The 144,179-nt window shown below is 42.4% G+C and overlaps 4 protein-coding genes and 1 long non-coding RNA gene across 9 annotated transcripts; 3 read left to right on the top strand and 2 right to left on the bottom strand.

The window, feature by feature from the left end:
* The first annotated feature begins 8,474 nt into the window (after positions 1-8,474).
* Positions 8,475-20,801, top strand: LOC118302690 (hepatoma-derived growth factor-related protein 3-like). Its single transcript, XM_035629037.2, has 6 exons — positions 8,475-8,999; positions 9,808-9,884; positions 11,961-12,099; positions 12,385-12,546; positions 15,045-15,179; positions 17,852-20,801. Exons 1-6 carry the CDS (start codon positions 8,916-8,918, stop codon positions 17,876-17,878), a joined length of 624 nt encoding a protein of 207 aa, XP_035484930.1. The 5' UTR covers positions 8,475-8,915; the 3' UTR covers positions 17,879-20,801.
* Positions 20,802-30,254: 9,453 nt separating this feature from the next.
* Positions 30,255-45,176, top strand: LOC118302075 (histone-binding protein RBBP7). Of its 2 annotated transcripts, none has more exons than XM_035627913.2 (12): positions 30,255-30,425; positions 30,995-31,139; positions 33,067-33,212; positions 34,563-34,736; positions 35,626-35,741; positions 39,849-40,009; positions 41,829-41,955; positions 42,077-42,154; positions 42,890-42,966; positions 43,262-43,319; positions 43,632-43,742; positions 44,420-45,176. In XM_035627913.2, the coding sequence occupies exons 1-12, from the start codon at positions 30,410-30,412 to the stop codon at positions 44,489-44,491; spliced, it is 1,281 nt and encodes a 426-aa protein (XP_035483806.1). In that variant the 5' UTR covers positions 30,255-30,409; the 3' UTR covers positions 44,492-45,176. The 2 variants fall into 2 exon arrangements, with proteins under 2 accessions (XP_035483806.1, XP_035483805.1); XM_035627912.2 differs by having other exon boundaries at positions 34,560-34,736.
* Positions 45,177-45,266: 90 nt separating this feature from the next.
* txlng (taxilin gamma) lies at positions 45,267-59,971 on the bottom strand. Of its 4 annotated transcripts, none has more exons than XM_035627908.2 (11): positions 59,878-59,971; positions 57,852-57,960; positions 56,235-56,382; positions 54,082-54,173; positions 52,719-52,889; positions 52,250-52,444; positions 51,382-51,501; positions 51,144-51,218; positions 49,707-49,799; positions 49,524-49,619; positions 45,267-48,046 (listed from the first exon to the last, which is right to left on the bottom strand). In XM_035627908.2, the coding sequence occupies exons 2-11, from the start codon at positions 57,942-57,944 to the stop codon at positions 47,678-47,680; spliced, it is 1,452 nt and encodes a 483-aa protein (XP_035483801.1). In that variant the 5' UTR covers positions 57,945-57,960; positions 59,878-59,971; the 3' UTR covers positions 45,267-47,677. The 4 variants fall into 4 exon arrangements, with proteins under 4 accessions (XP_035483801.1, XP_035483802.1, XP_035483803.1 ...); XM_035627909.2 differs by lacking the exon at positions 59,878-59,971 and adding an exon at positions 59,728-59,871; XM_035627910.2 differs by lacking the exon at positions 59,878-59,971 and adding an exon at positions 59,208-59,307.
* A 5,280-nt stretch (positions 59,972-65,251) lies between these two features.
* Positions 65,252-143,938, top strand: ccdc102a (coiled-coil domain containing 102A). Its single transcript, XM_035628190.2, has 10 exons — positions 65,252-65,422; positions 98,913-99,389; positions 103,352-103,747; positions 113,120-113,370; positions 114,978-115,086; positions 120,277-120,393; positions 125,308-125,517; positions 131,131-131,301; positions 131,709-131,812; positions 141,218-143,938. Exons 2-10 carry the CDS (start codon positions 99,027-99,029, stop codon positions 141,345-141,347), a joined length of 1,851 nt encoding a protein of 616 aa, XP_035484083.1. The 5' UTR covers positions 65,252-65,422; positions 98,913-99,026; the 3' UTR covers positions 141,348-143,938.
* Positions 102,955-103,440, bottom strand: LOC118302213. The gene is made up of 2 exons (XR_004790484.1): positions 103,300-103,440; positions 102,955-103,047 (listed from the first exon to the last, which is right to left on the bottom strand). It is a non-coding gene; the product is annotated as an uncharacterized LOC118302213 (long non-coding RNA).
* Positions 143,939-144,179: the final 241 nt, after the last annotated feature.

The raw sequence follows: 144,179 nt of genomic DNA, 5'->3' as shown, positions 1-144,179 counted from the left end.
ATTTCTTTGAGGCGGGTCTTTTGTAACTACTGGATGTATCATGATGGGACTCCTCTGTCCCTAACACGCATATACACATGAATGAACACACACACAAGACACACACACTAAAGCCATGCTCAGTGGGCTGTGAATGCAGTGTGAGCGGATATGAAAAGTATCACTGGCATAGTCACACGCTTTTACCGCAAGCGGCATCGCGGACAGACACTCATACCAGATGCCGTGTGTGCCCTGAGCTCAGGGGCAACACTGCGAGGGGGAAAAGCCAGTGCGGGAAATAAGCACCTGTCATGTGCCAACTGAAGTGTTAAGTGCACAAATTGTGCGGGCGAGGGTGATGTTTCCGCAGGGGTGACAGCTCTGGGTCTGGGTGCCATGTCAGACCCTGGCATATCATGCAGGCCCCCCCCTCCTTCATCTTCCCTCTAGCGTACCCTGGGCCCCGCCGCTTGCTGAGGGGCACAATGGCAACTATTATTTAGTGGATGTCTGCCTCATTTCCTCATATTCATCCTGGCTGGCCATCACAATGCCACAGGGTGTGTGTTGCACCCCCTTTTGTGTCATCGCTGAGGGGCGGCAATGGCAAAATAATCTCTGGAGAACATTTAGATCATTTATTTAGAGCGCCGGGTGTCAGCCGCAAACCAAATTACCCAGATTTGTGTGCCGGGGTCGTCTCCTCATGCCTCGCCCTTCAGGTTGGGCATGAATGCGAGCCGTGGAAGGTGCATCAGGCTGGGTGTCAGAGGGCCTCTTCGCAAACTAACACTAATGCCACATGAAGGTCTTCCTGTGAACAGTGTGAAAGTGCAAAATGTATGATAAATTGAGCGTGCCAGGGGGCTCTATGGCTGTGAAGCGCCGTGGCTGGTCGCAGGCATTGTTATGACTGTGGCTATTTAGGATCATGGAAGTTGACAGTGTACTACTGGCAGCCATATAAGCCAGATTTATCTGAGCTTTGTGCACCAATGAACAGCAGTCACATTGTGAGGGGAATACACAGAGTTTCAGAATATTTCTGAATTTCGCAGAACTTCGAGGACATGATAAACACCAGTGACCCAGGCAAATGCTGATAGGTCAAAACCCTGATGCAAAAAGGTGGCAGCGCCTTAGAAATACCTTCTTTTCACTTGACCACCTGTTGTAAAGGTGTTGGGAGTTGAGAGCTTTGAATAAAGGCATAAGTGGGTGTATTCAGAGACAAATACTTGGAGGGAAGGCAGGTAATTGCTTTGGTATAATGGCTTCCTGATGTTGAAATAGTAGTACATGCTCAGCAGGCCTCCAACATCTTCAGGAGACAGATGAGAACCACGCGAGCCGCCTTGCTCTTGTCCTTGCCTTTGCTGCCACCCACTGTACAAACTACACAAGGGGCAGAGAGCTGCCAGAGCACACACAACACGGGGTCACATGTTATTCAGCCAGCACATATTTAATGTACATATTATATTGTATGTTAGATTATTTGATTGATTCTTCCTAATTAATTGCAAGAACAATTACACATTGTTATGTTTAAACATATCAGTAATCATTCTTGACATTTTCCATCTTACTTGTAAGTAGGTTGTGTATGTCCGCGACTGCTGGAAGACTTTATGAAACAGAGTCATCTAATCAAATAAAAAAATCAACCGAATAATAAAACAGACATGATGAAACCATAGGTTAAGATTAGTAGTAGATTATTTCATAAATGTAACACATACACATATATAATTAAACCACATGAGAAACTGTTCACCACTTCATGTATGTACAGTATATTATGTGTAAGATGGGGTTGAGTGTGTTGCCCAACAATTTACGGCATGTGGACTGGAGGAGCCAAACCATTGACCTTCAGAGGTCAGAGGATGACCCACTCTTCCTCCTGAGCCACAGGCAAAGTAGTCAGGCGAGAGATTAGTGAGAGTTAGTGAGATTTGTGGTTTAGGTGAGATTGATGGTCCTCTCTCAAGGCATCATACTCACATCCACACAGAATAGAAAGCAGGGCAGAGAGACAACAGAGGAGAGTATGAACCAAGATAAAGTTAAGGATGTTGATGATTAAGATGACAGAGGATGAATCTGCGGTTGAAGTGCTATTTGTGGGGAAAAAGACAGTTTGTTGCTTTCGCCTGGGGTTAACCCTGAAGACAATGATTGGCTCAGTTTTCAAGTGTACACATCTTGTAATGCAAAGAGCCAAACTGACTTGCTACTTCGAAATGGTTAACAGTAGAAAACAATCACATGTTCAATTTCAGAATACTGACACATCAAATCAGCAGTTTCATTGTTGATACCATTACCAACTGCACAGATCAGTGAATCAATGCAGCATCTGTTGGCAACATGTTCAACAATTAATTCAAAACAAAGAAAAACAAATGCAGTCTCTCTTGCAATTTTGAGAGTAAGTGACACAAGCTGTGTTTACATTTACAAAAACAATCATGTTGTCTGTTAATGTCAATACAATCATCAAAATCACGTCTGGTGTCGGAATCAGAAATATTGCGAAAAAAAGTAAATTCTCTTCCAACACAGCATTAACTCCAACATGCAGTCATTTAGTGCAGTGGTGCCTCCAGATCATTTTTCACAGGGGTGGCCATATGGGGAGACTGCAAATCTCAGGGTGGCGCACCAAAACCAACAACAGAATTTCCGGAATTCTATTATGCCGTTGTAGTATATTTTGGAGTTTTGGATAGATGGATTTTGTTTATTTTTCCTTTAAATAATAATAATTCATTTTATTTATGTGCCCCTTTCATAGCACTCAAGGACACCTTGCAGTTAAAACAATCCCCCCAAAAAACAGTTAAAACAGACATATTGTCATGGTTCTGCCCCTTGAACTTTAGTTTCCAATGGACTTTTATTTTCCATGCCTTGTGCATCCCTAAGTTCCAAGTGTGTCTTTGCCTTAGTTAGGTTACCTTTGTTATCCCCTGTGTTTATGTTTTCTTGAGTTTCCCTTTTCTTGTGTTGCTTCACTTGGTTTTCCCATGTCTTGTTTCCGGTGTCTTTACTTTGCCTGTCTCCTGACCCTGTGATTGTCCGCACCTGTTCCTAATGGTTCTCACCTGTGTTCAATTAGCCCTGCCCACCTTGAGTCTATTTAGTCTCTGTGCTTGGGTGAGGTCAAAATGTCCTTCCTATCTACTATTCCTATCTATTATTCCTTGACCTCAGTGGAAAACGTAAATGAGGACTGAGAGGATTTTGGAAGAGCCGATAGAGCTGCTCAGAGAAGCCGACTCACTATATTACGTCATCACGCGACAGTGGATGTTATTGACATGCGTCTGCCGTGGTGAAACTACAAATTTCCGAAGATGAACTACAAAAAACTCAGCGGCTCCATCCGTCATTCTTCAGTGTGTTTTACCACCGTTTGACATCTACTTCATTTCGGATTGAATCATTTACGTTCATGCATGTCGCATCAAGTTAAATCCAAAACGACTCTTATCATGGCTGCTGATCAAAACTCTGTTGGAAAAAGGAGCCATAACAATAGTTCCTCCTGGTCAGACCTCAGGGTCCTAAACAAATGCCTCAGGAAATACAAATTCAGGATGCTGACTCATGCGTCACTCCTGCGTTTTCTGTGCCCGGCAGATTGTTTCATGTCGATCTGAAAGACGCATATTTCCATTTTCCCATATATCCTCCACACAAGAAATACCTGCGATTTGCCTTCAAGGTAGTCGCTCACGAATATCTAGTCCTCCCTTTAGGCATGTCACTCAGTCCTAAAGTGTTTGTGAAATGCACGGAGGCAGCATTGAGCTTGGTGGGAAAAAGAGGCATACGCATGGCCACGTATATAGACGATTGGTTGAGCCTCTTCCGCAGGGGAAAATCAGTCTCACTGAAAATTTGTCAGAGCTTACTGGGTTTGATGGCTTTGGCTCTGGTAGTTGTCCCGCTCAGCCATTTATATATGAGAGGGCTGCAGCGCTGGGTGGCAGCGCAGGGGCTGGATCAGGTACGTCACAAGCACCTGAGAGTCTCCGAAGCGTGCGCTGCAGTGCTCCGCTACTAGTAGAGCCCTGGTTTTCTGACACAAGGAGTCCCGTTGGGGTTGATACCAGCCAGACAAGTGGTCACGACCAATGCCTCTCTGACAGGCTGGGGAGGGACACTCGAAGGCAGGTCAGTGAATGGCAGGTGGGGCACGCCTCACTCTATTCACATAAATTGTCTTGAACTAATGGCTGTGGAGATGGTTCTGCGACACTTCCTTCCTTTTTTGGTGGGTCGTCACGTGTTGGTCAGGACGGACAACACCAAGGTGGTGGAATACATCAACAAGCAGGGCGGTGATAGCCCCAAGGTGGACGGGGAAGCACTGGTTGGCGGACATAGTTCAACCCCTGTGCGGCCAGCCAGCTCCGCTGCCCCTCCGCATAGACCTACTGTCGCAGACTCAGGGGGAAATATTCCACCCTCATCCAGAGACTGGCTCTATGGGTTTGGCCCCTGAGAGGTCCGATCTGAGGGCAGCGGGTCTTCCTCAGAACGTTATTGATACGAATCAGAGTGCCAGAGCCCTGTCCACTAGGTCATTATATGACTGTAAGTGGGGGGTGTTCGAGGATTGGTGTACACAGAGCAATGTTATTCCCTTCCAGTGCTCTGTTATCAATATTGTCGTTTTTGCAAGATTTACTGGAAAAGGCAAAGCGTTTTCCACAATCAAGGTCTATTTGGCTGCTATTTCGGCTTGCCATGTGGGGTTTGATGGTCACACCGACCCACTGGCGGGTGTTGACCCTGTTTATGAAGGGGGCTCATAGAAAATTGCCTTTGGTGAGGTCTATGGCCCTATCATGGGATCTTCCAATAATCCTGAAAGCTATCTCGCAGACACATTTCGAACCCTTGGGACAGGTGGATTTGAAGTTGGGGTTTTTAAAAACGACTCTGCTGGTTTCCCTATCCTCTGCAAAGAGGGTGGGGGAAATTCATGCTCTATCTGTGAATGAGGTTTGTATGCACTTCACACCTGACGGTTTGAGCATGTCTCTTACTGTTGTTTCACACCAAAATTACTGTGTAGACCCGGGTTTTTTAAACGTGGGTCGACCCGCAATTGGCCATTTTCACACTGCGAGCAGACCAGGGTCTGATGATCGTGTTGTGACAGTTGGCGACCAAAGATGGCGGTAGAGAGTGGTGCGCGCCATAAAACAAAGAAGAAGAACAGTGTGGTAAACAACAGAAAGCATGGAAGCCAGTGAGCCGGTGGTCAACATTACCTTATATCTTGTACTTGACACTCTTTCAAAGTTTACAAACAAAGTGTGTGTGTATGAGAGAAGAAGAAGGTTGGCACTGCACGCTGTGTTTGTGTACGTAGCTGCAGCGACAAGGAGAATGCGCTCCGCACATCCATCCATGTTACTGACAGTTTATGGCCACTGTGTAATAAGAGACCGCCTGATGAGGCCGTGTATGTCCGCCGAAGGGTTGAAATAAAGTGCCCCGTTCTAAACCTCATCCATGATCTGGATTGTGTTAGTTGTTACCACAAACGAGCCAAAGCTAGGCTAAGCGAGCTAGCTACATGCAAGCTCTCTTTACTACAGTTGGTGTGGTAACAGCAGTTACCGACGGAGGAGTCGAGCCTTCATTGCCTCCGTCATCGCGCAAATTAACGCGTTCACCCGGATGTGACATTCACATCAATGCCGATCGGGGGTGAAGCTGATTATTACCCGGTCTAGTGCAGAGTCATTTGACCTGGGGCTGAATGCCGATAAAACGTTTTCACACTGCAGAAAACACCGGGTTTAAACAGGTTTTTTGGCCAGTGTGAAAGGGGCTTTAGGCCTAACCCAGTTTTTACCCCTAAGGTGGTGGCCACTTGCGCTCCTATGGAGCTGAAGGCCTTTCACCCTCCACCGTTCAGTTCAACTGAACAGGAACGGTTGCACACTTTGTGTCCTGTCCAAGCGGTGCGTCTGTACGTGGACAGGACGAAGGCGCTCAGATGATCTGACCAGATGTTTGTGTCCTGGGCGAAACCCCACATGAGAAAGCAAATCTCTAAGCAGAGACTTTCCCATTGGATAGTGGGGGCTATCGCAATGGCGTGTACCAGTAGAGGCTTGCAAACCCCAGCGGGTCTGCAGGCACATTCTACAAGGGGTCTGGCATCTTCATGGGCACTTTTTAGGGGTGTCTCCATCCAGGATATCTGTGCAGTGGCTAGCTGGTCCTCACCTGTTACTTTTGCTAGGTTTTACAGCCTAGATGTGACAGCGCCCTCACTGGCTCACTCAGTGCTCAGTGTGGGGGTGTCTCGGGGTGAGGGGGTTGCGCTACAGTGAGTTTTACTGTGGCTGGTCCCTGTACGATTTTTTGAGCAATCCGGGAGTCAGTATATCCCATAGTGAGACACGAAACGAATGCTATGAAAGAGAACTTTAAGTTATTTGCATAACCCCGGTTCTCTGAGTAGAATGAGTGAGTGTCTCACCAGACGGCCCTCCTTGCTTTGGTGAAGCGAGGAAGAGGTGGGATGTTTATTGAATGGTGAATGTCGGTACGCCTACCTCTTATAAAGGGGGAGGGCTGTCGCAGCCTACGTCATACACGACATCAGGGCCAGTCAATAGGCTCTCCTCTCAGTACACTCTGTACTCTGTTGACATTTTTCACATCACTAAACAGACGTCACGTGATTTGTCTGCATCCATTGGTAACGCCTCTAAAATATATTTGACCAAATGTAAAATATCAGATAAAATCAGAATTGACCATAATTCTGCTGCTCTTGTATATATCGGATATAATAATTAAGTGCACCTACAGCAGCTGGGCTGACTGGCTGCATTTGTTTTCATTTTTCATTCTACTTAGACCGAACTAAACTATGCGACTATTTAAAAAAAATGTATACCTTATTGATGTAAAGAAATAGAACCCAATGTAAATTATCAAATAGAAGCATTTTACCAGCATGTAGCAGATTATGCAGAAAATGCTACTTCAACTCGCCAGTGGGGGGCAGTGATTTCATTGACATTCATTGATATCCCTTGGCCCACCTAGACGGCGCCACTGATTTAGTGGTGAAATTAACAAATAATTTCTGCTTCATACATTTCCAGTCACTTACACCAGGCCATAGATTGTATCCATATTACACATCTGTATAATATTGTCACAGCTTAGATGAAATAGCCAGTGTACCAGACCCAGCTTTAGCAGTGGCGCAAAGATGCTATCACAGTTCAATGAAAATCTGGCTGGGGTTTTTTTTTTGGGGGGGGGGGGGGGCATGGATTACTGAGTTGATTTTTTAATTTTTTATGAATTGTCTTGCAGAACAGATAGTGTGGTGGTCCATTTCTGTAGATAAATGCATGGATGGACAAGTCTTTCCAAATCTTGCATATAGACACCAGTAATTAAACGCAGAGATACAGTAATACTAAGATTTAAATCCTGCTACCGTCCGCGTTTAAGTGGATGTCACTGATGACCTCAACAAGGTGTGATCGAGAATCAAAACTGACGTTTAGTGGCTTCTGATACAGGAGGGTTTGCTACCCCGTTGATGGTAGCAAACAAGGCATGTGTAATATTATTGTTTATTCTCAGTTGCAAATCCGAAATGGACAGTCTTCCTTCATAGATGTCATATTGAACCTGAAGATGTTTCTCATGAATTTGTTCAGCTTCTCGAGAATTTAAAAGAAAGTGCTCTCTAAGGAAAATACAGGAATGAACAGAAAGAGAAACATCGGTAGCCACAAACCTTGAAACATTCAGACCCTTGTGTCCTTGTGTGTCCTTTATTGCGTTGGCTCCGTCAGGAGAAACACAAGACAGTTCTCAAGTGCCTCTGTCCTGGGAATTTTCGACATGAATGTTAAAATTGCCAGCGATGATCACACAGCAAAAGTCAATTCAGATTAGAGACAGTTCAGCTAAAGTTTTTAATTTTTCAGCATAGTATATTTCAGTTACCAGTAGATGGGTTATATGTATTTAGGAACATCTTAAGATAGTGAATTGAACGGAAGAGCCACATATTCAAAAGAAGCAAAATCTTCATAGCTTCGGGATGGCACTGGGGTGGGGGTGATCTGATAAGAACAGCAGCATTGTTAGCTTGAACCAGGTTTCAGTTCAAAAACATAAAATCAGGTTATGCTTGATAACTTGGTACAACAGTTCATCAGGTACCTAAACTTGCTGAAACGGAGAGATGCTTCCACCAAGTGGCAGCAAACTGTCATTAAACTGCAGGCGGAACAATAAAAACAGACTGGAGTAACTGATACTACAGTATGTGTCTGGTTTAAGACGAAAGAGCATTGTGTAGCTGGAAGACGATCATTAAAAATGAATAAGCTATACATCAGTTTAATGGAAATATTCAGCAAATTTGTACTGTGTGTTATTAACTCTGTGTTTGGTTTGGTGACATCGCATGTTACACTTTCACTTTCCTCGAGAAGCTTTAGTGCAAAAGAGAAATGCTCGTCTGTTCATTCTTTGATTTTCGTATAAATATATATCTCTATCAAACGTATGTACGTCAGTGTTGCTTTTATTGGTTATTTCGAGGACCGGAAGTTTTTTTTTTTAATTATTATTATTATTCCCCCTCCTCTGACAAGACTTTTCGTTTCTTACAGGTACTATCCAACTTAGGCGATTCTCGAACACGTTTACACCTGAAGTCGTGCGTAAGGGGATAGCCCACCCAGGCCCCCGTTTTCCGCGTTCTCTTTTTTTCCCTTTTTTATCATTTATTTCCGTGTAAACTGCAGCCTTGATATAAAAAAAACAAACATTGATGGTGGATAATTTAGGCCTGCGTCCAGGGCCCCGGGGAGAATAACGGATTACAGAGTCGCCTCACACCTCCGTCTCAATCCAGAGACATGGCTCGACCACGGCCGCGGGAGTACAAGGCAGGAGATTTGGTTTTTGCCAAGATGAAGGGATACCCGCACTGGCCGGCGAGGGTGAGTGCGAGATGCGTCCGGGCTGGGAGCGCAGGGAGGCGGGGTCGATTTACACGATACAGCCGCTGCTTTGCTTCGGGGAGCAGGATGCTACGGGGTGTCCGGAGCTCCGCCACCACGTTTGGTTTGTGAAATGTTTTCCATTAAACCTCGCTGTTTTAAGAGCCTTCATTTTCCATCCGGCTGATTGGACATGTAGACGTTTTTTAGAATTAGGAGTATAAATTCATATTTATTAGGATCGATTTTCCGAACACCTCCCCTGCTTCATTTTTGTCTTTCTTGAATTGAAACGGAATTGATCATGTAAATCATTTTCCATACCAAGCAGTTCAGTGTATGTGTGTGTGTGTGTATGTGAGCGTGTGTTTTCATCCCATGTTTCCATTTGGTTGTCACTCATGGAATAAATGACAAAGTTGTTGACCTCAGGTAACCCCCGAAGAGCATCTGTCTCAGCCTCAGCACCACTATAAAACCCACACGTGTCACCTGCAACAGACGATGCCCAGTAGCATACATCACAGCCGCAGACCTCCGGCAGAAGGACCTCTAACCGCGAGCTACTGTGGATCTCTTCGGTGCAGCGGGGCTGTCGGGCTCCATGTGTGACCTCTCACAACCTACTACGATTCGGCCACCATGCTTTATCGTTTATGTATGACAGGATACATGCAAACAGAAGCCTGCATCATTGAGGTTTATGTGGTAGATATTTAACAGATGAGTGCGATCGGAATGATCAGCATTAGTTGGAGTGAGTGTAATAAATATTCACAAACAGTGTCTCTCTCTCCCTGTCCTTCAGATTGACGAGCTTCCAGAGGGAGCTGTCAAACCTCCCGCCAACAAGTACCCCATCTTCTTCTTTGGGACCCATGAAACGTAGGCACCTGTTGAGTTTTTTTTTCGAGGATGTGCAGCATTCAATTTACACATATGTTTTTAAAGAGGGAAGCAGCTGCCATGCTCAAATTGATATGAACGTTATGGAGTTTGACCACATTAGAACTCAGCTCTCAACTCTGGACAATATTTTTGTGTGTCACACTTCAATGTTTAGGGTTTATTGTCCCACGGGGAGAAAATTTGATTTGCAGCCAGGGTTCAAATCAGACAAACGCAAAGTACACAATGACAACACTGAATGTTACAATAACACACAAAAAATGTAGACCTGGTACAGGGAATGAAAGTTCATGCCAAGTACAAAAGTTTTCGTGCACTAAAGTACAATTTTGCTAAGTACTAGGAATCGAGAATTTAAACTAAGTCCCAGTGTGCAAATGTGCAAATGAACATGATAATGTAAGGAATTCATTTAAAATTCTATTTACCATGAAGCATCTCAATAGCCCTAGGGATAAAGGATACACAAAGGCTTTCAGGCTGAAGCCCTGAAACGCCGACCTGAGGGCAAAAACTCAAACTCCCTCTGGAGTGGATGGTCCTGACAATCCAAAATAGCACAAGTCCTCCTAAGTTCCTTCCTGATGTCAATGTCCAAAAGCTTGGCATAAATCCCTCTACAGATCTTATTGGCCATTTTAATAAAGATAGTAATAATACATGATGTTTTTATACCGCTTTTCATGGAACTCAAAGCGCTTTACAAAACAAAACAATATAAAGTGTAGAGTGACTGTAAGGTGAAAGAAGCAGTTTTTCCTCTGCAAATTTTTCATCTGTATGTATAATATTTATAAATGGAAGCACTATAGCCTTGTATAATACTAATAACTACTATGGACTGATACGTAGTGTAGACACACACACACACACACACACACACACACACACACACACAGTAGCTCAGCCCAAACTGTTTTCTAAAATTTCAAATTGAGTTGGAAAGGCAACAGTAGAAAGGGGGGAAATGAATGAAGATTTGGTTTAGAACTGGTTTGACAGTATTGTACAAGTACTACTTGTTTTCTGTCCGTGTTAATGGACTACCTTAAAATATTTTTTGGTAATACCTTAATAGACAAAAGGATTTCAACTCATAATGTCCACTTGCATTTTTCTGGAGCTTTCAAACAACATCTCACTGAGTTTACTCAGTTGCCTTCACATGACCTAAGAATGGGATTTTGGTCAAGATCATATACCAACACTTGTTATCATGTAGCCTGGATGACAGGTTTTTATTTTGTCATTTAACGATATATGACTAGCCATTAACACATTAAATGAGGAAGTTTGCATAAAGACAAGTTAGGCTAAATTTAATAATCATCCTGATTTAGATCAGTAAATATCTAAGAAGATAGTAAGAGTGGGTGTTAATAACTCAACTGTTGTTCTTTCATATTGTTTATTACCCCAGTGATGCAGACACATTTCTGTCTGAACTCAAACACAACTGAGATTTGATAGTCAGGCCTCTCTGTATAAACAAACCCTTTTTAAACAGGAAAGGCTCCCAGTAGAGCGCATACATTACCTCCCACATGGCCCAACAGTCCCCTTAAATTCAATCAAGCTGCACCAAATTATGCACACTCAAAGATATCTGTCCCCTTAATATGCCTGATTGTTTTCATCAAGATTTTTGCAATACTCCCTTGGAAAACTGGGAACTTGTCAAAACATCCCCTTTCGCATTGCTAATGAAAGGGATTGAAATATCCCCATTGTCAGAATCCATCCCAAAATTGAATGGGTTCTTTCCCAGCCCAAGTTCCGTGGAAATCCGTGCCGTAGTTTTTGCGTAATCCTGCTGGAAAAAAAATTCTTACATAACCCCCCTGGTGGAATAAATTGGTTCTTTTAGTGTTTTACTTTTATTGTTATTGCAGTTTAACACTCTTAATAAATAGTTTTCTCAAAAATGTTAAATGCCTACATTTGAAAACTGTTTTCTAATCTTCCACATGCTTTGCGAAACATCTCGTGGTCTTCCAGACTTTTTTTCTTTTTTAGTAATAGTAGTGGTAAAACTCTCTTCACTTTGTTTAGTGCATTCTTGGGGCCAAAGGATCTTCTGCCCTACAAGGAGTATAAAGACAAATTTGGCAAGTCCAACAAGAGGAAAGGCTTCAATGAGGGTCTGTGGGAGATCGAGAACAACCCCAGAGTCAAGTTCACAGGCTATCAGGTTAGTAGGTATCATGTGTGTGGTTCAATGAGGGAACAGCAGAGCTGCCAGACCAGGCCTTGTGCTCAACAAAGCCACAATGTTGCCTCGCGCAAAACAATGAGACACAAAGGGCTGTTCAAAGCCGTCAGGGCTGGAGTACGAGAGATGGAGTAATTTGTCTCAACTCTGAGTCACAAACACATTACACATTTGAGGAGTCAGTCATCGTTGAACCAGATATTTCTTCTTTCAGTTCAAAACAAATGGTGCGGTTTCTTTTTTTATTTTCTTTTTCGCACACAGGCCATCCAGCAACAGAGTTCATCAGAAACCGAAGAGGGGGGAAACGCCGCTGACGGCAGCAGCGAGGGCGAGGAGGGCGACTCTGTCGAGGAGGAAGACGAGAGGGAAAAGCTGAAGGGAGACAAGACCGGATCCAAACGGAAACAGATGGCCACCTCCAAGGTACTTTAGATACTTTTATTACACTGTTATCATCCACGAAGGGCATAGGTGCACTACTTTGATATTTTCAGTTTTTGTAAATTCAGTTACATGAACTTAGATGTTCTGTGTTGCGCTTTTCCATCAATCATATACCGAAGGGTTCAGGCAACAACAATTAAGCAAGCAGACTTGGAGGAGCCAGGGATCGAACCACCAACCTCAGTGGTTAGTGGACGACTCACTCTAACTCCTCAGCCACAGCCGCCCTTTTGAACAGTTTCTACAGTTTCTACAACAACTCGTCACCCGAACACATCTAATAGTGTTCACGGCGTCTTACTCCACAGTTTTAAAAACACATCGATGAGACACACTTTTGCAGTTCTTTCTTTACCATGATCACACACACACTGTAGTATTTGACTTTATCCCCCAACATATATATGATGCATTGTTCCAGAGGGACATATACATTCTATGGGAGGGATGCTTCATGGAGGATTATGTTTACGGACACAGTATTGCCAGTAAAAAGGTTTTAATCATTTTTTTTTAAAAATAAGTGCAACCAGGTGGATTTGTACATAATTTTTTTCTGCTCCTCTTTCTTCAACATCAGTTTGTGGCATTTCTCCACATTCCATTCATCCGACATGTTCGATTTTTATCAATACAATCCGTATAAATCTGGTCACCTGTATTCATTAATCATAATGTCCTGTATGTGCTCTCAGGGTTGAAGGGACGGAGTAATGCAGAGCTGAGCACCGTCAGAATGGGTTACTGTATTAGTGCGTAAAGCCATCGCTGCTGTATATTGGTGCAGGTTGAAAAAGTCAAACGCATCTCGCTCATCACTTAGCAACCACTGTTGCCTAGCAACTGGGCCCGATTACGTACAGCGGATGTGGAACAGCCGAAGGAATGCAACGCTACTGGGGGGGGCATTGTGAGTGTGTGTGTTTCGTATCACATTATTGAAACTGTGTGTGTTTGTGTGTGTACAAGGAGTACACAGTGGAACTGGAATCTCCTCATCTAAGAAAATTTAACTGTGATCTCTCTGTTTATTTACTGGCGTGGTGGAGACCAGTTATGCACTCACTTGTCTTTCAACCCCACCACCCCACACACACACATGCACACATGTATGTTGATCTAGAACAAATGTTAAAGGCAGCGTTTTCAGATACATGGGCTCTAATTGTGCAGCCCGCCCAGACAGAATATGACCTGTCCAGGTAGATAGTCGTTCAGTTTCAGGTCAGGTGAATCTCCCTAGAGTGAGAGTTGTGTGTGCTGCAGCAACTGAGGGAGGACAAGAGGCTTCTCTATGTGCAGCCACTTAGCTAGCATTTACCAGTAGGCATGTATCTGAGGCATTTAGGGAACATTTGGTATGTCGTAACTACCAGGGTGAGACTCTCTCTTTCTAAACTGCATCTATCTAGTATCTGCGCGCGTGCCACCCGCCACCACGAGTAAAATTCTCAATCTGTGGGAAACACCGCACTTTTTGGCACTGCTCGGCGGGAGCAGTGCCGGGTGGGCATAATTGGCACAGCCGCGGCACTGTAGTCGGCATGCGTCTCGCTCCGACGCACCGAGGGGTCTAATTTTAACTTAAGGAACAGCAGCATCTATTAGGTTGGCACAGAATGCAACTGGCGCTGCACATCAAAGCCAAACTCACGGCACACTCACTCTCAGCTCCGCTCTCTTTTTTTCTAGCGTACGGGAATTAAAATGCATTATTTTTTAGTTGTGTCAGAGAATAAAGTGCTTATCCTGAGTGCGGACTGTGTGTGTGTGTGCTTTGTGCTGCGGGAACGACACGCGTTACACCATACCGTCTTGACGGTATGACGGGAAATATTAAATGGTTTCGGAACCGTGTCTTTTTGATACCATGGTTTACCTTGAAACTGGAAACTACCCCATGCCTAGTCTGTAATTGTTACGTTCCATCTTTAAAGGAAAAGGAGTGCAACGAAACAAGCAAAAGATTTGCAGGAGTCTTAGTTTTATTGTTAACAGACCAAAATTGTGCAACAGGTTAACAAAAGAGACGGGGGGGATTGGACGAGTTGCTGGTGCCAAATAATTGAAATTAAGAAAACAATACAAGGCCTAACTTGCTACAAAAGGCTTTAGAAAGAAATACACATGTGGCATCAACTCCTTAATACTAGTTTTTCTTAACATAAATCACCTACGTGTATGTTAAATGTAAGGGGTACCCCAAACTCACCTACTAGTCCACATCTCACAGGTGGACAAAGTCCTCCGACTTTGTTTGGCACGTAACAGTTAACCAGTTTGTAATATACAGTTTATACAAATGTTGTTCTTCATAAAACATTGAACATGGGCACCGTGTGCAGTAAATCCATCTATGGCTACTCCTAATTTTTGTGAGTGGACATTTTCCTCTTCTATTTGTGTCAGTTTATCCCCCTGCAAAGCATTATTTGTTTCAAGCTTTCACTGTATCCTGATCTGTGCATTTGTGGCAGAAATCCTCCAAGCGGTCGAGGATCTCATCTGGAGAGGACGACCTGGAGAAGGATGTGAAAGACGACGACCAGAAGAGCGGCTCAGAAGGAGGAGACCCCGACAACGACATCATCCAAAATGCCACCGACTGTAAGGTGAGATTCATGAATACAATACTCCGTAACTTTTGTATAAATTGCAGCGCAGTGTTGTGAGGATTAATTTTCAGTAAAGCTGAAATTTGGTATTCAAATAAGACTGCTGCAGTTTTTTTTCCTAATTTTTCTATTTTGTGGAGCATTCGTCTCAGATGATTATCTCTGAAATGTTTTAAGGAAGGGGCCATGTGCTGCTCTTTATTTAGAGTAGGCCGACTTTGACAAACACACACTCCTTACTCCATGCACGTGAAGCATTTTCCCTTGAAAAACCGGAGAAACATTCAGTTCAAAAATAGTGTTACTACCGTTGGTGAGAGCAGGAGTGGTGTTTTTTCCTCAAACACTTTGTTATGAACACCATACCAATAATATGTAGGCAGGTGCAGTTCTTCATTATGTGTCGGAAACTCTCCTCTGAGATTCTGCTCCATGTTGACATGACTGCATCACATAATTTCTTCAGAATTTGTCAGCGTCAATTTCATGCTGCCAATCTCCTGTTCAACCACATCCAAAGGATCTACTGGATTCACATTTGGTGACTGTGGACGTCACTGAAGTTCACTGAACTCACTGTCATGTTCATGGAACCAGTTTGAGACAATAAATCAAGGAATTAACATGGTCAGAAACTAAAAGATTTTGTTTATTTTATTATGGTTGACATTCAATAAAATTTTATTTTCATGCAGCGCCAAATCACAACATATTGTATATATTCTCAAGGCACTTTACATAGTAAGGTTGAGACCTCACAATATTACAGAGAAACAGTTCCCACAATGAGCAAGAAAAAAAAGGGAAGACATTTCTAGCAGAACTGGACTCAGTTGTGGGCGGAACATCTGCTGCGACTGGAACTAGTTTTTCAGCATCTTTTTGAGATATGATGTTTCTAATTTTCTCAATATTGCACAGGTGAAAAAAAGGATTAGAGACTTGTTTTATGTGCTTGTCAAAGGACATGTCCTGGGGTGCAGTCGAATTGTCCTTCCTATCTGCTATTCCTATCTACTATTCCTTGACCTCAGTGGAAAACGTCATGAGGTCAAGGAAAGGTGTAAAGGAGGGTTGATAGGACTTGTTCAGAGAATCCGACTCCACTTTCACTAAACTACGTCATCATAAGACGGTGGATGTTATTGACGTGCGTCTGCCGTGGTGAAACATCCGAAGATGCACTCCAAAAAACTCAGCAGCTCCATCAGCATGTTTCAGTGTTTTACCACCGTGTGACATCAGATCAAAATGATTCATATGTAACAGTAACTTACATGATGACCTGCGTGTCTTCTGGATTATATTCATACTCTTCTACTTCTTCTACTTCGGATTGAATCGTTCGTGCATTGCGCGTCACGTCAAATATCGCTGCCGCAATGAATTGTGGGGCATCTATTTCTCCTTTCCTTTCGCATAGGAAAGTCCAGTGTACCCTTTGCTAAAGAAAATAATAAAGGAAGCATAGAAGATCCTTTCCTATGCATTTAGAGAATCCGAACAGATCTTGTCATGGCTGCTGATCAAAGACATCTGGGTCACTTCAAGATTTAGGAAACTTCCTAAGCAAATTAGACAGTACGACCGTACCCCGGGTCAAAAATAACTAAGGTCAAATTTATGTCATCCAAAGTAAATATTTGCTCAGATAATGTTTCTCTGAGGTGTTTAGGGCCAAGTACAATGACCTTGGTTTTGTCTAAAATTAGAAAAAAAATTACGATAATAATTAAAATAAAGAATAATATTGTAACGAACCAGTTTAGACCCAAGCGCGAGACACACGTAGCTCAGTCGGTAATCAACTTTATTGTGGAGAACACAAGCAAGGCTCAGAGTCAGGGGCAGAAGGTAGACGTCTTTTCCGGGATCGTGGCGAGATGGGAAGGTCGGGGACAGCAGGCAGAGGTCTTTACCGGGATTCAGGCAAAACGGGGAAACCAGGGACAAAGGCAGGGTCGTAACCAGGGCTGAGACGATACGGGGAAGTCGGGGGCAGAACCAGAGTCGAAACCGGGAGATCCGTCCGTGGGTAAATGCTGGAAAGTCTGACATGGAGTACAAAGAACAATCTGGCGGTGAGTAACTGAGTGAGAGGAGGTTAAATACAAACCTGATTGGTGATGAGCTGCAGCTGCGGGGCCAGGTGAGGTGATGAGGTGGGTGTAGCTGATTGCTCGTGCGGGACAGAGGGGAGGTGACGTGGGAACCTACTGGGCATGACGCTGGCTGACTGTGACAAATATGTCTTTAAGACAATCCAGGGGTTTGTCTACCTGATTAGTTTCATCTGGCTTCATAGATGAATACAGCTGGATGTCATCTGCATAACAATGGAAATGTATGTGGTGCTTTCTGATAATATTGCCTAAAGGAAGCATATATAAAATGTTTGGCCCCAGCACAGAACCTTGTGGAACTAACTTTTGTATGTATGGAAGAGTTGTTGATAATATTAACATACGAACAATAAAAGTCTGTCTGAAATGTTTGTTCTATCACTGTATTCACATCATTCCTGTGTTTTCTTCCAATGACACAGTTACACTTATTTGCCAATTTATTTCATTGTATTTTAAATGTAAATTTTGACTTGGCTTATTGTGACTAATAGCACTGTCAATAATGCTAATGATAACTGTCTCTTAATTTTGTGTCCCCCACAGAAGCAGCTGCTCATAGAAGAACATTAAGTGAAGAAAGCATGAAAGGGAAATCATTCTTTGTAGCTGCTGCCAAGATAGAAAGGTGAATCCACAACATGATTTCTCATCAGCACCATCTACTGGCTGCCATCTTCACCTCCTCTTCCCTTTTGACTCTGAGTATGTGTTTGTATGAAAGATGCACCCGTACTGATACTAGTAGTCATCACGTGGACACCAGGGTAAAACTGGGCATTATATCACACCGTTTTTTTCTACTGTAATGTAAAATAGACAAGGTTTTACCGAGTGACTCTGAATTGTTGTTTATATTGTTATTAACTGTTAAGTATAGGATATGTATAGGGGCATTGAGTATTTGAAGACATAGCTCCTAGTGGTTCTCTTGGTAACCATTAGGAGCTCTGATAACGTGACCTGCTTTTATGTGTATCTTTTTTTTCTATTCAGGTCATACAAATAGCCCTGTCAAAATATAAATAAATACGTTTTAACTTGTAAGGTATACCCATTTCAGAACCCGTTAAGTAAGGTTTGTCTGTTAAGAAAATGGTGGGTGGTGTGGGTTATTCCATCTCCTTAGTCTCTGCGTGCTTGCCCACCCACTCCCAAAAGTTAATTCTCAATCTGTAAGAACCACTGCACTTAATATTTTTGGGATCTTTCAACAACATCTCACAGTCATCATCAGCAGATGGAGTTTGCTCATAAAAATGTTAATTATATAATTATATATTTTGGGCAGAATTAGGAAGCTAGAATCAAGGAACTGTCCCTATTAACTAGGAACCTTGGCAGGAACTAAGTGTATTTCCAGGGTTTAGTACTAGGGTTGGGGCTGCACAGTGGCGTAGTGGTTGGCACTTTCACCTCAAAGCAAGAAGGTTCTGGGTTTGAGTCCCGGTTCAAACCAACCAAGGTCCAGCGTTTTGGGTGTTTTCAATTCACTTTTTTGCTAGCGATTTTCCTGCACTGACTCAATAATCCCAATTGCAAAGCAAAGTAAATCACAATCAACAGAAACTTAATTTGAATCTCCTACGTTAATCTGGATTGTGCTCCCCGGAGAACAGGAGTGGAACAGCATGTTGTAGACATTGGTACCTGGGACTAAAGATTCCAGGTACCTTTGGTCACAATGCAGATTTACTAGAAAAGGTTTTGTTTTGGCTCGGGAATGGGGCCACTCAGCAGAAATGTATTTCCATTGGTTAGCTGCTGAATATATCAGTCAATAATGAACTCACAGAGAAACATCTACGAACCATTACATTTTTAGCACAGCAGCCCAGAGGCTAGCTCAGGCCTAGGTGGCTCACCACAGCTCTACTGCACTGTTCATGCAGTTAATGGATAAAGCGAATAATCGCAGGTCAGTTAAAATTTTCATATAATTGTCCGTGCAGGATTAAATGCTACGCTTACCTGTGTATATAAATACACGAACACAGAAGAAGATATTTTCTTTCCATTGATGGGAACACCCCTTCTGTAAGTTTAGGATAATGAGTTTTGAGTTATTTGAGAAAATTCTGACAATAATTAGCCACTTACTTTATTGAGGTCAATTAAAGCTCCAAAATTGACAAACAAGATGTGAAATCATTGGCATTATTTTTACTTTTACCTCATCTTCATCACACACCTGGTTCAGCCACTTAAGCCAAAATGCTTTCTAAAATCCAAATAACTAATTCAGTTAAAATGTAATGCCCTACACTTATAATATGACATGGAAGAGTAAAGAAGATACCATGTTTATATTGATACGTGTTGAAAATTGACAGTATTGTTGCATCTCTACTCGTGACATGATATTACACCATCATGACACTACATGTCACATGTAGGTCAGATGAAAGGAGGTTGAGTTGGCTCATCTTCTTCACATTACTCCATCAGTCAGTATTTATACTTGTGCATACCTCTCAATCACGGTCACCTGTTACTGTGTACAAACACATTTGATAGGACCTACATATATATATATACATATACCCTCCTACTGTCTATTATATATGTTGGGTATTGCAGTGTCCTGATCACTAGTTATAGCTTGAAATAGATTTTTTTACAAGGATAATCACTGGAGGGACTTCTGGAATATTCAGTAACTTTTAAACATTATCCATTACTCTATGTAACTCTCTTTCATGTACCCAGGAAAAGATGAATAGAAATACATAGATAAATGTATGAAGTGTTGTGCACAACTGGGTTATACGCTGTAACTCAATATTAACTATAAATGTATATTTTACTTTTTTTGTAGAACATAGGCCCACTATTCTTCCACTATTCTACTTGGACTGCGCTAGGTAATAGCTCATGCTTTTATGGAACAAGTGATACATCTGTTCTTCTGTGTATCTGTGGAATAGATTACTGTATATTTTAAAGCTTTTTATAGTGGCATGCTCTGCTGTTGTACTCTACGTCATTCTTTTGTGAGAGTGTCTAAATAAGATATTTGTTGCTGTGTGATGGGCTTGGAGGTAAAATAATGCACAATCCACTTGTTTCTGTTGCCTTGTTTCAGTGTTTAAAGATGACAGTAAACAGAACCACACCAACTTTCCAAGGACACTGGGGACTATGATACACAGTGTGATAATACATTTTGAAGTTGCCAAGCCTGGAACAGTTTATTTTGATGACACTGGGCCTCTTTGATTTTCACTCTGTGCCAGTGTCCCTTTCTTTGCCCCCCGCTATTGTTGAGAAATAGAAATATTTATTTTTCACGATTTCTGAATGAGAACTTTGTTTTCTGTTTGTAAACTCATGTTTTTTTTTATCCCCTTCAAACCTCTGTTACGCTCATATTTGAAACATGTTTTGCATTTTTACGGTTTGTAATATACGGTAAACTGTTTTTGCTGTTTATGGAGGAGACTTTTACAAAATAAACAATTGGAATGCACAGTGAGGCTGTGATGCTCGTCACACACCACAAAACTAAATTATTGACTCTGACATCCTTAGCACTAGAATGACAAACATAAAAAGTTTCCCTGAGGTTGGGGCCACAGGAAAGGCCTGAAAACACACGTGAGCTATAAACTTTATAAAGTATAGTGTTTCACAAGTATAAAACATTAAATGCAATACAGTTCAATATTATAGCGCCAAATCGTTACATATGTTATCTTAAGGCACTTCACCAATTAAGGTCGCAACCTCACAATATAAGAGAAACCCAACAGTTCCAACAATGAGCAAGCACTTGGCGAGGGGGAGAGAAGAAAGAGAGTCGGATACACTCTCTTACTACAGGTATCTCCCCAGCCTATAAACATTGCAATGGACGATGGGTGGATGGATAGATAGATACTTTATTGTTACAGCAGCGGGTATCAGGCAAACAACACAATACAAGAAATACAAATGTAAAGAAAAATATAAGAACTGCAAGAACTATAAAAATAATAAGGAATATAAATATAGATATAAGGAATGCACATAAAATAGTGCAAGTGTGCAATTTGTTACCAGTAATGTGCAGGGAGATGCAGGATGTGGATGCAGGAGAACAATTTAAGTTAGCTTGATAAAAAAAGTCATAAGTGTTTAAGTTGACACTGAGATTAACCATTGGAGTACAGGGAGCGACCAAGGACCTGCAGATTCTCTTGAAACTTCTTTGAACCGCTTAGAATTGTTGATATCCCGGTGAGTTTTGGCTGCCACTTTATGTGGTACCACGGGCACTACTGTTGTTCTTGTAGCCCATGTTGTGAAGTGCTTTGTGCACTTGGTGTGATCATTGTTGTGGAAATGCTACTTACTACCGGAACTACGTAGGGAGTAGTTGATTTTCAGTTCCGGGTTCTTGTGTGTACATGTCGTTGTATTGTGATCGTTGGCTCTGGTGTCTCATAAGGCAGCAACGGGAGCAATGCCAACAGTGCAAACCAATCAAAACCAGCATGCTGGTGGGATTCCTCCCTCATCAACATTAGAGAATCGAGAGCAGCCCAGTGTTCCAATGGATACACCGTTTGCAGCAGAATTATAGGTACTCCGCTAGATGTCACACCATGTAGGTCCCCCCATTACCTTAAACAATCATGACCCAATTGTGCGACGCAGAGATGAACGAATGCCTCAACGTTCTGCCCCAGCACGCATGGCTTCACATGAAGCATATGTAACACATGGCAACAGTGGAAATTGATGTTGCGACAACTGCCTCACGAAGTCAAGCTAGCAATGTATGATGGCAAAGAGGACTGGGACTCATTCCTGCTTCCTTTGAGGGTCAGGCACGCAAATATGGATGAACTGGTGCAGAACGCGTAGATAGACTTCATGAGTGCCTTCGTGGGGTCACTATTAGCTATGTCTGTTCCCTGCCTGAGCACATCCTTGATGACTACACCCTCCTTAAAGAACAACTTACAAAAGTTTGGAGTAAATGATCCCCCTACAACTGTCCGGCAAAAGGCATCAAGGTAAAAATCTCAAGCAGACTTTGCTGAGGAGGTGCGATGTTTGGTGACTCTGGCTTTTCCTGGAACCTACCTATCACTGCAGGACCAGCTAGCTACTGACACCTTTTTAAAGGGACTGGGGAATCAAAAGGTAGCCTATGAGGTAATGAATCGTGACTTACAATCACTGGCTGAAGCACAGAAGCAAGCTGAAGCACATGAACATAATTTCAAGGCTACGCTGGGTTGTGATGCTGGGACAAGGACAGGAAGGACCAGACGTATCTCCTGGGCAGATGAAGAAGGTGATGTACCTGGTGAGCTTTTCCCTACATCCAGATGTTTACAGAGCCCCAAGTATTTTACAGAGGAATAAATTAAAATGTTGATGGACAGAGGTGAGCAGTTGCATTTGAAGTTGGGGTACCTGCAACCTGTGGCCAAAGGAAGTGTGGATGTAGGGTCAGGGCGCTCTGCACAATATGGAGACAGATTGCAGGAACCTAACAGAGGGAGGAGACCAGCAATTCAACCTTCTTCTCAAAGCATGAGAATGCGATCACCCAGCCCAAATCAAGTAAGCCGAGCAACCTGCTTTCAGTGTGGGGAAGTGGGGCACCTCCTGAGAGAGTGTTCGCGGTCACCTAGTACAACATGTTGGAGACGTTCCCACGAACCACAAGCCAGGAGCACCTGAGAGATCTGCCAACAAGGAGGACGTTTTTACCACACCACAGCTAGGACACCCAACAAAGAGGTCCCAGCTTGCAGGTTGAAATTACAGTGAATGGTCTACCTGTTCAAGCAATCGTTGATATTGGCGCAGAAGCAACACGGATTTCTGAAGAGATATATCACATGCTCCCGAAAGAGGCACAGAAACCTCTCAATGAGACTTCCCTGCACAATGCTGGAGTTGGAAGCAAAATGTCTGACCTGGGTGAATTGGAAGTGAACCTGGAATTTGGGAGCCAGAAATTTAATTGGAAGGTCTTTGTTGGCCGAATCCATGTGTCAGGACCGAGCAGGAAGCAGGACCCAAATGCAGAGGTGATGAAAAAAAGGATATTTAATAATAAAACAAAAACAGAGTCAAACCAAGGGTGTCCACGAAATGTAGCAAAAAACGATAATCCAAATACTGGAGCCAGGGGGAAAGCACAGAAACTGACCGGGGAAAAATGCAGACACAGACCGGGGGAAGACGACCAGGAAGACGACCAGGAAGACAACAGGAACAGACATCTCAGGACAGACTGGTGAAAACACAACAGGCAGGAACAGACCGGGCCAGACAACAAGAAAAACAGACGATCCAATACAGACAAAGGGAAGCACAGAGACTAAATACACACAAGGAGGGCAGGGCAATTAGAACACAGGTGAGACACAGGAAAAACAAAACACCAGAAACTAGACACAGGACAGGAAGTGAAACAACACAAGGAACTAATTCAAAATAAAACAGGAAATGAAAACACATGATCATGACAGAACCCCCCTCTTAAGGACCGAATTCCAGACGGTCCAAAAAAAAAAAATCTACACAGAGCAGGGAGGGTGGAAGGGGGCCAGGACTGACTGAAAAAACTGTCACTGGGGAACTGGACAGGGGTTTTGCTGGGGGGATTCAGCAGGCGTAGGAACTCTGGGGTACGCCCGGAGGCCGGGCATGCAGGCATAGCAGTTCTGGGGGAAGGCCAGGAGGCCTTGCAGGCAGGCACGACAGTTCTGGGGGACGGCCAGGAGGCCTGGCAGGCATAGCAGTTCCGGGGGACCACCGACGAGGGACGCGTCGATCGGCCCTCCTACTGCCGACGTGGAGCAGGGGTTGGTCGGACCACCGATGAGGGACGTGTCTATCGGCCCTCCGACTGGCGACGTGGAGCAGGCCCTGGTCGGACCACCGATGAGGGACATGGAGCAGGCGACAGTTGGACCAGCGATGAGGGACGCGTCGATCGGTCCTTCGACTGGAGACGAGGAGGGGCAGACGTCGACCGGTCCACCGATGAGGAAGCGTCGATCGGTCCACCGACTGAAGAGGAGGAACAGGCGTCGGCCGGACCACCGATGACGGACGTGTCGATCGGTCCTCCGACGGACGATGAACAGGCGTCGGCCAGACCACTGTCGACGGACGCGTCGATTGGTCCTCCGACGGGCGACGAGGAGGAGCAGACGTCAGCCGGACCACCAACGGGGAACATGTTGATTAGCCCACCGACTGGGGACGAGGAGCAGACGTTGGCCGGACCACCAACGGAGGACACGTTCTCCGTTGGTGGTCCGGCCAACGTCTCATCGGTCCATCGACTGGGGACGAGGAGGGTTCGGCTGGACCACCGACGAGTGACGTGTCGATCGGCCCACCAACTGGAGACATGTAACAGGCATTGGCCGTTCCACCGATGGGGAATGTGTCGATCGGTCCACTGACCGGGGACATGGAGCAGGCGCCGGTCGGACCACCAACGAGGGACACGCCGATCGGCCCACCGACCGGGGACGTGGAGCAGTCCTTGGTTGGACTACCGCCGAGGGACGCGTCGATCGGCCCACCGACTGGCGAGAAGGAGCAGAGTTCGGCTGGACCACCGACGAGCGACGCGTCGATCGGCCCTCCGACTGCCGACGTGGAGCAGGCGTTGGACGGACCACCTGACGAGGGACGTGTCGATCGGCCCACCATCCGGGGACGTGGAGCAGGTGACGGTTGGACCACCGACGAGGGACACGCCGATCGGCCCACCATCCGGGGACGTAGAGCAGAGCTCGGCCGGACCACCGACGAGCGGCGCGTCGATCGGCCCACCAACTGGCGACGTGGAGGGGCAGACGTCGACCGGGCCACCGACGAGGAACGTGTCGAACGGTCCTTCGACTGGAGACGAGGAGGGGCAGACGTCGACCGGACCACCAACGGAGAACGTGTCCTCCGTTGGTGGTCCGGCCGACGTCTCATCGGTCCATCGACTGGGGACGGCTGGACCACCGGCGAGTGACGTGTCGATCGGCCCACCGACTGGAGACATGTAACAGGCATTGGCCGTTCCACCGACGGGGAATGTGTCGATCGGTCCACTGACCGGGGACATGGAGCAGGCGCCGGTCGGACCACCAACGAGGGACACGCCGATCGGCCCTCCGACTGCCGACGTGGAGCAGGCGTTGGTCGGACCACCGACGAGGGACGTGTCGATCGGCCCTCCGACTGGCGACGTGGAACAGGCCTTGGTCGGACCACCGACGAGGGACATGGAGCAGGCGACAGTCGGACCACTGATGAGGGACGCGTCGATCAGCCCACCATCCGGGGACGTGGAGCAGGTGACGGTCGGACCACCGACGAGGGACACGCCGATCGGCCCACCGTCCGGGGACGTAGAGCAGACCTCGGCCGGACCACTGACGAGCGGCGCGTCTATCGGCCCACCAACTGGCGACGTGGAGGGGCAGACGTCGACTGGGCCACTGACGAGGAAGCGTCGATCGGTCCACCGACTGAAGACGAGGAACAGGCGTCGGCCGGACCACCGATGACCGACGTGTCGATCGGTCCTCCGACGGACGATGAACAGGCGTCGGCCGGACCACTGTCGATGGACCACCAACGGGGAACATGTCGATTAGCCCACCGACTGGGGACGAGGACACGAGGACACTGGCGACGTGGAGGGGCAGACGTCGACCAGGCCACCGACGAGGAACGCGTCGTTCGGTCCTTCGATTGGAGACGAGGAGGGGCAGACGTCGACCGGACCACCGAAGAGGAACGCGTCGATCGGTCCTTCGACTGGAGACGAGGAGGGGCAGACGTCGACCGGTCCACCGATGAGGAACGCGTCGATCGGCCCTCCGACTAGCGACGTGGAACAGGCCTTGGTCGGACCACCGACGAGGGACATGGAGCAGGCGACAGTCGGACCACCGATGAGGGACGCGTCGATCAGCCCACCATCCGGGGACGTGGAGCAGGTGACGGTCGGACCACCGACGAGGGACACGCCGATCGGCCCACCGTCCGGGGACGTAGAGCAGAGCTCGGCCGGACCACTGACGAGCGGCGCGTCTATCGGCCCACCAACTGGCGACGTGGAGGGGCAGACGTCGACCGGGCCACTGACGAGGAAGCGTCGATCGGTCCACCGACTGAAGACGAGGAACAGGCGTCGGCCGGACCACCGATGACCGACGTGTCAATCGGTCCTCCGACGGACGATGAACAGGCGTTGGCCGGACCACTGTCGACGGACCACCAACGGGGAACATGTCGATTAGCCCACCGATGAGGGACGCGTCGATCAGCCCACCATCCGGGGACGTGGAGCAGGTGACGGTCGGACCACCGACGAGGGACACGCCGATCGGCCCACCGTCCGGGGACGTAGAGCAGAGCTCGGCCGGACCACTGACGAGCGGCGCGTCTATCGGCCCACCAACTGGCGACGTGGAGGGGCAGACGTCGACCGGGCCACTGACGAGGAAGCGTCGATCGGTCCACCGACTGAAGACGAGGAACAGGCGTCGGCCGGACCACCGATGACCGACGTGTCAATCGGTCCTCCGACGGACGATGAACAGGCGTTGGCCGGACCACTGTCGACGGACCACCAACGGGGAACATGTCGATTAGCCCACCGATGAGGGACGCGTCGATCAGCCCACCATCCGGGGACGTGGAGCAGGTGACGGTCGGACCACCGACGAGGGACACGCCGATCGGCCCACCGTCCGGGGACGTAGAGCAGAGCTCGGCCGGACCACTGACGAGCGGCGCGTCTATCGGCCCACCAACTGGCGACGTGGAGGGGCAGACGTCGACCGGGCCACTGACGAGGAAGCGTCGATCGGTCCACCGACTGAAGACGAGGAACAGGCGTCGGCCGGACCACCGATGACCGACGTGTCAATCGGTCCTCCGACGGACGATGAACAGGCGTTGGCCGGACCACTGTCGACGGACCACCAACGGGGAACATGTCGATTAGCCCACCGACTGGGGACGAGGAGCAGACGTTGGCTGGACCAGCCAACATCTGCTCCTCGGAGGACACGAGGACACTGGCGACGTGGAGGGGCAGACGTCGACCGGGCCACCGACGAGGAACGCGTCGTTCGGTCCTTCGACTGGAGACGAGGAGGGGCAGACGTCGACCGGACCACCGACGAGGAACGCGTTGATCGGTCCTTCGACTGGAGACGAGGAGGGGCAGACGTTGACCGGTCCACCAATGAGGAACGCGTCGATCGGTCCACCGACTGAAGACGAGGAACAGGCGTCGGCCGGACCACCGACGACGGACGTGTCGATCGGTCCTCCGACGGACGATGAACAGGCGTCGGCTGGACCACTGTCGACGGACGCGTCGATTGGTCCTCCGACGGGCGACGAGGAGGAGCAGACGTCAGCCGGACCACCGACGGGGAAAATGTCGATCAGCCCACCGACTGGGGACAAGGAGCAGAGCTCGGCCGGACCACCGATCGACGCGCCGTTCTGTCAGGACCAAGCAGGAAGCAGGACCCAAATGCAGAGGTGATGAAAAAAAGGATATTTAATAATAAAACAAAAACACAGTCAAACCAAGGGTGTCCACGAGATGTAGCAAAAAAAGATAATCCAAATACTGGAGCCAGGGGGAAAAGCACAGAAACAGACTGGGGAAAAATGCAGACACAGACCGGGAAAGACGACCAGGAAGACAACAGGAACAGACGTCTCAGGACAGACTGGGGAAAACACAACAGGCAGGAACAGGCAGGAACAGACCGGGCCAGACAACCAGAAAAACAGACGATCCAACACAGACATTAGAACACAGGTGAGACACAGGAAAAACAAGACACCAGAAACTAGACACAGGACAGGAAGTGAAACAACACAAGGAACTAATTCAAAATAAAACAGGAAATGAAAACACAAGATCATGACACCATGACTGTTCTTCTGGTCACCAGGTCTCTGTGGGCAAGGAGCCTGTGCCTTGTCGGGTTGTTGAGGGCGAGGAGGAAGACTACGCTGTGGCACGTGTGCTTTTGGAATACAACGTAAGTCTACCGCCTGAAAGGGAATCCTGTCTGGGTTAAGGTCGATAAGCCAAGACCTGATCTCCCATCTGTCCTGGAGCCACTGAATATAACTGAGACTGTCTCTTCAAGGAGTGTTGCCATCTACATGGAACCCAGAATCGCTGTCAGGCTCTGCAATATCTCCAGTGCCAAAGAATCCCTGGCCCGTGGTGTTTGTGTTGGTGCAGACTTTCTCTGATGATCCCCCTATTTTCTCTGACACAGAGAGCAACCAGCAGACAAGTATGCTAGAAGAGGAAAGCAGTGAAACAGCCGGGCCAATAGTTGGACGAGTGGCAACAAATGGAGTCGACCTACCAGAACATCTGCAAGATCTGTACACACCTCTGTAATGTGCCTGGTACGTTTCAGAGAGCCATGGAACTGGTCCTCCGAGGGTTTCAGCACCAAGCACAAAGGTTTCTGCCCCAAGTTGAGATCAGCAGAGGAGAGGATTGAAGCAGTGGCTGTCAGTCCACTCCTCTCTCTATGACCTCTAATGCACTTAGGGAAACTTATTTGTCATTAATATTTTATTTATGCTATTATAATTTATTTATATTTATTTTCATTTATTTTTTACTTTTTTTTAATTATTAGTTTTTTTCTATTATTTATTATTTTTATTTAATGTATCATGCTCGGTCTTCGGAGCTCCGAAGTCAGGATGGTGAGGTTCCTCCGACCATCCGAGTCGAGAGGGCGTTCTAGGTGCAACCTCCGACTCGGGTGGTCTGTAATTTCTAATTCTGAGTTGTAGATGTGGGTAGAACAATTCACAGATGCTCAACGCGCTGTGCAGCTGTGAGGCAAACTTTATTAGACTTAGAATTAGCCTTGTTGACCGTGCCGTGTCTTCTAGCAGTTCTTCAATTACCTCACCATTTGGATCTGCTCGTACTCCTCACCAAAACGTGCTATGAGCATTAAAATGCCTTATTCATTACTATACATTCATTTAGCAGACACTTTTGTCCAAAGCGACTTATCGTAAGTGCATTCAACCATGAATACATTACCCAAAAAGTGCAAGAATCAAGAGAGTACATAAACATCCATCAAAAACAGGGAAAAATAGCTTCAAGTGCTCATTTTAGATTTATTTTTTTTATAATTCATGGAGTAAGGTGCAGTCTGAACAGGTGAGTTTTCAGTCTGTGACGGAAGCAATTTAAGAGATTCTGCTTCCTGATGTCAATGAGGAGCTCGTTCCACCATCGAGGAACCAAGACAGGAAACAGACGGGATTCCCATTCATCCCTATAGTTTGCATGAAATCTTCTTCTTCTTCTACTTCTATTTCTTATGCGGGCCGTGAAAAAGGTTGTTATTTCCTGTACTGTGAGTGGATTTCTGTTCTTGGCTGACAGGAGTGGAACCTGACATTGACTTCTGCTGTTATTAAACACCCACCATGGTTGGACCATGTTGTTCCCTCTGAGTTTCTTCTCTGCTCACCACAGTTGTAATGAGCATTTTTATGTGAGAGCTTGCAGAAAGGACAAGGTAACTCAGATAACTACTCTGGCTCTTCTGACCTCTCTCATCAACAAGATGTTTCCATCCACAGAACTGTTGCTCACTGGGTGGTTTTGGTTTTTGGCTCCACTTTGAGTAAAACTCTAGAGACAGTTTCAGAAACACTCTAACAAACATTTATGTTAAAGTCACAGAGATTCGATTTTTTTTTTTAACTCATTCTGTTTGATGTGAACAATAACAGAAGTTCCTGACCTGTATTCCTATTCCTATTAAAGTGCTTGCTGAGCACATATGCTTGATTTAAATTACACATTTCAACGCTGTAAGCAAAACAATATTGACGTTGCGCAGTCTGCGCCGCCCGCGCGCAGTGTTGGTCCCAGTCGATATGCGTTCACTGACGCATGCGCAGTAGGTACCGAGTTATTCGGCGCTGAAAAGGAAGGACTGTAGTTTAGAGGGAATACAACAAGCGCTGCCAGACAGGGTCACCACCAGCAACAACTACAAATTTGCTTTCATCCTAGTTACTTTGCTTTCGAGCATCGTGACGCAGCACATCGTTCGGAAAATGGCGGATAAAGAGGGTAGGTTAAACCAGAACTTCTCCGCGTATGAAGCGTTAGTCCGTTTTCCTCGTGTGCCGCTGTGTGTGTGTGTGCGCGCACCACGGCCGTTTAACTCAGACATGGGGGTGCTAGCATGACATGCTAAGTGCTGTCAGGAGGTTTACTGGTTGTTGTCTGCCTGTGAGCAGCTCTTGTTTTTTGTTTTTTTTATGTAAAAGAGCAAGTCATGTCTAACCCCCGTCTCTATTCAATCCCCCAAACCACTTATTTCAACTTCAGTCATTGTTTGCCAGGGAAGATATTAACATCCCCTCCAGCTGTTATTCTGTATCGGTTATTTTTCACCACGGTTTATGTAACATTGGAAAATGCTTGTATTTAACAAGCTAGATTTTAAAAGTGAGTTAGTTGCGACGCACATCGGGACGGTCTCGGGGTTCGCAGTCTTGTGGTGCTGGCCAAACAATGGGCAGTTCCACTTAAGCCCTGGGGGTCCTACGTTACCGGGGCTTTTGATCACTTCCTGCTAAATATGTATACCTAAATGCACAGTTGCCTTTAATTTAAACCACGTTGTTCTGCTTCAGTGTATGACGATGCAGTGGAAGAGAGGGTCATCAATGAGGAGTACAAAATCTGGAAGAAGAACACACCTTTCCTGTACGACCTGGTGATGACTCACGCACTGGAGTGGCCCAGCCTCACTGTCCAGTGGCTCCCAGACGTCCGCAGGTATTTACCTCATCTCCCTCACTTACTTATCCTGAAACATAGTTTGAATTTCTAAGCAAATGGTAAATGGACTGTATTTATATAGCACCTTTCTAGTCCCATTGACCACTTTACAGGTAAGTCACATTCACCCATTCTCACACATTCATACAGCGCTGCTATTCGCTGCGCTCTTTTTCTATCACATTCCAGCGTGATAAAAACACTTGGAGGCCTGCAGGCATGTTGACAAAAATATTATGATGATATTTTATCAGGCTGTTCTAGAAAGCCTAATCAGGTACAGTATCACAGCTTGGTTTGGCAACCTCTCTGTGCAGCTAAAAAATGTTGTCTTGTCTGTTTGTTGTATTCGTATTATGTTGGTTTATGGCTGCAACATGGGTGAAGTGCCCAAGACAAATTTCTCAATTTGTGGGACAATAAAGTTAATCTTGAATCTTGTTCTCCATAGGATGTTCAAAGACTATTGGGGGTGGACATCAGACCCTGAATGGGGGTGTGGGGGCATACTCCCCCGGAAGAAAATTTACATTGTACATTTTAAAGTTAAATCCATCAATCTGGTGAACCTATACATGTGTTGTATGGACACTGAACTCCACCCACATACTACTAGAAAAAAGGGGGGAGGGTAGCTTCTTTTGAAAATATCATTCTTTGCATTAAAATAATGAACGATTAACTAAAATTAACAATTAATTAAATTGAACATAAATATTGAACTTCATACCCGCAGGGAATTTTGAGTAGGGCTCCAGATTGCAACTAAAACGGCCGCCAGTGCGACTAACTTTTTGATTTTGCGACCAGTGTTTTTCTGCCAGTCGCCAGTGGCAGCCATCCAGACGCAAATATACAATACATAGAAATTAATTATTAAAATAGTTTGTGTTTGTGTTGACCGCTAAACCCTCATCTCCTCGCGCCTGCATCTACCTTGCCCTGCGTGACCGGCTTTGGTTTTCGGTTTCACAAACATTATGGTCGGTCTGTGACGTTACCAGCCTGAAATCAGAGGAAGACAGCAGGAGTGCTGGTGTCAGAGGAGGAGAAGGAAGGATGCGGTTAGGAAATACAAGGCAAAGACTCCACCACATGAAGTTAAACTTCACCGGGAAAAACTCCAGATCATCCAGTAGCACAGACAGCAGCCACTCTTACGTTTGCTTCTCCGCCACCGTGTTTGTCTCCTGTCGCTATTGCGCAACACCAGGAGGACGGTTTCAGATCAAGTTTCATTTTACAACTTTGAAGTGGAATCATGTGTGTTTTATTTAGGCTATTTCTATGTAATTTTGTTTGACCGAGTTTGAATTTATAAATTAAATGTACTCAACCACATAGTTGGATAATTTTGGCCATAAAAAGAAATGTGTAAATCAAAAATATTACATTACATTCAATTAGCAGATGATGTTGTAAGTATACCAGTCATGGCAAAAGGTAAGATTTTAGTCTTGTCTTATTAAATTATTATAATTTGCAGAAGTAGTTTTAAATTGTTACCCGTGTCCCGCTATAACTGTCGAAGAACACAAACAGTGTGAAGGCTTTTCATGCAGTTCACACATTGACATTATAATTTACATTGACGTGATTCCCCACTGACTCGGGTGTCCCAGGAACAGATGCTGCTCCCCCAGCAGACCAGCAGCTTGCTTCATTTATTGAAGGACCAGTCATCTTAGGGACCTTGTGCGTTGTGGGTTATACTGGCAGGCTGATTTTAAGGGAGGGAATATAGACGGAGATAGGGCTGTATGACTAACCACCACATCAAACGGGGCTCCCTCAACAACAGTCAAGAGATTTAGAAGGCATTGGACTTGTCTCCATAATAAAGTCCGTGCTCTAAAGTTACACTGAAAGGCAAAAACTGTTTGTGCTACAGATGAACTTATGTCCATATTGTGGATCTCTTCAGGCCAGAGGGGAAGGACTACACTGTCCACAGGCTGGTCTTGGGGACCCACACATCAGATGAGCAGAACCACCTTGTGATTGCCAGCGTCCAGGTACCAAATGATGACGCCCAGTTTGATGCCTCTCACTATGACAGCGAGAAAGGAGGTAAATATACCACGAGTCTTCCTGCAGTGGAATACTTTTCACATATATCTCAATGCTTAATACCTCTGCGAAGCATGTCTGTATAAGAATGGGGGAGTAGGTGTAGATACAGGGTTCAAACAAGTGGATAATGTAATGATCAATGTGTGGCAACTGATGAAGAAGCCAAACTAGGTGGTAGGCGGCCATGTTACACATGTGTGTGCTTACTGACGTAAACACTTTACAGAAAAGGAAAAAAAAGAAAAACAGAAATGCAAATTTTTCTGCAAAGACTTTTCTGTGGGAGATGAAGACTTCTGCCTTTGTAATTTAGCACAACTTTTACTTGCCCCCAAAAGCCTGAAAATCATAATAAATTGCTTCGAATAAGATGAAAGTCTCGTAAATTACTATTGTATATAAAGTGAGGGAATTAATTAATGAGTCAGTACATTAGAGCTGCAACAGCTTATCGATTAGTAATCGACTACTAAATTAATCGCCAACTATTTTGATAATCGATTAATCGGTTCAAGTAGTTTTAATGAAAAAAAGGCAAGATTCTCTGCTTTCAGCTTCTTAAATGTGAATATATTTTCTGGTTTCTTTGTTCCTCTATGACAGTTAACTATATATCTTTGGTTTGTGGCAGAGAAAAATACATCATCTTAGTGATTTGAGAAACACGATCGACATTTTTCACAATTTTATGACATTTAATGGACCAAACAACCAATCAATTGATCGAGAAAATCATCAACAGATTAATCGGTCATGAAAATAGTAGTTAGTTACAGCTCTACAGTACATTCATAGTCCGTTCAGTCTGTATACTGACATTGTGTTATTTTGTCTTCCAGCAGGTATGTTGATGGGAACCCAGCTCTCTCTCTCTCTCTCTCTCTCTCTCTGTCTGTGTGTGTGTGTGTGTGTGTGTGTGTGTGTGTGTGTGTGTGTGTGTGTGTGTGTGTGTGTGTGTGTGTGTGTGTGTGTGTGTGTGTGTGTGTGTGTGTGTGTGTGTGTGTGTGTGTGTGTGTGTGTGTGTGTGTGTGTGTGTGTGTGTGTGTGTGTGTGTGGACACTGAGGATTTTATGGTAAATACCAAGTCTCGACCCTAAATACACAGTCAGCATCCATATCAGAACAAGGTACGCAGAGTAATAGGCTCCATCACAATGATACACTGGTCGGCTACAACATTAAAACCACTGACGGGTGAGGTGGATATATTGTTACATTGTTAGTGGTAGAAAATATCGCACCAGTAACAATGCTATGCATCCCTAACAGAATAGCAGTCACAAGTATCTTGTGTCCATTTCCCTACCTTGGATGTATCACTGATGTCTGATTTTCTTTTCTCCTCAGAGTTTGGTGGATTTGGTTCAGTCAGTGGGAAGATTGAGATCGAGATCAAGATCAACCACGAGGGAGAGGTGAACCGAGCCCGCTACATGCCCCAGAATCCTTTCATCATTGCCACCAAGACTCCCACGTGTGACGTCCTGGTCTTTGACTATACCAAGCACCCACCTAAGCCAGGTTGGTTCACTGCTGTGCTCTTATACTAGGGATGGGCACCAAATTCCAAGATTTAGGGATCGCATCAATTCTTCGAGGGTCAATCGAGTACTCGTTTTTCTTAATCTATTTTTAGAACGCAACGCATCTTTCTGCAGGAATAACGATGCACAGCAATACAGCCTACCTAATGAGTAATGCTTATTCTCAATCAAAACAGTCACAGTTACCCTTTAACGATTTATTTTTCACAACAACAACTTACAGAAACGTAAATACCTTTTGCGGGTCACACTTAACTTGACTTAACGTCGAACAAACGCTATAGGCCTGTAATGGTAAAAAACAATGTTTACACAGAAAATAAAATTTGGAAACAGTTTTTCTGAAAAACTAAAATGAATTTAATTCTTGCTCAGGAAAAAGCGTATGTCAACATGTTCGGGAGAAAGGCGAGAACTCATTCTGTTTATGATCAGTCCCGCTGCGGAGAAGACGCACTCCACTGGCAGAGAGAGAGGTGGCAGGTATCAACAGGTGCTGGGTGTCCAGTGGCTCTGCGCTTGCAACGTTGCGGTCCCGTGCATGTCTTGCACAGTAACCCCGTCGTGTAGTTCTGACAACATCTTTCGAATGGTGAGGCGAAGTGCTGGTTCCAAAATTCTATGGAGTATGTGTCTCGTGTCAAGCGCAGAAGCAAGGAGTGCTGCGTGCTGGCACACATACAAAAAAAAACCAAAAACTCGAATGCCGTTCTTCACCAATCAAGTTCATTTGAAACGCGGAATACTCGAGGAATCAATCACTCAAGCCCATCCCTATCTTATTCCTTTGACTTTGTCACCCAGAATGTTCTCACAGCTGTTAATCACGTGTCACTGGGTGAAGGCTGTATATTTGTTCGTTTTAGATCCCAGTGGGGAATGCAATCCTGACCTGAGACTGAAGGGTCACCAGAAAGAAGGCTACGGTCTCTCCTGGAATCCCAACCTCAGTGGCAACCTGCTCAGTGCCTCCGATGACCATGTAAGTGATGATAACTCAATCCTTCCAGGACCTTCATTTACTTAATTACTGGGTTATCCTGAGTGAATAGGAGCATGTGCCATTAAGAGCCCAAAGGATTGTTCATACTTGTTCTGCACCTAAGGATTATTTATTTACTTTATTATAACATTAGCCTTTTAACTAACGTAATGTTACATTACCACTCAGAGACTGCTCCCATCCTCTCTCGCACTTACATTGCTTCGGCTCTGAGAGTTCTGCCTTAGGGCTGTTGTGCATCGGTTTGGGCTAATTTAGTTGTCAGCAATAATTGATAATTATCAAAAATAATTATGAATCATGAAAATCAATAGAGCTTATTAATCAATGTTAATAGCAATGGGGCACCACCCTGAAACCCGGGCCAATAACCAAATCGTTGACTCTGTCAACCAGCCTTTATCAAAATGTATGTATGTAAAACATGCAAATAACAAAAAACAACCCAAAACAACTCTTTAAAGTATAACAGGATTTATTAACTTTAGCAATATCAATGTACAATCAATACTACTTTTTATCAACAAATGTCTATTATAAGCTAAGCTACCAATCATATGAAAAGACAACAACAAGCAAGTGTGCGTGCGTGCGTGCGTGCGTGCGCGCGCGCGCGCACAGGCGTGTGCCCATGAAAAGGGGAGGAGGAACAAAATGGCGGACGTGACCAGGAACGTCACGTGGCGCCAGAGAAAGGTGGGGCATGAGACCTCAAGTTAAACGGCGGCTACCTTCAAACATGTGACTCTAACAAATGACAGATCGGAGAGAAAGTTTACTTCGGACCAGAAACTCTCAAGCACCCCCGAGTGTGTGTAAATGTTCGTTAGTAAGAAAGAAAAGGGAAAGCAATCAAAGCAGCAATAAGGCTCATACGATGATGACTGAGATCCAGCACCCGGTCTGTGTGACGCAGGGGCGCAGCGGCTCAGCTGGTGAGCCGGCGCGTCTCTGGTTAAGACCACAGTGTGCTGAGTTCAGACACGATGGGAGAGCAACACACAATAGTCCGACATGGTCGGACACAAATCACAGTCAAGCAACACTGATAATAACGCGGTTATTATAGCAGCAATAAACGTGACACGGCGGTCCGGTACAAACTTTACAACAATATACAGTAAGTTAAACTTACTGAAACACACATAAATAGCCTACGTTCTGCCCAGAGCTAAAGCCTCTTACTGTACTCCTTCGCGGTGGAACAAGCATGTGTGGTCCAGCCTCGAATGTGCGAGGCGGGAGCCGCGACACTTCCTAGCAACTGCCGGCGGTGCGCGGTCCTCTGGGTTCGGATCGACCGGCGGTCAACTCGGTTGAAAGACTGTGGGTTCAGGTCTTTCCTTCAATCGACAGAGTGTTCTGTCTCAACGGCTCTTGTCTCAGTACCGGTGCTGTGTGCGTTTCCAAACACATACGGAGGAAGAAAAGAAAAAAGGCGGGTTTGTCCAGCGAAGTCAGGAATCCTGGCGCCTGGTTCAGCTGCATGCACGGTTACTTCTTCTTGTTTCTAGAGTAACAATCGCGGTGGACGAAGTCTAAGCTAGAAGTGGTTACATCCTTTGTAGGACAGAGGAACCCACCTGATCAAAGCAGGTTCGTACCTGGAGAGTGATGAGCAGGTGGCATCGCATTGTTTTATAGAGTCTGTGACGTCACGAGACCCCTCGCGGTGCCGTGTGGGTCTCTGCCAATGAGGGATGCGAGTTGGGCTGTGTCCAAATCACGCCCCCAGGTGGTAGACGCCGGGTCGCTGCGGGGACCAGGGGTCTGGGCTCTTTCTTTTCTTTTTTCTGATTCTTTCTTCAGCAGACCATGCAGCATTCAGGGTTCTGAGATGCCTGTAGGCCGAAGTTCTCATATACCCACGGCGCTCGTGCACAACAGGGCGTAACTGGAGCTGGAGTCAACGGATCAAACTGATCTGGCTCGGGGATCATGGTCTTCCAGCACACTACTGTCCACTTCAGGGGATTCTGGAGGGGAAAAGTCCAATTCAAAAAACCTTGTGAATCCATTGCTCCAATGCTCCATTTTTTTTTTTGTTGTGCCCTGAGGACGTCACTGACAGTGACTCAGTCACATCCAGCCCATCGTCCCTCGCCCCTTGCCCAGTTTTGAGCATTTAAAAAAAATATATATAGGTGCTGGAGTTAGGCTCAGAGCTGGGGGTGAAGTAACACTTTATAAATAGAACTAATGTATGTGAATGTGAATAACGGCTTCACAAAGCCCATGATGATGTCTACAAATGTTTTGTTTGTCAGACAAAGACAAATGAAATCATCAAATGTGCTCTTTTGAGAAGCAAGAACTAGATATGATTAATTGGTTATCAAAAAATAGAGAGAACCGACGATGTCTCCAGGGAGTTTCATCAGGATAGGTCAGAGTTATCTTGAGTTATGACCAAATATATGCTTGGGAATTTCTGCCAACATACTTTAGGGCAGGAGCTTTGCATTGAGGAAAACAAAAGTTTTTTTGGGGGGTGGGGGAAACGGAACAGACAGTGCTCCTCATACGGTTATGAATGACTCATTGTCAGCTAATCTTGGCCATTAATCCATTCCCATTCTCCTGGATCTGAGTGCCTGCTATTTGATACCACTGACCAAAAAGTATTTTTGACTGCCTTGATACCTTGATGGATATGAATGGCACCACTCGAACCGTAGTTCAGTGATTTTGTAGTGGGGTTGTATGAGGGACTTATGCATAGTTATTATGTTACCTTATGGAAATGGTGATCAGCGCTGTCATTTTATGTAGTTTGGAGGAGAAGTGGATGTAGTGAGAGTCCTACTGTTGCAGAGGGGAGCACTGAATAATGTATTTTTGCCACATTTAAAATGCGTACCTAAAAAAAAAGAAAAGTATTTTATCACTGCTTTAGTTTGCCGACAGACAGCAGTTAATTTTTGCTACATAAACTCGCGCCAGAGCAGAGAATCACCGTATCACTCTGCAAATCAGTTGTTTGACTCAGAGCTACCGCGGCTTATTCTAGAGACACAAGAACATAACAATTTGTGATTATGAAAGCGACGAAGACATGCCATTCACTGTGGACGTAAGAGGATACCTTTTTGAACCAGAGTACACAGAAAAAGAACTGCGAAGTGATACGCTGCTGCTCTGCATCGGCGCGAGTTGGCGCAGTAGTACATGGCTGAAGTACGCTTGAATAAAAGTGTAAAAATAAACGTCTTTCTGGCGGCAAAATAAAGCAGTGAAAATCCTTTAGCGTACAATTCAACGGATATTTTTTTATGTAAACATTAAAAACTGTGCCGAAAAATACATTTTTCGGTGATCGCCTCTGCAACAGTGGGACTCAGACTTTCGCTACTTCCACTTCTCCTCCAAACTCGTAAAATGACAGCGCTGATCACCATCTCCATAAGACATTAACAATGCAAAAGTACCTCATACAACCCTACTTCAAAATCACTGAACTATCCCTTTAACCTAACATTGACCATCCTGGATAAACTGTACTACGAAGCTGGATATCAAACTCAGTCAACCCTAGGCTTTCCTGTCTGGTTACGAGCGCGTTCACGTGGAAGAGGCGGAGTCGTTGATTACAAGCGACATTGTCAGAACCATAAATAAAGTTTTTAATATGATAGGTAAAGAAACTGTGATTCGTGCAGGTCAATTTGGTTTAAGTGACATGTAAAAGTGGCAAACTACACAGTGAAATGACATAATATGATCAAACAAGGAAAATAGAAAAGGAACCACTCAGAGCCTAAAGATGTCATGTAAAAAAGAACAAGAATATATCAAGTTTACTATTGAGTGAATATTTTTGCCCTTTTGTCCGACGACGATCAAACTATGATACAGATGGAAGTTCTAAAACGTTTAACAAGGAAAGGCTTAACGTCACTTAATGTGCTACAGCAGCTATCTATGATTGGATATGCTTCGTCATAAGCACTTGCACCTTTTGGAAAAAAAAAAATCAAACGCTAAATCCTATAATAATGGAACGTTATCTTGCATAAGTGTTTTTCCCAATAGAAGAATGAAAATGCTTAATGTGCTTATTAATGTGCTCCCCATTTGTTCGACCAGACCATCTGTCTATGGGACATTGGTACTGGCCCAAAGGAAGGCAAGAGTGTGGACGCCAAGACTATCTTCACCGGCCACACCGCAGTGGTGGAAGACGTCTCCTGGCATTTGCTCCATGAATCCCTGTTTGGCTCGGTGGCTGACGACCAGAAGCTCATGATGTAAGTGGTTCATTCGAATACTAATCGTCTTGGTTTGTGAAGGGGAAGAACAAGCTCAATCGTGTAAAAATGCATCATTTCATTTTTTTCCTAACCAAATACACTCACTGAGCACTTTATTAGGAACACCATATTGATACGGGATAGTTCTCCCCTTTGCTCTTAAAATGGCCTCAGTTCATGGTGATGTGGATCAACATCCTCAGAGGTTCTGCTCTATGTTGAGCATGACTGCATCGCATCATTTGTACAGATTTGTCCTCTTCACATTCATTCTGCCAATCTCCTGTTCTACTAGCCTGGCGCATGCGTATTAAGCCAGGCATACACTGTGTTATTTTTAGAAATGCTGCTGTTAAACTCCAACTCGCACTGTCCGAGTAACTCATCTGCGATGTGAAGCCAAAGCTCAGAATTTATGTGCTCACACTGTCTGGTCCGACCAGCCACGACTTGACCGCTCACACCTGCGGAAATCTCCTCTGAGGCAGAGAAGTTTGTGTTTACCATAGAAGAACGCTGACAAGACAGAAACGTGGGTAATCTGTGCCCAGGAGCATGTGTATAAGGACTCACGCACGCACTCTATGTCCATTTAACATAATTGATTATAGTACAAACAATAACCGTAAAGCTGCGAAGGTACCCTCCATACTAGTGATACGCTCCAACACACTGACTATTTAAAACAAATATACTATTTATTTCTTATCCTCGAAGCCAAATTGACCATGCTTACCATTTCACGCAGGTGCAGTCTGGAAAAAGGCACGGAGTTTAGGGATCGACTCTGCTTCAACTGTGCGTGCAGCTGACGTCGTTCGACCCAAATTTCTGACATGTCATAAATCTATCGCGAGCAATTAAACGCTGCTCATTCGCCCTGTACACTGCATGGCAAATGACGCACAACGAAGCTGAAAATCGTACAATTCTAAATAGGGTCAAAATGGCCTTAATTCGTACAGTGTATGCCCGGCTTTAGTCTTGAACCTCTCGGTTCATTTTCAATTTCCAAGAGGACACAGACCAAAATGCCAACAGACTAGAGCAGAGAGGAGACACTTGTGACGATGATAAGATAATCGGTTGTGATTGGACCGGCAATTTTTATTTTTATCCCGCTGGAAGAAGCCATTATAAGATAAACTGACTATAGAGGGATGATGTGACATTCAACCTATGGTTAATTGTAGAGCTGCAACAGTTGATCGATTAAATGATTAGTAATCGATTACTAAATTAATCGCCAACTATTTTGATAATCGATTAATCGGTTCAAATAGTTTTAAAGTCTAAATTCTCTGATTTTTGCTTCTTTAATGTGAATATGTTCTGGTTTCTTTGCTCCTCTATGACAGGATCGACACTTTTCACCATTTTATGGCATTTTATGGACCAAACAACGAATTGATTAATCGAGAAAATAATCAACAGATTAATCGATTATTAAAAGAAGGGTTAGTTGCAGCTCTAGTTTATTGGTATTAAATGGTCCACAGTGTGCCAAGACAACAACTTGGGACACACACACACACACACACACACACACACACACACACACACACACACACACACACATACTCAGTATCCTCGTACAGAGGAGGGCTGGTGTTATGGTTTGTTATGTGAACTTGCACAGTGAAAGAGTGGTTATCTGAGTAACTGTAGCCCTTCAGTCAGCTCTAACCGGGACTATAGAAACACTTGGTCCTGGTAACTGTATGAATAAGCAGGTGTACGTGTGTTCCTAATAAAGTGCTCAGTGGACGTATATTATGTCCCCACTCCCTCCTCACCTTCTGTTATCCTCGACCAGATGGGACACTCGGTCCAATAACCCGTCCAAAGCCAGCCATGCAGTCGACGCTCACACCGCTGAGGTCAACTGTCTGAGCTTCAACCCCTACAGCGAGTTCATTCTTGCCACTGGTTCTGCTGATAAGGTACAGGGGAAGCAGAAATACATTCCAAGCCGACAATAATGATGCACCTTTGCTAACAAAACGCAGCTTAGGGAAACATTTGAATCAATATATAATGCAAATATCCCTTTGTTTTTCCAAGACTGTTGCATTGTGGGACCTAAGGAACCTCAAACTGAAGCTCCACTCCTTTGAGTCCCACAAAGATGAAATTTTCCAGGTAACATTTGCCTCTTCCAAGTGCTTTGCAAATACGATTTATGTGAAATTGTATAATTTACAGTGAGTGCAAGTAATTACACAGGTACACACATTTTTGAAAGGTGAAAACACATTTATAGAACTCTTTGTCACTCCAGGACCATCAGCATTGTCTTGGCTGTTTGCTTTTTTATTGTTAATATTTCGATCACAATCATGGTGTTATGAAAGATTTTACATGGTGCCAAGTAACCTGATGTCTGGTTTCATTCTTTGTCTCAAAAATGTTTTGGTTTTCTTTTAGTTAAAACTTAAAGCTACAGTGTAAGAACGTATTCACAGATATTGAATTTATTGTCCATAACTGTGTTCATATACTGTATGTATAATCACCTGCAACAAAGAACCAATGTTTTTTCCTCAACTTAGAATGAGCTAAATATAGTAACATTAGGGGGACCTGAATCACCAGCCCGACTTCTGGGGTCCGAGAGGTATAATGGAACGCAGCATTAAATACAGTTGCAGAAAACGGTCCAAATAACGTCGCATTCGCGTTGAATTTTCAGCGCAACTTTACCACAAGATGCCGCCAGAAAAGTACAAAAATTATACTCTGGGGCTTTAAGGTTGACAAAATGAAGACTAATTGAATGCATCTTTTCCCAAACTTTATTGATATAAGTTTAAACATATTCTATTTGCCACCGAGCATTACATTAACCTGCTGTCGTCCGACTGCCCCTCTCATCAGGTGCAGTGGTCTCCTCACAACGAGACGATCCTGGCCTCCAGCGGCACCGACCGACGCCTCAACGTCTGGGATCTCAGGTACAAACTACGTCTGCATAAAAAGTGATGCCATGCCCCTACCATGATATAGAACAAGACACGTCAACATATGTTTGACAGCTCAACATTGTGATTGATGAATTAACTAGGGAAATAATGCGTCACACTCTACGATGTCACTTTGCGCTTTATGGGGACAATTCAGTGTCTGGTCCGTTCTCTTCAACCATCCATCCAAGTTCAATGTCACCTGAAACAAGCTCATAGACACTACTCACACATCACAGTCGATTTAAAACTAACTATCAGCGTACTCTTGTTTTTCTGTCTCTAGTAAAATTGGGGAAGAGCAGTCGGCAGAAGATGCAGAGGATGGTCCACCAGAGCTGCTGGTGAGTGACGTCCACTGTGGCGTGTCATTTAAAGCACCCCTCTGATCTTTCACACATCGTGAGCTCCTGTTCTGTCTGAGGCCCAGAAGCTCCTCTTCGAATTCTTACACAAAAAACAGGGCATGTGGTGTGAAAGAAGAGCTGCACTTGTCCAGTAAAATTCATGTGATGTGAAAGAAGAGCTGCACTTGTCCAGTCATAATCACGCGTGTCACTGATCGAGCTGCTCAAATGTTACCGGCCAGTTTCATTTGTGGAGTTCGAACATGTCTGTGGTTCACCCATACCTGTCGTTTCAAACTATTCCACCAGTTCATTCACGGAGGCCACACAGCCAAGATCTCCGACTTCACCTGGAACCCCAACGACCCCTGGATCATCTGCTCAGTGTCCGAGGACAACATCATGCAAGTCTGGCAGATGGTGAGTGCAGCTGCTCTCACGTCAGCCACGCTGTGGGATTGCTCCTCACACATCACATTGTGTTCCAACGTGGCTATAACCCAGTAGAACTTCTGTCAGTACCAGTGGTGGACAAAGTACACAACTCTATCGTATTTCAGTGATTTAATATATTTACTTATTTTTTTAAGTGTGAATGCTGAGGCATCTAGTGAGATCACCTTGGGGCAGGGGTTTGTGGTGTCGCCTCCTAGCTAAAACACTGTTGGTTCGAATCCAGGTTAACATGATCTATCTCAAGCAAAAGTGCTTCGCTGTGCTTTGCGGCAGTCAATCCTGTGCATTCACACATTCAATTTCCGCAGGAAATGCGCTTTGTTTCACAATAAAAGCATGCCCAGCAAAAGCCTTTTAGCTTTGCAGGCAGAAGGCAGTTGACATCTACAATGAGGAAGCCAGAAGGCTGCAAGACTTTTAATGTGAAAATTCAAAAGGAAGTGTTGAGCTTCAGTCATTGCAGCAATTTTTTTTTTAAGAGAAGCTGGATAGGTGGAACACCTGCTGTGAATTAGTGCAGTGGAAATGGCATTGAACTAAATTCTTCATGTCAACAGTCCAGATTTTTTTTCCTGTTGTGAGCCAGATCATTAATATTGCGTATTTCCGTGTCCCCCCCCCCCCCCCCCCCCCCCCCCCAGGCAGAGAACATCTACAACGATGAAGAGCCAGACAACACCCCTGCGTCAGAGCTGGAGGCTCAAGGATCTTAACCCGGCTCTGCACCAATCTCTCTCCAGACATGTCCCCGCCCCCCAACCCCTCAGCTCTAAACCTGGCCCCGTCTGTCGCTTCCCCTTCAACCTCACTCAAGTGTAACATGAAAACATCTGCTCTCCACTTGAAAGGACAGTGTGGACTCCCTGGTTTCTGTTTCATCTCGCTCAGAACCAGGCTGAGATCTGACATGTTCTGTACCATGTCCAGTGTCTGCCGGGTCAGTGGTGAAGGGATTCTGAGCAGGAAACCGTCATGTACACAAAGTCACTGTCGGTTCCTGTCCAAGAGCTCATGCCAAGTTAAGTGTCATTTTATATCTAGACATACGAGTAGCCAGCAAAGTACTAAAAGAGGCTCCCCGAAGATGTAAATATGTAAGAAAACCTGCAAATAAGTGAGAGTACCTGATCTGCATCGTGTTGGCAATTTCTTTTTCCTTATTTTTTTTTAATACCTTAGTTTTCTACCTGTCGGGCAGTGTTGGCCGATGTGTCACCATGGTCCTGTGAAGAAACATTCCCTTTTGTTTGCCTCCCGTTCATTAGGTACATTTCAGTACACGGCTCGAGTGAAAGGTGTGGGAGAAATCAAGTGCGCCTCTTTTCCTCTCCTTTTATCTTGTCACGTTTTGTGTCCTGCACCAACAAACTACAATAAAACTTTTCTAACTTTTCCGAACCAACTCTCTCAATGTAAAATGTGACGTTTTCCTTTTAGACCGATGAGCAACTTGACACAAGACGCAATAACTTAGAGTAAACGACAGTGCAAATTCTACAAAATGTTTATTGAAAAGAAAGGACTATAAGAACATTGTACAGTCAAAGAGGGAGTGGGCTTTTTTAAATTTTATTTTTATAAGTCAAAATAATGCTGTGGTGCTTCGTGCCTCTTCTTTCACAGTTAGTCTCACCTACAGAGGTAGATTCTGACAGTACCTGAGAGTCAGTCTGGGACAATGGCAGAGAGGAAACATGCTGCTGGAGTTACAGACACTCACATCTGCACACAGCGTGATGGTAAAAAGCACACACTTCTCCGACCTCACGGTTGAGCAACGAGCGGCCTGTTTTTTTACACATTTTTAAAGGAAAAGGTGATTTGAAAAGGTGATTTGAAACAGCCTCCTCCACTCGCGAGTTGCCGCGTGCTGAAGGGACTGATGGCAGAACAGGCTGGTGAGCTGGAATAGCAGGTTAAACGGTGCCGTTACAATCACTTTGTATTTTAAAAAGCATTTCTCAACAAAAAAATATGGGAAAGAACAGGGAGTCTTGTAATTAACACGATCAAAATTTTTCACCAATTTATGAACTAAAATCGATTAATCTGTTGATTAATAGATTTGTTTAGTATGAAAAGTATAATTAGTTGCAGCTCTAATTGAGCCCATGAACCTGCGCAATTTTATTTCTAATTCAAGCATTCAGAATGTGAGAGATGTTTTGATATTCAAACCGTAGTGACTACTTCGAATGCAACATTTACCATCTCCAAGCACATCAGAGCGTGTGAACTGCTAAGAACTTGTGGTCCACAGGGGGCCCTCCAATAGTTGCTGACCTATTGGTATAAAAATGGAGGCCTGTAGCGACGACCGATGTCATCCTAATATTACTCGCAGTTGGGGAAAACAGAAATATATTATAATCTTATGCACCCCCATCTAATTCTAACATGCCAGACTGTATTCAAATTACATAATGTTGCTGGGGGGGAAAAAAAGTCCAACCACAAGTTGTAACAAAAATTGGATTTGATACAAATAATTTCATTATGCAAAGCAACGTGTGTAAAAATGGACTACATGACAGCTCCCAATAGTGACCCCAAATCATCCTTTTTCCCCCTTGGTGGTTGGTTGCAGTACAGGTCATAAGGTCACCACCAAGCAGAACTGTCACAGCTCCCAGACAGCGATTTGTTTAGAGATTATTTGAACTGAAGCCACAGAGTCTAATCCTACTTGTCTGCCTCCAGAAGCTCAACTGAGGGACAGGCTGTCACTGTGAAGCAGGCTTTAAAGGGGCAGTTGTTTTTTGTGGCATCAACCGCCAGCACGTCTCTCAAGGTGTCTGCACACAGTTTTGTGAGGTGCAGCCCGCATCATTTTTTGGTGGGTTTTTTTTCCGATTTACAGAGCCTGGGCTGAGCCGAAAAACCTGGTGTTTTTTTCTGCCGCGCACACAGAACCGACAGCTAGCGGACGGTGAGGAAATTTTGGCTGATATTTTTTTTACAAAAGGTGTATTGCTTTAGAAAAGCTTACTACCCATTTAAGTGTTGGACAGCTTCATTAATTACCACAAAAGTTATTTATTAATTATTTCCAAGAGTTCACACCCACTTACGATTGATGTTAAAGGAGCCGAAGGTTTGCCCAAGTTCTCTCGGCTTTTTTAAAGTTTTTACACAATTTTTTCCCAGTGCAATGTAATTAGAATTTGGGTTATTTTTTACTTCTTAGACAAGCAAGTGACACTGCACAGCCGGCTCTGCTTTTCCACTTCAAACTGATAATTACACCTCAGATCATTTCTGATTAGAAAAAAACAACAACAAAAACTGATAGCCCTACTTGCTAGCTTGCTAACCAGTGCTGAACAAGCCAGCCAGCCAACTTGGTGGGTCATTGTGCCGTCTGATGTTAGCGTTAGTTCAATATCATAATAACGTCCCTCCCTCCTCCGGAAGCTTCGTTGACACTAATGTACTTATGAAAGAAGCGTGTGACGGCGCCACTTCTGAATGAGTCAAAACAGGATTCCCAAAGAGACGTGACGCCACAGGGACAAGATCGTGTGACAGGATAAGTGAAAGATTTTTTTAGAACTGCTTCAGTTCAACTGCATGGCCATTTCTTATGAAAATACACTTATGGTAGAAAATGGAGTACAAAGTTCCCCGCCACGAAACCTACTATCATAACCGTGGGCAAACGCTTTCGAGTAGATTCTTTGATATGGTCACTTTATTCTTCTGAAACAGTTACACACAAAACAAAAAGATATGGGCTCAGTTTCTGTGTAGAAACCCTTGCAGAGGCAAGTGTAGACTTTAAAAACAAAAAAGTAAATCTAAATCTCCATTGAAGATGGTTTGTCTGGCTAGTTGTGGAACTAGGCTGAGGGGTCTTGAGCCCTCTTATCACACCCTTCTCACACACACACAAGGTGCGCTCAGTCTTGCTGTGCGGTCGGTGTGTCTGCAGACTGGCTTGTCGTCGTAGCAGTAGTGGTTATGTCGGTATCAGCCAGTGAGGAGTCAAGTTCAGGTGGTCTCGGAGCTTGGTGGACGCCCTCCATCTCCTGTCGGTCGCCCTCCTCCAACACCTCGCCCTCCTCACCATCCACTTCTCCCTCCTCCTCCTCTGAAGGCTCCTGTCGCTGGTCTTCAGGAGCTGCTGCAGTCCCTTTGTCTTCCTGCTCCTGCAGGAGGCTGAGCCGGTTGTTCAGGTCGTTCCTCTCCTTCTGCAGGGCTCGGCACAGCCTCTCCAGCAGCTCCAGCTTCCCCTGCAGGGCCTTGAAGTGGCCGTCGCGCAGAGTTTTCTACGACACAACACAGGAAGGATTGTTACTGTCAGAGCTTTCAACCACAGCTCAGTCACACCATGAGAATCTAAAAGCTCTGGCACAAGTAAATCAACTAGAAAGTGAATCTTGAGTAACACATACTGTCAGAAGGATTTGCTAGCACAAATTACGTTAAAGAGAAATCAAACAGGATTCCCTTTCTAGACAAACTGTCATCAATATCTGGATACCTCAAATCTGTATGAATTGAAAAATCTATTTGCTCATTATGTTATAGTTTAAATTGTAAAGCTTTTGCACATAAACAACCTTTTCTTCTTTTTTTTTTACATCTTAAGTACCTTTTAGCTCTGACAGAGCTCTTGATACAACGGATCCCAGTTTGTAAAACTAAATGAGTTGTATTTCGTATATCTATTTCATATTTTAAAGTCATACAAGGTTTGATTACATTTGTGTTTGTGTTTTTGAGTTATGGTGAAATCATTTTAAAAAAAGTTAATTTCCATCTGGAAGTCCTACTGTGCATGAATTGTAAAGTTACATTTTATGAGATAATTTGAAATTGTACTTTGACTTCTACTTTGGCTCAATCCCATTTAACCCCTTAGCCCTACCTCTCGATTTTGTGCGTTCATGTGTAGGGGTGTCTCCATTCCCCCTGGCATCGAGGGGGAGGGCTAAGGCGAAAGGCTAGATGGCCCCCCAAACGGAGATTTTCCAGACCCTCACTCCAAAAGGAGGGGTGTGAGATTAGCCTTACGATTCACGGGTAAGTCGGCTGAAAAAATGTCCAAGGCGACCAAAACACTCACAAATTTGTGTGACAACCTTTGTTCGTCGTTTGAATGTATTATGACGCTTCACTTTATAAAAGCCACACAAATGAAATCACTAGTCGCAAAGCAGCGTTATGCGTTATGTTAGTACCACATATTTAACGTTATCAACTAACGTGATGTGCTATTTTGTTGTTATAAGGCCACAGGGTATTTTCAGTGTGATTCACCTGTCCTATCATGCCCAACAAATTGTAATTAGCATGTTTGTTATTTGAATATTCTGGGTATGTCACCATAGTAACTGCAACAGCGTCTTTAAAATGATATCGCCATCATTCCAGGCATGTTGAATCTCCGGTAAAAACCCCTTCCCCTAAATGAAAATGGGATTGGGTCTTTGGCTTCATCTTTGACAGTTACATGTACTTCTATGCAAGTATGAATATTGTGTTCTCCACAGTCCCTTCTGATCACCAGGGAGTCCATCAATACTGAGCGTGTACAGTGACACACTTGTTCACATCACTTGCTGCTAAATTTTGTATGGGTTGGGGGAAAAGTACTGTAGGAGAGCAACTTTGAGGGGCCCACAAGGATGGTGCACTGGTGGGTGGTGTCCGACCGATTGTCCAGCCCTGATTTCACCCCCAAAAAGGAAGCAAATACACAAATTCAATATGATAATAGTATTCCGAGTGTATAAAAGTCACCTCCTCGGCCATCTGCAGCAGGGCCTGGTTATTGCTCTCCCATTTGGTCTTCCACTGCGTCGTCTCCTTCTCCAGCTTCTTGATCTTCTTGGTCATCTGGAGGGAAATATTAACGGTTACTGGCGAGATGCAAACAGAACAAGAGTCAAGTCCGTCACCGACAGGTAATCAATAGATTGTCACCTTTTCCATCTCTTGTCTGAAAGTGGTGAAGACCTCGTTGCTTTTAGCGAGAGTGCTCTGAAACTCTTCGAACTTGTCCATGTACAGGGAGAGCTGGGAGAGAAGAGACGGAAGCCGTGACCACTTAGGTTTACACAAGTAGTACATAACATTCATTCAAAGCGACCTTCAATTATCAAATTTTGACACATCAGCGGAAGGCAAGTAGCATTAAGGAAGCTAATGTTTGAGCGTCTTAGCCCATTCTACCTATAATGCTACGTTATGACATCAATAGAAGTGTTACGAACAGTATTCACACCAAACTGTTTTGTCCAGGACTCGCAGTTTGGCACACCCTCCAGCAGAACAATTCCAGTGGTCGCATTTACTAAAGTTAAAATTTAAAAAGTCTGGTTTTCCACGTTGAACGTTTCCCTTGAACATTAATAGCAGAGGCCCTGCCGCTGTTCATGTCTGGACTCGGCAGCTGCGAACCATGAGTCACTGTTTGTGACCGTTAACATTATACATTACCAGCAAAATATTGCTAAAGATTACATGTTTTGATATGCAAGAAAAAGCAATCCATTGAAATAATGGTTCGGAAACAGTACAAAGCTGTGGCTTGAATCTCATGGCTAGAATACCTATAGAGTCGAATACCTGGTTTAGCAGAGTGTAAGTACATTTACTCAAATCCTGTACTTTAGTACTATACAATTTAGAGGTACTTGTACTATAGTATTTCCATGGAATTTTCTACTAGACTTCCACGGAAACTTCCACTCCATTTAGAAATATTGTACTTTTAACTCCACCACATTTATTTCACAGCTATAGTTACTAGTTACTTATTATAGTTACTTATATTTTATTCCTAAAATATATGATCAGTCTGTTATATATACATTGTATGTAGATGTATCATGTGTTGAAATTAGCTTCCCCTTACATATAAAGACTATCGGCCGATATTTCAATATCAGAATTTTTTTTTACTCTGTAATACCAGCCCAAAAACATAAATATAAATAACGTCAGTAAACATTACTACATAACACAACAACAACAACAACAGGAGTTTAGGCTCTCAATTACTTCTTTCAAATATTCTCCAATACAGCATGATTTTCATCTTATAAATTATGGTCCCATTTGGAGTGAAACAGACGATAACGCCCTGTATGCATTGGAGCATGGATACAGCGTGAGTGACAGTTGGTCCGTTCAATTGGTGTATGATTTCAAGTGTAGTTGGGCACGCAGTGAAGTTCCCCTTCCCCAATTTCAAATCTGTTTATAAAAAAAAAAACATGGCGCTGGTCAAAATTCAAGGCTTCAAGGCGGCAGTTCACAAACCAATGGGTCACGTCACGGAGGGTTGCCACTTGGATCTGTGTTGATAAAGTAGACCAAGTGTAGAGGCAATTTGTGTGTGTGTGTGTGTGTTTTCACCTGTTGTTTGAGCTGTGTTTCTTGCTCCTTCATCAGCTCACACTTTCGCCTGGACTCTGTGGCATCCTTCAGCAGCTGAAGCATCACATCACATCAACGCACAGCACAGTCAGTTCTAATGAGCCTCGGAGGCTGCGCAAACTTTCCCGACCAACGGGATTATATTTACGCGACGCTACTGGCTGATAACTCTCAGACACGGCGGTTCTACGAAGCACGGCGCAGGAGTTATACTCACAAAGTCCCGCTCTCTCTGCTGCTTCTCCTCCACTTCCTTCATCATCTCAGTAATCCTCTGCAGCTTCGCGTCCATCAGCTGCTGCTGCAGCTCCTTGTGCTTGAACACCTTGTCTATGTGCTGCGTGAGGGACACACATCACGTCTCCGTTAGGCTTAACCACATTGGATATGCCCCAAATTTTATTCTATTTTTGCTAGCGTGGCATTTTGTCGCCGTCTTCTGGTTAACCCCGCCAAGGATGTCATGTTGTCACCCCTTGTTTCAACATTTGTTTTGTTCGTTTGTCAGCAGGAACACAAAAACTACGGAACAGATTTGGAAGGACGGGACATGGGGCAACCAATAAACTTTTTTATTTTGCCCTGGATCTGGACAAAGATAGTCTTTTAGCCCTTTAAAAAAAAAAAAAGATTTGCAAGAGGATAATGCATGAATCTTGACGAAAATAAAAATATGTCATATTAAGGGGACTGATATCTGTGAGTTTGTTTAAATTGTTGAGGCTTGACTGCATTTAAGGGGACAATTGGGCCTTAGCAGTGTGCCATTCTAGTTTTGTATAAAACGGTACACGTCAGAGTATCTGTTACCTTATTTACTTACTTAAATTTAGTTATGTTTTCGGGACAACAATGATTTGCAGTTTGCTCTAGAGGCTACAAAGGGATCATCGATGCCACACTGCCTTTAGTGTTTCATCTTCTGCTTTAAACCTACTTTGTCAAATGGGCGTTCTAACCCCACCTATTGAGTCAAGTTTTTTCTGTGTCATTAATACCAAAATGACAAGTGACTTCACCTTTATAGAGAAAGAAACAACTCCAAGGTTTTGTCCTGTGGACAGCATTCGGTCGTGTGGTCTCACCTCCTCTCTGAGCTCGTACTGCTCGATGAGCTTTTTCAGCTTCTCGGCCAGCTCCATGTTCTCCTGCCGCAGCTTGGTGTTGTGGGAGCTGTGCTGCTCCATCTGCACCTCAATGTCACTCAAGGTCATCTGGAAGTGCAGCATGGCCTCCTTCCGCTGCTCCTCATACTCCCTGGACCGCTGGGCGTTCTCGTCCTGTCAGGTGATGGCAGACGTGGATGTTGAGAGGATGGCAAATGGCAAATTTGTCCACAAAAGACAAAACAAAGACGGTAACAAGTATGAGGAGGGAGTGTCCACGTTGAAACAAACATCGCATTTCTATTTCTACACCACTGTTTAGGCTGCAGGGTGAATACAGATGTGTCCCTGATGGTTTAGTGGTACTAGAGTGTGTCCGCTGTTTCTTGGGAAGACAGAAGGTGAGACTGACGTAGTTAAGTGCGGTTGCGATGGGTGGGGGTCGTACCTTGAGTGTTTTGTTGTGCCTCTGCAGCTCCCTACACAGGCTCTCCAGCTTGCTGCGGGCCAGGATGGCCTTGCTGTGCTCCCCCTGCAGGTGGATCTTCTCCTTTACAATCTGAGACTGCTTCTTCTGGAGGGCTTTCAGTCGCTTCTGCATGCAGCGGCTCTCCTCCAGCTGAACACAGAAAAGAAAAAAAAGCTACAGACTGTGGCTTAACATGCACAAATTAAGATACATGAGAAGCGTGGGATGCACAGATACAGCTCCTTTTTTTTCAAAACCAAGTACAAGTACTTACATCTCAGTACTTGCACTGTCTTTGTATAGGTGCCTGTCGTGGTGGGGGTTTTGACTATCATTGTAGGAGCTCAGTCTATAACTAAGCTACTGAGATGTCCAACACCAGGATTGACCATGATCTTTCACCTTGCCTACCATACTGTGTTCGTCCAATTAGGCAGAGGCTTTCTTTCTGTTGCCGATTTGTCCATTTTATTCCCATATTACCACTGACAACCAAACAAACTTTACATGGCGCAGGTCAAAAATCCCTCTGCCCTTCCGGGGTCAAACACCTGACCAGCAACAGCTGGTACCTGGAGAATACCTTCAAGACACAGCAACACAGTGCATGACACCCATTGTGAAAGAAAAACAGCCAATAGAAAAAGTCTAACACTGGAGCAGCCAAACAATGGTCTAACTTTGTCATTCACTTACTCACTCAGTCATGGACATTTGGGTTTGTAGGCCAAAAAGGAAAACAATACTTTTTTCCCCCCAATTGGTCACAAAAAATAATGTACGGACATCATTTTTGGACTAGAAGAGATTTTGATATTTTCTATATTATAATGATCAAAGTAGTATATTTGACTGCGGCCTTAGCCTACGTCCACACAAATATGTCTTGTTTTTCCACACTAATCTGGGCTTTCCAGCTCCTCAGAAGCAGGATTTTGGAAATGCCTCTCCCCCGTTTTCAGCTTGAGAACGCCAGTGTTGTATTAGTCTGGACGTACAGAAAGTACGATGACACAGAAATACGCCCGCGTTCTCGTCCTGATGGGTTATTTCAGTCACCAAGTATCCGTTCCTGATTCGTCATGCTCATACCCGTGACAAAACAGCATTAGCCTTAACTACCACCGGTGAATGCTAAGCGTTGCCAGCACTTGCTGTCAGCAAAGGCTCCACCTCGTCTTCGAGCCAAGAAAAGAAATGCTCGCCTCTGATTTCTCACCAGAGTAGACAATCTGCTTCCTGTTTACACTGTCGTGTGAGATCTGTCATTTGTGAGATTACTTCTGATGGATCAAGCTATAACTCTCATCTGGGTGATATCAGGCACAGATATTCAGCTCACCAGGTCGGCATATTTCTTGCACAAAGCAGCCAGTTTCTCCTCAGGAGTGGACAGGGAGTTCAGAGCCTGCATCAGGAGAATGACCTCCTTCCCTGGAACAGAAACCACAACAGAAAACATTCAGGAGAATTCTTTCAGGTTCATGCCCAATGATTTCCATTTCTACAAACCTGAAAGTTGAGTAGAGGCAGTTAACACGGTCATTAATAAATAACTCTGCTAGTTCATTTTAACTGTTCCATTGATCCATACAGATTCCCACCTACGGTTTTCAATGCACGTGATCCGCGGATTAATTACAAAGTTTAATCATAATGCGTAAAATACCGTTATACGCCTTTTTTTATTGCTTTTGTTTTCTTTGGAAAATATCACAATAATTCCCTAAATGTTGATGCAGAGAACTGCAGTGAAAAATATAAAACAGATAGAACAGTTATACGTTCAAATGATCAGGAGATGTTGGAAAAGTTGAATGTTCACATGAACGAGGCATGTTAACAGCAGTCGACGCGGATATTCATGAAGGAGCGGAACCCGCATCATTTAAGGCCCCGTTCCACACCACAAGATATTTCTAAAAATATTTCATTTTCCTAAGCAGGGGGGCCTGAAACTTCTCCGTAATGATGGATTCATTGGAAAGACGCATCTAGCTGTAGAAACACTGTAGTACTTATTCCCGGCCTATATGTGGTGCTGTTTTCTGCTACAGAACGCCACCAAAAACGAAGAAGAAGAGGCGGAGCATACAAATACTCGTAGAAGAAGAAGCCGAACAACAACAACAACAGTACGAAGATGTTGAGTGAGACGGGAAAAGTAGAATCCTTTGTTTGGTCCGATTCGGATGCGAACTGCTGTTGCGACCTATGGTCGCCTCGCTGAGTGGCAAGTTCTGTGCTCCTTGGCTGTGCGTGTGTGGCGTGCAGCGGTGGCCGGAGCTCGCACTTTGCCGGTTCTACTTGCTCTGTGGTCTCAGCGAGGAATCCTCACTCTGAGCAGTTGCCGCGTGACAACTGTTTGGTTTCTCCCCTCTCCCTGACCCTATGGAGTGACAGTATATATTGCAATAGTAGATATTGCCCTAGTTGCAGCACCCTCACAAGCCTGTAGTCTGCCATTGTTGTTGTTGTTGGAGATGCCGCGGGCGAGGGGCGAGGTGGGGCGATGACATCATCGTATGCGTATCTGGCGTTCACACGAACTCAAATACACAAACGAAGGGGGGGAGATTTATTTTCTCCACCCTGGGACCTGGATTCAAAAGAGTGCATTTTCAGGCAGCGAAAACTCCGGGTGAGTCTGGACGGGAGGCGCAAATGTGCAAGACTTCCGTGTATTTACAACAAATTTGCATTCGTGTAGACAGGGCCTAAGTCTTGAGTATGTATGTTCTCTGTAAAATACACAGGAACTCACCCCTGTTTACTTCCTCAACAGCGGTAAATAAGACAGAGAAACTGTCTGGACCTCGCCTTGATCACAGTCACTCGCTCCGAGGATCTCTCTTTCTCTCCCGTTCTGAGACTGACTGACTGACTGACTGACTCTCACAAACACACACACGCACGCGCACGCACGCCTTTTCAGATGGGAGTTGCCATCACTGGGGATGAACGTAAACAGTGCAACGGTTCCGACGCATTAGATGCAAATTGACAACTTTTATCGATTGCGTCAACGCAGCCCTAATTCTCACTCAGATATTCTCTGGTGCATGTGATTTTTTGAAGTCTTCAATGAAAAGTCCGGTTGCAGCAGATGTTCTGCCCAAAACTGGGTCTCGTTCTCTTAGAGATTTCTTCCAGTGAAAAGGAAGTTTTTTTCTGCTCCACAGACGCCAAGTGCTGCTCATTGTGGGAACTGTTCTGTTTTCTCAGAGACAATGTTTGTTGTGATTTGGCGCTATAAAAATTAAATTAAATTGAAAATAAATGCTGCAATTAGGAGACCAATGTCCAGGAGCATTATCCTGAACAAATCTCTCACACAGACAAGTCTCCCGTTTATGATGACTCGAATATGTTTCATTTAAACTTTTACATAAAATATTTGCCAAAAAGTACTTTTTCGAAGGGGTCAACTTAAAGACAGGGGAAAGAATGCCATCACACTTGTGTAATGAGGAGCGTGTCTCTGCGTGTTCTCACCAAAAGACTTGTCCTCTCCAGTCTTGGGGTCTCCTCCAGGATCAAGCTCGGCCTCCCCCAGATCACTGGGACTGTCCTCTCTGCCTGGAGTTTCCCCCCTCTCCTCCTCAGCGCAGCAGAGCCCTAAATCAAACTCTGCAACCTCCTCCTGAGGACACACACGCAAGCAGGGATTTAGTCTCACGCACACAGTCTGAGGCATCAAACTGTTACTAAATCTAATAATATTTTCGTCCAAAGACTAAGACTGAGACTAAATCTAAAATAGCTGCCATGATTACAACTGATACCAAAACATTCATAGCAAAGAACAGTCAGGCAGACAATCTTTAAAGCCTGAGTGTGCAATTTTTTAAAATTTTCTGGTGGCATCTTGTGGTTAAGTTGCAAACCGCAACCAATTGAACACCCAAGTTCTTCTAAATATTACACACTGTAGCTTAAATATGAGAGCGCAGACACGGTATATACAGGGGCAGGAATAAGAACTGAAAGAGTAAAAACAGAGACTGAGGGGCAAGAAATGGTGTTGTGGTGATAAAGCTTTTGTCACGAGCATAAACAAGTTGTGATTGATCACAGGCTTCAGGGCCACAGCGATGTCTCAGTTTGCTCACTCTCACTTTAGTTTGAGAGCTCGGTGGAGAATGATCTTCTACCCCTCGATGTCCAAACTCTCCTCGCTCATGATTTATTTTGTCAACCTGAAATACGTCACAAAGCAAGGCTTGACTAGTCGATCATGCCTTGTTTGCACACACTGAAAGTGTCCAAATTCTCCCTTAGGGGAGATGCCGCCTTACAAAATTATATTCATCTATATTCATGATTTTAATAAAATTAAAGGCCACTAAAGATTGTGTACCTTACAATAGAAAAGGAAAAAAGGAAAAAAAATGAATAGCCCAAAGTTAGTTTTTATGTTAATTATATTATTTTTGTTTATTTATGGGTCACACAGAGATACCTCATTTATTTAAGTTCTAGAGGCCACAACATATTTCTAACTTGTTTTGTTGGGGAAAAAATGCTGACAAAGAATGTGTCACGGTGCAGGTCACCAATCAATAAATAAATATGTTTGTAAATATTTGTGTAATTTATATGACTTTAAACTGTTGATATACCCGTTCTTGTGAAGCAGAGAGATCTGGATTTGAAGTTGCCAAATCAACACTTGAATGATTCACGGGCGATCGACTAGTCGAGCCTTACTCCATGATGCATGTCAGGTTGAAAAAAATTAATCAAGAGCAAGGAGAGTTTGGACATCGATGTGACCCCGAAGCCTGCGATCAACCACAATTTGTATACGCTCGTGGAAGGTTTTTTCAGCACAACACCATTTATTTGCCCCACAGTCTCTGTTTTTACTCTCTCAGTTCCTGTTTATACCACATGTGCACTCTCATATTAAAGATAGTCATCTGTGGTCCAACCAAAACCGATTTTAAAGGGAGAAAAGTTATCACTTCATAATTGGTACCAAAACTCTTTATTGTACCCCGGCAAATGAAACCTGAATAGCTACATTTAGAGAAACACCAAATCTCTTTTATCTGCCAACGTTAGTGACAGTAACACAGACAAATAACTGGACATTACAGTGCATCTTACCTGACACCGGCTGTCCAGTTCGGGTGGAGAATCGCTGCCTCCTACTATTCTTCTGGTTGCCACATCAATCTCACAAACTCCCGTTGTCTCCATTAGTCCTGATCACACGCTGGAAAATTCGAAGTACACCAAGGATTGTTAGGAAAATCTTAAATGAGATCACATCATGACCATAGGCCTGTCACAATAATGTTTTTTTGTTGCACGATATATTTTCCCAGAAACTATTGCGATAAACAATATTATGCCTGGTCTACACGATTTGTATTGCTACTGAGAGAAATGTTATTCAAAGTTAAGACTTGCGTTGAGGCAAGCAATGTGAAGACACGGTGCCTTAGAAAAATATTGACAAATCTATCAATCATATGATGAGAACAGATGAGAGGATAGAAGCAGCTAGACTTTGCTGGACCGTTGTTTCCATTCGTTCTTTTGTCAAAAACACACATGAAGACACAATGGCTGTTATTGAGGTTCATAAAAATTATTGAGTTCATATTTAAGTATCGTACGATAGGTCGATAAGTTAATTATCATGACAGGCCTACATGACCATACACTAAAGTCGATTACCGAGCAGTGGGGAGCTGAATCCAGGTTGAACTCAAGACTGTGGCATCTACTGTCTTAGCAAAAAGCGAGAAGATTCATTCAATGCCAAACGGTCCAAAGTCAACCACGTGTGTGGAGAGCGACAGGAGCAGCGCTGCATAAACCAGGTCTCACCACATGTACATTTACACTGCAACTAAAACTATGTCACTAGATTCCAGATAGCAGGACTTTAAGTTGTTGAAAAATGCTTGCCTAGTCAGTTGTTGTCTCGGGCCTACAAACACCTTACTTTCCTCTTTCTCTTTCATATTAAAAGGTTTCCAACAGGTTGAAGTTGCAAAATCGCGTTACGCACGCGGACTGGCACCCGAGACAGGTAACTTGACGAAACGGAATTGCTCGTGTTGTGCGCGACACAGGTGAACCTAACCAAAAAGAACACTCTATATCTTATTTTTTTGAAGTACTAACGTTGACCTGCAGCCGCCTGTCAAACGCTAACGTGGCCGCTGGGCCAGAGTCCTTGTCCACAGTAGGTTATTGTGTCGGACGGACCGGTTAGAGTTGGAACAGGTGAGATCCGGACTCGGTGTCCTGACACCGGTTTTAACTTGGCTTCGATTTCCTGCATAACTCAACTAAGCGACGCAATACTTGACAGGCACATGTAGTTAGCTGCATTGCTACATGTGGTTCAGTCAACGTGAGGACCACTTCGGGACTTTATCTTTTAGAGGAAACAAAACGCATTGCTTTAAACATTTTGTCCGACTTAAAAAAAAAAACACAAACACACACAGTGCCATGTTACTCAACGTCGCGCTTTTCTGTTCTCTTGTAGCACAAACGTTAGCTAAGGCTAACCAACTTCAAGAAGTGGGGGCAACTCCGACCTGCGCACAAACTAAAAGTACGACACGTATGCCGAATTCAAAGACGCTCCATTATACAATAAAACGTGTCTTTTAAAAAAATGCGTGCCAGGAGATTGGCTTTGTAGATCAACAGGGTAACTGTAAACGTACGATGTTGTAAAGGGAGTCTGGTGTGACGTCCCATCGACTAAATTAGCTACTTAGCTAAACGCACATCAAACAGACCATTAATTATCCCTTTACATCAACAGTCGTAAGCATTTGCAGTGTAGATGCATATTCAGACGTGACATGCGTTACCTCGGATAGTTAAGAGACCAGCTGGCAAATAAAGTTAGTTAGCCGTGTAAGTGTTTTGCTATTGTTAGCGGGGCTAATCCTGTGCTAACAGCTATGCTAGCCGATGGCTAGCCCCGTTGGCTAACGCTAGAAGTAAACTTTACCTCGGCGATTGCGAAATGTGTGATAGTAAACCAACAGCTACACAGTCCGGTCGATAGTGGCTGGTCATATACTGCGCTGGAGTGATTAAAAACCAGCACGATACACTTCCATTAAAGGAAACGTGTATCGGAAATAGGTAGAACATTTACCTGTGTTTTCACGGTGGTTGGAAGCGCGGCACGGTTATCAAGCTAGCTGCGACCGTTGGACAACAAGCGAAACGTCCGGTTAAACCATTTCAAAATACTATACATATAGTAATAGTAGTAATAATACTATACATATATATATATATATATATATATATATATATATATATATATATATATATATATATATATATATATATATATATATATATATATACTATAGAGAGAGAGAGAGAGAGAGAGAGAGTGCCCAGCTTGTCAAGAAGTCAGTCTAACAAACGGGAGAAACAATTTTCTATTATTCATTGAACGCCTTTACAAATACCTTTATTGTCAATTTCTGAAACACTGTTGCTACAATTATTAGTTTTCCTCCACTCCTGGAAGCTCCAGCTTCAAAAAAAGACATGATTCTTCCACAGCAGTGTAAATAAGTAATATGCCATTGTACAAATATAAGGGACTTGTACTTTACCTGAGTATTATCTTATTACTAGTTAACTCACAAATTAGGAGTTTACATACAAAACAAATGAGGGGCTTTGTTACAGATGGTACTATGAGAGAGGAAAATCACTATAGTGGCTCCTCAAATGTGAGGACTTACTGCTTTTTAATTCCGATGCTCTCATAAGAACATAATCAAGCATGTTAACCAATTTTGAAAATAATCATTGCGGCCCTATATTAAACAAAAAAAAATGCAGATCCACCGCCAACATATGTAACTGTAAAATACTGTTTTCATATGTGCTAAGTCATCAGGAACAGTGATCTAATGTTGTAGTTGTATATCACTCAAGGGACATTTTTCTGCATTGAGTACTTTATTAACATCTGGTTATTATCCATTGAAGTCTGATTATAGTCAAATACCCTTTCTCAAGTAACATTTTCAATGTCGCATTCTTTATTATAATGGAGTGCTTTTATTTTCTGGTATCAGTATATTTTACTCGACATTAAAATTTTGATCTGAGTACATCCTCAACTGCTTCCATTTTTTTTTAAATGGGTTTACTCTGCTATAAATTTTACATAATTTTCATATCGTCAAAATCATTAATACTGATAAGACTTATTCTTGCTTGCTTTTGTATGAAATATTAATATCCCATTAAATGTTAATGAAATTAAGAGCTAAAAAAAACATACCGGTCAGATGCCACCATAAAATTCCGTTGCACAGCTTGTTAACCTGACATCAGTTGTATGCTTTTAATTTGAAGGAAATACTCACATATTTCCTATCAGAAGTAGACGGGCTTGACGCAGATAAAGTCAAAAGCAAAAGCAAGAACGTCAGAGCTCCTGTTTGTCCCGGACGTCAGAAAGAGGAGGGAAGTAACAACCACTTGATACCCAGTGTCAACCACTACAAAAACAACTTGACTACAGTATATAAACCATTTCACCCAATTCAAATCATCTTCCTCATAGTTTAACAACCTCTTCCCTGGACATCATCAAGAGAGTAAACACTCATCCCTGTGCTGCTTGTTGTGTAAGGAGAACCACAAAAATGAACATTATAAACACTATTATAGAGATAATTTTAATCATCCAAATAAATTGTCCAACAACAAATTTGAGGAATACATTTTTGTAATCCTCCACATGAAAAAAAATATGTTTGATAGTTGGATCACTACATCAGGCCTGCTCTGTGCGGCTGTGACTCCAATGGAAGAGGTGGTCATATTAGAGTGGTCGATAATAAGACTTGAAAACGCTATATAAATACAGTCTGTGTAGCATGACCCTTAGTAGGTGTGCAAAAAATGATGGCTCTTGCATTATAATGTATGTAAATATGTGCTTAACACATATGTGGATGCAGCGCATAACCACTGGCTCCATTTTGTCACAAGGCTTTTTTGATAGCTGAAATGCAGCACAGGTTAGAATAAGCTGACACATCCCACAATCCCATGTGAACCAAAGCCAAAAGAAGTCAGAAATACTTATTTCTGAAAAATCTGTCTGTGAGAACATTTCAGTTTATTGCTGAGGCAAAGGACCAAGAAAAAATTTCACGGTTTAAATTTATTGAATATATAATATCCAGTAATAGTATAGTTGGATTATCATCAAACTATACTATTACTGGATATTCATTCTGGTGCAAATCATAAACTCGAGCACATTTCAAGTCTCATCAAGTTGGTTAGATAGAAACCATCCTCGGAGGTAGAACAGAACACTCTTAAAGAGAGTTTATCACATCAAATAAATACATTTAATTCTGACAGAATTCTTGACAGTGTTAAAGGTGACATATTATGCAAAAATCACTTGTCCGGGTTTGTGCACATAAATGTATGTATCTTTGAAGCCTTTTTTGTGAGCCGGCTAAACCCTACAGTCTGGCTCTAAACGACTGGTTCAGATTTTTCTCCCAATGTGATGTCAAAGTTGGACTCTTTTGGCGTAACCCCACCTGCAATCTGAGCAACTCCACTTCTGTGGTAAAGGGGCATGACATTTCTTACACATTATGAAATTGTTTGACCAATCACAGCAACCTGGTTCAGCTGGCCAATCAGATCGGACTGGGGTTTATCTGGAGGAGGGGCTAAAAGAAATCCAGGTATTTTAGAGAGAGGGTGAAAAGAGGAGATGCAGGAATGGGCACTATGAGAACACTGAGGCCTTTTCTGAACATGTAAACCTTTTCAAGTGGTCACTCAAATTAAAGTAAGAACCTGAATATGAGCATAATATGTCACCTTTAATGCTTTGATGCTTATTCTGTCAATGCAGCTCAGAGCAACATGAAGAATTGACAAATAAAAACTGAGTTCTCTGATGTTGTTTATTGGAAAAATGATCCACACTCTGATCAATATTTCACATGATAATTCATGAAAATTCCAGTCCGACTAACAGCATCAAACTATAACTACTTCTTCTCTCTACTTTGGCTGCAGAAACAGGTTTATTTATTATAAAAAAATATTAACAACCAAGGCTTAATACTGGGTTTTTTTTGTTGCAGATTTGATTGAACAGGAATTTGCAACACTAAATGATAATACCAACTGACATGGTAGTTGTGTCCTGCTTCTTCACCTGATCATGGGGTCCTGTCTTCAAGGGCACCCTGTTGTCAAAATCTTGCTTCAAATGTGAGTTTTGCGTCAAAATCATTGACAGAACCACAAAGTGTTTTAATGTAGAGAAATACCACACATTTCACAAAGTTGTTGGAATAGAGGTTAATGGGGCTCTGGTGGATTGGACAAATCGAGTATTTACTGTTTTTAGAGTAGACCACAGTCTTTGGTTTACCATAAGAGGGCACCAATGTTACACTCTTATTCATTTGTCAAACTTGTGTCACAGAGATTCTGTTGTTAGTAGATGGTGTCTTGTTTTTTCACTGTAATAATTCACTGGAACACTCAAAAGTAAAATATTCATTTGATTCTGACAGAATTCCTGACAGTGTTAATGCTTTGACACCTATTCTTCTCCCTATTCACTGCAGCTCAGAACAACATGAGGAATTGGAAAATGAAAAACTAAGCTCTCTGATGTCTTTTATTCGAAAAATTATCCTCACTCTGGTCAATGTTTCCCATGATAATTCATGAAAATTCCAGTCCGACTAAGATCATCAAACTATAAATACTTTTTCTCAAAAAAAATGTGTTTTGATTCAAGATTAAAAACAGGAATTATTTGTTGATAAGGAGTTAGTCAGGAAAGAGCTCAAATATATTTAAAATAATTAATAACTTGTTTTGTTCGTTCATGTTCAATGCAGTACCCAGGTTTCCTATCAATGTTAATTGAAAATCAACATATTAATATAGCGGCAAGAGGCGATCGGAGGGTTCAAACCCTTTACCATTTGTGACCCTCGCCCAGTTTCACAAATCAGGATGATGCCTCATATTTTGATCATTTCTTGCCCCTCAAGCATTCACCAATTTTGGTAAAATTGTTATTGAGATGCAAGTTTGTGTCAAACTTGTGTCTTTTTGTTTGTAACAAATTGCTTCAAGTAGAACTGTAGCTGATCACAGATATAAGTCATGTATTAGTGATGATTGGACACATCATTAATTGCTTATGGCCAATATGCCTCAAAGACATTTTGTCTAGAAGCTGCCATGTTTTTCGACCAAGCTTGCTCATTTACTATAGAAATTTGTATTTCCATACCCTACGGCTTCATACCAAATTTGTTGTCGATAATATTACTGTTTTTCAGTTAAGCTAATAAGCGCAAGATTTTGTCACCGTGCCGTTTGTGGTCCTAGAGGCTTTTTTGTAAAGCACATTATATGTGACTGTATGTGCAAATTTTAAGTCAATCGGACGTATGGTGTGAGGGCATGGTCTTTCCGAAATTGAATTTTTAGCCATAATTACAATGCCGCCATGTGGCCGATGTCGATAATTAGTGTTGCACAAGACATAAGACATAATTTCCCGTTGTTGCTCCAAGTTTTGGCTTATTCCAGCTCATGGGAATTTGAGATCTCGTGGCAGAATGCTAATAATTTTATTAATAATAATAAGAATAATACCCCTGTTGGGGTTTGAACCCTAAAAACTGTAACTGATTAACCAAAGCAGCGAAAATAATTCAAGTTTTTAAGTTTCAAAAGGGTGCTTTCAAATCCAGTAATCAGTGTTGACATATGTAATAAACATTTGTTCACAATGCATAGCTCAGTTGAGCTGTTTCTGACAACAGACCCAATGCTGCTCTCATGCTGTACAACTTTTTTTTTCACAGGGAAGTAATGCAATGTTCAAGCATACAATGCAACAGCAAAAACATTTAAAAAGGATAAAAGTAAATAAAAGATTAACATACATTAGAATACAAACAGGAGGTGTTGTTGATATTGTTCTTTGCTGGACAATTTGGAGTCTCTTAATACAGTATTAAAAGTAAATCATTTTTTTTTTAAGTGATTTTTTTAAAAACCGAAGTATATGTTTTAAAATCTGAAAAGCAGTCCAATAAATGCAAATGATTTGGTGTTCCCATCATATAATTACTACAATAGAGATAGGAAATTCTTATTGTAAATATAACAATTTATAACTTACAAGAGCAGATGTTCCCGATAACAGAACTATATTCACAAGAAGTATGATTTATTCCTGTAATATCTATGACTGACTGTTTTATTTATTTTTAATTTTGTATCACACGCTCTCGTCTTTCTCCGGCTGTGTGGTCATTTCCACTGGGCGGTCTTCGCTCAGTCCACCAATGATCGCATAGTGCTGCGTTGCGAGCAGAACCTTGATTGGCTGTAAGCGGTGGATTGTTGTCATGCCGGCGGCCCATTGGTCGGTCGGCTTGTCGAACGCTGGAGACCCCCCCCCCCCCCCCCCCCCCCCTCTCCTCTTTGAGGACGTCGTTTCTACCCGGAGCAGAGGGAAAGAACAGCCGAAATAGCTCGGGAGTGGGGCGGAGGGCAGTGGGAGCAGAAGAGGGGAATCCTGAGCTGCTCCTCGGGGATAAATATCCGTGATCCAGGCGGTGATAAGAGTAGAGTTTCCCGGGACTTCCTTTACGGTACGTCCTCCCCTGCTTCTGTTGATATTGTGGCGAAGAGACACACCGGTGTCCAATGACACGAAAACCACCATGTTCCTCTCTGTTTCTCTTCATGTACGCCTCCTTTATATGTATATTTTTTGATTCATAATTTACAAACAACAGATCTACATGGCACTGCGAAGGGAGAGTTCACTTAGTTGTTCTGATGTCTCCTGTTATGTCAGATCCATCCACGCTGTGAAGGGGAAAAAGCTCTAGTCTTCTGGAGCCACTGTGAAGTTTACACATGGGAGCTCTTTTCTTTTTTTCTTGTTGATTTGAAGTTATGACTTTATGATTTGAATTGACCCACAATGTCAGGAACGTGGCCAGTGAGTTCCAGAGAGGAGCCTGTTGTAGTTGTTGACGTGGGGGGAACCCCAGTGGTTCTTGAAAGGGCACAATTAGATTTTCACATCTGCCTTATTCTGCAGAAGACACAATCCTAAAAACAAAAAAAATCAATTGCGGAAGGTAAGTGTAGCCTAACCATGGAATGAACTGTTCTGGCCAACGGTGTGAGCATGTTGTCAGCAATGAATGGTGGATTTACCCTTAGCTGCTGGAAGGAATGACATTAAAACAAAAAATCCTGCCTGAACAGTGGAATATGAGGCGTAACCCTGAGGACAAGCTCACACTTTGTGAAAGGCGTCTCTCTAGAGAAAAAGAACAATCCACCTATAGCGATTGGAAATATGCTGAGATGCAGTCTTCTCGGTTGTGGTGGTCCTGCATCAGCTTCATGTGAAGTGTGTCATGAAGGTAGGGCAGGTTTTGAACAGATTTAACCATTGCTTTAACAAGAAAAAGATAGAAATTGAGTGAATATAGGTACCTATGTTGAAGTTATACAGATGTAGTAAATATTTTTGTGTATACTTCATATTGATAGGTTAAAAACTTGTTGTTTGATGCTCACTGCATTGACAACACTTATCCCAAACCCTAAGTATGTTAAACTGGCAATCACTAAAAGCTGACATAAGGTGTGTGGTTATAGACCCATAATTTATCTATATTATTTAATCATACAGTTCCTAATTTACCCTTGTGTTGTGTATGGTGTATGTAAAATACTCAAACTCTTGAAGATTTTTTTTCCCATGTATTTTTATTGTTTGTAAGACAAGAGATGTACAATGTCACACAAGTTGTAATATTTTACAATGGTTACATTTCTCTTTGCGACAATCTACAATGTTACCAGAATTGTAGCATTTTAACAATTAACATTTTTATATTTTTATAAACCCCATCCAACCCTAACAATCCCTTGTGCCGTGAAAAAAAATAAAAATAAAATAAAAATAATAATAAAAAAATATATATAATAAACACAAAAAAAGGAGGGGGGGGTTCTCCGAAGATGAAAGTGTTTGTGCTTTACGTTGAAGCTTATTTACTAATGAGAGGGGAGAGTTGCAAGTTTGTCAAAATAAACCAGTAAAGGGTCCCAGACTTTGTAGAATTTTTTGGTTGATCCTCTAAGAAAGTATTTAACTTTTTCAATTTTTAAAATCATCATCATATCAGAAAGCCACACTGATGCCTTCGGTGGTAATTGTGATTTCCATTCCCAGAGTATTGTCCTTCGAGCGATCAGAGTTGCAAAAGCAATAACATTTTTCTTGGTAATGGCTATCGCAGTGTCATTACCTCTTACTCCAAATACAGCCATTAAAGGGCTAGGTTGTAGATCTAGGCCAAAAGCCACATTCAAAATCCCAAATATTGATTTCCAAAACTCTCCCAACTTGGAGCACGACCAAAACATATGAGCTAAGTCTGCGTTGGTGGCTCTACAGCGATCACATGTCTCATCTAGTTCAGGGTATATTTTGGCAAGTCTGACCTTACTATAGTGAGTACGATGGAGAACTTTGAATTGAATCAGATTCAGACGTACACAAGAAGAGGTTCCATTCACACAGCTAAGAGCTCTAACCAATGTCTGATCTGAAATAACTGTCCCAAATTCTTCTTTCCATTTTGTCTTGATGTTGTCTGTTGATACACTGCTAAACGACATAATTGAATTATATAAATTAGAGATTTGGCCCTTTAAAGTTAAGGGAGTCTTTAGTATGACATCCAAGTTTGAACTTTCAGGTATTTGAGGAAACAATGGGTTGTACGTTTGAATAAAGTGGCGGATCTGAAGATATCGGAAAAAAATGGATTTAGAAAAAGAGTGTTTTTTGGCCAAATCTGTGAAAGTAGGAAAAATATTATGGAAAAATCCTTGCATGTAGTAAAACCCATAGTGTCCCATTGTATAAATGTGACATCGAGTTTGGCGGCTGAAAAAAGGTGGTTATTACATATGGGACTTAGCATAGAAAGGTCAGACAATTTAAATGTTTGCCTAAACTGTATCCAAATTCATAGTGTCGAACGCACTACTGGGCTTGAGGAAAACTGTGATGGGGAGAGAGGAAGTTTTGTTGTTAACAGTGCAGGAAGTGATGACAGATTACAAAGCTTTGCCTCCTCACTGCACTGGGGCCTGAAACCAGTAAATTATTTTTTGCAGATCGCTGCCCAATAATAAACCCTGAAATTTGGGAGTACAAGCCCACCCCCTTTCCTTGGCCTTTCAAGCAATGTTTTTAAGTCTTGAAGATTTACCTCCCCATATAAAACTTGAGAGTAGCGCATCAATTGAACGGAAGAAGGATTTTGGTTGGAAAACTGGGATACTTTGAAACAAATATAAAAATCTAGGCAACACATTCATTTTGACGTAGTTGATTTTTCCAGCTAAAGAAAGGTAAATAGCACTCCATCTCTCGAGGTCAGCTTTTAGTTTCTCCATAATAGGTGTGAAGTTGGCTTTAAACAAATCAGAAAAAGAAGGGGTGATATTTATTCCTAAATACTTAAAATCAGAGTGTGATATACAAAATGGCAAGTCTGTGTCTGGAATCTGCTTAGCCTTATCATTGATTGGGAAACAAACACTTTTTGTATAGTTAATTCTATAACCTGAAAAACCGCCAAAGTCAGCCAGAATCTTCAAAAGTTCAGATTTACAGGATAGCGGATCCGATAAAAAAATTAAGAGATCATCAGCGTACAAGGAAGCTTTATATTCCATCCCCATCGTTCTAATGCCATGTATGGACGGTGTAGTTTAATTGACAAGGGCTCTATTGCTAAAATGAACAGTAATGGGCTAAGTGGGCAACCTTGACGCGTACCCCTAGATAAAGGAAAATACTGTGAACGTAATTTATTAGTGACTACTGCAGCTTTTGGAGATGAATACCATAGACGAACCCAAGACATAAATTTCGGACCAAACCCAAACTTACCCAGTACAGTAAAAAGATACTCCCATTCTACTCTGTCGAATGCCTTCTCCACGTCTAGGGAGACCACCACCTCAGGTCCTCCCCCAGACGCCGGAGAATGCACCACATTCAGGAGTCTACGAATGTTAATGAATGAGTGACGGCCTCTCACAAAACCGGTTTGATCATTTGAAATGATATCTGATACTATGGTGTCTATTCGAGAGGCCAGAATTTTCGACAGTATCTTAATGTCCACGTTCAGCAAAGAGATAGGCCTATAAGAGCTGCAATCCACCGGATCTTTTCCAGGCTTCAGTAAAACTGTAGTGAGAGCCTCTGTGAGGCTCTGTGGGAGAGCTGTCTGTTCAAAGAGTACTTAAACATATTAAGAAGTAAGGGGATCAGTTTTAAGGAGAATTTTTTTATAGAATTCGACTGGGAAGCCGTCCGGCCCAGGGGCCTTCCCGCTCTGCATGTCCTTTATTGAATTCCGAACTTCCTGTCGGTTTAGGGGTTATTCCAGGTTGTCCCGTTGTTCCTGTGCAATTGTTGGAGTATTCAGGGTTTCTAAAAACCATAGAAGAAGTGTCCAGAGGAAATTCTGAGTTATGTAGCTAAGAATAATATTATTTTATTTATTAATTTCCTGGGGATCTATTGTCAATTCTTGAGGTGTTTTCCTAATTGTTGATATGAGTTGGGAGGACGACTTAGCCTTTAACCGGTGGGCGAGTAGGCGTCCTGCCTTCTCCCCATGTTCATAAAAGAATGCTTGTGATCTTTACAAGTTATGTTCAGTCTTTTCAGTAGATAATAAATCATATTTTCCTTTCAGATTTAATTTTTCTTTGTATAGTTCAGGTTGTTGGATTTGTTGAATATTGGTTATCGATTTTAAGAACAGAATCAATGAGCTCTTCCTGTCTTTGTTTTATTTTTTTTACGTGAAGCTGAAAATGATATTATCTGTACCCTCAGTACGACTTTTAATGTTTCCCATAATATGGATGGTGATACAGAGTCGTTCTGATTCGTTCATTAAAATGAAATCTTTGCTTTAGACAAGAACTGACAAAAGTCTGCATCGGAAAGTAATGCCGTGTTAAGTCTCCAGGCTGGCCTTGGTGGGTAATTAAGTGTAAAGCCAATGTCAAGAATAATGGGTGCATGATCAGATTCTACAATAGTAGAGTAGTAGTAGATTTCACTGAGGGAAGAAGACGCTTATCAATGAAAAAATAATCTATTCTTGAATAAGACTGATGGACATGTGAAAAACAAGAGAATCATTTTTTGTTCGGGTACAAAAATCTCCACGGGTCTATACAGCCAAGGTGCGTCATAAGACTAAAAAGAGCTCTGGACATTTTTTATGGAGGTGCAGATTTGGTACTTGACTGGTCCATGGCTGTGTCCATCACAGTTCACATATCCGCCAAATATTAGTTGATGTGTAATTAAATCTGGTAATAAGGTGATTATCTTCCTGAAAAAATCTGTATCATCCTAGTTGGGGGCATAAATGCTAACTAAAACCGCTGGGGTGTGATAGAGACGACCTCATACTATAACATAACATCCCTGGGAATCTGAAATTATGTTTGAAGCAGTGAAGAGTACTTTTTATGGATTATAATTGCAGCGCCTCTAGCCCTGTTACTAAAGGTTGAATGGTACACCTGACCTATCCAGGCCTTTCTAAGCAAAACTTGATCTTGTACCTGTAGGTTCGTTTCCTGCAGAAATGCAATTTCAGTGTGCAGCCATTTTACATGTGAAAATATTCGCACCCTCTTCATTGTGCCATTTATGCCCCTGACATTCCAGCTAACAAAACGTACTGCAGACCCTCCAACCACATTTGTGCTCGCTCTATTCATTGCTTAATAAACAAGCAAACTGGGTAATGATATGGCTTGAATGGATGGAGCTGTATAGCCAGATCGGTAAAATATAAAAGGGAGGAGAAAGGGAGAGAAAAAGAAAAAATAAATAAACAAAAGAAAAAAGGGGGAAAAGAAAGAAAAAAGAAAAAGTAAACGGCATCAAACTAACCCTAGAACATGTGGAAGCTCTAGGTTCGTTCTCTGAACAGTAACGAACCGCAGCTATCTTAATGCGACTAAACTTCCAATAGCCCATACGTTATTTCCCCTTACACCTTGCTCCCCGCTATCACTTTAACAAGTATACACACTCAGCGCATTGACTCTGAACAGATGAATAACAGTGTAGTTACCAGTCAACATAAACAACCGCCATTATCATATCAAGTAGGCTGACTTTTAGTTCACAGCCCATATCACACTGACAAATTAACCAACCCTCTGAGATATTGATCATTTCAGCTAGATGAAGCAAGTTTACTTGAAGTTCTGTCAGTCTCAGATTAGTCCATTTGAGTCAGAATCAGTCTATTGGGATGCGGCAACCCGACGGTCATAGAACACCCTGGCAGCTTTGGGTGAGTGGAAGACAAGAGTCTCATCCTCAAACTGAACCCGGAGACGTGCAGGGTGTAGCAGACTGAATCTTATCTTCTTCTCATAGAGGAGCTGCTTGACGTTTTTAAATGCTGCGAGTTTCTTCGCAGACATGTCCGGGTAGATCCTCAGTTTGGAGCCGTTAAACTCCACGTCGTGCGTCGGGCCCCACCGCAATGCCCTTTCTTTCTCCTGGAAATGATGAAACCACACCACAAAGGGACGGGGCGGCTGCCCTTCTCTGGGTCTTAGGCCGGGAGAACGATGAGCCAGCTCCAGCTCTGGGGGGTCACAAAAACCTCCTCACCCATCACCTCCACCAGCAGGTCGGATACAAACTTGACAGTGGGCTTGCCATTCTCGCTGTCCTCTGGGATGTTTAAGATCTTAAGGTTTGCTCTATGAGAGGGGTTTTCCAGGTCATCCACACGTTCGAGCAGTGTTGCATTTTGCTCCTTTAGTTGTTTTATTTTCCCGTCTGCCCGTGAATATCGCACTGAAGTTATCCCCAGCCAGAGGTTCGGTTGCGCTTAGCCTAGCTTGAAAGCTAGTAACAGTCTCTGTTATTGCATTCAGGGAGGACTGGAGAGGGGCAATCCACTCTTGAATTAAAGCAGATATGTCCTGTCTGAGTGAAGACCGTTGTTTCGACAACTTGGCTACAAGCTGGCTCACGGAAACACCCTCGGCGTTTGAAGTCGTTCCACCACTGTGTGGGCTAGTGCTAGCCGGGCGCACTGGCCGGCTTATTCTTACTCATATCGTCAATGTTGAGGGCCTTTTGTCTGTCTGATACTAGCAGTGAAATGCCCTGAGCAGCGTTTTTAAAAGTAAATATTGAAAGGTTGGGCGGGGAGCTCTGCCTTCTCGCGTCCTACCCCTGCCTGGCCAAACCGGAAGTCATCCAAACTCTTGAAGATTTGATGCTAACAATTCTTGCATTGAACTTATTGTCTCTCTAGCATTGAGCAATGCAGAACATATTCATGCAGCACTTTCTCATATTTCCTTTGTGTCGACCATGGCTTTCGTGGTAAAATGACTCTACATTAGACTCTACATTAACTGAGGCTGAGTCTCCCAGGGTTAAAGCCCCAGTGTGTAATTTTTGTAATTTTTTGCCGACATCTGGTGGTAAAGTTGCAAACCGCAACCAACTGAGCCGCCGACAGGGGACACTTTATGGTGGTGCACCGTTGATTCCATTTCCGGGATTCTGGCAAACATGGTGACTTACACGGAGGTCGGGTCCACCTCATGTGTAACTATATTCAACTCATTCAAAGTTGACGAAAAAAAGATTATACATATATGAACACATAGTTTTGAATAAGTTTCTGTGAATAAGTTCTTCTAAATATTACACACTGTAACTTTAAATGAAGGCTACATACGCGGTCATTTGTTTTAATTATAACATCACTCCTGCTACAATTATGCCTGGTGTCCACACAACTCTGGTGTTTTCCAGCCACTACAGTGTTGACCTTTGGAAAAGCTGCTGGCCCAGCATTAGTTTGAAAACACTGGGCTTGTGTTTTATTATGGACTGGCAGAAACGAGAACTTGACAATGATGCAGACGCACACGTTCATCTCCTGATTGGTTCTTATCAGTCTCGACTCGATTACCAACAGTGGGTCCAAAGCATTCCACGCCGTTGTCAGTCCTAGAAAAGAAAATTCCCAGTTCTTACTCTTCGCCATTGCTGTTCCGCATTATTAGTATTTTCTGTAATCCACCAGCTGCAAATTGACAATCTGCTTCTTGTTTACACCGGCACTCACATTACCAAGGTGCACATGTCATATGTGTTTTCAAACATTTGTGCAGACGGAGAAGAGAGAGGTGCAGGAATGGACAGTATGAGGAAACTGATGGTCTTACTCAACATTAGGACATCTAAACCTTTTCAAGTAATAACCCAAATCAAAATTATGAACCTGAATACAAGGATAATGTCTCCGTTAAATGCATATCAAATCAATAGTGCTCACAATACCAGTATTTTAGTACTTACAAATTGATTGTGGGGAATTAAATGTAAAATTAGGCAAATGTCTGTTGTTTCAGTGCTGCTTACATTTATTTCAACATTTTCCGGACATGAATTAGACTGCAAGTGAAGTAGTCAAATTTCAAACAATAACCTAGTCCTACACAGAGAGTTTGGAATTTTTCCCTAAAATAATCGATAGTTATTAAATTAAGTTATTATCAAACTTTCTTGAGAGGTTAATTGCCACATAATCCAAATGATGGACCTTTGGTTGGTAAAAATAAGCCTGACTTTGGACTAAACCCAATTTATAGATGACTTTTTAATGAGAAACTACTACTGGAGGTCCTGCTCTACGTCTTCTAAATAAATGTAATTATTAACGTTGCCCTTCAAAAAATATATTGCACATATATATGCATTAAGAAAAAACATTGGGCCTCATCAAGCAAGAACATGTTCGTATTCTTATCCTAAATCTCTCCTACATCTGTTCGTACCGCAAGTTGGTACAAAGAGGCCACGTCGGATTCATCAAACTCTTCACCTGTGCGTATTTGTGTAACTGTGCACGAGTATTGTAAATTAGCACAATCAATGCCCCAAAAATACCATATAAGGTTTCGCTTCCTGCCCCATGTCAGGAAGAGTTCATTACGGCATGAAAAAGGATAAATAAGAAGTTTACAGGATCAGAGATTGAAATTCTCTTTACAGACCCAGAAATTAAATAGGATATTAGGATATTTTAGCAGTGTCAGCAAGAGTTAAGTGACCGACTAAAGCAGAGATATAAATGAGTCACCTGTGAGTCGCACTGTCACTGAAATAAAGATGAAATGCATAGATATGAAAATGGCCTAAAAAAAAACAAAACACTCGCTACAGCGATGCTATCGATGACTGCAGGGAGGTCAGCGTGAAACCTCTGTCACAGTTATGGATGAAACAAAATGTAACATAACCAGAGATGCAGGAGTGTGCATGAAATGCTGGGTGTATGAACCCTCCTGTCTCGTCTGTAGTGAAGTTTAAACAACTGATCTCAAAATAGCTTTCAAGACGACAGTCAAGCAACTGTGTGCGCAACATGCATGCCAACTGCCAAAGTTGTGCGCTCCCCTGGCCATGGCGCAACAACGTTTAACAGGAACATGAATACATGTAGAATTATATTAGAATTCCAATTGCAGAATCAAACAGAATATTGTTGACATAATGAGGTGAAATTGAAATATTATATATACATTTAATTTAAATTATATATTTATAATTGCTTCAATTTGATTAAAAAACGACCAAAACTCTGAAAAACTTGGTTTGATTAATAGCAGCACCAAAAATGGTGAATGCAGGAAGTTTTCTCGTACGCACGTTTTAAAACAAATCTGTTCATAGGAACGTTTTTTGCATGAGTCCCAATGTCTGCATCCAACCTGTTCCTTAATGTTTTAAAAAAAAAATGGTTTGTTTGTTTTACAAAAAAACCCAACTGAAATATTGTTATGGCTCTCATCACAATTCAACTTAATGTAGCAATGGTTTCCATTTGCTTTTGTTTTTAAAAAGAAAATAACTAGGTCATGCACTGAGTCTATATTTTCCTGTAGTAATTGTAAACTTATTTATTTTTATTTTTTCTTATCTACTTCGTGGCTCATACATAGCGCTGCTGTCCACACGAAAGCCCTATGACACATGTTGATTATGCTCTATTTACATGTGTAAGGGCATTATAGAAGTGGATGAATCAATGCACATCTCTTTTTCTCCAACTGACATTTCGCCGACACAGCCTGGATGATCATGCCCCAAGAGGGAGGTCAAAAGATTTTCACGCTCATGGATACCGTTCCGTGCCTTGGTCGGCATCCCTAGTTAACACATATTAAGATGGACGCGGCCTTTTTGTTGTTGTCAACTAAACTGCTGCTGGTTTTAATTAAACTGCAGGTTCCTTCCCCCTGACAGGCTACCAGTCTCTGCTGGAGACCTTAAGCACATATTTGCTTTTTATGGAGAGAAAAGACTTCTTCAGCTGGAGTCACTTCCTGGGTGATTGAATTGTTTGTATACAGCTGCGGCTGCTGAAATGTTGATCATTTCAGCATCCTCACCCTGCTTTTGAAGTGGTTAAATTGACGTCTGACCAAATTCAAAAAGTCAGTGAATCAGGAATGAAGACTAAGCTCAGCATCCAGGAGAACAACAGAAACAGAATGTAATGTTAGGCTTGTTTTAAATCTCAATATTTGATGTAAAGCTGTAAGGTGGATCATGTGGCTGGCGGGGGGCGGGGGGTTCCTCGAAGTGAATAATACAGTGTCCTGAGGTTTTAACGCAGCAGACGGCACCATCTGTTTTGCTTCCTGTAACTGTCTACTCAGTCGGTGTGATGGCCTGGCCAGTCTGCAGTCTTCAATTCACCCTGCCTTATTTCTCTCTCTCTTGTAAACACACACACGCACCCACCCACACACACACACACACACACACACACACACACACACACACACACACACACACACACACACACACACACAGGCAAGTTTCATTCTTTTGTGTGAGTTCAGTGTGTGGTTGTCATGGAAACAAATAGTTTCTGAAGGCAAAAGACGATACAAGAGCCATGTGCTCCTTGTTCAGACCCCACGTCTGATCTCTCTGTCTCTCTCCTTTTGTGTGTGTGTGTGTGTGTGTGTGTGTGCGTGTGTGTGTGCGTGTGTGTGTGTGTGTGTGTGTGTGTGTGTGTGTGTGTGTGTGTGTGTGTGTGTGTGTGTGTGTGTGTAAAAAGTATAAAAAACTGGTCTCCTGCAGGATAGGCAGTTTATACAGTTTGTAATTTGGGACACTCCAAAGAGCCACAACCGGGAGTCCTACAGCTCAGCCAGATCCGACTTGAGGAAAGGAATATCTAGGGCCAAACTCACCTACAAGAAAAGGATTGAAGAGCACTTCAACTCTTCCGACCCCCGGCGTATGTGGCAAGGCCTGAATACAATCACCAACAAAGCCCCATGCAACTCTTCCCTACCCTCCTCTACTTCCCTACCAGACTAGCTGAACCACTTCTACGCTCGTTTTGACCGGGAAATCGTGGAGGCAGCCGTCAAGTTAGCTGTTTCACTGGACAAGGACACACTCCAATTCTCCACATCAGATGTCCGTGACATCCTGAGCAGGGTGAATGTTCGGAAAGCTGCTGGCCCTGATTGAGTTCCCGGACCTGTGTTCGCGCCTGCTCAGAGCAGTTGGCTGATGTCTTCACCGACATCTTCAACGTGTCTCTAGCCCTTCCAACAGTCCCCCACAGTTTTAAATCTGCTACCATTGTTCCTGTGCCTAAACACTCCACAGCCAAGGAACTGAACGACTTCCATTGCAAAATGTTTTGAGAAGCTGGTCCTCTCACAATTGAAATCCTGTCTGCCCGATTCACTAGACCAGCACCAATTTGCCTACTGACGCAACAGATCAACAGAGGATGCCATCTCCACAGCGCTCCACCTGGCACTCACCCACCTGGACAGCCCCAATACATATGTTAGAATGTTGTTTATTGACTTCAGTTCAGCATTCAACACTGTGATCCCCTCCAAGCTGATCACCAAGCTCAGGCAGCTTGGCATCATCAACCGACTTTGCAACTGGATTATGGACTTCCTTACTAACAGACCCCAGGCTGTTAAAGTAAGAAGTCTCTCCTCCTCCACCATCACCCTGAACACTGGCGTGCAGCAGGGCTGTGTGCTGAGCCCTCTGCTTTACTTTCTCTTCACCCACGACTGCGCTCCTATTTATGGCTCCAATGCCATAATCAAGTTCGCAGATGACACCCCTCTGGTGGGCCTGATTAGAGAGGAGGATGAAACAGCATACAGGGATGAGGTTCAGCATCTAGCTATGTGGTGTGAAAGCAATAACCTGGCACTCAACACAAAGAAGACCAAGGAGATCATTGTGGACTTTAGGAGAACCAAGAGCAAGGCACACACCCTCCACATCAGCGGCGCTGAGGTGGAACGTGTGTCTAGCTTTAAGTTCCTTGGGATTCAGATCACAGAAAATCTTTCTTGGTCCCTCCACTCCTCCAGTCTGGTGAAGAAGGCGCATCAGTGCCTTCACTTCCTTTGGACCCTTAAGAAAGCAGATCTCTGTCCTAGGATTCTATCAGACTTCTACCGCTGTAGCATTGAGAGCATACTCACAAACTGCATCTCTGTATGGTATGGCAACTGCAATGCTGCCGACCGCAAGGCACTACAAAGGGTAGTGAAATCTGCCCAAAGGACTATTGGTTCACAACTCCCCTCCATCCACAACACATATCATAAACGCTGTAAAAATACAGCCAAATCCATTGTCAAGGATGCCACCCAACCAAACCATGGCCTTTTCACCCTACTCCCATGTGGCAGGCGATACAGGAGCCTGCGCTCCCGTACCAGCAGGCTCAGACACAGCTTCTTTACAGAGGCTGTAACACTACTGAATAATCCCCCACCTCCTGTACAGCATCTGCACTGTAGCTGCTTACTTATTACCTGTTACTTTTTACTTCTGCACTGTTTACTTGTTTACATTCACTGTAATATGTCCAAAAACCTGTGCAATATACACATACATATATATATATATATTTCTTGTATATATATACTATTTATATAGAATGTCTATTTTTACTCTCTGTACATAACCCTCTATATGCACTTTGCAATATATACATATATATTACATGTATATTATTTATATAGAATGTATATTTATACTCTCTGTACAAAAACCACCATACTCCTTATCTGTCACTGTAACCCTGCACTTTGGTATTTAATGCTTCTTTTGCACTTCTGGTTGGATGTCAACTGCATTTGATTGGTTCTGTAGTTGTACTCTGCCAAATGGCAATAAAGTTGAATCTGAATCTGAATCTGAATATTTTCAAAAGAAACTACTTTTCCCCCTTTTTTGTAATGGTATCCATACAACACATAGGTTGTATGGTGAAGATTTTTCATTCACAACCTACATTATGTGTTTATGATTAAATTCTTTACTACAGAACACGATTGTTTACAAGAACATACGCCTGGGCGATATGGAAAAAAATCTTATCACTATAATTTGAGAAATCGATATTGATATAAATCACGAAATAAATCAAATCAAAATCTCTGTAAAGCCTAAAGGTTGTGAGATGTGAAGATATCATAATATTTAAACAAAGTTAATTTTGGTTTAAATATTTAATATATTTTCTGTCAGAACGTGATAAATGTACTGTAAAACATTATACAACTGCTGCTGTGTAATGCAGTTGCTTCAACTGCTACAAATGCCTCTGACACATTTTGCAGTGCACGTGATGCTACGACTTTGCTTCTAGTTGGACCTTAAATAGCCAAAATATCTCCACACCACCGAATTCATCGGACGCCTCCTTCAAACAATGTCCTCATCTTTTGAGCATCGGGCCGTGTCCGTCGGGACGTCATCTTAGGTAACGCTGGTGCTCGAGTTAACATTTCCTGCTATCAAAGTTCACCAGATTAATGGATTTAACTTTTAAAATGTACAAAATTTGGGTGGTGGACCTCAGACCCTTTCAGGGGGCCCCTAAATTTTGTTAATCTCTCAAAATCCTACGGGAAACACTGTGCTAGCTATGGCTAGTCACCCATTGGTTTAACCCATAACGCACAAACGGCCAAAGCAAGCTGCTCTCCCCTCCGCTTTACAATCCCCAAACCCTAATAATTGGGACACTGTCACACCCACGAAAATGACAGAAATGATGAAGAAATGATGAGAAAAGCAAGCTGCTCTCCCCTCCGCTTTACAATCCCCAAACCCTAATAATTGGGACACTGTCACACCCACGAAAATGACAGAAATGATGAAGAAATGATGAGAAAAGCAAGCTGCTCTCCCCTCCGCTTTACAATCCCCAAACCCTAATAATTGGGACACTGTCACACCCACGAAAATGACAGAAATGATGAGCCGCCACGGAGCCCTGCAAGTCAAGCTAGCATGAAGAGACAACAGCCTGCTGCCGCCACTAGAGGGCACTGAATTACAAGAGGAATGCAAACAGGCAATATCCGATCCTTTATGTGACAAAACGCTGTTCTAATTTCATATACTGTATAGGGAAAGATAACTTCCACATTGGTATCGTTGTAATTGATGTCTGTTTTTAGCTGTAACTGGTCAACCTCTGCTCGACTTGCTTTTCCGAAATGCACACCGTTTTTGGTAGTCAAAGTGAGGAGCAAACACAATTCCTGCCCCTTGTTAACTTATTGTTTGTGTGAGCGCTGGTTTCAAAAACAGCTTTAACTGTGGGACAGGATTTCATTCCTGCCTGAGATGATGTTTCCACCATGAATACGACATACTTCTTGTTGGGTCAGGCCTGCTGGTCCTCAGATCTGCTCTTTGTGTGGCCTGTGTGTGGCCAGGCCTTTTGTTTGACTGTCTTCCTGTGTGGAATATCAACATCCTCTTACATGTCACTCCACCCAGTGAAACTCAGGCCAAACCAGAGTAGCAGTTTGAGTCCTTCAACTACCTCCGTCTGCTCCAACACACTCTGACATCACTAACGGCTGCCCGCTCAGACTGTTTCTTCTGTGTCTGTGGAAGAAGGAAGTGTCTTTCCCTTACTGTGAAACAGATTAGACTCTTGAAGGACTGAAGCGCTGTGGTGAGAATGCAGTCCTATTTGATCTGGTGCAGTGTGTAGCTAAAAGGCTGTATGCTAGGCTGACCGTGTACCTTAAGTCACTGTCTGGTTAAACACATTCCAATCCCTTCACATTGTTTAGCGCTGTTGCCTCACAGCGAAGAAGGTTTGGGGTTCGCATCCCGGTTCGAACCAACCAGTGCCTTTCTGTGTGGAGTTTGCATGTTCTCCCTGTGTATGTGTGGGTTCTCGCCGGGTTGTCCGGCTTCCTCCCACAGTCCATTGGATTAATTGGAGACTATATATTGACGGTATGTGTGAATGTGAGAGAGAATGGTTGTTTGTCTCTGTATGTGACCCGACGATAGGTTGGCGACCTGACCAGGGTGTACCCTGCCTCTCGCCCAAATTCAACTGGGATTAGCCCAAGGCTGTATGCCCCGCAAAACCTTAATGGATAAAGTGGTATAGATAATGGATGGATGTAGGGGTGGGCTATCTGACGATCTTATATCGGAATCAATCAAACTTTCATCTCGAAGTTTCTGCAATGCTCTGGCAACCACCGATACCTTGAAGACTCTAATACAAGAAGTGTTGTTACAGAAAACTGCGGGTGCATTCCTTACAACCAACAGATATACATTTTTCCGCAGAGTAAACTGGTCGAAAGTCTGGTTGTACTTCACCAAAATCGATGGAGACATCGCCCCTTGTGTAACAAATTTTTAGTCAGTAATTTTAGTTTGTCATTTTTAAGTAAAGGCAGTAACGCGAACGATCTGTAGAAACATTTTGTGTAAGTGAACGTACACTTAACCTGGTGGTCCAAGTCCTGACCTGTTATTTTTTTATATACACGTAGCCCAGATGGTGAGAAAATCATGATTCAGATCGTTATTCTATCCCAAAAGATTGTCATTTGATCATTTGGCCAGATCGCCTAGCCCTAGATAGATCCCTGGGTGCTCTGCTCCCTCTATTTTTCTCTCTCTGTCTGTGTTTTCTCTCCAGCTCAGTGACTATCGGGCCTCGGACGGTCTCAGAAGGGTTCTATAACTGACAAAATGTGTGATCCAAAGACTGCTTTTTGAGTTATCTAACCGCCACTAATTCACACTGTCAGACACACCATTAACACAAAAGTAATTCATCCAGTAACCGCAAATAACATCAATTCCACTTTTGTTCTTGCTCGCACTGACTGGGCTCCGTCAGTCATCTATCAGTATAAACATAAGGATATGATTCTCCAAAAAAGGGTTCAAGTCACTTTGTTGCATACACCATGTTTGAGCCAGAGTTGAGTTGAGTAATTTTCATATGTAGCTTGTTAAGGAATGTCTCTCTTTCCCTCTCTGGCTGTGTCAGTTTACTGTCTTCTCATGTGTGTCATGTGCTTTGAGGAGATACACAACAATCAGTGGGAGGAGGGAACATGGGCCCTGTGAGCTAATTATCCACGATGGATGAAATAAAGTGGAACCAGAACATCATAGCTGGGGGACGATGCCAAGAAAAATGCTATTGATTCCTAAGATGTTGTTATCAAACCCTTATGACAAAGAAATATAATTGAGGCTGGCTATTTTACTATTTCCCCATAAACTTTCTTATAAACAACTATAAGTAAAAAGGCAACCAAATATATAGAACTTAAATTAAGAAAATAAACATACATTCTTTATTTGTAAGCATAAATGCACATCTTTTCTGTATTGATTTGATCAGCCAACCGATTAATTGGTCAGGCTCTATGAAAAAAACTATATATCTATGAGTAATGGGTCTGGTTCATGGGTCTCAATTATGGTCAGTTTCATTCCAACCAAGTCTCAGAGATCCAGGACATGTGGTCCTTCAGGTGTCAGTTGTGGGGCATGTGCAGAACTCCAGCATGGACATAATTCGGCTAATTAGTTTAATCTTACTCTGTCAACTTTTGTCCTTTTTGAAGGACACATTTCTCCTCAACAGAAACTCAAAAATATTCATATTTAAGAAGCTGAAATCAATGAATTCTGCCTTTTGTTTCATAAAATCTTCTTGAACAGATTAATCGGTTATCAGAAAAGTTGGCGAATGATTTAGAAGTGGATTACTTATGGGTTAATCGATTAACTCTTGCAGGGAGGAAGACTCATCCCTCCTCTGTATGATGAAATTTAACCTCACTGCCTTGAATCCCTCCTTAAAAACACGGTGGGATCTCACTGATTGGCCCAGATTGTACCTCACAGACAGACGCTTTAGATTAAAACCCAGAGCCTTTTAGATAGAATTTGCTTCTCGCTAACACACACACACACATACACACACACACACACACACACACACACACACACACTTAGTTGCTGTTTACTGACCGGTGTAAATGTATATGAAATCCGTTTTGACTGGCTGAATAAATGGTTATCGAACTCCAAACAGAAGCAGCAAAGAGAACTGAGTGTAGGTAGTGTTTTATACTTGGTAGGGAGTGTGTTTCCTTCCGAGTGTGTGTGTGTGTGTGTGTTTTCTGTCTATGTTTAGCTTTGTTTGTTTAGTACTTGGTAATTATGGCTGGAAGCAGAGTTTGAGTTAGGGCAAGCAGAGGAATGTCTTTGGTCTGCTCCTGCCGCTGAGACTTAACTATGGGCTTTACAAAGGCCTGAACCAGTGTCTGTGGCTGAGTTTAATGATGTACACAGTTTGGTATCAGCATGTATTTTTGATTGATTGATTGCTTACACACACACACACACACACACACACACACACACACACACAGGCTTCTTGTTTGGGTGGACCCAGCAGGCGTCATTGGTTGCTTCTGGTGGCCTCTTGGTGATCTGTCTTCCAGATGTGATGAATAGGAGCAGCAGATGTCCGTGGTGAGTGGAGTCAGGGGACTTGGACTCTGATTCCTCTCACTGACAGCTGGGGGCCAGTTAGGGTTAGTTTCGGTCTTAACTGAAAGTAAAAGATCTCCAAACCTTTAATCATGAGGGCTTCTATGGAGCACAAGCTTTCTTTATTTTACTCTGATATTAAGTGATGTACCAGCATTAATACAAAACATTACAAGCATATATACAAGCATTCACTTTGTGAAGCTACTTTATATAAATAAAATCATTATTATTATATTATTATTATATAGTCCACAAACACACAATTCCATTTTTCTTAGTAGTGCCAATCCAAAAAATTTATTCCAACAATTTTAGAATCGCCATGCTGATACCAGAATCTGTATTAGATGTTTTAGTTGCACTGGAGTAGTACATCTTGGAGCTAACTGGTGGTTCAGGAGCTAGCTAGTTAGTCTGTTATTATCCGTAAGTGGAGTCAGTGGTTTGTCACTATCATAGTGAATAAATCACTGACATTGACTTTGGGCGGCTGTGGCTCAGGAGGTAGTCGTTTGTCCACCAGCCGGAGGTTGGCGGTTCGATCCCAACTTCCACCAGTCCACATGCAGGTGTGTCTTTGGGCAAGAAACTTAACCTTAAATTGCCTCTGGCGGCTCTTCTGGCAGTGTATGAATGTGATAGAAAAAAGGCGCGGTGAATGGGAGTTTTACCTTTCTTTTTTCAGATTGAGGGATGAATTACTCAGGGAGATAGGTTGGCTTTTTTACTGTTAGGAGGAGTATACAGTATGGAAGAATTCTAGCAGGCATAATATCTGGAGATGTCGGCAAGCCAAAATCCTTTAGTGTGAACTGTGCTGTGAGTCGCAGTGAGTGCGTTGATTCTGCAATATATTGTTTCAATTTGACGTCCATCATGACAGTGACAAACAATTCCTGTATCGCGTATTCTACTGTGTCACGACTTAAGTGTGTTTTCGTGACAAAACGTACTCTGGAGACATTTCTCCTGGTGAAGGATCGAGTAGTGTGTGATGCCCATGAGTCATGTAGTGTGAACAGCACAGTGACTGAAAGCCTTGCGGTTACAAGACAGCACGTCGTGTAGTATGAGCTGAAGAGCGATCTTAAGACTTTGAAAATCTTGTAGTGTGTCTGAGGCATTAGGACAAATTGGATCAAATTGCTAGTGTTGCCTCCTCCGGCAACAACTTAAGCTCAACAACATTTCCATTAAATAGTTGTTTAGTCCATGTCAGAAAATCAAAAATCCTCCAAACAAAAGAAAGCACTGTGCAACAGTGAAAAGGGTCCCCCTCGAACAGTGTATGGCTTTCCCATTCATTCCTGTCTGCCTTTTTTTTATTCAATAGTTCATGTTTACGCGCGTGTTCAGAGTAGTTTTGTCAGAGAAAGTGAAAGAAGAAAGGGCAAATATTCGTGCGAATGCCGCAAATAAGCACAAATGTTCCAGGGACCAAGCTTTTTTACTCGCGAGACCAAACTTGTGCGCATGTGAACGCACCATTACGCTACATAAAACTGACAAAACATCAATCAATCTGCAGCAGTTAGAGTCTCCAAAGTCTGCAGGCCGCAGGAATCAGGAGTAACATCCACAGGCTGACAGCACAGAGTCTAGTGTCTGACTCTGGTACAAGGCTGCAGTTGGGCAAATACAGGGAGTGTGGAGGGCCGTGAGTCTGTGGAGGGCTAGTATCAAAAGCAACTGAGCCGAGCGGAGCCGTGTGTTATGGGTTTGTTGTACTGAATGATCTCAGACATACATACCCTGAGGGAAAATCACCACCTGCACCGCTTTGAGCTAAAATGTTGTCACATGGTTCATAACTGAGTGTACAACTCTGTTTCAGGCTGCATATGCTTCCATTTATATATGGCTGGTTAGTTTGATGATGTATAAAAGTTAGTGGGAGAAGGCGTCATGTCAGACTTTAGAGCGTGAGCATATGGCAGCAGCATGTACCAGTGTAAAATTGATTTGTGTTGAACCATCAGAAATAGTAGTATTCCATTTATTTGGCAGCACTACCCACATCAGACTTATCAGCACCAACATGGCAAAGGTCAAACTGCAGATCACACTGTTAGAGATAACAATACATAGAGATGCATGTGGCATTGATCCGCTACTTTAACACAATTTTTATTGGGTATTTTTGTTGTGTTTTTAAGAAAAATGGAAACAAATCAAGGAAAATTAATAATTTCTGTGCGAGTTTATTAATTGAACGTGACCATTTGGTCTCCGATCAAAGCGCTCTGACCATCACAGATTTTACTCTGAATTCAAAAAGCATATGATGCATTCATGATCAAACAATTCAGCATTATCTAGGAACTATAAAAGCCCCATCTTGAGCTGATGTTTGTCTTAATGTAAGTAAATTACAAAACGTGACATGCATTGAGATCTACAGTCTGCTGAGGAAAGGCAGTCAGATGTCAGCTTTAATCATATTTAGACAAGAGTGTGATGTGTATGTGAACAGCAGGTGGATCAGAGATGCTTTGTCTGCCGTGATGTACATCACGGGCAGAAAGGTAGAAAGGTCAGGCTCAGGCCTGACCTTTCTGCCTCACCTGTCTAAATGCTTCATTAACCTTATAAATGGCCAATAAATGGCTCCTCAGAGGGCCCCTCGCACACTCATCTGCATGCTTTGCATGACAGCTGGGGTTACAACTCTACACCACTTAGGACTATTAAACTCACTTCACGTTTTTATATATAAAAAAATATTTCGGGAACTCTGTATAAAGTGGGCTAAAACGAACCTACTGAGTTTTGGCGAGGAAATGTCCTAAATCTAAAACACACCTCAAGTAGTGGTTCCCCCCCCTTTTCAAGTTCTCAAACTGACTGCTTAAGCCCCAATGTGTCCGCGTGTTGCAGTATAAGCTTGTTTGGCGGATTCACTCGCATTAATAAGTGGTTTGATCCCCATTAGAGCATGTTCACCCCCTCCAACCCTCCGTGTCCAGCTGCCCACTGAGCTTTGCATAACACAGGCTGTGAACTCTTCTTCCTGGTTGAGAAAAGATTAGAACAAGACAAAACCCTGGTCATCTCAGGCTAGCCGGACAATAAAACCCATTTTATACTGAGGTAATGTTTGGCTGTTTGCCGAGGCAGAGTTTTGCAAAATATCCTCTTCCTCCCTTGATAATGTTTATAACTCACATTGCTTTTAGCCAAAGGTTTGTCTAAAAATCTTTTCAAATGCATTTACCTTCAAAGCCCCAGCCAGCAGAGAATTCTGAGAGGTCTCTGGATTTGTATTGGGTCATATGCTGAAATGCATAGTTAGGTTATAAGAACCAAATCCCTTTAAGCCAATTTACAAAAAATCATTAATACTTAGCTATTATATATATAAAATAAGGACAAGCTAGATAGTATATATATTACTATTTAGCTTGTCCTTATTTTCTGTCAAATCTATAATGTGTCCCATGTCCTTATTGAACGTCCCCAAAGTTTCAGGTAATCTGGAAAATGGGTGTTAAAGTGATCGTCATGAGACAAAAGCTCCGCCGTCAAACTGCTCTGAACTCTTGGTTCCAACCGTTTTTCTTTCTACTGTACTGCATCTGTACTTTCCCATGAATTACCTTGACTGTGGTTTATATGACATAGTCTTAATTTGTCCAGCCACAGTTTCTTAAATATATACGAAAAAGTTTTACACAACATATAATGTCTCAAACTTACAGTTTTGTGCCATTTACTTCATTGTGGAGCTGTGTGCAGCGCTCTTATCCCAGCTGGCCCTCTCTCACTGCCACACAAACACACTGACAATCAGCAGCACCAGGAGAAATCCTGCCTGCGTCAGTGGCCCATTGAAACATCAATAAAGTTTGGTGAAAATGCATACATACACAGACAGAGGGCTGAAAACAAAAACAATATCCTGGATAAAGATAGTAAAACTTTGTTAAAAATTTTTTTATAATATATATAATATATATTGATTAGTGCAACAAAACAATGGGATGGAACTATCAGACTTGTCAGTAATCCTTTTTAGGCATGATGGCAGGGAATGTAGGAGATGGGAATTTTTATAGTGGGGATGAAACCTCCTCTGTCTCTCATCTTTTTCTATGCACTGCTTCTCTTACCATCTCTGTACTGGAATTTCATCATGTACTTCACCTCACCAACCAAGATCTGCTTCCTCCATCTATTGACCTAATTGCACGCATTATGCAAACCTCTATCAGCTCTTTGAAACCACGTGCACTGCAGAATGAACTTTTTTTTTATCTTGGCTTTCTTAACAGCTGAGGCAAGTGGTCCCATGGTTAATCAAAACCATTATCAAATTCTTGTGAGGACTGATGGAGCATTTCCCATTCTTTAACAAAGCCAATAAGTTCATCTGTCAATTATCAGCAACATTTTTGAATGTAAACTGTGGACATTTAAAATACCACCTGTAAAATGTATCTCCGATGTGACTTCTTAGTTTTTAGTTTCTAACCAATTTTACTTGCATGGTTAGTTTGTGCATTAGAATTTGAGGGGGAATTCAAGTACAAACTCGCGTGTCTTTTTTTGACAATGGTGTTCCACTTTTCTCGCCATCTTCCACTCATATAAACCTATTTATTTTCATTTGACAGCTTTCAAAAGCCCATTTGTGCAATTGTTTGTTTTGTTAAATGGTTGGTAATTGGTTAAATGGTAATTGGTTGTGATTTCCACCTTTTAACATACAACTTTACAATTGTTAGAATGAAACCACTAATAAATATAAGCAAGATTTTTTTTAATGCAGACATACAGTGTGTTGTAGGAACTACTAGAATCATTGTATTGATGTGATTGTAAAGGGTCATATAGTGTTTATGTGCTATAGAGGAGATTTCAAAGTATCAAGATATATATTGCATTTGTCTTCTTGTCTTTTTGTTCCCCTCTATCCTCTTCCTCCTACACCACCTGACTACTCAACCATTTATCTGCTCCTCTTTCCTCTGTCTTTGTCACTTATGTTAAATAAATAACGGCAATGTTACACTGCAGCACCAGCCTAAACTGAGCTGAACACTGATACTTCACTCACTCACGCGAAAAATCATTTTCGACTCTGTCCTTGAAGTCATTCTCTCTCACTCCTGTTTGAGTGTTCAGATTAGCTTTGTAGAATTAGTAAGTTGACCCTGTGTGAAAGTGCTAGCTAGTTGCATGGTCTGTGTGTGTATTTTTGGGTTTGTGTGCGTTTCTATTGGCATGTAGGGCGTGTGCTACATGGAACCATAGGGGAGAGAGAAAGTGTACGCGCGTGTGTGTGTAAGAGACAGAGAGAGAGAGAGAGAGAGAGAAAGAGGCGGAAAGAGAAGGAGATATAGAGTCATCGTTCAGGAATGCACTGTATAATTTGCTTTAGTGGAGCCTTCTGCTACAAAAACACCTGGGGCCCCATATACAGTATTCAGTATATGGAAAAGAGATGTAAAGGTATGAAAATGTAACATCGGTTATAGTGACCAAAATTATCATGTTTATCAGTATTAAAACGGAATTTTTAAAATATGATGAAGATGTTCAAAAATTACTGATGCAAAAACGGATGACCTTCTGAGACTGCTATGCATACACAAAACTCCTATCTTATGCAGCAATGTGCCTGTGTTGAACATAACCACCATGAAACAATCAGATTTAAAGTGAATTAAATAAAACAAAACAAAACAAAACGGTTTCTCAGATTCAATTATTTGTCCTCACTAACGGCCCTCCATCTCTGTATTCACTCTGTAGCTCTCTCGGCCATCGTCTCTCTCTCTTTCGACGTGCAGGAGGGGGTAACTGAAACTAAAACTGTGTGTTCTGCCCTGAACCTCGACAACATATAGCTCTCGTGACCGACTGATTATCTCTGCTCACATCAAGGGGAGTGAGTGGATTAGGACAGATGACAATTGGGTAGAGCACATGATAGTTAAATAAAAAGAACGGCTCCCAAGCGCGACTCGGATCCCTTCGTTCTTCTTATAGAGACACAACAAACCCACCTTGCTACTGTGCCTGCCTTCTTTTTACACTTCCCATAATAACATTCTGCATCAGCAACGATAGTTTCCGCTTTAGCTGTATGTGTGCGTTCCCACTGTGGGCATGTTGTCAGCAGGCAGGCAGAGAGAGCACCGGCCCTGTAAATACCGTCACCCCTCCCCCATCTGCAACCACCACAGATATGATCTGATTCTGAAGGAAACACTGTCTGTCTTTCTGTCTGCCGTCATTACATGGTCCAAACTCAAGCTTTTGGGAGTTAATTGTTTAACTACAGCTATGCGGTTGCAAAATGCAACTTCTCTGATGAGAAATCTATTAAAAATCTTATATTGACCCGCTAACAAGCAGACTTGACTCATTATTGTGGTAGTGTGTATGGACTGGGTAAATAGCAGCCCACATGATCATGTGATGGATAGCTGTAATAAGACTTCAAGCAATCGTGGCTGACAAAACCAAGGCTCAATCCCATTTCACACCTTATCCCTACCCCTTAGCCCTACCCCTCGGTTTTGCGCGTTCACATGTAGGGGTGGGGGTGTCTCCATTCCCTATGGCGTCGAGGGGGAGGTCTAAGGTGGAAGGATAGATGGCCCTCCAAACGGAGATTTTCCAGACCCTCACTCCAAAAGGAGGGCTGTGACATATGCCTAGTGAATCACAGGCAAGTCGGCTTAAAAAATGTCCAAGGCGACCAAAGAAACTCACAAATTAGTTTGACAACATTTGTTCGTCGTTTGAATGTATTATGGCTCTTTTCCTCATAAAAGCCACAAAAGAAAAAATCGCTAGTCACCGAAAAAAATTTATGTTATCAACTAACGTGATGTGCTATTTCGTCATCATAAGACCACGGGGTATTTTCAGTGTGATTCACCTGTCCTGTCATGCCCAACATACTGTAATTAGCATGTTTTTTATTTGAATATTCTGAGTATGTCACCATAGTAACTGGAAGAGGGTCTTTACAATGATATCGCCGTCATTCCAGGCATGTTGAATCTCCTGTAAAAAAAAGTTGCCTCTGCCTACGTGATGACGTATGGCGTTTGAAGGGGTGTCCCATTTGGTATGGGTAGATTTTCAACCCCTTCCACTTGAAACAAAGTTATAAGGGGAAGGGGCAAGGGGTAGGGGTAAGAATGAGAAATGGGATTGGGCCCAAATGTTTGACCCTTCGGTTCAGGATTCCACACACTCTTCATTATGTTGCTGCTTTGTGTGGTTACCATTGCTTGGCTGCCATGTTGGCCGGGGTTGCTGAGCAAGAGAGAGAGAGAGAGAGAGAGAGAGCAACAAAACCAAAAAATAGAAGGAGACGGGAGTCATCTGTGCAGCAGAGATATTGTGTTGGCTTGCTTTTCTTAGCAGGGTGAGAAGCCGGTTGCCATGTGAATTGCCAAACTTGAAAGCAGACACAGACTTGTCTTCACTGCTTCCACCAGGGTCTCGAGTAACGTCCATGGTTATGGACTGAGGAGAGGATTGCTTCCTGTGTTCAGTGTGTGTGGTTGCTAGCTGCCTAGCTTCTGCTACTTTGCTGGTTTGGAACAGTCATGTGTGATTATTATTTAAACCCACACAGTTGTTTTATGTGAACTGACAACACATTTGCATTTACGATTGTTTTCAGTGGTCACAATGTGTCCACACGGGCATGTGCGCGTGAAAGGGGGAGGAGGAGCAAGATGGCAGACCTGACTTGGGATGTCATGTTGCGCAAGAAAAATGTGGGGCATGAGAGCTCAACTTAAATGGTGGCTACCTTTAAAGATGTGACCCTGACAAAGGAGAGATTGGGGATCTCTCAAGCACACGCAAGTGTGTGTAAATGTGCGTTAGTAGAACGCAAGAAGGGAAAGCAATCAAAGAAAGCAACAAGGCGATGCGACGGTGGCTGAGATCCAGCACCCGGTCTTTGTCAGCTCAGCTGATGAGCTGATCTCTGGCCTTTAAACCGACAACGGAGTGCTAGGCTCAGACACGATGGTGGAGCAACACACAATAGTCCCACGTGGTGCAACACAAATCACAAAACAAGCAGCACTAATAATAACTCAGTTATTTTAGCAGCAAAAAGCGGGACACAGTGGTCCGCTGCAAACTTCACAACACAGTAAGTTAAACCTAAAAAAATCACACATTTGCAGCGTTGCCAGTGTGATCCTCCTGGTTTCGGATGGATGCTGGTCAACTCAGTTGAAAGCTTTTGGGTTCAGGTCTTTCCTTCTGCAGGGATCAGTGTTCCGTCACAGCAGCTCTGTATCAATCTCTAGTTTTAAAGAAGCAGTAAGCGATTCTAAAGCAATACACGTTTTGTAAAATCAGCAAATATTTCCCCACGTCCGCTTTTGAAAAGAAATCTGGGTTCTCAGCGCAGTCCAGTGGGTTGGACTTGGTTATGACTGACGACCTGTTGTGGTTGTCATCACATTGTTACAGCTGAAACATCTAGGATCTCTTTCTTTTGATCGCGTAATGAAGATAATTTTGCCTGATTTGTCGCCTCACAGAGCAGACTGTTTACCAGCCTACATATCTAGATATGTTCCTGTGGATGGCTCTGTTATTTTATTCAGGGGGGAAGAAAGAAAAAAAACCTCCAGCTCTTCTTTGAAGTTTAGAAATCTCCCACTGGCTCTGTTTCAAGAACTCTGTGAGTTGGAAAGGGAAGAGGTTTGATGTAGAAGGTTTGGAGCCAAAGCTGATATGATTAGGCTTATATTAGAGCCGGAGAATTGTACTGTCAGCCATTTTTAATGTAATGGGAATGCTTCCAGAAGCTTTGTTCTGCATATCAAAAGAAATATCTGTCAAGTAATACGCTTTGTGAAAATGGAAATTCATCTCTGTGTTTTACTTCTTACTCTGATGTATTTGTGAGTTGATTGAGTGAGTTCGGACTGATTAACCTGACTTCTTCTTCTGAGTCACTTATTTCAGTCATTTTGTGGACTTCCTTGAGCCCATGTCGCGATAATTGCGCATTGATATACAGTTTTTCTCGCAGAAATAGATTCTGTTTTATTTTAATTAGGGGTCCAAGCTTGAAGTGGGCTTTGTGCCTCGCATGCAAAGTGGCGTTGCCAATGGGAAACAATTTATACCAAGTACAAGTCATGAATTTTTGTTGTAGGTCGTCTCACATTTGCTTTAGCATATTTCTCTGGTGCTCGTTAGTGTCGACAGCCCTTAAAACAACAAACTCTCTCCTCACACTACACCACTACCACTCCTGCTGTCATCTCACTGTCCCTCAATGGAGAGAGACATTCCCCTCTTCTTGTATCATCTGCACTGATGTAACTCAACAGCCTTCAGAGCCAGTCGCTTGAGGGAGAAGCATGATTCATGTTTCAAAAAAGGCTCCCCAGGAATACATATAGCTGCCGTAAGATAAAAGCCTTTCGTCTGCACAAAAGGAGCTGATGTAGGGACCCCTATTTATCTGGTAACAGCCATTTAGTCTTGCAGTCGCAGCGGGAGTCTCCAGCATGATCTGCACATGTCAAGCTTCCAGTAGTTAATAAAGAATTCTACTTTGCGCGAGTAGATTACGTATAAAGACACGACAAGACGTGCATTTCGCATCAGTAATTCTGGCGCCGCGAGTAGCGCAACATTTTCGTCAGTCGCTGTATGTGTGGGCAGCCCCACCCGGTTGCTATTTGCATCGTAGAAGACGAGGGCTCGGCGGAAAGTCATGAGGAAGTTGGACTCCTGTCTGCCACTTTTCATTCAACAGTTCATGTTTATGTGCGTGTCTGTCTTTGTCTGTGTGTGTTTGTCCAGAGGAGTTTTGTCAGAAAAAGTCAGAAGAAGAACGGGCAAATATCCACGCAAATGACAAAATAAGCAAAAAAAATAAGTTTCAGCGACCAAACTTTTTTACTTGTGCGAGCAAAGCACCAAAACCATTAGGGGGTGTTTCAATGCACCGAACAGCAACATTACATATTGAAGGAAGGCTGCAAGTCAGATACCAGAGTGAATTTTATATTTCTTTCCCTGTGTGATGATGTAGGCCCAGCCATCCCCAACTGAGACAGAGTTTTCGAGAGCTGGTTTCATTTAGGGAAAAAAAGCACACGCTGATTCTCACACACTAGGTTGCGCACGCACACATGCACATGCACACACAAACACACACACCAGTTTTGGCAAACACTGGGGGAAATCCTTTGTAGCAGCATGCTGTATCACTATAAGGTCAACGTCACATAAATCAACGCTGTGAACACACAAGGACCCTGTTGCCTTTGTGTGTGTTTGTGCGTGTTCGTGTGTTTTTGTCTTGCCCATGACCTCTCTGCTCAGACCCCGACTGCTGCTCATTCCAATAAGATAAGAAGACATTTGCGTTGACAAGTGACTGAAATAGTGATGTGTGTGATTGTGGTGGACTAGACCACCTCTTTCCAGCACAAAGTCAATCCTGGTCTGATGATTTGTTTGTAATGTTGAATATATGAGCTGAAGTTGAACATTAGTCGGTGTTTGGGGCTGTATGACATACGGTCAGTAAGGGCAGATGTTCTGTCAAAGAGTTTATTGCCCCAGAGCCTGTTCCGTGGGCCGGCTGTGCTTTTAATGGGCCCTGTGATGACAGAGGGTGGGGTTCACACGGAGGTTGGGCAAATAAAGGGGAGAAAAAGCAAACTGAGAGACGGAGAAACAGTGAAGGGGATTAAAAGTAGAGTTTACAGAAAGAGAAGGAAATACCGTTTGGACTAACAGGAAACGCATCAGGGTAAGAACGAATGAAAGTTCTCATTCTCTTATGTGGAAACTAATGCACAAGATGAAACTTTACTGTTGTCAATTTTGATTTGGTAGATTAACTGGAATTGAGTTTTGTCTTGATGTGTCTACAGCTACAAAGTATATAATAAATGCATTGCATTTGGGATTTTATGGTCCTTTTTATTCTGATTGGAGTCACTGTAGGTGCTATGGTGTGTCTGTTTCTATATAATGGCAGTGCTTTTTTACTGAAACCACCTTTGGCTGAACTCTGGAATGCATTTTTGCACAGCGCGAGGACTGTGGATCTTGTCCCCCCCTGCATTAAAATGGCTTTAAGAAAGGATCTCTGCAGGGCCTGTATGGACAGCAGGAAACTTCTGCAGAAACCAGCCACTTTTTCAGCTCACATATGGTCCTGTGAATACCATTGTCCTTGAATAAGAGTGTCAGTGATTTAGTATTGCACTTATAGTTATCGACTCCATCTATCGACTCGACCATCGACTGATCCAAAGTAAATGTTGGCGTGTGTGTGTGTGTGTGTGTGTTGTGACCAACATGCAAATATTTTACAGTTGAAAAATGAATGTTTACTGCTAATTTTTTTGTCTAATTTGTTCCTTATATATTGCTGAATGCAGTATATCTTTGATATTTGGAAGATAAAAGACATGTTTAGAATGCAGAGTTCCATTAACAGTAACGACTGTCATAAAATTTATTTTTCCTGTAAAATGAAACTTTTTCATGGATCTTTTTTATTATCTTCTTTTTTTTATTATGTTTTGTTCATGAAGGAAGTGAGTACACACAAATTAAGTAGATAAAAAAAACACAGTTCAGCCCTTCCTCTTTGATAAATTTATTAGGTCTGTGCTGATGGAAGAACATGCAAAATACCAGCCCTAAATACATTGAAATGAGTTGACAAGTTGACAAAGTATCAAAATCCAGTGCTTCATTTGTCCCGTAGTGTCTTCAGTCTAGCTATGTAGTCTATCATCAGTCCCCAGTGACAGATTCAAATTTTCTACTAGACCCCCTCAGGCTGTACTTCATTTTCTCTAGGTTCAAGAAAAGCACGAGATCTTTAGGCCACCAAGATGCCTTAGGGTCAAATGGTGATTTCCACTCTTTCATGGATCTCGTCTCTTTATATTTTGTCCTTTTAACTAAATTTTTAAACATTTTGGGACTCTGGGTGAAGAAGTTAGTAAGTATAAAGTACTTAGTTTCGTAGCTTGCAATCAGTGAGTCCACTCCTATCAGTATAACAGCGTGTTGATGTGTATCAGAGCTCATTCTGACACACTTGGTTTAATGGGCTCATTTTGTGGCCAGTGCAAATACGTGACTCACCCGACAGAGCTCGGATCTTTGTTGGTTTATATATTCCCAGAAACTTAACACATTTGTAGAATTGACCATATAGTATAACAGTTACAATCAGATAACAGTGAAAATCAAACTTATTAGGAGGCTGAGAGGAGCAACACTTGTAGTGGTAACTGATTAAGTAATTCAACTGAATTATCCACAAACATTGAGGTCAAGTGGACATAAGACAAAATCCTGTTATGATTGTTTTTTGGGTAAATACTTTTTAGTGAAGAAACTGATTTCTCAAAGTTATTGATACAATTATATGACATTTTATACATTACTATTGTTTGCATGGAGTGACAACCATCTGGTGAGGTTCTTCCATAACTACATCCAGTTTATCTGTACCTAATAACAAGTTATTCACACTATATCTGCTGATCATCTCTGTCCTCAAACCACTACATAATGTAGACTTGTTACTACCAACAACTGTGTGTGTGTGTGTGTGTGTGTGTGTGTGTGTGTGTCAAGTCTAGTTAAATTGTTCTGTGTGTGGGCATTTTTTAGAATGTGCCCCCTTCAAATATACTGTATATAGGACAAGTTGCTAGTCGTGTCCTCTACTGAGCAGCAGGCTGCTAACGCTAAACCTGTGTTATTTCCTCTCCCTCCTTCTGCTTCCCTGCGAGTTGTTCCCAGAGTTCCAGAGCTCCCCTGTCTCCTCTGGAGGGGAGGGATGAGAAGGCCGCAGGGGGAGGGGAACAGGAAGGACTAGGGCTTTTCTTGGCCCAGAGAGTTTAAGGCCAACTTCACCACAGCCCAGAAATAGGTTTTTTTTCTCGCCAGGATTTCTCGAACCAAAGCTGGCACTGACCGTGGAGTTGGGATCAAAGTTTGCCCGCAGATCCCTGTGGGGAAATTCAATTGTTACTGCACGAATGGGATTTATTAACTAAAAGAATTTTTTTTCAAATAGAATATTCGTAATTTCTTCTTTAGCTGCAAACTTCTGTGAGCTAGCAGCACCAGATCCCACTGTTCATCATATAGGGCCCCGTGTGCCTAGGCCTGTCACGATAATTACATTTTCAACTTCGATATCTTCATCAATAATTTTTTTTGACCTCAGTAACAGCCATTGTGTCTACATGCTTGTTTGTTGACATAAGAATGAATTCCAAAAACAGTCCAGCAAGTATTGCTGCTTCTGTCCTCTCATCTGTCGTTTGATTGATCAATTGCTGGTCTGGTCTATAAAATGTCAGAAAATATGGATTTCTTAGTATTTTTCTAAAGGCACCATGTCTTCAACTTTCTTGTTTTGTCTGAGGCCTAAACACAAGTCTGAACTTTGGATAACTTTTCTCTCAGCAACAACACAAATAGTGTAGGACTTGCACACACAAACGACTGAGCTCACATGATTCAGTATCAAAAAATTGTTATTGTTATAATTGATATTATTTATTGCAATAATTTCTGGGACAGTATTACATGCAACAAAAAGTAGTTATTGTGACAGGTCCTACGTGTGCTGTGTTGTACTTAACTAAAAATCGGCGGAGACAACGCTCGTTGCCACAAGTATAACAAATGTTTTGCAAGTAAAGGCGGTAACATGGAACATGTAGTGAAAGTGAAAGTGAACTCTACTTCTGCTGGTCCCAGTTAAAGACAACAGCTGCAGCTAGTGGGAGGACGACTGAGGAGAGGGTGAATGAGTGAAAGGCCTACAACTCTTTACAACAGTAGAGTCCAACAGTCTTTTGGTATATATTGAGTTGTGTTACTTTTTTTCCTTTGACAGGCTTCAATGTTAGTCCCATCACTCAACACAAAACATCATGTACTTTATATTAGTTATTTGTTCAAAATAGGGCTATTTAGTGTTCAACAATGTTCTGAGTACAGTCCGAGAATCAAAACATTTGTCCATTCTACTCCTCGCTGCTTTGAAATGATTAGACAATTTAATGCTGCTTATAATAATGCCAAAGAAGAGCTTCCATTTACAAAATGTAGGTCCCAAAGCATCCTCATGAAAAAGGACTGTTATTTCTGTTTACCGTCATTTACATAATGTGTTAGGAAATTACCAATGTATATGGGAACTGTCAAGAAAAGGTGTAATAGGTGTGTTATTGCAGTGCTAAAAGGCGCAGTGAAAAATATTTGGGTGCACCGAAATTATATGCTCCTAAATTAAAAAGTTAGTCTGGAGCCCAGCATTAAGTGTATATAAGAAAAAAATTCAATTGAATCAATTGTGCATCCATTTGCATCCATCTGCTCCTGGAAAACGTAGCGTAGGGACATTGTAATGCCAGATAGTCAAATGAATTGAACGATAAGAGGGCGATGCACTCAGAATGTCAGATCAATGGTGGAGTTTATTTAAAGCCTCCAGGTCGATGCGACCCATTCACTGCGTTTATCCTAGGTAAATTACTCTGCATTACAAATAGAGACGTAAAGTTTATTTTTTGCGAAAAAAGATGTATGAGACTTGCGTTTATCGCAAAAGTTGCGTTAATCGATTATCAGCCACCCAAGGGCAGTATCTCCTCCTGAAGTCATGGCTAATGTGTTAAGAACGTGTCCCACTCACACATCCAGCAAACACACAGTACTATTGGCATTCAGAGTTCAATAATCAATTTACTCTTAACTCGGGTTCAGTCTCCTGAGGAAAAAATATTTGTCTCTTTAGCTCTTAATGCTCCACCGTTTTAACCAGCAGGTTGTCGAGAAAATGATTTGCTTTCTTTGTTTAATTAATGATCTAGACAATCAATTAATGAACAAAAAGGTTTTCTTTTGATCGATAATAAACAATTGTATTGATAGTTTTAGCCCCGTAAACCTTTACCGGACACATCCGACTTGGAGGAGACCTATAGGTAGACCCAGAACTCGCTGGAGGGACTACATATCCCTTCTGGTCTGGGAGCGCGACCCGATCCCGGATAAGCGGGAGAAGATGGATGGATTTATTAATGGTTTTGCAAGTCTAATCAAAATCCTACCCGGTGTGTTTTGCAACAGTTTGAGATTAACTTTGAAATGTGGGCACTTCAACACTGTGCAGTTGTCGGACCAGGTCTGTTCCATTGTGAACCTTTTGTTGGTGAGATGTTTTTGAGTTTTTTCACCAGTGTTTTAAAAAAACAACTGCCCATATGACAAACCAAAACAGTGTGAGGTTCATTTTCTAGTACACTTCACCTCATACTACACAGCAGTGTTGTGCTAACTTCCAGCTTTCTCTGCCAAGTTGACAGTTCTTGTCCTTTGTTTGCCGTTTCCACATAAAATGCCAGATGATGTTTTTGTTCTGGAACATGTTAGAAATCATTGTGCAGTGAGACAAAGTCTTCTACTTGGTGTCATTAAGTATGTGCTCTTTAAGATTGTCGATCCGTGTATCTTGATGGAAACGGGCAGTATTTTTAGGGTTCTGATAAAAGAGGAGATTCTCGATTCTTGACGTTGCCCTCATGACAAGTGAACACAGTAGAAGACTGATGTGTGGCGAGCTGCCCTGCTCAGAGAGGCAGAGATGAGTTTAAATAAGAGGTCGTCAGGTGTTCAGTGAGGCTGAAGGGCTGGAATATTTACTGTTAATGGTCCAGTGAGAACTCTTAAACATATATCACATACAGTTGTGGTGTGTGTGTGTGTGTGTGTGTGTGTGTGTGTGTGTGTGTGTGTGTGTGTGTTTGTGTGTGTTCGTATTGAGCAGTAGAGGTAGTTTCAGTCTCATGTGAACCAGCTGCCCAGCCAGTCTTTGCATTTACAGAATCCCAGTTGGAGAGCAGACCCAAACGTTTCGTCCCCAAACACAACTCAGTGTGTCTGTCAGTGATTTCCCTGGACTGTTTCTGTGTTTTTAAGTTTGATTCTTTCTTTTTTTCCGATAACTGTTTTATCGGCGAAGATGGCTGATTTCCAAGACACTTGAGGATAACCTGGACATGCAAGAATTAACTCTTATTTTCCTGTTGCTGTTTGTTTGTCTACAGGTTGATCAGTGACTGAAGAGGATGAGGGTGCTCTCCTGAACCCCCACCCCCCCTCCACCCAACTCACAACATTTCATTCTCCTTACCACCTCCATCCTCACCTGTGCCTCCATCATGAACCACACTCCCAGCCCCCACCTGTCTGACGGTGGGAAGTCAGCCGGAGGCGGGCTGCTGTGCAGCCTGGGCCTGGGGTCTGACCGGGGGATCCGCTCCCCGGACAGCCTCACCCACAGCCCTAGCCCCACAGGAGGAACCCCCAGCTCCAGCCCCCCACTGCTGCTGTCGCCTGGGCTGGGAGGCCTTGGGTTGGGATCCCTCGGGGCCATGGGTGAAGGAGCGGGGGGCGACTGGGAGAGCAGGGAGGAGCTGAGGCTCAGGGAGCTGGAGGAGGCCCGGGCAAGAGCGGCCCAGATGGAGAAGACCATGAGATGGTGGTCGGACTGCACCGCCAACTGGAGGGAGAAGTGGAGCAAGGTTGGCTGCGGAACCACTTTGAATAACTACTGTGATGTCACAAGATCTAAATCACACTTCTCATTTTCATCCTGTCAACAAGTTGCGCATTTATTTAGTTAGTCTGTTTATTTCGGTATTTGTGTGAATATGAAATTGAAAAAAAAACAAACATTATTATGCACGTTTACATCAGTCCATTTCACACAATACAACTCACACAATCAACAACCGAAAAAGGAATTAGCTGAAGCCCAAGGATAGGATAGGATATAGGATAACCCAGAATATTAGCAATACGAAAGAAAAAAAGAACTGTATTTTACATTGGTTCTCATTTAACATGTTTCATACATACACAACCCTCATAAATTTTAATTTACTTCTCTTAATTTTAAAAAGAGTTGAATGCAACAGGAAGGCTTTTATTTCTAACTCGAAAAAAATATTTCCAATGTTTTTAAATACACAATATTTAGAAACTTTAAGGTGCAGGACCCTGTTTGTTCAAGCATACTTTAGTCGTAGCAGGGATTATCTAGCCTGGGACCCAGACGAAATCTGGCAGCTCATTTCATTTGCTCTGCCAGACTACGTCTGGATCTCTTCAATTTGGGAAGTGATTTCCCTCCAACAGAATTCTTCCCAGGCAAATCACAACTGATAATCTGATAATAGGTGGGGTTTATTTATTTTAAACGCACCCGAAATTTTCAAATTTCTCCCACAAATTTGGCAACACTGGTTCACAGACATTGTGGAATCATCATCACAGACATCTCCTCTCTGCTCTCGTCTGTTGACATTTTTGCATCGCTCAACAGAGGTCACATGATTCGTTGCTATCACTGGTTATCCAAGGCATTTTTGGTCTGTGACCATTGGTAACGCTTCTTGGAAATCGAAAATGAACCGAGAGGTCCCAGACTAATACACACTTGAGTATTAGTCTATCTGCGCCAGGTTTGGGAGTATCCCGGACATTTGAATGAATGAATTAAGTCAAAAATTTATGGAATAGTTGTTATTTCAAAAGCAAATCCTTACATAACCTTTCACTAGTTTGAGGTAAATCACTCGCAATACAATCGTGCCTACGCTTAAACAAAAGTACTCATTAAATAAAGATAAAAAATAAGCATTTGAGAGATTAAAAAAGAAGGGAAATTAAGGTTAGATCTATTTTATCATGAGTGATTTATGTTTCAAAGGCACCAGTTAATCACCAGACAAAAGTACCTTGTAGCATTCAAACTCTTTGTAAAAAAGAAAATCCATATGTTTACAAAAGAGACATTCCGTAGCAACTATACCCTCCTCAGCTTTTTCACTGTCCTAAAAATGATGTGTGCACGGTAACACTTAGTAATACAGCACACAAAACTGCACACTAACAAAGGAACGAGTGTCGGACAAGATTGACCTGACAGTTGGTGGTCAGTTATAAATAGCTCAGGTATATAATGATAAGCTACTAACTGGAGAACAGACTGAGAGATTCTTTACAAATGAATAATTAGATAATATATAGGGATGGGACAATACCACTTTTTCGTGTCTGATCCGATCCTGCAACCTTGAGTATCTGCCGATACCGATCCGATACTAATCTGATACAATCTTTTCCCCACTCGTAAAATAAAATATTAATAATGCATTGTTCAGAATGCACTTTGCTTAACCTAGCCATCTAAAACCCTCATACTCAACTGTGAAACAAATAATCAACTCCCCTAAAGGAAAACACACATAGCCAGCAACATGACAGAGTTATGGAATACTGCTGTTTATTTCTCACAGAACTTTTGGCAGAATTTTTTACGGTCAGCACCGTTCAAACAAGCAAAGAACTTATTGACCTATTTACTGTTAATGAAATAATGATAAATGAACATAAAAATATGATGCCAGAATATCGTTTAAAGATTAGTAGATATGTAAATAGGCATTTATTTGGTATGTTTACTTTAATGTATCGGATCGGATTTGACTTCTTATTTCTTCCGATATCTGATCCAGTCAATTTGGCCAATATTGCCCTGATACCCATTTGGAATATCGGATCGGGACATCCCTAATAATATATAGTTCATAAATTTAGTGGATGGACACACTGATCACCGTCTTTATTAGTCATTGCTGATCAACTCTGAACGAAACCATGAGAGACATCATACAAGGTAGTTACTGAGTAGACCCTCACCACTTCTACATAACATACCTCTACGAGAAAGACACTCAGGAGAGTCTTAGCCAAGGCCCAACGCTTCTAGTAGCCTCATCAATATGGCAGATTTTTTTTTGGTCAAGATCCATTAATTATTCCCTGGGAAATTGGTGAAAATGTCAAGATTCAATGTAAACATAACCTCCTTGGGATAGCAGGGTTCCAAAAAAGTATGTTATTTTCTCAGGTATTAAAGTTGCTGATGATTTGAATATGACTCATCAATCATATTTTGGTCCTTAGTAACTACACACAATTCTGTTCACTGTATTGAAAGTATTACATCATATACATTTCGTTTGCATTATAACATATTTTTTATGGTGGAACGCAATTCTACGGGGACCATTATTGACATTTTTTCAATTAACATTACATGAAAACATTTCATACTTGACGCATCTGTGATCACTAAATGGTAGTTACTGAATATTATCTCCAAATCTTTTACTGTCAACAAATTCCTTCCAAATTTCCTTTCAGTACATATTTTTTTGGGGAAACTGAAGAATGTTGATGATTTATATGGTTGTGTTTAATCAAATTGCAACAATCTGGTCAAGGTCAGTCAATGCTTGTTTTTCCCATAACTTTAATAAGTCTGGTGATTTTTCTTGTCAACAAATCCTTGAAAATCCAAATCTTGCAAAGACCGAACGCAGCACTGACAGTTGGCTCCTAATACTGTTCATCTTCTCCCGCTGTGCGATACATGGAGCTCTGCTGTTGTCCAAGAACTACATGGTGACATAGTCCAACATTACTATGAACACACACACACACACATACACACACTCTAGTTTATTTTGTCTTAGTCCCACATACACCTCCCTGCTGCCGGAAATACCACCACCTCCAAATGTGGATTAATCCACCACTGAATATCCAACTTAAAACTAACTTCACCGCGGTGGTAAACGGGACTGCATAAGGCTTACAGCAGGGCTATTCAACTACTGTATATTGTTCAGGGGGACACATTATCAGAAAGCGCAGTGCCCAGCGGCTGGAAAGTTCCCTGAGCTACTCTCAATAAAATAAATCATATTCCTGACATCAAAATACTGAGTGAAGCTTAGAAAGAACAAAGAATGCATCCAAGGTCCGATGACGTCATTGCATAATAATTAGCAATGGATTTACCTTCGGTAGAGACCGGGGGTGGTTTGTTTTCCGCCACTAGCTACATTTACAAGACTTGGCCAAATTCCAAGATTTGTGGCAAAGTAAGAAAAACAGTCAGACTACATACGGACAGCTTTCCTTTTAACTTATTTGGAACAACTCGCTGTTTGCAGAGTAGCGCAGTGTGTTTGTGTAAGACAGCGCTGGGGAATGAGAGAATGCATGTAGACAGAGCAGATTGAAATATCGCTGTATTGAGTTTAATTTGATTAGGTCATCTCGGCAGACTCGGCATGCGGCTGTGGTGATCCTGAAGCGATGTAGTTCCTGAAAAACAAAAGACAATTTTTCCGCCTTTATTTCTCGTAAATGTGCGACTTTAATGTCAGAAATTCTGTGATTTTTAACTTGGAATATTACCCCCCTCCCCTGGCTCCGTAATTCATTTTTAATTTTTTTCCTACAGTAGTGCTAATATGCCATTGTAATTGCCTCCCGTTTGAGTAACATTTGGTTAACAACTTTGGGAGACCATTTAATAAAAAATAATATATTTTTCATTTGTTTTTAAAGACGTACGTCTTTAGAGAAAGCAGTGAGCCTGGGGCTGATCAGTGACTATGTTTCACAGGTTCGTGCAGAACGCAACAGAGCGCGCGATGAGGTCCGTCAGCTGAGGCAGCGGCTGGACACGATCACCAAAGAGCTGACCAGTGTCAGGCGGGAACGGCAGGAGCTGGCCTCGGAGAACGAGACACTACGGCAGCAGACACTGCATCTCCGTGGAGACCACGTGGTGCCTGCTCCATCCGCCGCTTCTCCCTCTTACTCCCCTGCACACCACTGTGGCGCCTCCTCCTCCTCCTCTCCATCCATACCTCCCTCTTCCCCTGCTTCCTCCTCCTCTTTCTCTCAGGTTCACAATGACAGTAAGCCAGACAGGGTGGGGGAGGCACCTCCGGGGTCTCCGGAACCAGAACCAGTACGGGATGTGGACTTGGACAGAGAGAAGCTATGTCAGCAACAGGTGAGTCTGCAGTATACATTTCGATTAGAATAGATTCTCTTATTTCATCAGCTGGTATCAGTGTCTGCACAGACCTGTGAACAGAAACATGCAAAGATTGAATTGTATCGATCAGTTTGCAGTCCACTGGTTGATACTATAAAGAAGATGGAAAATACTATTACTTTAAATATTGTTGCTTGTGTTGAAGGCACCCTGTGGTACTGTCTGTCTGTCGGTTGGTCAGCCCAACACTTTGGATGGATTGTTATGATATTTCAATCCCAATGGCAACCTACACACTGGACTAGACTTACCGTGCACATAGCTTCACTCAAAATACATCCTTTTACCACAACAACTTCCCCTACCACAATCACTGTGGAAATAATTAAAAGATAGTTTGTACATCACCACTTAAACTCTGGCTCTTCCACTTCGCAGCCAAAGTGTAGCCAAATAAATCCCAAATTGCCACTGATGGCTGTTTTGTCAGCGCGTGAATGATTAAAAATGCATGCACTTAAACAGAGAAAAGTTAAAAACAGAAGTGATACCTAAACACAGGGGGTATTGGGTGGGGCTCAGGAAATAGTTTATATTCTGTGGTTCATAAAAAACCTTGACCCTGGTATCACAAATGGACCTGAACCTTAGTGAATGTAGGCCAGCCGTGATGCTGTGTCTCCTGCGAACTGATCATACCCTGTTGGGTAGGTCATGAGTATGTGTAAGATTTGGGGGGGTGTCCTATTTAAGAGACTCTAGGAGTATAGCTACCCTGGTACACACACACACACACACACACACACACACACACGCACACTCCCTGAGGGCTCAGTGATATTGCAGTACTTTTTCTCTGTCAGCCTGCTCTGTGCAGATCATCTGAAACCCAAAGCAAATCTGGTTCTTCACAAACACTAACCTGCTTTGCTCAGCCTAATTCAATCAGACATGTGGATAAGACACTCGCGAGAAGAAGTCAAACTTGGTTTGTTTGCATTAAGTTCGCTTATAGTTCATATTGCTGCCTCCAGGCACTGAATCGCTCTGTGGATGCTGGTTTATACAAAAAATTATAGAGTCAAGGTCCAGTCCGCTAACATGACCTTGTGTGTTGTGTGCTTCACTCAGACATGGATGGTACATTTAAACAAGCTTCCTGAGTTCTAACCTGATTGTTATGTCTTGACCGTGGTTAAACACTCAGACAGTTTCTCTTCTATGACTTCGTTTGGATCTTGTTCGGTGAATTTCCCCAAGCTGATTTTGCTTCTCTGATCATTGTGCTCAGTTTCTGAGGCAGGCAGTGCCAGGTATAAGTCCTGGATCTCAGCCTAAGCCTGGAACTCAGTCACTCTGCTCAGTCTGCTTGTCTACCTAACTGCTACCACCCTCAATCTTCACCCTCTATTGCTTGCAAGACTATTAAATCTGTTAGAACTTTCATTGAGTCTGGTCGTCTGCATTTTGGGTCCAAATTTTTGGGCGCCAATCAAAAATCTCACCCAGGGTGACAACATTGCCGTGGCTGACTCTGTAAACAACAGTGTAATTGTTATTGTAACATTTAGTTTTTCGTGGCCTTCCCGGCTCAGAACCTTCCACAAGTCAGAGACCATTGTGAGTTAAACATCAGCGGCTTGACAGACAGGGACCGCATTCTTGTCTTATGGGATGGATGGTGGAGATGGGAAAAGAGTCCTGTGCTTTACAACATGAGTGTTCATATCATTGGTCAACTTTAGGTGTTTGTGTTGTTGTCGACTGTAAGGTTATGAAGTTAGTTTTGTTGTCAAACATTACACCCCAGCCTGACCACTCCACACTGCTACCTCCAAATGGCTTGCTACTCCCTCACTTTTGGGCACTATCTCCATGGTTGAATGCACTTTTTGTTAGTCTCTCTCGACAAAAGCGTCTGCTAAATTAATGTAATGTAATGTGAGGGTTAAATATATTGTCCAAGGTGGATATACAGACACTGTCAACAAAAAACTGAGTTTCTGTCTCTCATCAATAAAGTCCTCCTACCTACCACCTGCCTACTTAGGGCACAAGGTGGATGTGACTCAGGGGGTAAAGATAGTTGTCCACTAACCAGTAGGTTTGCGGTTTGATCCCTGCTTCCCCAAGTCCACCTGCCGATGTGTCCTTGGGCAAGACACTTAACCCTAAATACCCTTCTGACAGCACCAGCAGTGTATGAATGGGTGAATTTGCTTTGAGGGGTCAATAACACTTGAAATATGCCATATAAATATAGTCCATTTACCATTTACCATGTCCATGGTTCCCAGCAAATTAAAAATTATGACAAAATCTATGCTTTGTTTTCGTTGATGAGAGGAGACGGGATGGAAATGTTAAGTGTGTTAAGTGTTGGAAGGTGGTGAATCCAGATATTACTTTTTATAACACGTATTATTTAGTGAAAGTGTTCAGAGTGAAACGTTATTTTATGAATTTTATCACTTGAAACAACCTGTCACCTTGATTTCAATTACCAATACTTGTATTAGCCTAATTGAATTTCCTTTAAAGAGAGAAAACTTTTTTACTAAAAGTTGACCAAAATGTAATGACTTTTGTTGACTAAAACATTTTCAGTTTTTGTCGACTAAAACAAGACTAAAACAATGAAGGATAAACATGACTAAAATGTGACTAAAACTAAAAAGAATTTTCGTCTAAAGACTAAGACTAAATCTAAAATATCTGCCAAAATTAACACTGGTCCACAGGGGATGAATCCTAATGGCTTTGTTGACCAGAAAGTAAACATTTCAGTTTGTATGGATTTACCAATCACCCACCATACCACCACCATCAAATACCCATGTGGGAGACTGTTAAGTGGGTCGTCCACTGACCAAGGGTCGGTTGTGCTATCCCCCGCTAAAAACTTGATTCCAAATAGCCTCTGACGGCTGTTCTGTCAGTGTGTGAATAATGTGTGATACATTTTTTCAAAGTGTGGCGTATTGAAACGCTGTATGAACATGTGTGTGAATGTGACTTGTAGTGTGAAGTGCTTTGAGTGGCTGATAACACTAGAAAACTGCTATATAAATACAGTCCATTTGCCATTAACCACCAAACTAATGATTAACCACAGCCACATTTTATATTTTGTGCCAAATAAAAACTGTTAGCGTGCTAACGTTAAAATAAAATGAATTAAACAGCATAATGTGTAATGGATGATATATAGACACCACATACTAGCATTTGCATTTAGCTCAAAAGGCTGCATTGAAAGACAGCCTACTGTTGACAGATTGGGCTTCTTTTTTATTGAGCTAGGCAGGTCATCAAATAATTACTACGATTCCACCAACTGAAAGTAAGGTTACGTTCCAATAACTCTCTCCCCCCTCTTATCTGAGTAGTTGTCATTTCAGGTTATTGCAGCAAAGATTTAGTGTAGCACACACACACACACACACACACACACACGTTTGTCTTTTTATGGTTGTGAGGGCACTCATTGACAAAATGCATTCCTCAGCCCAACACTAACCCCTAAAATCAGGCCTTAACTCTCTAAAGATGTGACAGTGGAGTCAGGACTCTGAATAGTATGGAGAGAAATTAGTATGACAGTGGTCACAAATGCGTATCACATGATCTTCAAGTGAAAAATTTTGGGTACTCACAAATGCGTCTTCCAATCCACACAAGTCCACAAATACGAAGACATTTGTGCACACGTAAAACAGTTTTACAAATGCATATATCAAAAAATATATGAATATTAATATTTTACATTCAGATTTTAAATTTCAACTTCACAAAGGTAATAATGTTCACTTTCAAATAGCTCCTTTTGTGTACAAATGTCTAAAAGTATTTGTGGCATTCTTTGTTTTCTATTTTCAGTTTGTGTAATCCGCGTGCACGGATCGACGGATACACACGGATCGGCTTACACCTGCTCTAATGTAACGGATCGGATTTTACTTTTTATTTCTTTCGATATCTGATCCAGTCATTTTGGCCAATATCGACCCGATACCGATATGGAACATTGGATTGGGACATCCCTAATAAGAACTTACTAATACGACAGAAATGATGCGTTCAGCAACACACTAACACACCCATTTGAAGGTGCCTGAGTTAGAATATCAGTGATTAAAAAATCCCCATTGTCGCATGTCACACTTGACCTTGAACTAGCTCAAGTGGTAACACATGCACCTACATACTAATGCACACACACACCTATAGGCTGTGGCGTTCTGAGTAAACTGTGATTATGTGTGTGCTCTGTGTCAGCGGTGGCAGCAGAGGTGGTCTTTGAGCAGCGGTTGACTGTTGCTCACACACAGCCTAGCCCCATTTCCTGTCTCCCTCCATTGTTCTGGTTCTCACACACACTGAGTACTTCCACATGTGGCCTGGTGCGCTTTGTGTCTTCACAGGCATCTTTGAAAACACTGGGTCCCTCTGTTGGGGGTTAGTTGTAATGACAGCAGCAACATTCCATCCCTAATGTCCATTTGGCATACCTGAACTTAATGTGTCACTAATGCAAATGTAAAAGCATGTAAAGCTTCTAAGAAACCCGGAAAGGGTGTCATCATCCTCAAGTATGCTGCAAATTCTTAAACTACAGATTGTATGATAACTCAGCACTTAGTGGATGTGAAAATATTCAAATGATACTTTTGGACTTTTAAGGACACTCACTGTTTTTCATTTGTTTTTTAAATTCAGTTCATTGTTGATGTCGAAAAAGGGTTTAAGTCATCGGCCCGAACGCGGCCCGAACGCGGCCCGAACGCGACAGATCAGTGTCTGTCAGAACAGGAGGGACGGAAACATTTGAAAATGCTCTGGTGTCAGATGTCACTGTCCTCGGTGATCGTTCTCTGGCTCCTGGTCCATGACATTTGACTCACCCAGCTTGATTGATGCAATGTTTTCTTTTTTTAAGGGGGGGGGGGGGGGGGGGGGGGGGGGGGCGGGTGTTTGGTGTTCACAGATAGCTGATGTCCAGTGTCCTTGCTGTTTCACGGAACTCAACAAAGGTCCTAATATATTGCCATGGATCTCTGGTCCTATAATCCAGCACCCTAATCATGTGTTATGTCATAATCACCCAATGAGAAATCGTTTTAGTAAATCCTATGTATCTATGCTTTCAAATTACATTTTTGGAAAATCTAATCAGTTTTAGAATTTGATTGACAGATAGGAATTAGTTTCTGAATTGAATGTCTTTCGTATTTTTAACCGCAGCTACTATTGTAGATGTTCTCTCTCTCTCTCTACATCTCTATTAGTGTCTGTTTAGATCCACTGCATTTTTGATGGGGTTCAAATATTTTCAGATCTATTTAGGCCAGGTCTCTCTCTTTTTGAAAAAGAAAAAAAGATTCTCCTTGGGGCAGTGATTTTAAGTCTGAAGGTTCCCTACAGTTTTAGTTTTGAAAGCTGCATAGCTCTTGGAATGATACTGCAACATTTCAACAACTATTTAAAATATTGTAGTCACAGATTCATGGTTCCAAGAGGATATATTCTTCTGACCATTGCGACTCACTTTTGAAATATTTCAACATATAATTGATGGATTGGCATAAAACTTTGAACACACACTCACTTTTGCTACACAATGAATAAATCCTAATGACTTTGATGATCTTTTACTTTTCCCCTGGTAAATGGACTGCATTTATATAGCACCTTTTTATTCTTGAGCTTTACAGCAGCGGTCCCCAACCTTTTTTGTGCCACGGACCGGTTTAATGTTAGACAATATTTTCACGGACCGGCCTTTAAGGTGTGGCGGATAAATACACAAAATAAAATGATACGACCGGCATAAAAACTGTGGTATTTTCTAAATATAATAATAAACGTGAATCCACTGTGTACTCTTATGCAACTTAAAGCAGCGCCCTCGTAACATCGCGCCAACAACAAAACATGAGTAACATCCTCTCTGCCCCCTAACACATCAAAATAAGACAACACAAAAACAAATATAAAGTGCATGAAAAATACAACTCACCATATCGCTTAATCAGTGGGAGCCCTGAGCTTGTTTCTCTGCAACGAGACGGTCCCATCTAGTAGTAATGGGAGACAATGACACCCGAAGTGTGTTGCTTTTGTCCAGTCTACTCCGTAATTTTGTTTTGGTTGCTGTCACTGCAGAGTTGTTGTTTCGAACATACTTTTACGGATGTAGCAGAGGGAATCCGGTCACTTTTCAAAATAAAACATCGTTCATCGTTTAATAAATAAAACGGAAATAATGTAAGTTATTTATTCTTTCTCTGCGGACTGGTACCAAACGACCCACGGACTGGTACCGGTCTGCGGCCCGGGGGTTGGGGACCGCTGCTTTACAGCATAGTTGACATTCATGCATTCATTCAGCACTTCCCATATCTTGCACTTTCAGTCATGTACATCTTTGATTAGTGGACGACCCGGTCAGTCTCCTGAGCCACAGCCCCTGGTGCCACCAGCATGTCAAAATCTCAAACACATCGGTTTGTAGTTTAAATGCCTGAAAAGGAATAATATTCTTGGAACTGTTTAATTTGCAGCCTTGGTAGGGAGGAGCAGGAAACAGTGAGGACAGAAGTGGTCTGCATTTATGACAACCCCTTCAAAAATACAGAGCTTCTCATGAATCCTTACAGGAGATGTGGTGATGTTTTTTGTGAGGCGTTATTGAATGTTAGGTTGGCAATTGTTTTTCAAAGGATGATTCCAGGTACATGGAGTGTCTGATAATAAAGTGCTAATAAAGAGCAGAGAAAGTGATAGCCTCATCCACTGAGCGTCCTGCTGTGGTATAATATATCTCAATGACTCTCTCGAATTCAATTCAATTTTATTTGTATAGTGCCAAATCACAACACACATCATCTCAAGGCACTTTACATAGTGAGGTCGAGACCTCACAATATTACAGAGAAAATCCAACAGTTCACACAATGAGCAGCTCTGAGTCTGTGGAGCAGAAAAAACTCCCTTTTAACAGGAAGAAATCTCAAACAGAATAGGACTCAGTTGTAGGCGAAACATCTACCTCGACCGGTTGGGGTGAGAGGAGTAAAAATGGCGGAGAGAGGAGACGTGGGCAGCAAGATAAGATAGAGCTTAATTATTAAGGGCCAATGCAGAGATGATAACACTGGGGAAACATGATCTCTTTTTCTAGTTCCTGTCAGAACTCGTGCTGCAACATTTTGGATTAACTGGTGGCTTTTCATAGAATTGTTGGGGAACATCCTAACAGTAATGAATTACAGTAGTCCAGTCTAGAAGTGACAAATGCATGGACTAGTTTTTCAGCATCCATTTGAGATAGGATGTTTCTAATGTTCTTGATATTGCGCAGGTGAAAGAAGGCCTAGAGAAATGCGCGAGTCAAAGACATGTGGCCTGGTGCGCTTTGTGTAAAAGCATGTAAAGCTTCTAAGAAACCAGAAAGGGTGTCATCATCCTCAAGTATCCTGGCCAAAGATAACTCCAAGGTTTCTCACAGTAGAGCTGGAGGCCAAAGTTATACCATCCAAGCTAACAATATGCTCAGATAATGTTTCTCTGAGGTGTTTGGGCCGAGTACAGTGACCTCAGTTTTGTCTGAATTTAAGTTAAAAAAAGTACAGGTCATCCAGGCATTGCCGGCCCTGGCAATGTTGGTGTCCTTGGCAAGATTTTTGATTGACTGCCCCCCATCCCCAAGGTGTTTACATTAACCCCACCCCCAGGACTGAAAATCTTCTAGCAAGCTATTCCTGTGCAAAATTATCACATAATTGGTTAGCAACAGATTTTTGAGGATTTTAGAAATTATGGGGAGAGATAGAGATAAGTTGATCTGATCTAATATGGAACAGTTAATTAAAGATAATACATCCTAAAACAACCATGATGCAATATGATTTAAAAGACAGGTTGATGGATAAAGTGACCAGTGAAGACAGCTCAGACAGATCTATAGGGGAAAAGCAGTCTAGATAGGTGTTACTGTTGGTTCTGAGACTACTGTGTTGGACAGTGTATCTGTGCTATTAGTGGGAAAAAGCTAATGATTTTTTTTCTCTGATGGTAATAATATTATTAGTAAAGAAGCTCATGATATCATTACTACTAAGAGTTGGAGTAATAGACTGTTCAGTAGTACTGTTCTACTCTCTATCAAGAAGAAGAGGAACCTTGGGTTGTTTTTATTTTCCTCTATTAAGGGGCAGTAAGCGATTCTAAAGCAATACAAGTTTCCTAAAAAAATCTGTGAATATTTCCTCACCGTCCATTAGCTGTCACTTCTGTGTGCGCCGAAAAAAATATTCTGGGTTTTCGGCTAAGCCCTGGCTCTGTGAATCATTAACAAAAAAATGGTGCGAACCGCACCACACAACACTGTGTGTGAAGTCTGTAAACATCACTCGTCGACAGCTTAGGAGACGTGCTCATGGCATCGCTCTAACTGCAGTCTTGGCCTAGTGGTTAGTGTGCCGCACTCCCATACTCGAGATTGTGGGTTCGCAGCCCTGCCAGAGCACTAAAATCAACAACAACGAGAGAGACAAGCTTTCTCCAGAATCACTTGCTGCTCCTTCAGTGAAGAATAATATGTGGTTCTGGCATTTTGGAGGGCTTTTTTATATGTAATTAGACTATTTTTCTTGGCTTGGTGAAAATCATCTACTTCCTTTCTAACCTACGTGATGTCTATTTTAAGGCATTTGTCTTTTTTGCATTGTATCACGGAGCTATCCTTCTTTGTTAACCATCTTCTTTTTCAGAGGGGCGACCGTGTAGAGTGTGGTACTCAATGAGGCTGCTGTACTATCAACAAAATAGTCAATTTGTGTGGGAGTAAATTTTTGATAACTATCCTGCACAGTACTGAGTTACTGAGAGTTTTCTGATAGAAACCTGCTGTAATAGAACTTGAAGTCAGTGTAGTTAATAATCGAGTATTCAAATGTGACTAAGACATGATCTGACAGAGGGTTTTGAGATAATATTATTTGAGTTTCAATTTCTATGCTATATGTCAGAAGAAGATCAAGGGTGTAATTCTCCACTGTCACCAAGTGCTTGCTCATGTGGGAGCTGTTGGGTTTTTCTCTGTAATATTGTGAGGTGTCGACCTCACTATGTAAAGTGCCTTGAGATAATGTATGCTTTGATTTGGCGCTATACAAATAAAATTTAAAAATAGAAGCACTGTATGAATGTGTGAGCGTGACCTGTAATGTAAAGCGCTTTGAGTGATCATTAAAACTAGAAAATGAATGCAGTCCATTTGATTCAGTATACAAGTGTATAGTATGCCCCCATATATCAGCAAACTGGTATTCTTGTCTCATTTTTTACTCCCTCTCTCTCTCACTCTGTTTCTGTCTCTGTTAGGACCTGGAGCTGCTGGAGTCCGTCCTGCGTTCCAAGGCTCCCGGGGCTGACGGCCAGGAGGCCTGGGACGGGCGTGGTGGTAGCAGCTGTGCCAACGCGGCCAGCTCACGCTCGTCCTGCGGCTTGAGTCGGCAGGAGCGCAGCAGGCAGCTGTGGGAGGACATGAGCACAGTGGAGGAAGACTCCAGCAAACTCAATGCCCTGCAGCTTCGTCTGGACGAGTCCCAAAAAGTCCTGATGAGAGAAAGAGAGTAAGAGAGAACTGAGTGTAACTTTATAAAATGTGAAATAAGGGAGAATTCAGTTTGTTTCTTTCTCACTGATGACGGAAGAGTATAAGGGCCAGGCATGAGAAAAAATGAGGGGGAAGATTTTATTTATTTATTTAACATTTCGAGAATAAAGTCAAAATGACCATAAAGTCGAAACGACGCGATTAAAGTCGAAATAGCCCTTAAATGCCGTGTTGGGGTACCAGTTCAGCTAGCTGTCACACATTCACGTTAAATAACGTTAGCAAACCTACGCTAGCTTCAGTAACTGCACGCCTCTCAAAATTCGTTAACGGTTGTTTGCAATTGAACGTTAGCGTGTCAGGACACAGGTTGATGTTCATGTGCAAACGCCAGTTGTCCAGCATCGTTTTTTCCAGATTCAGTTGTCAATAATTTTATCTCAACTTTACAACTTGGTTAGCAGCTAGCGTTAGCTAGCAAACTAGCTAGAAAATATTAACATCCGGTTGTTTGGTGCTGCTGAAAAGCTTCCGGGTCACAATTTTTGACTTTATTCTCGAAATAGTATGTATATAATAGTAAAGAAAGCCAAAGCTCTTTAACCAAAAAAGATTCAAATCTTCTATCTGGAAGGTGCATTGGTCTGTGACACGGATAACAAGGTAATAGCAGATGACGATTCACACACATCATCACAACACCCGTGGCTTCTGTGAGTGGAGTAAAACAGAATAAAAGAGACCAACAGGCCTACACAGTGTTTACATTCAATACCTTTAGCAGCGGCCGCCATCATCTAGTTCACAGCTTCATGATTTTCAAAACTTTTTTCCACTTTTCATTATAACTTATTGTTTTCTCGTCATTGTTGAGAACTCTTTGCCCCACTGCCACTTGCTCTCTCTCTTTTGTTTATAGATTCAATCAATTTAATCTTTCATCCACTACAATGTGAGAGGAAGAATGAGATATTTCTACTTTCTCTTACATTTACGTTCTGAGTAACATTTTCACCACCCATTTAAAATAAATATGGGTTACCCATGCAGATAGTAAGACTCAATAAACCAATATTGTTAACTTATCCCCAATTTTAGTTTAGTAGAGGTGATATAGGTGACCTGCTACATCAGGAACAATTGTTCTCGTTGGGTCGGCTGTTGTGTCCTTTATTTCCTTGGTAAGAGTGTTTTTACTTGCCTGTCAGTAAGCTCAGCAGGAAAAAGTTCAGATGTGAACCCACCCACGATACAATGAGGACAAATTTAAGATCAGATCACTCAGGCCAGGTCTGGGACAAGTGTCCACATTCTTTTAGCTGTGTGAACAGAAATGTGTACTGGGCCACACTGATGTCATCTGACCTTCTACAGTTTCATGATGAATCAAAAGCATTTCACACTGTATTTTTTGCAGTGTTTCACATACATGGATTTACTTGTGTCCACTGCCACAATATCAGCACGGACTGCCTCATGATGATTTTATACTTTTTTGTATCAAATGCAAAATGTGGAAATGCACTTTGCAGACATTGGCGAGCTCAGTTTATAACCCACTCAGAAACTGTAGCAGTACAACAGAGTTTTAAAAGATGCTAATATGTGTTGTGTTTTCCCCAGAGACAAACTCGCTCTGAGTAAGAGCATCGAGAGGCTGGAGGCTGAACTGAGTCAGTGGAAACTTAAATATGAGGAGCTCAGCAAGAGCAAGCAGGAGGCCCTCAAACAGGTGAGAAATCTGTGTAGTGAGTCTGCCAACCGCCCAGAATATGATAGGATATCTGAGAATACACACACTCCTCAACAATAATTGTTTCAATAGAATAATAATCATGTAATTTATTCACAATTTTTAACAGATATACCCTTTCTCTTCATTTGTCCTCATTATTGCAATTTACTTGTTAAATTACCATTGATGATACTCAAAATTTCCTATATTCCTATCGCGTGAATACAGCGTTTCTACAGCAGAGGGCTGGAAATGACACAACTCTGTTGTTACACTGATGGAATTAGAACCTCCTCCACAGTTCTGACCAGATACTACCTCATACAATTGTTTGTGATTTGAGCCACTTGTCCACAGTAGATTTTGATTTTAGAGTTATCAGAAAATCAAATGCAAAATGCATCAAGGATTCCCAAATAAAAGATGATCCGTTGGTGAGACCAGTCATCCTGACATGGGAGGGGGTGAGAGGGGGAATTTTTTTGCTGCCAAGTTGCGATTTGTGGAAAAAGCAGAGGGGGGGATGACTCGATCAGGTGTCACTGGGTGGCTTCGAACCCCAGACCATCGTCATGGGAGGCGAACGTGGAACCAATGGATGCTAAAACCCTTGAGCGCCAGCATGAGCTGCTAGCAGGTCTCTTAACGTGTCTGCATGCACTTGACTGGCTGGGCCACCGTTACACATGCTCAACAAAACAAAACATGCAAGAATTAAATCCCCGTTTCAAATATTCGTGCTTGGTGACATTCTGAAAGGCAATGCAGTGATAAAGGCTAATGGAACCAGGATTGTAAGGTAAATTAACCGCAAGGTCTCCGCAGGACAGTGGGTGGTCCATTTATGATTGTATCGTCTTATCGCTATAGACTGTTCACTTTACAGCACTTTACTCAGTTTAAAAATGTCTATTTTAGGTATTTAATATTGTCTATTGGTGAAGCAGCATAGATCACTTTGAGGTGGGGGATGTGAAGACCAGAAGGGGGAAATCCAACGCATCCCATCTGGGCGCTCTGCTTGTAACCGTTTTATAAAAGCAATAGCTCACTTCAGGCCGTGATACACGCTCATTATATCACAGTTAACAAACAACCACTTAATTTTGATATAATGAGCGTATTCCACGGCCTATCGTGAGCTATTGCTTAATTAGTACAGGGCTTTGAGATTCCCAGTCTGAGGGTATGAGTCTAAGAGTTGCTTTCAAATGAGTTAAAACCATGTTTAGGTTGAAGGTTAATTAATGAGTCTGAGTGGAAAATTGCTGCTACCCCTCATCCTCTGCCTGTGCTTTGAGTAATATGATTATTATTATAAGGGGGAGGTGTTGATTCATTTAAACTAACATATTCTTCTTGCTTTAGCCAGATTTGGGCCATACAGAATAAATCAATGTGAAGATCAGTTATCAGATCATTCACTAACAAAGGTTTAGATGGAAGTGACCTCATATTTAATAATCCACATTAAGTGGTTGCGATTTGAATGTGTCACACCTCTTTTATTTACTTTTGGATTAAACATTTGAAATTCGGGGGGGAAGACACAGTCTGGCTTTACTGGTCAAGTTGGGCAGGGGTCCAGAAAAAAAACACAGAGTCCGACATTGTTTTTGCATAGAAACACACTGAATCAATATTCACGTTTGTGACCTCCGATCGGCGTAATCGGGTGCCGACATTTTACCATATCTACCTTTATCTTTAGCCAGCAGTTTTAAATAGGATTCAATGTCGCCTGCTCTGGCCCCAGGGATACATTTTACTATGGGAGCTGGTTTCGCTAACTTCCCAATTCCTCAAAATAGAGTTGCCGATGACCAGAATTTTTTTCTCAGCAGTTGTGTCGCTGAGCGGGAAGAATTTATTAGAAACGTGAACTGGTTGGTGTTGAACCATGAGCTTCTGCTTAGGCCTTAGTTCTGCGCTAAAGCTTACTAGCTTAGCTAGGATATGGAGAGATAAGACCGTAAAAACCGCTGTGAGTTAGCGAGCGAGTTACTAAGATAGGGCTTTGTGAGATTGGACTATTCAAGGGCGATTGGATAATTAGCCCAGTAGTTGAAGAAAACAGCAGTGTTTTGAGAGACAAAGACGAGAGGTGGATAAACACAAGTTACACCAGCAACCGGAAATGACACAATCCGTTACCGTAGCACGTCAGCTTTTTGTTTGTTGTCACGGTGAGCACAATGTGAAATTCTTCAGCAGCTGCTTTTGCATTTTGCAATTCCTAGTTGTTGTATGGATGCACCAACACAGATTACGTGTTGTGTGTTATCTTATCCACGAGCAAGAAGTTTTTTAAGAGCCGCTAGTAGGGTTTCTAACTGTCCAATATTAACCGGGACGTCCCTAAAATTGGCCCTAATTGATTTGTCCCATGCATGACCTCCCTTGTCCCATTTATTGACTGCTACGCTGATCCAACCACTGACTGATACAACAGCAACAGCAGCAGTGCTGATCACGACACTTCAGAATGATCACCGACACCTGTCATCATCTAATCACAGTCAAACCGGACAGTTTTTTCAATGACTTTGTTTAGATCTTGTTTTGTGATTTTACCGAAGCTGATTTTTGCTTCTCTGATCGTTCTGCTCAGTTTCTGAGGCAGGCAGTACCAGGTGTAAGAAGGCAGTCCAGGACTGTCACAGTCAGTCACAAAACCATTGCCGAACTCACGCTGTCTTGCTCCTGCTCCTCTATAAATCTCTATAAGACTATAAATCTGTTAAAACATTCATTGAGTCTGGTCGTCTGCGATTTGTGTCCAAATTGTAGCTCAGCACTGAACACTTTAATTTCAAAAAAGACTTACTGCTCCCCCTGAAATGTCAGTCATGAGTTGAAAATAGGATGAACACTGTCTGTAAACATCTTGGGGTTGGGGATGCTGATCAAAAATCTTGCCTAGGGAGACAAAATTGCCAGGGATGTACCTACTGTAAATTAACAAACTATTATTAAACCTACCGTATTTCGCCAAGACATGAGAGTTATGTTTATTGATATTTGATTAAGAGATTAGCTATCATTATGACAAATGGCTTCAAACAATGCACTGTATATTCATACAAAACCATACCCCGGCAGGCCACCTTTTGTCCCTTATTTCATAGTGACAAATTTGGCAACCCTAGCAGCTAGTGACTCCTTACATGTCAGTCCCATGAGTGAGTTCACCCCAACAATCTGCCCTTGGGGACAAGCAGAGTTGGTAGAGGACCGGAGTTCAGACCAGACAAGATGGGGGGTTATTGATTGACAGGAGTGAAACTAAGCTTTATTGTAGCATAAGAAACAGATGGCAGAGTGAGGTCGTAGAATATGTTACCATAGACAAATATGTGTGCAAAACAAACAGGGCAGTTTACTTATGTTCCAGAAGTAATTTGATTAATCAGTCAATCAGTAATTTCACCTCATTAATCCAGTGATGCAACATGTCGAAAACTAAAGACCTTTAATAGTAAGCCACTGTCCAGAAATGTCCACAACAGAAATATATATGCAATAACACATAACACATATATTTAAACAGAAAGTATAGGACATTCTGTCATATAGGATTTAAATGTTCATTTGACAGTGCCTGCTGTCTTTTCCTCTTTCCTCTGTGGGTTTGATTGTCCTTAATATCTACAACCAAAGTAGCATGCATCCACTGAAGGGTTCAGAAATTAGTCCTCTGGCCTGAAACATATTTTTGGCAGTAGTACTCCACTTGAGGGCAGTCCAGTCCTGCAGAGAAGATAGATAAGATAGCTAAGATAAGATAATCATTTATTCGTCCCACAATGGGGAAATGTGGGTGTTACAGCAGCAAATTGGATAGCAGAATATAATAAAGCAACAGATATGTCCAAAATATTAAAATATAAATACTATAAACAGAGCAGCACAGCACATTGAGAGTAAGTATTGCACAGTTAGTAGTTGCACTCTTCTGAAATGAAATAATCTAATAATTATTATAGTGGTTGAGTCCTGGGGAGTGTGTGTGTGTGTGTGTGTGTGTGTGTGTGTGTGTGTGTGTGTGTGTGTGTGTGTGTGTGAGTGACATCAACAACATACATGTATTTAAATGTATCTGCCCGTTAAATAGAGACTGGACCTTTGTTACATATTTTGCTGATTTGGTGGTATTTAGATTATAACCAAATCTTTCCAACAATGTTCAAACTCCAAAAAAATCTGTAATTTTGTTCAAGCTAACAGTCTGTAAGTGTTTCCCAGAGGATTAGACTATGGTGTGTGGACATTTCAAAGTTAAATCCATCAATCTGGTGCACTTTGAAAGCAATTTAAGAGGATCTATGATAACTTTATATTCTCGTATACAATTGTGTGCTGTACTAAAGAATTTAATCATAAACACATAGGTTGTATGGATATGAATGATGATCACCACCATTAATATCCTTAAAACCTCATTGTGTTGTATGGACCTTGACGACCCGCACCCACATACTATTACATTAATGGGGGGAAAGTAGCTTCTTTTGTAAATATCATTCTTTGCATAATTCTGTCTGTATCATGATTTTCCTTTAATTTTCACTATCATGCAAATGTTTTGTGTTCTTCAAAGAAATGGGAGTTAATTTTCAGACATATATATATATATCTTATTCTAATACCAATCTTGCTAATAATTCAAGAAATCAGTCTGTCAGTCATATCTCGAGAACTGCTGATCTTAGCAGGCGTACACTTGTCATGTGTTGTTGTCAAGGGTCCAAGAAAGTGCAGTGTTGAATGTGGACACGCGTTACATTCACTATTGATACATTTTGAATTAACAGCTGATCAGCGCTGTGGAGCAGCGATAGCTGGGACTCGTCAATGTAAGACACACTATCACGACAATAGCGCGTTCACAACAGCGAATTAACAACAGCAAGTTAATTGAAAGGTGACAACAGCTGATTCTCCAGTTCAGGGTTCCTTGTACTGAGTTGAGATTCACCAAACTTCGAATAAAAAGATGAACAGCTATTTGTGCAGCAACAGGACTTTCTTACCTTCCCTCATTCCCGTGTGTATTTCATGAATTTGACATCTAATTTAGCTGAATTTCAGTTGGTTCAGTTGTTTTGACAACAAAGCAAGGCAAGATACAACATCAAGCCCCTTTTGACGTTTTGTCTTTTCCCCCCTCTTCTCAACACCATCTAGCTCAATCTGCTAAAGGAAATGCACCAGGATGAACTCGGCCGTATATCTGAAGACCTGGAGGATGAGTTGGGAGCTCGGACCAGTATGGACAAGAAACTAGCCGAACTACGGGCTGAGGTGAGGAGACAGGAGAGAAGAGAAAGAGGTATAGGTGTAGTTAGCAGCAACAATGGTAGAAAGAACAGGAGGATGGACAGGTACAAACAAATTATCAGCTCCTAACAAATTAAACCACTTTGAGTAAATTCTTTTGTATTTCCCTGCTTTATAGCATTATACCCATTCTAATAAACTTGCCTAGGTTGTCATCTAGTGGTAGTTATGTCACCCGTCTTTTTTATCCTGTGCAATACAGCTCCATCGTATTAATGCATGTCACAGCAGGGTTTACAAGTTCAACACACCGGGCCATTCAAAACATCACATTTTCAGTGGTTGTGAGAAGCACCAACCGAAACTGTGTAACAGGAACTGAATCTCAAACAATTGGTACCCTGAATTTGAATCACATCACCTATGGATGGTTCTAAACTGCAAGCGCTGGTCTTGTTGACTCCCCTTCATTATGCTTTGATATATAATATAAGATATAATAATAATCAATGGGGAACTCTGATAGCTTAGACCTTAGCAGTGCCAACCATGAACCACAATCCAGTCCAGCTGAGCACCTTTGTTTCAAGAGTCCTACCCTTCACTGAAAAAAAAAGTCTGTTGGATTCACATGAAAATAATATGTACATCGGTTGCACATATCAAAGTTATGTTTCCACAAAACAATAAGTTTATGTTAAATAAACTGAATACTTATTTAATAAACAAACATGACATTTTTTTGTTAATTTAACTATATTATTTTATGTTAAGTACATTTAATTACCCTATGTTAAACAAACATGACTTTATAACATTAGTTTAACAATATTATTTAATTACCATATGTTAAACAAACATGACTTTTTAACATTAATCAAACAAAATTATTTGATTTTAATTATATTTATTTACCATATGTTAAACAAACATGACTTATTAATGCTAATTTTACATTATTTAATGTTAAATTAAATTAAATTAGCTTTTTATGTAAACTACATGGAATATTGTTCTGTTAAATCAACCAGACCTGCTTTAGTAAATCTTAAACTGTTAAGTTAAAAAGGTTCTACATACATTGTGCATCCATTGCATAGAAAACAAATTCTGTGCAATTATTCATCTTATTTAAACAAATGCATACAAATACATTCTTCTATCTGAAACTCTCTCCCACAGCATTTATAGTAAAATTGTTGAAACAAATAAGGCATAAGCAAAGGGAAATTTCTTTTTAGAAAGTCAACTGTATTTTGTCAAAATATGAAAACTTCAACATTGGACTAAAAATACACAGTTTTCTTTTAAATGTGCAACTGCTACAAACCCATATCACACCATTGTTCATAAAACAGCTTCCAACAATCCAACATCAAAACAAGATGTTTAACAAAGGCAATTTTAGGGCAGTATGTAGGATCCAATGTCAGAAGAGCACAATCTTTTAACTCACAAGTTAGAATCTGAAGAAAAAAGAATAAAATATTCTCCTGAAAGAAATAGACATTGTTTTTAAGTGATCATTTTTCTAATTTAACGTGTCCAATTACAAAAAATGCCTGGCTTACTCAGCACAATATTTCACAGTAAGGCAAATTTAAAAAATCAACCTACCTAAAACACTGTAAAGCAATTCGATACAAGTGGTCCATTTAGCAAAAAACCCCGAAATGATCTTCTGAAAACAGCACAGAATATATACTACAAATGAATTCTTCTACAAGGGACTGACAGAAACTTAACCTCTTTATAAAACCTTACATGGTGTTGCTTAGTGCTAGGGCTCCTGAAAACTTTGGAACACATGACCCGAGAAGATTCTTCTGAAAACAACACAGAAGATATACTTAAAGGGATGGTTCAGTTATTTAGAAGTGGGGTTGTATGAGATTATTTTGCATAGCTAATATGACACCTTAAGGAGATGGTGATCAGCAATGTTCTCCTCCAAACTCCGTTCAATGACATCACTGATCACCATCTCATATTAACTATGCAAAAGTAACTCATACAGCCCCACTTCAAAATCACTTAACTATCCCTTTACGATGAATACTGCAAGAAGTAGATTTAGGAACACATGGGTTTAGGGTAAACAATCTTCTGAAAACAATGCAGAAGACATCTGTAAACACTGCAAAACCACAAATAAAGTAAGTGCAAGAGATTCAGTCCCTGTCCAATAAGGTCCTTGACCTTGGCAACAGCTTACTCATAGAGTCGGTTTTTGAGCACTTGGGCCTTCTAAGACAGTGTGCTGCCCTCCAGCTCCATTACAATTTTCTGCAGCACTTCAAAAGAGTACTTCAGTTCAGGGGGATAGTTCAGGTTTAAGGCGTACATCAGGCCAAATATCATGGCAGCCTCAAGTGCAACATTGTCCAGGTCTCTCACTACCATCTGGCCTTCCAGGACAATCCCAATGTCCTCTGCTTTACTTGTGGCATCCCGTTTGACCACGTAAATTGCCACCGTGGTCTCCTCAATGGCTGCTTGCATCAGGGCTTCATCTTCTGCCTGTAGAATGCAGACACAAAAGGAACCCAGTGAGATTGTGAGAGTAGAGTCTGATCTGCTCTTGTAAAATTATTAAACTCTTACATTTTTTGTAACTGTAGTATGCTACTATCTCAACACTTCCTGCATCAACTTTAAATTAAAGGTTACATTCAGAGCCTAGCCAGGAGGTACTACAGATGTAGCTACTGCCATGTTGTGGTACTTTTGCTGTAAAATATGATCTCCATTAAAACTAACAGGTTTCTGTCAATGAATGAGTGTATTCAAAATGTGAATTTCGTCTCATCGTCTCATCTTCAACCGCTTATCCGGGGTCGGGTCGCGGGGTTAATAGCACTAACCTTTTATGAGGATATGCCTTTTTAAGGTCACCATGCGGCTTGATCCGACCATGTACTCGGCCAGTGGGTAGGTGTCAGTGAGTTCACTGAGAGCCACAAGGTTAATTTCTTTCGACGGTGACAAGCTTATTTCAAAGTCTCTTTAGTGTGCACTATACCACCCACACAGCACGTTCACAATGAGGAACAACTCCTCATTTATAACACAAATCTGAAGGATTTCAGCAAATTCTGGCAGCCCACTTGTTGATCCATGGGCAACAATCATACCTTTACTGTAGGCGATGCCATTGCTTCATGCATTTTTAGCGAGATGCACTTCAGAGTTGTTTGGGTATTTTGACCTGATAGCCTGAGACACTTTCTCATTCAGTACATCTACTGGAACTGACGACACACTGGGTACATCAAGGCAAGGTTTATCATAGATTGGGGAGTTCATGTGGAAAGCAATCATGAGTTGATATTTTGAAGCCAAAGACAGAGGTACATTCTTAAAGCAACTTGTGTGCTTTATAATCTGCTTAAAGAAACTATGTTTGGCCTCGAATCGCATTGTCCAGAGTGTGACTAGAGGGCCAAAACACCTTATCATTTGAGGGTGGTGCTCCAGATAGTGGTGCTTGGGTAGAAGTTTGACACTAGGAAAGAGTTCATGATACCTCTGTCTGTGCACAACTATTTTGGCTTCAAGGTAAACAGTGGTTTCATCAGTATGCACAGGAACAACAATCAACTCCACAATATCTTTTAAATCCATCATCGCCAGCCATGTTGGCTCGTTTTCTGGCACTAGATGTCCAATCAGAAATGGGAGAAACGTCAGTAGGCTCCAGTTCTCAGACAGGCCGTGGTCTGATAGGCCATACGTCGGTTCGATTGCATGCAGGCTCAATTGCTTTTCCTATCCTGGGTAGCCCGGATGTTACTGTGTGAATTTTTCGATCTGAATTTGAGCAATCGAATTTGAGAGTGTGAATATTTGACTTGAATTTTTCGATCTGAATTTGAGCAATCGAATTTGAGAGTGTGAATATTTAACTTGAATTTTTTGATCTGAATTTGAGCAATCGAAAAATTGTAACTTGAAATTTGAGATCTGAATTTGTTTGTATCTGAATACCGAAGTAAAATTATTTCAAAGAGGTGAAATTCTGAACAAATAAATTCAGATACATGTTTTTCAAAATAAAATATTTCAATATTAAGTATTCAGTGGCTGTTAAAGTTCAAAGACTTATGTCTCTTATTTGCTTCCATAAGATCCGCGTCTCACGGCATCTTTGCATTAACTCTGTATGTAATCCACCCGCGCGAAAAAATCGCATCGCTATAATGGAGTAAAGTAAAAGGAGTAGCAGTCTTTTTTAAGAAAGATGCCTACCAGCGTCAGGGTGAGCTCGACACTCCAAACAGTGGGACAGTCTACATGGTAATGCGTACGTGCGGGGAGCGGCAAGTTGAAAGCAGGTGCATGCACCAGGTGCACAGACTCTGCTGCAGAAGTTTTTCCAGGAGGCGGAGCTTCCAGAGAAAACATAACTATTGTCTTCGTTCTCATCATGACCAAGTTTCATAGGTTTTACATCCCTCAAGATTTAAAGAGTTCTTCATGATTGACATATGTTCAGAAGAGAAAAAAATCATGTATTTTAAATGAAATGCATATTTGTTATTTGAACAACTAACCCATTACGTGGGTGTAACTCTTCTTGCTTTTTACCCTAAGCAAATTACAGAATTTAAACGTGTGAAACACGATGCAACCTGATCATATGTGGGTCTCAGGTCATGGAGGTGCAGTTGCCCTTGTCCCCTTACATTGCATACAAATCACAATTTTATTTTGTTAGGATCACCAGGAGCTTTACAGATTAGCTGCTGGGCTCCACAAGGGGATTGTTGTTGCTCTACACCTGTAAGTGTTAATGTTTTACACAATAGTTACTGTCGATCTGATTTCATTGGCCAAAATCATGACTTCGACGAGTGTTCCACGGTTGCTCTTAGCAAAGATTAGCGATTTTAATAGTCAGTGTCATCATTTCAGCCTCTTCCTCTCTCTCGTCTTCAGATGGAGAGGCTGCAGGTGGAGAACGCTGCGGAATGGGGGCGCAGGGAGCGCTTGGAAACCGAGAAACTAGCCTTGGAGAGGGACAACAAGAAGCTGCGGGCTCAAGCTGAGGACCTGGAGGAGCAACTGGCCAAGAAACGTCGGCAGGCCGCCTCCGCACTGGACACTGACTTGAAAGCCATCCAGAGCGAGCTGTTCGAAAGAAACAAGGTGGGCAGGACTTCTTTCTTTCTTTTCTTCACTGAGAAAAAAATTCAAATTTTCTTTCAGTTGAGTTTTTCTAACTATGAAGTTTATATTAGTTATAATAACACTGTCCACAAGTTGAATTTAAATTTCAGGCAGCAAAGAAACGTACATAAACACTGTTGAAATCTCTTCTGCACCGACTTCGTCTTTCAGAACAACTCAGAGATTACCCCTCAGCCACGTGTGTGTGTGTGTGGGCGTGTGCGCGCGCGTGTGTGTTTGTGTGTGCGTGTGTGCGCGTTTGAGAAAAGACACAGAGAGAGATTGATTGTACTCTGAGCATAGTGTTGAAACCACGGTATTGATCAAGACAGAGAACGAGAAACAGGACAAGTGATTAAGACACTGGATACACACTTGGTTGATGATGGCAGAATCCTCCTGAACTGCAGCCAGGGCTTTGGGCTTCACTCCTACTGCACAGATTGATGTTCACTGACACACACACACACACACATACTGGAGGAGTAACAGGGACAGTGAGAGAGAGCAGAATTTTAGAAATGTATTCTCCTCCAAAAGATTAGACTACAAAGACTAGAAGAATAATGTTGAATGTCTCCCAGAAGTTTCCTGTTGCAGATTGTAGTGGCAAGTAAAACCTGATGTATGGACAGAACTGATATCATGGTCACTCTGAAGTTAGCCTGGAGGTGAAGCTCTTGATTTAATGGTCAGTCCACGACCCATCGTGTTTCACAGTATTTTTTTAGTTCTGGCTCTTAATGATATAAGGGCAACAAAGGCTACTTTTTGTTGCACCTTTTAAAACACACAGGCAAATTAAAGTGCCTTACATCAGACAATGAAATACACAAAAACAAAATGGGGGAAAAAATCAATTAGAAAATAGTAATCAATAGAAAAGTATAATATTTTTTTATGTTTTTTTTAGAGAAAAAAACCAACAACCTGGAAAGTCAAACGTATGTGGATGTGTTGCTATCACCTCAGGCCAACAGGTGGGGTTGTTACCCAACATGCAGGCTCAGCTGTTTGTAGGCATATGTCAGGCAAAATGATGACCAATGACGTCTGTGTCACTTTGAGAAGGTCTAGTATGATGTGACCTGAGGTCATCTCATCATGTTAGTCTGGGCTGTGAAAATGAGGTATGTTATCTAATTTTGTGACTCAGAGATTATGCTCAGAGTTGTTCCAATAAGAACTGACTGCTTGTGTGTGTTTGTCATGTGTGTGAGACGATCTCTTGCTTTTTCAAATTGCCCCATTATAGCAGCGGGGTGGGAGGCACAGCCATGCACTAGCAGGTACAAAATGTGTGTAAGTGTTTTTGCCAATGTAAATGGGCCCCCATTACCACCCACCCCATGGGATTATTTATGAAGCTCTCAGGTTTATTTAATGCTGCAATTAGCAGTGCACACACCCGCACGCGCACTCACACACATGCTCTCGCGCACACACACACACACACACACACACACACACACACACAAATACACAGAGAAAACTCTAATAGTTTTCTCTAACAATTAATCAAAAAGAGGGGGAATAATTTCTGCAGACATTATGCTTGAGTAGAAAAGCATCTGGGGCTCAGAGGCAGGAGGATGAATAGGGTGAAGGAAATGAAGATCAGAGAGGAGAGGGGGAGGGGGCTTATTAGGGATGTAACAATTTGAAATTTTAACATCACAGTTATGTGACCAAAATTATCATGGTTATCAGTATTATCCCTGTATTTTTAAAATATGATGGAAATGTTCAAAAAGATACATAAACCTTTCAAAAAGAAGGCTCATCGGTTCTTTCTTGAAAAAGAAAAAAAGCACTAGGAAGAGACCAAAAATCCTATCTTGTGCAGAGATGTACCTCTGTTTTATTCTGCTTTACATCATAACCACCATGAAATAAAACAAAACAGTTTTATTTCTCGGGTTCAATGATCTGTCCTCACTGACGCCGCTCCCTCTCTGCCTCACTCTGTACTCGCTCGCCCACCGGCTCTCTCTCTCTCTCTCCAGCGTGCAGGAGTGGTGTGTGTTCTGCTCTGAACTTTGACGGCATGTAGGTCTCATGACTGACTGATTCTCCCTGCAAAATAAAAAGAATGGCTCCCAAGCGCGATTCGGGTCCAGAACAAACCCACGTTGCAGCTGTGCCTGCGTCTGGGAGACTGTAGCTAACTGAGCTGGACAGAATTTACTGGGGAAAACTTCCGTGGTACTCAACAGTGGTTTTAATGATAATTAAAATTTGAAACAGTAGAACTTACCGTCGGGAATTTCATCACGGTTTATGGTAAAACCGGTAATCATTTCATCCCTAATCCATATGAACCCTCTCTTCTTGCCTCAGAATCTCCTAAGAGTTTTCTGCTGTTTTCAGAAATGGTGGAGGATATGGAAGTTAATTTTTTGTTGATTGGAAAGTTGATATATTTTAATATTTAGTCGTATATATGTGGTATGTGTCTAGGGTTAAGTTCACTCTCTAACATTAGGTGTACAAGAGACACAAAACGGGTGGCTAGCAGTGTCACTGGTTAGTATGCCATGAATAACTCAGACCGAGGGTTCCCAATGTGCAAACAGCCCAGACGGCGTCAGTCTACAGTTCTTGTTCACAAGTTTTTGTTTCGGTGTGGTTGGTACAAAACAATAAAAAAGCAATGCTGGCGGTAGCAGGCTTTCAATCTTCATAGGAAATGGATCATTGCTCCGACCTGGTGTCTCTCTGTCACATGTGAGCCAGCTTAATGCCCAACCAAAAATTTAAATAAACCCCCCAAAAAAGGTCCGCACACGTTACCATTGAAAGTGCAGTGCGGTGTGTGCGTGTGCGTGTGTGTGTGTGTGTACGTCTTTGTTTTAGTGGAACAGATGTGGCAGACTTCAGGGTCTCTTCAGTCAAGGAGAAACATTAAATGGGCTGCGTGGCACTTACGCATGCAGATAGGCGCGCACACACACAAACACACACACAGGTTTACAAACACATTCATGCACAGATCAGATCTCCCCATCCTTCACCTTCGTCTCCTCCCCGCTGTCTTCCTCTGGCTCTTCCCTCTCAGACATTCATGATATCGTCTCCAAATGATGAAACTGCAGGGAATGTAGAGGTTTCTGGTCAAAATTGTCTGCTTTGAGCTGAACAGTAGGAGGCTTTAATTTGTAAAGCTAAAAGAATAAAAGATCTAATGCATAATTCAGATTAAGAAAAACTGATACGACTAGATGTGTCAAGGGCATTTGCCATGTTTTGATCTGGGCTTTGCTTTTATTGTTCCTGTTGATATGCCACGATTGGCGTATAAATTCAGAAGAGCTTTTTGGAAGCTGCTGTCTGGGGAGCCATCAAGTGTGAGAATCAATGCCTTCAAAGTACAGTACATGAAAGTGCAGTGAGTGACAATGGTGCATTATTCATAATGCCATTAGCTCCAAATGCAGACTTTCCATAGCTATTCCAAAGTCAAACCACTCGGAGAAGAGCTTTTGGTCGGTTCTAACCACGGTTCATGGTTACCTGAAATTACAGCCAGATGTGAACAAAACCTTTTTGAAATAGTTTGGAACACAATCAAATGACAGCATAAAGACATCTATAGGCCATTAGCCCTATTCTTCAGTGCTTTTTTAGTGCCAGTGCTTCTTACCTCATTGACATCCTTCATATAAATATATATATTAGCTTTAAATGTTTGTCCAGATTCGACGTGCGACCCGACTTGTAGCTAATAAACGTCCCGCATTTGTCACATCCAGTTCCCGCTCGTAGTTTGTTTTATTTGTTTTCCTGGTTTCCTGTTTATTTTGAAGTCTCTTTCCTTGTGTTGCTTCACTTCCTGTCCTGTGTCTAGTTTCTGGTATCTTGTTTTTCCTGTGTCTCCTGCCCCTGTGATTGTCTGCACCTCTTCCTAATGTGTCTCACCTGTCTTCAATTTGCCCTGCCCTCCTTGTGTGTATTTAGTCTCTGTACTTCCCTTGGTTTGTGTTGGATCGTCTGTTGTTTTCCTGGTCGACTTCCCCGGTATGTTCCTGATTTTTCCACTGGCTCCAGTATTTTGGTTACCTGTTTTTGCTACATGTCGTGGACACCCTTATTTGGTAGTTAAGTCTGTTTTCTTTTGTTATTAAATATTCCTCGCCACCTTTGCATTTGGGTCCTGCTTCCTGCTTAATCGTGACAGCATTTACTTCAATATGCCTTGTTGTCGCTTTCTTTGTTAAAGCAGGCAGATTTTTGACCATTTAACTCAACCCATGTTTTGGCCCTAAACCTAACCCTTACCCTCGGCTGTTAGCATGCATGCTAAGTGCTAGCTCCTATCAAAGCACAGTCAAGTTGATGCTTGACATTTATTAAAATATATATAAATATATATTTTAGGATCCGATAAGCAGAAGCAAAATTTTAAATTTTTCTCACAGTACCCGGTAACCCTAACCCTGTCTTGTCTCTCCCTCCCTGTCATCGGGGGCATGTTGCCTACAGCGTTCCGTCGTGTCTTATCGTGACAAAATTAAAGCCCTCCGGAATCGTGCAATTGCGACACGACATTCCATAAGATTCTGTAGGAGCGGGGGCAATAATTTTTCAAATCAAGATCTATGAATGATTCCCCTCGAAAACAGTAACAAAATCTCACAATGATAAAGAAGGTGATCAAACAAATTCATGCATCCGCCCCTTAGTCCGGATTTAATTGGTACTCTCTTCACCCGTGTCCCATCGTTTCACCAAGTTTCGTGGACATCCATTCAGTGTATTTGCTGCTTCCTGTTGACAAACTAACAACCAACAAAAAATCTAACCAATAGACAGGGGCGATCAACCATAACCTGGTGGAATTTTTATGAATTTTGACTAAGCTGTTTGAAATAATTAGATTTTATTGAAATAAGAGGCTGGGCAATGTTAAGGGAAAATGTTGGGGTTGTTAATGGGTTGTTTATAGCCTGGGGCAATGATTGGCCACATGACCTTACTGTCTGTACATCCCATCTTTGTAGAAGCCCCACTGGCTGAGCCTCCATTCTTCAAACTGTTCAATCATATAGGTGTGTATGTCTACTGATAACAACAAGAAATGCCAAAGAGGCACTAGAAATTTTTATTTTTTAACTCTAAAATGTCCCACTTACTGCAAACTGTAGCTCACTCATGAACGTTGAAGATTAGCTTCACACTAAGTTCACCATCTTAATTACCTGCGGCAAGCAGGTAGTGTGTTAGTCTTTGTTATTGGGTTTGTTTGTCTGCAGGACAAAACAATACGGAACAGATTTCTAAGAAACGGAGTGGATCCGCACAAAAGGGCGGTTCCAGGAATATTTTTATCACTTTCTTTAACATTGTGACATGAAGTGTATTTTCATCAATTTCCCAGGGAATAATTACCGGATCTTGATATAAAAATGATTGCATTTAAGGGGCCTGGTGGGTTCCAATGTTAACGCTGCAAATAATGAATTCCTTTATTTATTTACATAACTGTGTACAGTATTTGATCTTTCAGCTCATTGTTCATATCCTCACAACTGAAATCAGCAATTTTCTTAAGGTCTGCGTCTGTCCCCTGTGCCCCTCTGCTGCGTTCCACAGGAGCTGGGCGACCTTCGCCACATTCATGCTAAGCTGAAGAAGCAGTTCCAGGAGAAGACGGCAGAGCTCGTCCACGCCAACCGGAGAGTGGAGGGTCACGAGTCCGAAGTCAAAAAGCTAAGGCTGAGGGTGGAGGAGCTTAAAAAAGAGTTAGGACAAGCCGAGGATGAGGTAGGAACCTGGCTGTACGTGTTTGTGTATTTTTGAAATGCTCAACAGTCCAAGACCCTCATGGTGCTGTTGACATATTCAACATCCTCATGTCTGACTGCTACACAAATCCAAAACATTGCTGCTTATCCAACCAACAGTTATTTCTATGGCTTCACTACCACAGAAATTACAGATTGGTAGAGACGATAGAAATCATCCAAAAACTCTTTGATTGTTATGTAGATCGTTGTTGCTTACTGTATGGTGTCATGTGAGGAAAATGTGATCAAATTGCTGCTTTTCTATAAAGTATACATCATCAATGGTTTGAAATAGAACAATTGTGTTAGTACATGTGGTCCTACACACAATCACACAAACCTTTTTATGTAATGATCAAAGGTTTTTCGCATATGACTGTCTAGTTGGATGAGTCTCATAACCAGACCAGGAAGCTACAGAGGTCTCTGGATGAGCAGGTGGAGCAGTCTGAGAACCTGCAGGTACAGCTGGAACATTTACAGTCCAGGTAAGAGGCAGGCACACACACACACACACACACACACACACACACACACACACACACACACACACACACACACACACACACACACACACACACACACACACACACACACACACACACACACACACACACACACACACACACACACACACACACACACACACACACACACACACACACGACATTCATTGACAAAAATGTCTCACCCTAACTTGAAAGCAACCAACCTCTGTTTTGGGTTTTAAGCAATATGCAACTGGACTTGCCAACGCGATACAGCAAGACTTGCAGGTTGATTGAGTGAGCAGAAAGAAGGGAAGGTCACGTAACCGCTCAACTTTTTGGGCAGATTTTTCTTCCCCCTCAGACTATGATCATGCTGTACAAATTGCATTTACACCTGGCTGAGATCTGATCACCGGATGTAGTCAGACCACCTCCACACCTGGATAACCACCCCGGTGCATTCGACATGCAGACGATATGTTCAGATGTAGATCACTTTTTAATGTTGAAGTCAAGTTTTTTTTACTTCCTCCAAAGAGGTTATAAATTCCTCTGCATTTGTTAGTTAGCAGGGTAACTCAGTGCCGATTGGCATTACATTTTGTTTTACATGGGGCCTCAGTCTTGGCGCAGGTATGCGAGCACCCTCCTTGGTTCTATTTGTTTCCCACCATAAATGTTTCTTTGTTCGAATGCGATTTAAGTCAGCCTAGGATCTCTGAAAAGAAGTAAAGAGCTCAAAATATTATTCACTTGTATCTCGTTATAAAGCTCAAAGGACATTGGAAGATTTCATAATTTAGAAGCGTTGTTGAACAGTTTGTGCACGTGTGCTTGTAGCAGTGGGAATTACTGTGGGCTGCAGCTCTCTCTCTCTCTCTCTCTCACTCTCTCTCTCTCTCACTCTCTCTCTCACTCTCTCACTCTCTCACTCTCTCACTCTCTCACTCACTCACTCTCTCTCTCTCTCACTCACTCACTCACTCACTCACTCACTCACTGAACAAGAGGTCTGGAGACCTGCAGTGGAGGATCCTCCACTGGGCTCTGGCGGTGAATCTCTTTCTGTCCAAGATAAATCCCACCGTGTCCTCCACATGTCCATTCTGTCCAAATACGGAGACCATCATTCACTGTTATCTGGACTGTCACAGACTGAAACCTCTTTTTAACCCATGTTAAAAACCGTGTTTTTCGACTGTGGGGAAATGTTTACGGAGACTGCTTTTATTTTTGGTGCTGGCTACAGAAAACAAGATGCTAAAAAGTGGCAGTTGCTGAATTTTGTGGTTGGTCAGGGCAAATTGTCGATTTATAAAAGCAGGAAAGACAAGATAGGAAATGTGTCCGGACACGAGCTGACAAACATGTACGTGTCTCTGGTGAGAGCCAGAGTGAGAGTGGACTTCAGGTTCCAATCGCTGATGAATGACATGCAAGAGTTTTTAAACCAGTGGTGTTTCACCACGGCTGTGTGTTCAGTGAAGGAGGGAGATCACATCTTTCACTCTGTGTTTATGACCTGATTTATGCTGTTTTTCTGTTATTTATTTATTTTATTTTTTCATTTCATCTGCAGAGGACCGTGATGTTCTCTGGTAAATTTTAATAAACATTGTGTTTTCAAAATCTCTCTCTCGCTCTCTCTCTCGCTCTCTGTGTGTGTGTGGCTTGACACTCAGTATAGCTCTCACATTCTATCAGCTTTGCACAGTCCTCAGCTTCTTGCTCTCTGCCCCTCCCTTTGCGTTCTCTCCATTCTCTGCACGCGGTTGCTCCCGACAGCCAATTGCCGTGTGACCAGTCGCAGGTCACCATAGTAACAGAGAGCCCTGTTGTTGCCTGGCTCTGTGGACGAGCGACAGGCATGTTGGCATAGCAACAGCTTCAGAGATTGACACAAATTGTTCTTGTAGAGGGTGTAGATTAAGCCTTCATTCAGGCATTCTGGATTTTTTTTTTCATTCAGTTTCTCAAAAACGTCTCTACTTGTGTTTATACTTTATATACTTTTTTATACTACACCTTACAGAGTCTTAGACATTTTGGGGAAGTGACAAACCTTCAAAGGATTAGGAACCGGTTTTAAGGTAAAGGCTAGAATTAGGTTTAGCTTGGATTGTAGTCTGACATGTAGTTGTGATGGTCAAGGTTAGTGTGTGTGTGTGGGGAGGGGGGGGGGGGGTTAGTTAAGATCAATATCATGGTATTTCACAAGTAATTATTGGAATATGTCTTGATCCTTTTAAGCCCATGTTGATGGATGGACTGATAGGTGAGTAGGGGATTTTGTAATCAATTCTGAAAGACACAGGAAGCCAGTGGAGTGAGTGAAGGACGGGTGTGATGTGGTCATATCCTCATCAGGATCCTAGCGGCGCTGTTTTGGACGTATTGAAGCTTTTAAATACTCTTGCCAGGAGTCCCGATGAGGAGAACGTTGCAGTAGTCCAGCCTTAAGGACACAAAGGCGTGGACAAGGTTTTCGGCATCTGACAGACAGTGTGGGACGGAGTTTGGCAATGTTCCTGAGGTGATAGGAGGTCTTGCACAGATGTTTAATGTGGGTGTCAAATGTAAGATGACGGTCAAATCTTACACCCAGGTTGATGGCTGTTGATGACAGGGGTATATTTTGACCAGAGAAGGTGATTTGGGTTATGGGGGATGACTGGACCTGGTGTGGTGTGCCAACTAAAAATACCTTCTGTATGGAACTATTTAGCTGTAGGAAGTTTTCTGTCATCCACTCCTTTATCTCTGCAAGGCAGGAGCTCAGTGATGATGATGACCATGACAGTGAGGCTGCAGATGAGATGGGGTCGGTTTTTATGTAGAGCTGTGTCATCAGCATAGCAATGGAAGGATATTCCATGCTGGCTGATGATGCAGCCAAGGGAAAGAGTGTAGAGGGTGAACAGAGTGGGGGCGAGAACCGACCCTTGGGGGGGCTCGACAAGTGACAGTGAGCGTTTGCGATTTTGCTCCTCCCAAGGAGACATATTCTGTTCTTCCAGACAGGTAGGACTGGAACCAGCTCAGGGCAGAGTCAGAGAGTCTGATGGTGCAGCAGACAGATCCAGAAGGATGAGGAGCGATGGTGATCCAGTGTCAGCCGCCATCAGCAGGTCGTTTGTGACCCTGACCAGGGCTGTTTCGGTGCTGTGGGCGGAACGGAAGCCAGACTGGAATTTCTCAAATAGGGAGTGAGAATTTAGGTGGTCCTGAAGATGTGCAGTGACTGATTTTTCCAGCACTTTGGACAGAAATGGGAGGTTGGAAATGGGCCTGTAGTTGGCGAGGATTTCTGGGTCTAAGGTGAGTTTTTTGAGGAGGGGTCTGATGACAGCAGTTTTGAGATCAGATGGAACATATCCAGCCTGTAGTGAGTGGTTGATGATTTGGGTGATTAGGGGATTAGCGCAGACATTGTATTTTACCAGGGCTGTAGGAAAAGGGTCCAGGGTAAAGGGGGAGGGTTTTATCCTGCAGATGATGTCCTCAATCTCATGCTGAGAGATCTTGGGGAAGCAGCAGAGAGGCTGAAAAATCTAAGGAAGTGGGTCGGCAGTAGGGACTGACAGAGCAGGAGAGCTGGAGAGAAGAGAGCGGATGGTGTTGACTTTTTTCCTGAAGAAGATGAAGTTATTGCACTGCTCTTCTGTGGTATTGGTGTGTGAGAGAGTTTGAGGCTTGAAGAGATGATTTATAGTAGAAAAAAGCTGCTTGGAGTTTCCAGGACTTGTATTTATGATGTTGGAGTAGAACTGTGACCGTACTTTTCTAAGTGACTTTGAGTAGGCCTTTTGGTGTTCCTGATAGGCCAATCTGTGCACAGTGAGTCCAGTTTTTGCAACACGCCACTCAAGTACATGCCCAGCTGCTTTCTTGTTCCGTAGATCTGAAGTGAACCAGGGGGCTGAGCGTGAGAAGGTGACTGTTTGTTATTTCAAAGGGGCGTGGAGGTCCAGGATACTTCTCAAGGTGTTGTTGTAAAAATACACTGATTCATTTGCTGATGTGAATTTTGCTGAGGGTATTAGCTGGAGGTCCAAAGTCATGTTGTCCAGGTTGATGTTTTTGGGGTTTCTGAAATTAATTTGTCGTTTTGGCTTGGTGTGGTGAGATAAGTTCAACTCCAATGAAATGGCTTTGTGATCCGACGCTCCCAGACCGTACACCAGCAGATTTTTGATGGGGGCAGTGTCAGTAATAACCAGGTCGAGCGTCTGCCCTCAGTTGTGTGTGGGGACGTGGACATGCTGTTTAAGATTGAGACAGTCCCATAATTGTAGGACTTCAGCTGCAGAGTGACAGGAGGGAGAACCACGTGAATGTTTAAATCTCCGAGTATGATAATATTTGAAGATGTGGTACAGAGTGAGGTGAGAAGTTCACTTATCTCAGGGATGAAAGCTGGGTTTGATCTGGGTGGCCGGTAAATGAGAAGAATAGTCACTGGGGAGGGGGGTTTGCATTTGAAAGCAAGGCATTCAAAGGAGGACAGTTCAGGCAGGGACAGAGGGGTGAGTATCAAGTCACAGCAGAGTATTACTGCTAAGCCACCCCCGCGACCAGTGCGGCGGGCTTTTTCCAAATAATGATAGCCAGAAGGACAAGCTTCATTTAGTGCAAAATAGTCCTCTGGCTGATGCCAGGTCTCAGTAAGACACATATTATTTTTTTTTTGTCTAAGATGTGATCATGTATGAGACTGGATTTATTTGTTGAGGCTTGAGGATGGGGTGGTGGACTGTAGAGGCCGAAGTAGACTGAAATCCACTCCACGTCCTCTGTCCCTCTTTGTGTGAGCAGGTCTCGCGGTGTTTGCATCGCTACTACTAGTCCCAGATGGGATGTTCCAATGATGTGGTAGTAGTGAGACAAAAGATGGGATGGAGTCACCAGACTGGGGATAAACAAACTTTCTGCGGCAGCTTTTATGGATGTAGCGGGGTCGGCGTAGAAGTCCAAGTTGTTTAATGGCTGAGATACATGTTGGGGTGCTGGAGTTTCTTAAGTTGAGCAGTTGCTGGACGGAGTACTTAAACGTCATGCCGGTGTGGCGGCGGGTCAGGGCGGATGCAGAGTTTATAGCCGGGTGTGTTTACCACGGACTTGCTGACTAAAGATGGGATAGAGTCAGACACACAGCAGGATGATCAACAGCATGGCAGGTGATCCGGACTGAGTGGAGAGTTTGGCTGATGTTTTTATGGGGGAGCGATCAATGTTATGATGGTTAATCTAGCAGTTGGCCCTGACGCTGGCCTCACCTGCTGACTGACAGATTTTAGAGAGAGGTATAGTGAAGTAGGGGACAGTTGGGAGCGGGAAAGGAAAGGAGTTGTGAAGATCAAAAAGAGCGGAAGTTAGGGAAATATTGTGGTGGAGCAAAGTGGGAGATCCAGGCTGGTGATTTGGATATGTTTTGTTGTCATGGTGACAGCTCAGTTGTTGTCAATAACTAAACTTGGTGTTCAGTGATAACATGTGGGGGACGATGGTTAGTCATGCAGACCAACACAAAAGTTATTGATGTGTCGGTTTTGGCATCATCAGCTCAACATGGACACATATGAACTTGCATACCGATGTGTTACCATGGTCAACTGCTGATTTGCATTTACAGAAGCCTGTAATTTCTTCCTGAACAGTTCACAACCAGGGCAGGTGTATCAGCTTGACCTATACTACATCTCCCATCCCCGATCACTACTGGGCTGACTCCACCTCCAAATTACGTCACCCATGTGACACTGCAGCGGCCGTATTATCTGGAATATTTTGGAGAGACGACATGATCGAAAAGCGGCATATGCAGCGGCATAAACTAATCCCTAGTTGTATGGCTGCTCGTCCTCCGATGATATGCCGCTCGTCCTCCAATGGTATGCCGGTGTTAGTGCAATTTAGACCCACAAATAAATGACTGTATACATATCCCTCATGTGTTTTGCTGCTGCGGTGTGTCATGTATTTGAACTGATCGCACAAATTAAAATAGTTTTGTGCTGTTTTTCTGATTATGACTTGATGTCGTTGCCGATGTACCCAAAGATACGGCTAGCCACTCTAGCTAGTCTGATTAATTCGATAACAGATATCCAGAACCAAGCAACCTTGTACTGTTTTTTTTGTGTGATGATTTATCATTACAAAGCAATCACATTTTACATTGTATAAAACTAAACGTCGCCGAAAATTTCTCAGGCATATGTTTGGTGTGGAATCGTATGCAGAGAGATTCATCCTTCTTTTGATGGTGCAGCTCTTATTTTTAAAAACCTAACTCAGTTAGCTAGAAGTTCAAACCTGAGTTTCAGTCTTAAACGCTTCTCTGTGCTTCTATTACAGCAGTCGCCTCCACAATACCCCATAGAATCTGTTTCTGCACCCAGACCACTTCAACTATTTAAACCATAAGTCAATAAAAGAGGCGTGTGTCAGGGTTATGCAGGAACTGGACCCATAGATGAGACACATTAGGAACAGGTTCATACAATCACAGGGGCAGGAGACACAGAAAAAGCAAAGACACCAGAAACAAGAGATGGGAAAGGAAGTGAAGCAACACAAGGAAAGGGACTACTAAAACAGGAAACTAAAGAAAACACAAACGTGGAGTGAAGATGAGTCGTCCGTCTTTATTTTCAGTCATGAAAGACAGTGTACACACCAGGCTGAGAGAACAGGAAACAGTGCTTTATCATCATTTCCTGTTGATTTACCTCAGCCATCAATGTGGAGGCACCGTAACAAATACAATACAATAATTGTAAAAAAAATAAAGAGCAATTTGATCTGACTTCGATTGATATATCAAACGAAAGTTGTCCCTGAGGCAGTGACTTATTTACAGTGAGAGACAACAGGACAGCACTCCCCCTCTGTTTTCCATTTTCAGTACCTTGTCAGTACACACTCTGTGTCAGAGCTGAGGCATGTATACACTGATGTTGTCGAGACAAGTTGAAAAATCAGTTTGCATATTTACAGTTAAGGCTGCACGGTGGTGTGGTGGTTAGCACTGTCACCTCACAGCAGGAAGGGTTTCTGCTTGAATCCTCCAAATCAACCAGAGCCTTCCTGTGTGGAGTTTGCATGTTCTGCCTGTGTATGCGTGGTTTTCTTTAGGGTTCTCCAGCTTCCTACCATAGTCCAAAGACATGTAGAGTGGGGTAAAGTAGATATGAGACTCTAAATTGACCATAGGTGTGAATGTGAGAGTGACTGGTTGTTTGTCTCTGTGTTGGCCCTGTGGTGGACTGGCAACCTGTCCAGGGTGTAACCCTAGCTCAATGTCAGCTGGAATTGGCTCCAGCCTCCCCGCAGCCCTTAAAGGATAAAGCGATTTAGATAATGGATGGATGGATTTACAGTTTAACCAAAATACTGTAACAAGGGATCAGGGAAGACACTTGTGAGAGGATTTAAATTCAGTCTATCTGTTTCAGAGAGCTGAAGCTTCAAACCATCAACCATCCTGACATTTAGTGTTTTCAGGAAAAACAAGGACAGCTTTGAAAAAAGTAATTCTAAATCAATTGCAAATACCTACAGCTTAGGTCGAAATAAGATTTTTGTTTCCTTTTCTCATTGAAATCATCCCCGATGCAGACTCACACCCTCCTAGTATTTTCATCTCTCCATGGCATAAATACATTTGGTATAACTGATGCTCATTTTAGCTCAGTTGGCACTGTGTACTGTTCCCCATGTATTTACGTACAGGTACAGTGCTGATCTGTGCACCAATCTATTTATCTCATTGATGTCTCATAGTATAGATTATCAAAGCTAGCAAATGTTGGCATCCAGTAAGATCCATGACTATACTGTAAATTGCTGCTTTTCACTCTTGTTGACGCCGTCACAAATCTATCAGATATATATTTTTTTAAATTTATTCGTAAGCACATTGGCAGGTCTTAAAGGAAGAAGTGTTGAACAACCAGGAGTCTTCCTGGACAGGCCGTCTAGCCAAACTGAGCCATCAGGCGAGAGAGGTGATCAAAGATCCAGTCGTCACTGTGGCTTAGGTCCAGAGATCCTGTGTGGAAGTGAGAGGACCACCACTACAGCACTCCACTGACCTGGGCTTTACGGTGGAGTGACCATCGGGTTCTTCGTCACCTGTCTTACCAAAGCCTAGAATACTAATGTTCATGTGATAATTATTTATTTTTTTCTCTTTTTTTTTTTTTAAATTCTAAACTTAAAATGTTTTGCATTTGTCTTCATGGGGCATTTAAAATACATTCTGAATGTAATGCTAAGTAGTGTTATGATACAAGGGATGTAGTAGGTTTTAATTATTTTGACATTAAGCAACATAGGTGGATGCACACGAGTAGTAGTTTCTTGAATGTGGCTCGGGGTAGAGTCAGTTGCCCGCTAACCCGAAGGCAGGCGGTTTCGATCCCAGCTTCCCCCAGACCGCATGCCGATGTGTCCTTGGGCAAGATACTAAACCTTCAATTGCCTCTGATGCCTCTTCCGGCAGTGTATGAATGTGACAGATGAAAAGCGTGGTAAACAGCAGCGCTGTATGAATGTGTGTGAATGGGTGAATGTGACTTGTGCTGTTAAGAGCTTTGAGTGGTCAATAAGACTAGAAAAGTGCTATATAAATTCAGTCCATTTGTCATTTACATGTGCTGAGCAAATGAAGCCACGTTGGAAATATCCATTCTGGGGAGAAGCCGCAGGGCAGAGATCATGCTCATCAACACTTGGCTACGAAAACATAGCTAAATTAGTTTCCATTCGCAGCAGGGCAAGCTGTCAGATTTTAAACAGGCGTGTGTTGTTTCTCTGTCAGATGAGTGAATAATGATTGAAAAGAAGATAGCTACGGCATCTTTTAAGATTGCAATGTTTTGCTACATGTTATTTAATGTTGCCATGAATCAGTCACTACAACTTGAATGTGACCACTTTTCCTTTTACCACCTCCGCGAAGGAGGTTTTGTTTTCAGGTTTATTTTTTGGGAGGATCCAGATTTTTTCTTTAACAGTACAGGATCAGTTTTAAGGAACATTTTCACTAGGGAATAATGCATGGATTTAAATGTGGTTTTTATAAGGGGACTGTCGGGTCTCTACTTCTTTTTATTGGCTCTGTTGCATGACGATTTGATCTTCATGTGCTTAGAAATGATATGAGTGTTGAATGATTATGCAAACTGTGAATTTTGTACTTCCTCACTTGGAAAAATAAGTGGCAGCAATACTAATATTTTGCTGTTGAATGAATTAACCACAACACCATGGACCTCCATAACCTTTCTTTTGCTATTTGTGTGTAACCTCCTCTAACACAGTTGTACATATAGATACAGTGAGAATGTATGTTCACCTATGTGTGATATTCTAACACCATGTGCTCTCTCCCCACAGACTGCGGCGGCAGCAGCAGAGCCCTGGGCTGTTTGGGAAGATGCGATCGGCTCGGTTCAGTCCTGAAAACCAAGAAAGTCCCAGCAGCGACATGGATGAGGAGGAGGAACTGCAGCTCCAGATCCCATGACACACAAACACACACAAACACACATAGAAAAAACATGTACTTTAACATCAGCAGTCTAATAAAAAGAGGAAAATATTGTTGCTCTAGAGGTAAAACTGGAAGCAGCTCAACCAGAGTGTTTAAAGGACCAATCCAAAAGTTTCGTAAACTTTTGACCTGCGTCGGATCAAATGATCAGTAAAAAGAGTTTCCACAAGCAGCAGGTTGATGAGCACATACCTGACCATTACACAGAACATGAACACATTCCCATTAACACATTCGAGCCATCATTTTTGTAAAGCTATTTACAACAGTGGAGTGGAGAGGTTTGTTTGTTGTTAACTGTATCTCAATCCATTTGTGCGTAATGACATTTGTCCACACATTAACATATCTGATCATGCACATGTTTTCTGAATACACATTTGCAGATACTTTCACAAATTCTCGAATCTTCTTTTACATATTTACAAAACGGATTAAACACACGTTATTTCAACGTTTACAGAATCTGAAGACGTGTATTCAGAATCCATGTGTGCATAATCAGATGTTAAAATGGGGGGGGACCTGCATTTAGACTGGAATGTGTTTTAAGATTTGTAAAAGTGTAGACAAATCTAATTACGCACACACTGTGTGAGGTACAGTTACACAACGCTCCACTCACATCGCTGTAAATAGCTTTACTACAATAATGGCCCCCATATACTTTATTAGACACACACCAAGATGAAACCCTAGCACGAGTGTTGTACTCAATAAAAATTGTCTTTCCTCAACAAACCACACAGCAGAGGTGGACACATCATTCTTTCAGTGTTCAAACTCATTCTTACTTCACATATCTGAAGCATCACAGCTGCCTCACCTGAGCTGTGCTGCTGTATTCAATCACACTCCACATCTCCATCTCCAGTATTCAAACTTTAATCACATCAGGGGAACGGTCTTATGTTACCCTCTTAGCTTGAAACTGTTGATATATCACAGGACATCAATCATTTTGAAAGGACACTACCAAAATGGTTGCCACATTTTAACCAGTATTTATAAATGTATTTTTCCCCTAAATATTGAAGACTCAAACTCTTTTTTCTGATATGGTCACAGGAGCTTCCCGTCTCCCCACGTTTTTTTATTTTTCAAACACCAATGCTGACTGATTCCCTCATTCCTTTGTGCAATGGTGTTGGAAAAAGAAAAAACCTGAGGCCGAAAACTGTTCCTTGTTGCAATCAAGGTGTAATGTTTAGGTTTTAACCATTTTATGGCTGGACTGTGTGTGGTAGATGTGAGACATTGCGGGTTGCTCAATGTCTCTGTTGCTGGGTGACATACCACGCTAATTAGCAAATCAATGACATCATTGCATTGTGTTTGCATTCTGCAGAGTTTCAGCTAGTTTTCTCCTCTCCTAATCTCTGTGCTCATACACAGTATGTTAATACAGTTGAATTCGCAATAAAGCTGCTGTTACACGTTTGTCTGTGGAGCAAGTATGAAACATTGACTGAAACGAGGCCCATCCAGTCTGTGTTAACCAGCAGTCACGTCACTGCCATTTCCAAAACTCTGCTCTGATAAATTCTGATTTTATAACCATGGCATCGTCTGACGAAATCACCAGACACACACACTTTATGCTTTGTTTTCAGCTGTGTTTACTTATAAAATCATGCCTCTGAAAAAAAGTTAAAGGCTCCGTCACGTCTGTGTCAGTGGAGTAAGACGCATAGAGAAAGTTTGACCTTGTGCTTTTGGGGCAAAACTACCCCAAAAGCTTATTACTCTCTTCCGCATAAAGCAGCTAATGTTTATCCAAAACTTCGCTACATTTTTGCTCTTTGTGCGTTTTTGAAAAGAAAAAAAGTCAAAGGGATCTGACAGGTCGTTACATCTTGTGACAAAGGCACTTAATTGGCATAACTACCTGAAAGAAAAAACAAAACTCAGCCATCAAACCATTGATTTAAATTCATTACTCAGTCAGTCAGACATTCGCCTTTCCAACGTGTCATCACTGTCAACAATCCCAACTACACACCGGTATTCCAGACAGCAAACACTAGTAAAACAACCAAAGCTCTGTTGTTTGGATGTGCACGGATGATGATTGATGCACTGTTTATACTGTTTTTTTAGTATTTTACAGTATTGTGATTTTCCTGGAAAAAAATCCCTCAAATCCCAAATGAGGGGATAGTGAAACACAAAATCCCATGCCAGTAAAAATTCCTGTTGCCATAATAGTCATGAGGCTCTCTCAGGACGACCAAAAAATTTTCAACAGTGGGGGGGTTTGGAAACACTGGGTGTTGGACTGAAGTGGTAACAATCCTGGGGTAAATCTCTGTGGAAGAGCTCCAGTCGAACGGTGGATGGATGCAGTTGTGAAATCAACAGAACATTCATTCATCCTCCACCACCATCAACAGTCACTCTCCCTCGGCCTCAACTCCAATTCTGGAGGGAGGCGGAGATATTTTTACTGATCAGGATTCTGAAATATTTATGTTGTTGTTGTTATGGTTTAGTTTTATAAATGATCTGTACCACAGTGGTTTTGTATTAGCTCTATAAATGTCAGCTGTACATACAAATTAAAATTTGTCAGTGTCTTTTTTTCTCAATGTATCCAGTGTGTGTGTGTGGGGGGGGTTTACACACTGATCTACTTATCGACGTGCTCAGCAGTTGGAGCTGCAGAAATGCCCGTGACACCGCTCAAGGGGAAAATAGTAGGGGACTTTAAAACCCTGTAAAGAGATTACAGCGGCGGTTGTACAACTGTCCTCTCTCTCTCTCTTCTCTCCTACTGTCTCTCCTCCCACCCTCTTTCTGCCCACC

This window comes from Scophthalmus maximus, chromosome 4, assembly GCF_022379125.1.
Source record: "Scophthalmus maximus strain ysfricsl-2021 chromosome 4, ASM2237912v1, whole genome shotgun sequence".
Lineage (NCBI taxonomy): Eukaryota > Metazoa > Chordata > Actinopteri > Pleuronectiformes > Scophthalmidae > Scophthalmus > Scophthalmus maximus.
Note: the sequence above shows the minus strand (reverse complement) of the source record. Positions and strands in the feature narration are given on the sequence as shown.

Excerpts from the sequence above, each read along its gene's own strand:
- LOC118302690 (XM_035629037.2), top strand. The coding sequence starts at position 8,916 with ATGGCTCGACCACGGCCGCGGGAGTACAAGGCAGGAGATTTGGTTTTT. Across the intron at positions 9,000-9,807 it reads ACCCGCACTGGCCGGCGAGG|ATTGACGAGCTTCCAGAGGG; the intron begins GTGAGTGCGAGA and ends CCTGTCCTTCAG. Across the intron at positions 12,100-12,384 it reads TCAAGTTCACAGGCTATCAG|GCCATCCAGCAACAGAGTTC; the intron begins GTTAGTAGGTAT and ends TTTCGCACACAG.
- LOC118302075 (XM_035627912.2), top strand. Across the intron at positions 40,010-41,828 it reads GACGACCAGAAGCTCATGAT|ATGGGACACTCGGTCCAATA; the intron begins GTAAGTGGTTCA and ends ATCCTCGACCAG. Across the intron at positions 42,155-42,889 it reads ACAAAGATGAAATTTTCCAG|GTGCAGTGGTCTCCTCACAA; the intron begins GTAACATTTGCC and ends CCCTCTCATCAG.
- txlng (XM_035627908.2), bottom strand. The coding sequence starts at position 57,944 with ATGGAGACAACGGGAGTTTGTGAGATTGATGTGGCAACCAGAAGAATA. Across the intron at positions 51,219-51,381 it reads AGCAGAGAGAGCGGGACTTT|CTGCTGAAGGATGCCACAGA; the intron begins GTGAGTATAACT and ends GTGATGCTTCAG. Across the intron at positions 48,047-49,523 it reads TGCTGCAGATGGCCGAGGAG|AAAACTCTGCGCGACGGCCA; the intron begins GTGACTTTTATA and ends GTTGTGTCGTAG.
- ccdc102a (XM_035628190.2), top strand. The coding sequence starts at position 99,027 with ATGAACCACACTCCCAGCCCCCACCTGTCTGACGGTGGGAAGTCAGCC. Across the intron at positions 103,748-113,119 it reads AGAAGCTATGTCAGCAACAG|GACCTGGAGCTGCTGGAGTC; the intron begins GTGAGTCTGCAG and ends TGTCTCTGTTAG. Across the intron at positions 120,394-125,307 it reads TAGCCGAACTACGGGCTGAG|ATGGAGAGGCTGCAGGTGGA; the intron begins GTGAGGAGACAG and ends TCTCGTCTTCAG.